General features: G+C 36.5%; 1 protein-coding gene across 32 annotated transcripts; it reads right to left on the reverse strand.

Annotated features, from left to right (window-relative positions):
• Nucleotides 1–426: 426 nt before the first annotated feature.
• On the reverse strand, nucleotides 427–96,724 carry LOC109094588 (collagen alpha-1(XIII) chain-like). Of its 32 annotated transcripts, none has more exons than XM_042768554.1 (43): nucleotides 96,081–96,724; nucleotides 89,322–89,391; nucleotides 58,201–58,245; nucleotides 55,392–55,399; nucleotides 47,769–47,795; nucleotides 44,640–44,675; nucleotides 43,200–43,226; nucleotides 41,086–41,136; nucleotides 38,918–38,953; nucleotides 37,870–37,896; nucleotides 37,540–37,566; nucleotides 36,212–36,238; nucleotides 36,044–36,070; nucleotides 35,928–35,954; nucleotides 32,819–32,884; nucleotides 29,619–29,711; nucleotides 29,221–29,262; nucleotides 29,010–29,027; nucleotides 28,506–28,532; nucleotides 28,052–28,096; nucleotides 25,580–25,606; nucleotides 23,863–23,907; nucleotides 17,522–17,557; nucleotides 17,383–17,427; nucleotides 16,090–16,167; nucleotides 15,930–15,956; nucleotides 15,775–15,810; nucleotides 15,579–15,626; nucleotides 15,405–15,428; nucleotides 15,180–15,233; nucleotides 14,932–14,976; nucleotides 14,704–14,838; nucleotides 14,203–14,247; nucleotides 14,018–14,068; nucleotides 13,823–13,849; nucleotides 13,647–13,733; nucleotides 12,301–12,336; nucleotides 11,245–11,298; nucleotides 10,882–10,935; nucleotides 10,729–10,764; nucleotides 6,798–6,875; nucleotides 4,104–4,142; nucleotides 427–1,713 (listed from the first exon to the last, which is right to left on the reverse strand). In XM_042768554.1, exons 1-43 carry the CDS (start codon nucleotides 96,363–96,365, stop codon nucleotides 1,681–1,683), a joined length of 2,151 nt encoding a protein of 716 aa, XP_042624488.1. In that variant the 5' UTR covers nucleotides 96,366–96,724; the 3' UTR covers nucleotides 427–1,680. The 32 variants fall into 32 exon arrangements, with proteins under 32 accessions (XP_042624488.1, XP_042624486.1, XP_042624492.1 ...); XM_042768552.1 differs by lacking the exon at nucleotides 6,798–6,875 and adding an exon at nucleotides 7,324–7,410; XM_042768558.1 differs by lacking the exon at nucleotides 427–1,713 and adding an exon at nucleotides 3,621–3,741.
• Between the last annotated feature and the right edge of the window lie 47,455 nt (nucleotides 96,725–144,179).

The raw sequence follows: 144,179 nt of genomic DNA on the forward strand, positions 1-144,179 counted from the left end.
TTAGTCTATGATGATTGGAGCTTGAGCCTGCCCGTAAAGCCTAGCGTTTCGCTAGCAGGGATGCTGTTCCTTGAGTCTTGACTTGGGGAAACGGTTACCTGGGCACTCATCCTTCAGCATGGCGGTGTTAGTATACCGTTCCCCTAGCACCCTCTAGAGGACGCAGCGTGGCGTTCCCTTTCGAAAGGGAACGTCTCAGGTTACGTATGTAACCATGGTTCCCTGAGAACAGGGAACGAGACGCTGCGTCCCATTGCCATACTTCGGCCATTCCTGCCTCCGTCTCCTCAAAAAAAAAAAAAAAAAAAAAAGGATGACGTATTCTACAGGTGCCCTTTTATACCCGCATTCGCTCATTTGCTTACGTCATAGGCTTCCGCCTGCCAATGTCAAGTTCATTGTTGTTTTTCCATTCATGCTTCAGACAACGGTCACGCTGGAGGTGTTCCCCTAGTGCCCTCTAGAGGACACAGCGTCTCGTTCCATATTCTCGGGGAACCATGGTTACATGCGTAACCTGAGATGTTTTCATGTCAAAAAAGTTGTTTACTCTAATCAGACGTAGGCATAAAAACTTCATATAAACAAATAGTTTATCTGAAGGTCAAACATGTGCGGTACCAATGATAAATTAAACACCCAATGTGTCACTGCTGGTTTAAATTTGTTGCTTTAGCTGCCCCAATAATTTCCGAAAAGTACAACCGTTCTGTAAGAGTAGATTTACCCAAACAAACTGCAGTTATTTGCATTTCAAAGAGCTGGCAAAATATACAGATGGAGTCAGCAATGACATGTATGTTTACAGCAGTGAAATGTTGCATGCATGTTGCAACACCATCAAATGCCCTGTTGCAAACAGCTATTACATTTTTGGTAAACTGTTTTTGCAAAGTAACATGTAAAAGGATTGTGTTAATAGCTGGCATTTCAAATTAGTTAAACGTGAAAGTTTACTTTGCCACTCATGTTTACTTTGTTTTTAGCTGTATAACTGATTCTATGTTCATTTTTAAAGGTATAACATTATGCTATGTACAAGCACAACAACATTGTTGTATGAATGTAATACATGTATGCTCAATGCAAAGCAGGATGGTTATGTACATCCATTTAGGCTATATATTAAAAACTCGAGAATAAAGGTGTACTATGTATACTATGAGTGAACTACTATGAGTGAAGTGAGGTTGCATTCTACCTGCAACTCTCGACAGAAGGCAGTGATAGTTTGAATCAGGAATCATCAAAGATTTTGTCTTTCTTTGGTTTGTCTGGAAACACAAGAACACTCAGACCACATCTGCGTGTTCAACGAGCTGCGCTGGATCCTCTGATCACAAACATTATTTAACATCATCATCAACAAGGAACAAAATGTGCTACAATGTTTCTTTCACATAGTGAATAATATAGAAGAGAAAGTAAAAGGTGTAAAATCTTGGAGAAACGTCAGACTGCTTTTGAAATATCGTCTTTTCTGTAGTCCAGTCAGTGTCAGTCTGCTCACATCTGCTGCCCTCTGGAGTCTCTCAGTACTACAGGACAGTTATACAGGAAACAAAATCCTTCCAACAGCCACCAAAGAGCAGGGCAAACTTAAAGATCTCCCAAAATCTCAAGTTTTTGTGTTTCTTATGAAGGAAATCAAACCAGAAGCTTGTGGATTTCACTACAGGGTTACTTCTTGGCTAGCTGGAACGGATTCTGACCCTTTCAATAAAAGAAACATACATATTTGTAGTAGACCTCTGCAAAGATGACACAGAGAGGGCCTCAGAAAACATGCATGTGTGCATATAAAATAACTAAATCCTGCAACCCACTCATGCAATTTTCACACTTTTTGTCAAATGCACATCAAAAAAACAAGCACAACTTCAGCATGTAAACATCCAGAGGGTGTTAATTTCTCGTAGTCTCTGTGTAAATGTCATTTCATTACTATTGAAACAAAATTAAAAATGAGAATCTTCTAAGGATATCAAATTAAAGAGAGAACATATGAATAAATAAGACATGTTAGGAAATGTTTTGGCTTTTACAGCCATTTATTATCTTATTCCTCATGTTGACAGCATAGCTTCTTTGACATTGTTGATATGTCTCAAAACTACTTTGGCAGAGTAAAAGCATTAAGGCACATATTAGTATGAGGTATTACAGACAGATAAAGAGTTTATAGACACTGATTATTACAAACCATGCTTAACTTGATATTAAGTGGCAAAATGGAACCAGAATAGCTTGTCAATGTAAGCAGCAGCAATCCTACACAATCCACTTCAACACTGAATGAACAAAACAAATACAACAAACCATTTTAGCTGTGGACCTTTTTTATGACCCTGATTATTCTTGGGAATAAACATATCATGATGTATATGGCATATTTGTAATACTAACTTAGTTGGTTTTATTCTTCATTTTTACTTAATGGATGAGGTAAAATGGGACATACACTACCATTCAAACATTTGGAGTCAGTACAGTTTTTGAAACAAGTTTCTTATGTTCACCAAGGCTGCATTTATTAAATCAAAATACAGTTTTTGAAATATTTGTACAATTTAAAATGTAAATTATTTATGTGATTTCAAAGCTGAATTTTCAGCATTACTCCAATCTTCAGTGTTACACAGTTGTGCTGCTTAATATTTTTGTGGAAACTGGTGCATTTTATTCAGGATTCTTTGATGAATATAAGAACAACATTTAAAATAGAATATTTTTTCAACAATCTAAAAGTTTTTAGTGACAGTTTTGATCAATTTAATGCATCTTGCTAAATAAAACTACTATAATCTTTCAAAAAAATAAAATAAAATACCGATCCCAAACTTTTGAATGGTTGTTGATGCTTATTAACAAACACGAAGATGTGCTTGACAGTGAGCAGCAATATATATGAGATAAATTAATTAATTCATTGTAAGTATGTAAATTACATTTATCTACTATACTATTAAATTGTCAGAGATAAGAATAGAGATAGAGAAAAAAATATAGCTGCTCAAAGGGAAAGATTTAGACATATTTACATGAAGCCCATCAAGGCAAAGCACTGCGTGTGGATTTCAGTCATTCTTTTCTTTTCGTAAAGCCATTCACTAATTTAATTTTTGCAGTAATATATTTGGCAAACAATGGCAGGTGAATATGGACAAAACAGTATGAAATGCTCACTAAACAAGCCAAGCAGTGCAAATGTTTATAATGTATGCACTGAAACTCATATGAAACAACTGACTTGATAATTCTACTGCATGTAGTATGGACTTTAAAATAAGTAATTTTAATGTTCAGTAAACATATGCAGTTACAGTGTAAGCTCATTAGGTGTGGTGTGAACATGTTAATCTCAGAGCATAAGGCCAATTTGTAACTCCAGCTCCACTAATCAGTGCAGCGTGGTCCGACACAACACATTAAAACACTCTGATACAATAAGTTAATAGGCACTTAACAGTTAACATAATGCACAAATATCATGCATATGCTGCCACAGTATATTTCTTCCTCCATCAAAAAACATTTTGACATAATGCATAGGTACAGTATAAAGTCCATTACTTAAACAACATTACCACCAGTAATAAAAATAAACATCTGTACAAAAGTCCTGCCAGTATTTTTATGGTTTACTGTATTTTCCATCAATATAATAGGTCAATGGCAAAAAAAAGTACAAAAATAAATATTCTATTTACAATCACGCATGGCATTCAGGAATTAACGTCACTGCAAAACAAGAGGCAAAAACACTGTTATTTTCAAGCACACAGCTTCCAAGCAAATGGAGGTATAGAGTTATTCCTATCAGATGTCGAATGAACAATAAATCTCAAATCATATTCTAAAACTAGCCAAAGTATCATATTATAGCAGATTGAAAATGTTTAGTTTTAAATTGAGTAATGCTCAAAATTATTTCTATGCGCATAAACCAATTTGTATTACATTAAATGTTAACTTATTTAACTTAACATTAATTCTGTACCTCCATATCATGAATTCTTAGCATGAGTTATATCATAGTAAAGATGGTATGGACACAGTTATTTAAAATTAAAATGTTAATATGATCATTCAATATAACTCACTTTATTCCAACACCCTGGTACTGGCAAACCATCATCACCCTAAAACAAAGAAGAGGAGTGGTGAAGAATCATAAGAATTAGTAATATTCTTGAGATGGGTGACAACAATATCCATGCACATACATAATCATTTCTGAAGTCACTTTTTTAACATACATTTCCATTTCCCCTCTGCAGTAAGTAATCAGTCAATAAATCAATAGATGACTGTCCATGCACACACACAAATAAAAACGTACATAGTGACAATTGAAACTATAACTTTATAATACTTATACTTTTCTATCCATCTACAATATGCACATATGATGTACCTGGAAACTTTTATTCAAATCAAAGTGTTTTCAATTCAAATATTGACAGTTCAATCAGGTAAATGGGTATCCATGAAAATAATGACCAGTCAAGATGCCTGCTTTTTGCAACAATGTATTTCTAGTGAACACCTTCTCTCATGCAGATATTTGTAGTGATCCAGGGTGCTCTGATTTACTGGACTGAAACAGATGTGGTGAAATTTAGTGGAGGATTATTTAGTCAATATGCGGGTTAGTGTAAGAATAGTGGATATGCAGATACTGTAAGTGAAATGAAAATGAAATGCATGCATTCATGTTAAGTAAACTAGTTAAGTAGCAATCATCCTGTTTTACCAGTAATCTCAATATTCATGTTTCACAGAAATCAAATTAAATACAGTAAGTTAATGTGTTGGTAAGAAAAATTTATTTATTATATAAACCAATGAACTGAGTTAAAACATTTTAAAAATGGTTAATAATTAAAGGAATAGTTCACCCAAAAATAAATTTACTCGCCCTCATGTCATCTAAGATGTAGATGAGTTTGTTTCTTCATCAGAACTGATTTGGAGAAATTTATCATTACATCACTTGCTCACCAATGGATCCTCTGCAGTGAATGGGTGCCGTCAGAATGAAAGTCCAAATAGCTGATAAAAACATCACAAGTAATCCGCATGACTCAAGTCCATCAATTAAAGTTTTGTGAAGTGAAAATCTGCATGTTTGTAAGAAACAGCTCCATTAAGATTTTTTAACTACAATATGAGTCCTCTATCCATAATATTGCTTTCGCCGTGTGAAAATGTTGCCTCGTCTGAATCAGGAGAGAAATATGCAAGCACAGTGGAAGTGTTATTTGAACATTTAGTATGGTTTCTTTTTTACTTTTGTAGAAGGACTTTTGTTCTCTAGAGGATTATGGTCCTTGAAATGAAGACTGTGGAGGAAGTTTTATAGTTTCCTTTTGTTCACAAAGCTCTTCATCTCGTCGTTTGCCTGTTATCTTACATTCATACGGATCTTACAACTTGCTATGAACTGTGGTATTGACTACAACAGGCATATGGATTAAGACTGACTGTTATGCTGGACTTTGAACAGAATTCGGATAAGATTTTATTCACTCTATTACTCTTAATTCATCATCTACAGATAGTGAACCTATTTGTATTCTACCTTTTGTTTTGTTTGTTTTGATTCGGTGTAAATCTCAAATAACGTTTTTTTTTGTTTGTTTGTTTGTTTTGTTTTTTGTTTTAAATAGGTTGTATATCAGATTTTGGGCTTAGTTAAACCTGAAACTGTTCCCATAATACTCCCATAATTATTTTGGCCAGAAGCAATGGTTTAAAGTCAGAACGCCTTAATGATGAATTTGCTTCTTAAAAACATGCAGCTTTTCACTTCACAAGACATTATTGGTAGACTGGAGTCATGTGGATTATGTGGATTCATCAGCAGTTTGGACTCTCATTCTGACGGCACCCATTCACTGCAGAGGATCAATTGATGAGCAAGTAATTCAATGCTGAATTTCTCCAAATCTGCTCTCATGAACAAACAATCTCATTTACATCTTTGATTACCTTAGATGTAGGGTAAGTCAATTTTAATATTCAGGTGAATTCTGTTCTTTTAAAATATATTGACAGTTAATTATAGATATTAATTCTGATACATGCAAGAATTTTCTTCCCTATTGTTTAATTATTTTCTCTCCATTCCCTTAAAAAGTCCCTGTAAAGTCAATATTAAGTATGAGTTCTGATTTTGTCACACCACAGAAAAATGTATTATTAACCACACAGCCAAATTTGAATGATAAAAAAATCTGCTAAGTACATAAAATAAGTTATCAAAATCTCAAAAAATGGCTGGTATCCTCTGCTCTCAAACACTGGGGGCGTGTCCGCTGACTGCGCTGAAACCACGCCCACTCGTGGGAAAGCTGCTGCCTCTTAACTCTCAAATACCACTACAGCCTGAATGGATGCTCCTAGCAGCTTAATTGGATTTACAAAGCCATACATATTTGCTCCGGTGCGTCATCAACAGTTATTATAGTGTTAGGGGAGGGGCCATGATCGGTGGCTCCAGTGCTTCATCGAGCCACCATTTTAGCCCCGCCCAAAATATCCTGAACACAGAATTGGTGAAAAACTGTTTAACGGTCTAACTCCACTATTCAGTACTACAGAATTCACAGTCTTTGTAATGTGTTTCAGCAATACATTTGTAACATTTATAATACATTTAGAAACAATTCTCAGAATTGACTTTACAGGGACTTTAATCAGGCTGTGCTGAAGCATTATGCAATTAGAAAGCATTATGGGTTCTGGAATGCAGGAAGCATGCAGAATAAGGAAAGGGATAGACAGCAGCATACCACGGGACACGGGGCATCTAAACCATCCAGGCCTGGCAGCCCCGGTTCACCTTTCTCCCCTTTAAAGCCTCGGAAACCCTGTTCATGAAATTAATCATATAAACATCCTGTTGTCCAGCCACACTTGCCGCTCTGTTCCAGCATCTGATTGGTCCAGAGCACACTGGACCCAAGACTGACAGGAAGAGACTCACAACTAGTCCAACTAGAACTAGTTACTGAACTAATGGCTCCATCCTACTGTGTTCAGCAGAACCATATTCCTGTCAGTCTTAATCCTGAAAAGCAAAAATCCCCTTGAGAGTTCTGGTGCCTAGTTATTTTTTATTCAAATCCTATTCTTATATAATTCATGAGTAACATATGAGCACAAAGTCTCTATATATGAATGTACGTCGTAATTCACTGACTTCGACCAGAACTCTTCTAGGCATCTGTTAGTGTTTATTACACAAAGACAAAAGGAGACGTGGCTTTGGGGAAGTCTCCTTTTGCCTTAGTGCTGCACGTTGAACGAAAGACATACCAACGGACATGGGGCATCTAATCCTGGGGCTCCTTGGTCTCCCTTATCCCCTTTGGCCCCCCTGTTGCCTTTCTTGCCCCTCTCCCCCTGCAAACAACAGTGCATTCAAAAAAGTCAGACTTTAGTCCTCCTAGTTTACTTTAGCAGTACTAGTAAGAAAAGCACCATCACTATAAATAACTGTAAAAAACTCTGGATGTTCTACAAGACATTCTAAAACTAGCTGTGTTTCTGAATGGAGCTATGATGAGTATTGGGATCATTTAAGGAGGGTAAGTGGAGGGGTTAAGGAGAAGGAGATCAGCCAGTGTGGTTAGTGTGTAGACTTTCATTTACTTGATTAATTCAATGCACATTTATTTGTATAGCACTTTTCACAATACACATAATTTAAACATTACAATTATTATTATTCTTTGTGTTTTTTTAGGCTACTGATATCAGTGGAATCTTGTCGAATGCATGTAAGTGACAATTTTATATAACATTGATTTTTTTAATGAAATTTTCATTTTGACCTTTCATTTAGATTTTTTTTTTTTTTTTTTTGCCTTACATATACGCTACGATTCAAACATACATGGTACGATTTTATTAGATTTTTTTTTTTACGTTTTAGAAAGAATTCTTATTTCTCAAGAGTAAACTAATTTTATTAAAAATACAGGAAAACAGCAGTATTCTGTTTTAATAATAATTTTGTATTATTAATTCATTCATGTGATGCAAAAAATAATAATAATAATAAAAAATTCTGCATCATTTCTCTAAGTCTGTCACACGATCCTTCAGAAATCATTCGAATATGGCTATTTGCTCCTCTAGAAACTGTTGACAACACTTGTGCTGCTTTCTATTTTATGGAAACTGTGATTCATTTCTATTCATCAGATGCTCTTATGAATAGAAAGTTCAAAAGAACAGCACTTATAAATCAAATAGAATGAAACAATAAAAAATGGAATAAAATATAAATATTTTATAACATAAATGATACTTTACTGTCACTTTTTAATTTAACAAGTCAACTTGAAGTGCCTAAAAATATCTACATTTTCACAGTAAATAGCGTATTGGGTGATCACTTCTGAACAGAACGAACACTATATTTTTATTCCCTGATCTAGCCATCAAATGTTGGCTTCAATAAATAGGCAATCTGTGATTGATTCCATATAGAACTCTAGAGTCAATGAAATATAATTACAAAGGCTAATGTACAAAAGCTGAAGAGGCACTAAAACGGTTTTAATCAGCATCCCTATTCTTTATTACTAATTAAGACCAGCTTTGCTTTTAGAGAGTTTCATGATTTATCTTCAAGTCTGCACGCAAAGTTAAAGGGTTCTTCAGAGGAAACTATTACATTTAAGCTTTATAAGTCTTCTAAAGTAGGATCTATCCAAGCTAGGATACAGAGTTCTAAACATTCCACACAGCCCTCATCATGACTGTTATTCTAACACTTAACAGAGGAAGAAGAAAAAAAATCAAAGTGGAATTACATTGTGAATCAACATGGAGCTCATTTTCTAATACTGTTTGACAAATACCGATTCTTTAAAACTGTTTCTGAACTTTTGGCTCCAGGCTGGAGTGTTTTTCCTAAATACTCTCATCAGGAAGTCAAAATGAGCTCCACACTGACATAATGCCTTTTCCCACATTGCTTGGTTATGTGCCCTTTCAAAATAGATCCAGATGAGGATTTGTGGAACAATAAGAACTCTGTGCATTAGAACAATTGGGAGAAAATGAATGCAGGTTGGTAGGGAGGTCAGTGAAGGATATGAGGTGAGGAAGAGGAGGAGTATTAACCCAGGCTACAACATTAGGATACAGGAGGAGCAGGAGGAGGCCAGGGAGTGAGAAGGGGACAGAGAGGACGACCCGGCCCGACTCAGCAAAAAGAGCCACGGACACAGGCCAGGGTGCAGGGGGAGGAAAAGGGGATAGGAAGACCTGTGGAAAAAAAGAGAGGAAGACAAGGAAAGGACAAGAGTAAAAACAGCACCGTGTCCAAGGCTCCTCCACAGCACCTTCCACTGAGCAGAATTATCCAATACTGATCAGTTTGATTGGACTACATCGCCAGTGGAGGATGCTGGGAGGAGCACTGACATGTCCTGACATTCAAGGTGGGAAACATTCAGACATTAACTGAGGAAATTAGTGTTAATAGGAGATGGCATACAGTCTAGGAGGATGAAAGCATAGGAAAAGCAATGGTCTATTCCAGTGCTTCCCAAACCGGTCCTGAGACATGTCCTGACATTCAAGTTTTGTATGTTTCAGTTATTAGATGAGGAAATTTTTGTTATTGGGGTGTTTGCTTGCGAGCTGATGAGTGGAATCAGGTGTGTTAGATAAGGGAGACATACAAAAGTTGCAGGGCAGGGGGGCCTCCAGGACAGGTTTGGGAAGCACTGGTCTATTCAAATGTACTTCTTTTTATAATAACTCTTGGAACATTTTAACTTTAGCCATTTACATCATATGTCAGTTTTAGAGTTAATCATGCAAAAAGATATATTTTTGTCTGTTTAAATGTGTCTGTATACTCTAAATATGTCTTTACACTAAAAAATAAGAACTGCAAAAATAAAAAGAATAATTGCAAATAAATATATGTATATAAGGACTAACAAATATACTGTTCTGGAATAAGAATATATGTTTAAACCATTATCAATTAACATATATAGTGACATCCAAAAGACTTTGTAGTTTTTCTAATTTTTTTTTTTTTTTTTACATTTAAATTATTAATTTAATAAATTTAATGCTTCATTCATAATGATTTGAGAATTAAAGTGCATCTTGTGCTTTAGTGTACAAAAAGTCACATGATCTCACAAATTGTATTATTTCATTAATGACTGAGAAACAATTTTTTTACTCATTATTTATGTCATAACATTTGTATTTTCACTTTTCCAAATCCCAAAACTGTTTTATCTCAGGTTTAAGCGTTTTAGATTTTACATTTTCTTATTTTCAGACTTTTAGACCTCACTGTATATTTACACTTATTTTCTAGTAGTAAGCAGTAGCCATTCTAATTTCTTACCAAGCATGCTTCTGTTTGTTTCATATATATATATTATATATATATATATATATATATATATATATAATATATATATATATATATATATATATATATATATATATATAGTGTATATAGAATTACAATTAATATTGCATAACAATTTTTAATTTAATAAATTAAATAACCACAGTTATTTCATAATGAACAGTAGCTAATGCTTAAAAGTTTCATGCTGGTTTAGAAATTTGTCCATCCTTTTATTTTAAGAAAGTGTACTCATGTTATTGTCCCTCAAAGTCACAGTAACATATTCTACAAACAAACTATGATCTAGAACGCATTTATAATCTTACCCGGTTTCCTTTTAATCCCGGTGGTCCTACTAAACCCTGAATGCATGGGGGAGAGAGATGTTACTGATGGTCCATTTTTCATCTGAACTTATACATGATATGGAAACAATACAGTATTTGAAATGTTAAATTGTGCTCTGGTACAGCACTTACAGGGATGCCTTGAGGCCCAATTGGTCCAGCTACTCCCATATCACCCTTTTCCCCCTGTAAAGTAAAAAAAGCTTTATATTGAACTGTATTACACTGGACATTATACAATCAGTGAATGCTTGATTTTGATTGGTTGACAAGAGGCCGTTGAAATATTGATAACACTCACAGAGCAACTTGATGCAATAAATTGTAATTCATTCAAAACTATATTTCATTTGGAGACTTGTCATGATGCTTTCTTTCACATCTACAGCATCAAGGTTTTTACCATTTTACATAATATGAAATATTACTAGAAACCCATTTTTGGAGCCCCACAGATTTGGTAAATAGTTTTTACAAACAAAATACAGCACTAACCATTTCTCCTTTTGGTCCTGCAGGCCCAGGCACTCCAGCTGGTCCTATCAGACCCTTTAAACAAAGAAAATGACATGCGTGAGCTTTAACAGAGGGGACGGCGGTGGGTAAAGAGTTTAGAGAAAGGATAGAAACTAATCAGTGTTGAGCACCAATAGATCAACAAACTCTTCTGAGCCGAATAAGAGCAATTTAAACTCCTTATATGTTTAAATAGAGCCATCTGAGGACCAATCTGCAGAGGAATTCCACAATACTCTAAAGTTTGTTGATCTAAGCAGAAATAAACAGACACACAAGTAAATATAACAGCAAATCCATCTTCTATTTTCCTCCCATGACTTGAAGAGGATTCAACAGAAGGGATGTTAGACATCTTGCTTTTTCGGAAATCTTGCTTCTCAGCCATATGTACAGTTGTATGCCATGAAATCATAGTTCATGCAGCCGCATCCCATCATGCTCTCTCCTGGTATGACATTACAAGATCAAAGCTTGTCATGGAATGAAATAAAGCTCTGAAGTTTGGAGCGAATTAAGCCTTCGAAAGGTCAAGCATGTTTAAATATATGTAAAGGTATAGAGGGCTGCGACAGCATGAAATGCAAAGGGAATATTCACTTTTGAAGAGCACTAAGTGCATACTTTACAAAAAAAATAAAAACTGAAAAGTGCATTTCAGAGAGAGAGAGAGAGAGAGAAATGTTTATGAGTGTTTGGCCATGCTTCCCTTCAGTCACTCGTGTGTGGACAGGTTGAGAAATCAACCAAGCACGGTACCTCTCTAAACAGCAAGAGGCAACAGCCAAACAGGCTTAGGGACAAAGTCAAACAAAGTCATACTCATGCTGATGCAACCTCAGTAGAGATCCAAACAAGGCCTTGACCATTAGACAACACAGAAAAGACAAAAACGTAGAAGCAAGCAAGCAACAGTTCAAGCAGAGGCAGACAGACAGAAAGAGAGAAGCAGGCAGACACTGCGGAGGGGGAAACAAGAGAGGGATGGATGGAAATTGAGGGGTGGATGATGGGAACGGGTCTTGCGCCACTCACCACTTGACCAGGTCTGCCGTCTAAACCATGAGCCCCCTGGACAGTGTGTAAAGAGTTAGAGCGAGAGGAGAGATGGAGGTGGAGGACAGGGAGGGGAGAAGTGTGGGGGGAGGTGAGTGAAGCAGTGACTCGTGTGCCACATAAAAACAACACTAGTTTTGATGGAGGGGTGACATGTGAGAGATCAGCAGTAACTCCTTATAACGTGACTTCAGTGTGACTGCTAGTGAACAAGACCTGAACTGGTCCATTCAATAGTTAATTTCAGCTCTATAAATGGTGATAAAATAACAACAGGAGGAATTTAAATTCCAGGAGAGATTAGATTCATTAGGTTATGGAACAGAGCACACTGTCAGGGTAACATTACCCATCCATGCTGCATTTTCTTAAACAGTATTTTAATCTTGTTTTCAGTAAAAAATCAATAAACAAATTGAATTTTGCTTGAAATTGACTTAATTACATAATGCAGTATTTTTCTTACCCCATTGCCATTTTTGCTTTAAGCATATATCTAACACAATGTTGTGAGATTTATGCTTAAAAAAAAAACATTATGCTGAAACACTAATTTAACTAATTTTATCTTTTTTTTTCACTTAATCAGTATTTTTGTCTTCTTTTTAAGAAAACTTTGATATCTCAGTTTCTAAATCTCAGATTTACAAAAGGAGTTACTGTGCCATTGATGATATGACTAGAATAAGTTCATCAATGACTTTGACACCATAGATATACACCAGAAGTCAGTAAAAGACCCCTGAAATTCATAGTAACAAAACCTAAAGCATGCTATTTACAAAGCAGAGAGAAAAAAAGTATAAACCACATACAGTATTCTGTAGTAACATGAACTTTAGTTAGTTACACTAATCTGAAACCATCAGGAATTTGTTGGTAATCTATTAAAATGTGTATAAAACACTGCAACAGGATGATTACGTGATAACACTTGTATATATGATTGCCAAATGTGGACATCCACTGATTCATGCAATGTGACGACACTTAGCCATGAACCAGGACACCTAGTTACAAAGACACACGAAACAGCGGCACACTGATATTTGCATTAAGGGGGGCTATAGCTTACACAAAACATGCTTTTCCATTAATGCTGCACTCAGGTAAGACAAAAACATCTTGATTCAGTTGACAAGGTTGTATGAAAACGATAAAGTTAATTATGCATTGGTATCACAGGTATGAAGAACTCGTTATTTTTCATAATGAGTGATTTTATATATCGGACAGCTTTTTATCTTACATTGTACTGACTGTAAATGTAATGCATGTTTATCAAGTATCAAACACTGGATTATAAGAATCAGAAATGTACTTACAGGGAGTCCAAGATGGCCCCTGTCTCCTTTCTCTCCTTTCTGTCCAGGTGATCCCTTCTCTCCTCTCAGGCCTATTCCTGGTTCTCCCTGAAAAGAACACATGCAATGTAATGCCTTGTTTAGCATAAGACATTAATAATTATGGACTAAAAAGGGACTTAGGTTGGAATACTTACCTTTGGTCCTGACAAACCTGGAGGTCCCTGTTAAGCAAAAAATAATCAAATCAAAACTCAAACATTTTGAGTCGTTTAAAATTAGTTCCTCTTCATAAATGTACCATCAAAAGGGAAAAAATGCATTGATGCTACTTAGGTGCACAGATATGCTTGTAATATGTCTGCTGTTATCATAAGCATTTATGTCCTCACCATTGGCCCAACTGGCCCAGCAGGTCCTGCAGGTCCAGCGGGCCCATAGACCTGAGACAGAACAGTTAGGGGAGTCACCATTAAGACATTTCCCAACTTAGGAAACACATAGGCTCTATTATCTATTGAAAACCCATAAAACCCTCTAAAATATGCAATCAACAGCAAAAAAGTGTGGAACATACCAGCTCTGCTTTATCCCCTTTCTCCCCAGGTTCACCTTTTTGACCCTGAAGACATTATGAAAAAGCAAAAGAATAGGAATACTCAAATTTTACCATTAATTCAACAGAATTCAAACTGGCAATACACTGCATCCCAAAGTCAAGTCATGTCTTGTCAACAATGACAACAATCTGTTTGCTTGAGGGGCACCAAATATAAATTTCCTTCGGAAATACTGGGCATGCTTTATTATTTTTACACGAATCCAAGCTTTTCCTTGCAGATATATGCCAACTATTTTATTAATTTCTTGAAACTGAAATATTGGTGTAACTTGGTTAATTTTGGCAATCGTTAATGCATTTACATGATGTTTACATATTTTGAATATTATAATATTTGGCATATCAGAATATTCTTTCATTCAGGGGTTAAAGTGCACAAGACCTTTGTGGTTATTTAACAATTCAGGTATAGTCAGACTATTTATGATGGGGTTCATGACAGGTACAGTCACTCACAGGTGATCCTGAGGGACCCATGTCTCCCTTGTCTCCTTTTGTCCCAGGCAAGCCCATGACTCCTCCTTCTCCCCGTGGTCCCTCAAGTCCAGGAGGGCCGATGGGTCCCTGTTCTCCTGGCTTTCCTCTTGGACCCTAAGAAGTAAACAGGTGCTATCACCAATGGACTAATTGCAAATTAGTGGCTAAAATGTTTCATTTATTGTAAAAAAAATATATATTATTTACCTTTTCCCCATCAAGACCAGGGGGACCTGGAAGTCCTACATCACCCTGAGAAAAAAAAGGGAGTGGGGGTGATGTTTAATACAAAAGAACAAGTTAGTCTACAGTGACGTCGGAAAATCATAGTATGATTGCTGCGTAAAAAACATCTTCAAATCTCACCAGAATTTCATATGAATATAATCTGAAATTCTCCTAATGTTATGCACCGAGTATAAAAAGGGTAAGAATGAGAGAGACTGGTCAGTTACCTTCAAACCGGGGGTGCCAGGAAGCCCTGGAGGTCCAGGCAGACCAGGAGGGCCCTAAAATAATAATAATAATAAAAAAGTTATAAATACTTTAACATCTGAAAGTAGTTGTCTGTTCATCTATTCATGTGCTCAAGTACTCATACAATATCCAGTTTCCCAACAAATACGGTTTCACAACAAATAAATACAAGATATAGAGAAGGCTTTTAGAGCGACACTTACCATTAAATGCACATTGCGAATATCCTGTCAAATAAAATTTAATTAGTGCCTTCACATAATACAAATGAATCAGTTGAATCAGTTATGTGAGGCATAGAAGTGAATATGCACTATAACTAAATCATATTAAATCAAAGTAACATTAATCTATGTACATAAAAAATAAAGACATACATTTTCATTGTTGTTGATTAAAGTTTTTCCTGGCTCCCCAGGTGGACCCTGTGGATCAATGGGAAAACAATCAATTAATATGTGCCATTATTTCTGATATCAACCATTCACATCACACTGTTAAACAAATATGGTGACTTGTGTTGTTTTCTCTGTCAGTGACAAACCTGACACTGTGCACATGGCCTCTACTCACCCTTGGTCCAGATGGGCCTTCCCGGCCAGGATCACCCTGCAAGACAAAAAAACATCAGTTGTGCTATTTTATCCAAAGAAACATTTAAAGTATAACAAGTTCATGTAGAGTTGTCATGTTTGTTCCTTTTTTTTCATAAAATGTCAGTTGCCCACCTTTATGCCTTGATCACCTTTCTCACCCTATAAAAAGACATGAAAACTGAAATTCACTTCTTACTAAACCATAAGCTTATTTTATTAGACTGCACATGTCACACCACATTAAGAAAGAAATTAAGGAGCATATATAATGTGGAGAATGAGGGGTAGGTACCTTGGGCCCAGCTTGTCCTGGGACACCTGGTTCTCCTTTAATGCCAGTTCCTGCAGCACTAGGCTCGCCTTTCTCTCCCTAGCAATAAATAACAATATAGAAGTTAACAAAAGATTCAAGATGCGACTCTATATAACGGAGGTGTATAAAACAGTCTAGTGTGAGCATCTTGTTCCCATTCCCCTTTTGAAACATTACAGTTAGTGTCTTTAATTCACCACAGCTGCGGTACTTAGACACAGGGAGCGAGAATAAAGATGTGGTCACTGAAATACAACAAATGTGGGCCAAATATGAGGTCACCTTCTAGGGCTTCTGTTTAACAGAAACACTAATTAAATCATAACAATTAACACATTAAAAATGTTTAAACAGACTGTCTTCTATTCCTTGCAACACTGCAAGCCATGCAGATTTAATGCTCATTTGTATGTGCATATGAAAATAAATGGAACACAAAGTCTAGTGAAACCACAGCGTAATAATTTCACATTGTTAAGCTTCAGTACAGACAAAGTAATATCTGAAAATGAAATGAAACAGAGACATTATGACTTCAAAAACAAAAAGCACAGTGTGCAGATGGTCTGGTCACCACTTCACAGAATTTTTTAGACATGCATGTGTAATTAAAGTCAAATCAGTGCAATTTACCAAAAAAATTTGGTTATTTTTATTCGGCTTCTTTCTTTTTTTTGTTCTAAAACCCTGTCCTTTTTCCATGGAACACTAAAGGTGATTTAAAAAATATGTTAACCATTCTTTAACTATTAGAGGAAAGACTTAAATTAGAAATGTTGCCTTGGATAAAAAAAAAAAAAAATAATAATAATAATAAAAAAAGGTGAAACTTTACAATGATTAAAACTAAAACATTAAAAAACATTCACACTTATGGTAATAATAATTGTGTTGTTTGGTGATGCTTTGTGATGGTTTTAATTAAAAATTTATATTTACAGGAAAACAAAATATATCTCAAAATATGAATAAGTACCATAATACTACATAAAATAACACTGTTAAGTTGGTAGAATAAGGTGCATGTCATTTTGAAGCTTGACAATATCGTTCAATTGAAAAGAATTTGGCAAAATATCTTCAAAAATTAAATACTACAGTATGTTCCAAGTCATACAGGTTTGCAACTGCAAATGGGTAAAATGAGTAAAATTCATTGTTATGTTTAATCAATATTAAACATAACATCTAAAAACTTGGTTTGAGGGTTTAAGCTCATTATCAGAACAAGCACTTATGCAAGAAATATCCACAGCACACATTTGGGTGTACCTTGTAGCCCCGTTTTCCAGGGATACCAGAAACACCTGCCTGACCCTTCATATCGACAGAAAAACCTCCATCACTTCAAGAATTTCATATGAACAGCAAAATGTGTTTAAGATACAACCACACCAAACCAGGCCTTTACCTTTCGTCCAGGGGTGCCTGCGAAACCAGGCTCTCCCTGAAGGGTGCAAGACGTCAACATTAGGAAAACAAAAAGAAAGAAAAGGAAAACAGTGAGAATAGACCTAAACACGTCCTCAAATGCTGACCTTTGAAAATCAACAAAGGAATCAGCATCGTATATACTGGCTGAAAAAAGTCATTTGAAATTTCAACTGAAGATTATTCTCAATAATTATTCAGACAAACAATGTTTACATCGATTGTAATCCCCCAAGGGTCTATCAGATGTCATCATTTCTGTTGAAGCAATTAGACAGCACGCGCTGGTATCAATATTTAGATTGGCATGTCAACGTTTTTGCTCTCCAGACACGTAAATAGCTGATCACTAGCAGTGCCGCAATGAGCCGGCCCACAATTGGTTTGTTATTAATAGTAAGGAGCACATGACAGCTATTTAATTCATGTCTGTTATCTCAGACTAATGAGCAGACATGAAGGCAGTAATCTATAGACACAGCTGCGGCTGCATGCGGACACTCGACCCATTGAGGTCGAGGGTGGCTGGGGGGTCTGACCGGGACTGCTAGTGGCACCATCCGTCTTTACTTTACAGTGTCAGAAGGTGAGACGCTTATATGTGAGGTGCCTGTATAATGAGCTATTAATCATGCTCTGGTGTGAAAGCTGCTTTACATACAACCACAACAGATGACAGATAAGACTGAACTCTCAAAGGAGCTTTTTAGCAGTGGCATGCAGGGTTCTGGGAAAAAAGGTAGTTCTTTATAAAAGAATGGGTAATGGATGGATAGAGGCTGCAGCTGCAGTGAACTACCTTCACTCCTTGTTTCCCAGGCATTACTTATCATTTCAATACATCAACGGTTACGTTTATGAGCCAAATCCAAAGATCACACTCATAACGCAAGCAGAACACCACTGAAAGACTTTTACTTCAGCAGATTGTTAGATATGATGACAACCGAGTATTTGGATGCTGGCTTCTTAAAGCTACAGTTTTAGTTCCCATTGACTTGACAAAAAATTTTTTTAAATCAAATTATCTTCTTTTATATTCAGCAGAAAGAAATGATGACAACTTTCATTTTAGGGTGAACTATGCCTTTAACTGTCTTAACCAGCACTTGGGACTTGTAACACACTTGTTAAGCAACTAAGTTAAATAATACAAGAACAGAACACAATATGAATTTACACCAAAATATCAGTTACTTTTCCAAATAAGTAACACATATGCCTTTTCTACATATCTAATCATTTCTATGTATTTATATATTAATTATTTGTTTTTGTATTATTTAAATAATATATGCATAATTATTTGATCTATTTCAAAGCACCCCCTTCCCATGCTGGAAGGAATAGAGGTGTACAAGTTGGAATAGAGTATGTGTGAACACCTTAAAATTGATGTTTTAAAAATGTCAAAATGCTGTTTCAGTGGAATTCAGCATTTACAAATAAAATATACATTTCTAATGCATTTTTAATGTGCATAATGGCTGCATGCCAAGCATAGTAATTCCACTTGAGGAAAGAGTTTAATTTAGCTTCAATGAGGAAAAGTAATGTAATACTAACTTAACACATCACTTTTTTAATAAAAAGAAGCATTTTAACAATTTATTATACTTTTAAAAAAATCTCCCAACACAACTATCCCAACAAGCATCCAGCTTTACTAGAAGACCATACTGGTTCACACTAGACCAGCAGCAAACCACATCTAATCAGCATAAACCAGTATGAAAAATCAAGTTTAAGCTGCTCTTTTTAGTAGTGTTATCAAACACACACAAACAGGTAGATTAGCCAGCACACATTCATTACATTACATGGCAGTGCCACAAGAGAAGCATTTTACAACATGTCCTAACAGCCTCAACAGAAAACAATGCATGCCATTTGGAGACTGACGGCCAGACAGCAGGCAACTGAGGGCAGAGGTCAAAGATGGCATGAAGACTCCAGTGAGTCTGAGCAGGGGTCAAGTGGCAGAGCTTAGTGTGGCATAACCCACTTTGACAGGTGCAGCGGTCAGACCTTGGAGAGAGCTGCAGGTTGTCAAGAGAGCCAGACGCCATATGTGTGTGCTTTGAGAGGGTATTAATGATCCAAGGCACTCTAGTGTGCTTTTGGGCCTGAGACGAGACTGCTTGTCATACTCAGCTGCCTTCATAAACTCTGTCCAATCAGGCACCAGAACAGGCGGCAGGGTTTGGACAAGGCAACGAGTCATTTGTGTGTTTATCCATGTTCCCAGTAGATGAAAGAGCCCGACTCCATGTTACTGTCCCGTTAAGGGAATGGAACGATGCAATGATTGTTGATCACTTTAATCGTGAAAGAGAGACTTCTCAGACACATGCTGAAAACAGGAAGTCTCTTTGATCTTCTTTATTTCCAGTCAAGTCACACCATTCCTTTAGGCCCCTCTGCCCATCGTCATGTCTCCTTCAGCCCCGTCCACTTCTATTTTAGCGTGAATAGCGCTAGGATGGACTGACAGGCTGCAAGTGATTTATGGGAGTGCTAATCTTCAGGCTTTAAATGATGAGGACGGAGCCTTTAGAGTTGAGGGGAACTCTGGGAAGGTGAGGAGAACCGTCATCAGCACTGAGGAGAAGTGGCTGCGTTCTTTGCTGACAAACTTGATTCCTTCAGGATGGATCATAAAAAGTAATGACTTACTTTGGCTCATATGAAATACGAGAGCATGGTATACATGCTTGGACCGAGGTAAAATGAGAAAAAGGAAGAATGGAATTTCCAAACTATACCTAATAAGTTCCATTTATATACATCAACACGCATCATATACTGCTCAAGTTCTTTAAGACACAAAGGGTCCTTGTGTGAAGAGAAAACAACTATTAAAAATTTAGTTCTGAGTCTTAAAGAGGCAGTGTGTCACTTTTGAGGCACTAGGAGCAACAAGAGTTTGAATTTACATTCTGACAATCTTCACAAAATGTTTGATTTATGCTTTAAAAACAAAATCATAAATTCAACATTTTGTGAAGAACATTCACCAAGGCTGCATTTATTTGATCAAAAATATAGTAACAACAATTATATTGTGAAATATTACTGGAAATTAAAATAACCGCTTCTTAATAATCTTAAAAAATAATTTATTATATTTATATTATTATTTTTTTTTTTTGTGGTGGAGATGATTTATAATCATTATTATTATTATTATTATAGTGTATTAATCTTACTAGCCTAAAATAAAAATAAAAAACAGTAGTGTATTCTCTGACAACTTGCCTTAATACTGTACTACAATACTTTTACTTCAAATTTATATATTTTAGGATGTGAAGGAAAAATTCAGATAGAGATAATGACTTTTTGCAGTGATTTATTCTGTTGCACCAGCTTCATGAAGCACATAAAACCCACTGTAAAATCACTGTAATGCATGGCCTCTCCTGACTTATTGCTTCAGTAGCTCTTGGGTTCTCTGTTTTATCAATTCTGGTCTGGAGGGGAGTGTGTAACTGAGAAGTTTTGAAAGCCAATGTCAAAGAGAACGAAACTAAATGGCTCTCATTTGATCTCTGAGGTGCTGCACTTTAAATTCACGTCACACCATCACCTCCCGTTCCTACTTGACATGAGAGTTTAATGGCAGAGGAATCACACGTGTTACATGAGTGAGTGTCTTTCACTGTGTTTGTGCACACTTCATTCATACCGTAAATGTGTGTTCATTTTTTTCTTGTTGGAGAGAAAAGCAGACAGTCTTTAACAGCCTCACTTAAAACAGATGAGGCTCACCTGCTTCTGGCTGCATATGTAAAAGGAATTAATTTAGCATTTGCTTATTTCCTTTTTATCTCATAAATTTTCACTGGCTTTCACTACACAAAACCAAATTCTGACTAGTAATGACAGAGACAGATGGTTTTGAGGGAAGACAGCAGTTTCCCCAATAAATAGGTACTGTGTCGATACCATAGTAAAGTGATGACATCCATCGTGGGTATACAATACTAGTTAAATGACTGGACAAACTGGACTTAATCTGTTTCTCATTATCTTAAAAACTTATTATACATTACATACATTATTACGCTGAAATGCTTAAAATGAGTTCTCTAGAGAAATAGTTGTGCCTACATATAAATTTCTTAATGAATTTCTTTTAATGCATGGATTGGAACAAATAGAGCAGCAAAATCAACAAGTGTGCATCGTACTGCAGATGTGAACTTCAATACTGTTTAAAACGTATCCCAGGATGCACCACACTGAATCAGCTGATCAGAGCTGAAATGTAGACAAATACAAAGCTCAAACAGAGTCACTTTAAACAGTTTTGTTTAACAATTTTGGTCACTATAACTAGTTTTGATTACTTTAATATTATTCTAAAATGTTAATGATAATAGTAATAAAATAGAAAAATAAGAAATGTTTCTTGAGCAGCAAATCCGCATACTAGAATGATTTCTGAAGGATCATGTGACACTGAAGACTGGAGTAATGATACTGAAAATTCAGCTTTGATATCACAGGAATAAATTTTATTTTAAAATATATGTAAATAGAAAGCATTTATTTTAAATTGTAATAACATTTCTCAATACTATTGTTTTTACAGTTTTTACTTTATCAAATAATTGCAACCTTGGTGAGCTTATGAGACTTTCAAAAACATAAAAAAAAAATCTTACTCATCTCAAACCTTTGAATAAAAGTGTATGTTTTTTATATTTACATTCCAATATATTAAAATAAGCAACAGCCCCATCCACAAGCAATCCTTTATCCCCAAACTCAAACAATAAATGTTTCTGCATTTAATTAGAGGCAGTGATCGAGTGGTATATATATAAATGTATAAAAAATACTAAATATAGCACTGCTGCAGATGTGCTAATTCATCTGTCAGCTCCCAAAATGGTATGTCTGCTGAGTCTGATGATGAAAACATTCATATATTTAAACACAGCACTCAAATGCAGAAACACAAAGCATTGTCATGACAACAGACCTAACAATCAAAGAGTATGGCAGCACATGTTTGGCAGGGACAACGGCAGGTAGCAAAAAGAAGTATGCTAGGTCCATCAAGCTGCGTGTAACAGGGGACTCTCAAACAAACAGAAGGATAAGATGCCTGTAAATCAGACGCACAGGTGCTCAGCTGAAGGAAGTAGGGAATGTCTTGAGCTTGCAGACTGTTTTTCTCTTAGCGTGCAATCCCTCTGCTCTCTCAGCATGAATCCGGGAATGGGTCATATGTCTTTGTGCACATCCTGGTTTCAGTTGCAAAGCATTTGTCTTGCCCTCAGCTCTTGTGAGTCCTGACTTTGGTAATGTAAGCCGTTGTCTACCAGAGGTGCCGAGTCAGTAAGGGGGGATGAGTTATAGGAATGTACATTTAAGGCTGATTTAAAGGAACCTTTCACTTAAAAATAAAAATTCTGTCATTATTGAATCTCTGTGTATTGAACGGACCTAAAATTCTTGTCTATAGCTCTCTACCTCAGCACTTTGTGTATATATATATATATATATATATACAGTATATATATATATATATATATATATATATATATATATATTATATATATTTTTATGTGTGCTTCAAATGATAATTGTGAATCAAAAATGATACCAAGATATATATATACAGTACAGTATATATATATATATAATGTTTTTAAAGTTTTATATAACTGTTTTGTATTTATTTTTATGAAGAGCTGAATTTTCAGCATCATTGCTCCAGTCTTCAGTGTCACACAGTCCTTCAGAAATCATTCTAATGTGCTGATTTGCTGCTTTCAGTGTCACACAGTGTTTTATTATTTATTTTAATGTGAGTTGTGCTGCTTAATATTTTTGTGAAAACTGTAATACAATTTTAAGTATTCTTTGATAAAGACTTTAAAAATAATTGAGCCCAAATGAAATTGATAATAACTGAGCAGCAAATCAGCATATAAGAATGATTACTGAAAGATCATGTGACCCTAAAAACTGGAATGATGATGCTGAAAATTCAGCTTCGCATCACAGGAATAAATTACATTATAAAAATTACGTTATATTCAAAGAGAAAATGGTTATTTAAAATTGTAATCATATTTCACAATATTACTGTATTTTTGATCAAATGAATGCAGACTTGATGGGCATAAGAGACTTCTTTCATAAACATAAAAATCTAAATTATTCCAAAGTTTTGGAAATGTATCCAAAAGGTTTCAGAACATCATGCAAAAATATCACGATAGTTAGATTTTTGCTTTTTACACACATACAAACAAACCATCCAAAGTTAAATGCACAACAAACTACATTTCTCAGGCAGAGTACCTTCTCCCCCTTCTCTCCTCTTTGCCCATCCATCCCTGGTTCACCCTACACAAATGCACAGATGGGGACATCTTCAGGAGAGCGACACACACACACACACACACACACACACCTCACAAATACACACAAACTGCTGAAGGCCAACGGGAGCACATATGCAGACATGGGACATGTGATCCCAAAGAAAGTCATGAGATGAGAAAGAGTTTTCTTCTGCCACACTCTGAAGCCAGAAGCCAGAAACAATAAATCGATGAAGATGATGATCTAGAGTAATCCTCTGAGCCTGTGTTACTATGGGGCTCTACAGGGTGGTCGGGGAGGCGGCAGGATGTGCATGCAGAGGAAATGAAAATTCCATCACATTCAAGCTAGTAAAGGAGTTCAGTTAGACACAGAGTTCACATAAGATGTCTGGCCCATGGACTCAAGCCTCTGCTTCCTCTCTCATCTGAACACAGGGTTTATTAAACACCCCATGAAATTGTTTGGCAAGCAAAGTTTTCTTTCCTGTGTTGTATTTTCTACTGAAACTGGATTAGGCAGGACATACAACATATTTAAAAAAAAATAATAAATTGATAAATGTCCTTAGCTACAGTACATCACAGCCACAGGATGACATGCTTTTTTCTAGTCAGAGGCAGTTGGTATCAGGCAGTGTTTGTTTAGTATTATTTAAATACTATTATCGTATTTGTGATTTCTATAGTATTACAGTATTTTATAATGAACCCACTTTTTATGTATTTTTATATATTAGCAATTCAAGGTTTTTTTTATGCTTTTGACATTTCTCTATTTAGCTTTAAATGTAGTTTCATTTCAGTATTAGCTTTAGTCATTGTAATACTTCCATTTATTTATTTTTTCTTTTAGTTGTCATTAAAAAAATAGAGCATACTGCAGGATGACTTGCTTTATTCATTTAAATGTTTATATGCTAAAGGACATTTTTGTTTATTTTATTTTAGCATTAAGTAGTTAGACAGTCAGAATAGCTGTATCCTATAGGGACTATTTGTGCATTAGCAGGTGTAAACTTTACGTGTGTCCCACTCCTGTTTACAGTCTCCCCAGTGAGAAACATTGTAAGCACTCCAGCAAATGCATGTCTTTACTAGGAGAAATGACTCGGACGTGATACATAAACATAAATCTTCAGATGTTTAGATTTACTCTCTACAGAACACTGCTCATTCAAGACGCTTCAGCCAATGAATAGGTTAAAAATCTGCTTGAAATCTAACAAGATTCTAATAAGATTTATGCATCTAATAAGATGTACTGTATGTTTGACTATAATAAACCCCCAAAATGACATAATAATCAAAACTGAATGCAAATCTAAGATTTGCATACATAGAACAATAATACATGTTTGGAATGTTGAAGTGTGATATATGTGAAACGGTGATTTGTGTTGTATGTTGGTCTGCAATTGGATTTTCAAGTAGTTAGTCCCGCCCCCAAACTCATGGTATTGGTTGAGTCAATGTTGCTATGTTGGACTGTTTGAGATCAAACAAACAGATCAATGTTTTGATGGCACTATAAAGATGGGACATTCACCCTACAAACAAGTTACTAACAGTTTAGCATTTTAACACAGACAAAATTATTCATTTCACTTTTAAACTTCCAACCATTATAAGAAAATGGCCATTTTAAAACAATGAAGCAAAAACAGCAATAGCAAAAACCACATGTTCCTTACCTTCATTCCTTCATCTCCTTTAATTCCCTAAAAAGAGACAGAACAAACAAAGTGATCAATATGCTATGAAATGCAAAAACAGCTTCTAATAAGTCAAAAGGTGTCATAAGTCAAAGGTCATAATGTTGACATGCTTTTCCTTGGTCTAAAACAACTAATTTCCATCTATCAGAGCAACGGTTTCAGTTTACAACATCTTTTTCTAAACAACCCATTCAGTCTCCCATTTAGTGGAGGAATTATTGAGCAAACATTTATGTTCTGTCATATTCAATGCCGTATGGCTTGGCAGCGCTGAGTAAATAGCTAAACATCCATTAAGCAGACAGACAGTAATTTTTCAGAAATAAAGTCTTGTGGGAAGAAGGCAAAGTCAGACACTGATTAATTGTCTTGGTAATGTGCCGAATAACGTGTCTCCTATGATTTTAACCTTTTAATTGTAAATCCACTGACTTGGCTTTTCACCTCTCTAACAGATTAATGTAAAGATGTCTCTTTTCCGAGTAGAAATGTTAGGCCAGACAGGAGACAACCTCATTTCACAGGAGAGAACACATTTTAGCCTGCCTCCATAAATCTCTGGTTTTGTGAGCATTCATGAGCACAGCACCTGACAATATCCAGAAGGTGGTGCAGTTGTGCAAAATAACTGCTTCTCTGTTTTAGTGCAAAAGATTTCACCTGAGCTAGTGTAGTGACATGACGGGCAGCCAAGTATGGTGTCCCATACTCACAATTTGTGCTCTGCATTTAACCCAAGTGCACACACACACCGTGAACACACACCTGGAGCAGTGGGCAGCCATATTTGCTGTGATGCCCAGAGAGCAATTGGGGGTTCAAGGATCAAGGGTCTCACCTCTGTCATGGTATTGAGGGTACAAGAGAGCACTGGTCATTCACTCCCCCCACCTACATTCCCTGCCGGTACCAAGACTCGAACTCATGACTCTCTAACCATTAGGCCACGACTGCCCCCAAAGCTAAGATGAGATTCAATGTAAATGTAACAAACACAGTGCAACTTCTATCTGTCATAAAGAGGAATTTTCCATAAGCTTACTGTATGACATGCTTACTATCAAGCTTTAGCTATTGACTGGGTGCGTGTGTTGGACATGAACAACGTGGCTGATGGAAGAAACCTCAAGTCCACAAAGGTAGATTTGGAAGAGAATGGATATGCAGGTTGTTCCAGAGTTCACATGCGTAAAAGTGTAAAAGTGTAACACAAATCCAAGATCGCAAACTATATAGGTTGTATCAAAGCAAATACAATTTCACATGGAAAAAATTATATGTGGTTTTTGTGCCAACATGCATCCCTCACAAATTGTCAATCACTGCACTTGTAACTGCACATAGGCTTAGCTGTTTGACCCACTGTTCTATTCTGTGCTATTCTGGAAACAAGTGTGGAATGAGGTGGATAGATTGTTGTGTGTGCAGGAAACAAAAATTACTTCTGTTCAAGTCTTGGATCAAGTTTTTTTTTTTTTTTAAGAAATGTATATTTTTATTTAGAAAGGGTGCATTAAATTGATCAAAAGTGACAGTAAATACATTTTAATGTTTTTTTAAATAAATGTTATTTTTTAACTTTTTATTCATCAAAGAAAATAAAATAAATAATATATTGTTTTCCACAAAAATATTACTAAGAATAAAGAAATCAGCATATTAGAATGATTTCTGAAGGATCATGTGACACTGAAGAATGGAGTAATGATGCTGAAAATAAATAAATAACATTTTAAAATATATTCAAATAGAAACGGTTGTTCTAAATTGTAATAATATTTAGAATAACATATTACTTTTGTTGTGTTTTTGATCAAATAGATGCAGCCTTGGTGAGAATAAGACATTTGTTTTATAAAAATCTTTAAAAAACACTTACTGTAGTGTATTTTGCACTTTTCATAGCATTACACTAAGCCCCATTTACTATCTTAATTCAATCTTTCATTACCTCAGGGGTAATGCACTCAGTGACTTTAGAGTTAAGCACATTGCTCAAGGGGAAGACAGTAAAACCCCAAACAGATGCTGTTATCAGCAACCCCTGGTACTTTGAGCAATTCCTCTAGTTCTCCAATGGTAGTTAGTCTGGTAACCCAAACAATAAAGGTGCCATCCAACTGGCTTAAGAAAAACTATATGATTTGGGTATCTGATGTCAGACTGCTTTAGATAACACCCTCTTTAATTTAAGGACTGATTAAAGATGGAAACAAGTATGTAATTGAACTACTTCTGTGTTTCCTACATCCTTCAAGACTTTGATTGACACAATAGTGCACTGGAGAAAGCTAGTAAGCTTTGAATCGGACTCAAAGGGGACTGTCAGTCTGAAGTTACCCTCTGTGGTGGGATTATGATATGAGTTGACCCAGAAGTGATAGGTGACTTGTGGAGCAGGTTAATTATTTAAGCTGCTAAAACCAGTCAAAGGTTACAGATTCCTACCTTGGGGCCTTCAGGTCCATTTGGACCAGCTTCACCACGATCACCCTGAGAGATAAGAACAAAACTGGTTAGAGAAAGATGGCCATGCAGGAGGAGTTTAACCAGATCTAATCCACCAATATTTCCTCTGTGCTCTAGCATGACTTTATAGTGATGTGCCAAATTTCTTTTTCCACTAGCATTGCGATTGATGAGCCTCACATTCAGGGCTCTGCCCTGTAGCTTAGTGGTTTTCAATCACTCTGTTGAATGATTAATTGATATGTCACTCCCTTACAGTTCAGCTTAATTCCTGAAGGTTCCTCTGAGAAGAAGGATTCATTTCTAACCGCTTTGTTTAAGCAATCAACTGCAGTGCCAGATTTCTAGTCCTAAAATGTGGGATTTGACGAATGGCTTTTCAGATAACACAAACAATAAAAGTCTACTCACGTAGTTTGATAGATAGACTCACCTTTTGTCCAGGTACACCAGGTTCACCCTATAAAAAAAGAAAAAAAAACAATCAAAGACCTCTATTTGCTCTTTTTATTTGTTTCATACAGTCGGAGCTATCCAGTTGTAAAACGGGCAATAAGCAGAGTGGTATTCCTTTATTGGGAACTTTGTGTCCAAAGGAGAAAGCCTCTAGTTACAGCGGTTATATAGACTGGCAGACAATCTTTATAGAAAGTTGAAATGTGCTTCTATAAGGGACTAGTGCTTCTAAATGGAGTACAATTAAAATTCCCTAGTCTAAAAGCAATTAACGCATAAGGGGAAATACATACTTTTCCAACAGCAACACGGATAATCAATTATGGCATATCCACCCCTTCTGTTCTGGCAACAACAGAGTAGACCCACCCTGTAGGCTGCTGAACTGTGTGTGAACTTCATGTGAGCCTGTTTATGACTCGCCTGTGGAAAATACTATCATTGCAGTGCAGCTGGACAGCGGTGTGCTTTTCGAGCTTACCTTTAGCCCTGGAAGCATCTACAAATGAAAGATAAAGAAACACACTTTCAGTTTTCAGTCAAATAATGTCAAGTATCTGAGTCAAACATACTTTCAGTTTGAAGCTTAAATTGTCATTTGGAGCATTACAGACTTCCGAGTTTATTTCGCTTAAGGTCAAGTATCCGTATTAGGAAGGAAAGGATGACAACGCATGTATTCAAACACTCACCCTTGGGTCTTTTCCAGGTTTTCCAGGTTCTCCGGGTTTTCCCTATGCCAAAAATGAAGCAAATGCTCAAAACAGGAATGTGCGGTCATTATCACACATGACACAAAGAGGTTTATTTTGCAATAACAAAACATGTTGTACATTATCTAAATAAGTAAATAAACAAATATAGTTGATTTTTTTGTGTGAAAAATAAGAGACTGCAATATTATGGCCTGAGACAATGATTTGGACAATTACACAGTGTAAAGGTCATTATACCAAGAATATTTGACTGCAGAATCCCAAAAAAGAACAATTTATTCCAGAGAGCTCTGTAATAAATATAATTAGCAAATAGCATGAGTTTTGTAAAAAAAAAAAAAAATTACTGATGCAGACGATTTTCAGTGACTTACCGGGGGCCCACTAACACCAGTTATGCCAGGAGTCCCTGGAGGCCCTGGGGGGCCAGGAGGTCCCGGTGGTCCTTGCGCTCCGGGCTCGCCCTGCTGAGAGACATGAAGTTAGCATCTGAGATAAAGAAGTCATTTGGGTATAAGGTACAGTTTATAACATCAGAGGCAGGGTCCACTCCGATTTAAATCCAGTAATTCACAATAATCAGATATGAAATTTTGTTGATGGAATGTCTACTCAAAATCTTTTATAAAATTTGATTTAGAATTTTTTTTAAATATTCACAATAATTCAGTGATGAAACAGTGGATTTGAAACTGAGAGGAACCCAAGCCTGAAGGTTGTGTTGAAAGTCAAGAGTCAGGATGAGATGATTGATGTGGTTATTCTAGTTTACAGAGTACCATGTTTGGGAAAAAAGAATGGATTTTAATAATAATAAAAAAAAAAATTAAAATGGGAAAGAATACAAATTTACACTTAAATGCTTTTGAGAAGTGATTCAGAGGCCCAGTGACCATTAGCTAATGGCTTCAACTTTGCAAACCCTATAATATTGCTTGTGGCCTCACGGATCTTCTTCAGTGGTTCTCAACTGGTTTTGTTTCAAGACCCAATTTAGAATTGTACATCAAACGGCGATCCAAACTTGTTTGTTGTACAAAATTTAATTTCAATGGTTTTGTTCTTTTGCCAATAACAATAACAACAAAACACACTGTGGTCGACACAAAACATGTTTATCTTCGTTATAAGTGAACACAAATTCCATGTAGTCTAAGTCATGTTTTTTTTGAGGCAAGTTTGATTAGACATGCAGCCTTTGGCGTAAACAATGATTTTTCTACTTTTTAATGGTTAATAAGTCTATTTATTTAGCTATTCTAGACAGTTGCATTTTATTATTTACAGTAAGCATAGCTTTTCCCCAGTGTCCCTGATACCCGCCCCCCCTTTTTTTGATCCACCAGTTGAAATCCACCACTCTACATGATCCACTCATGGCCTGTTTTAAAAGTGTCTCGGGTACTTCTCAGCAAGAGGAGACCTTCAACACAGAAGAAGACTAAACAAAATCATCTACAGGAAAGTGTCCTGTATTTACTCAGCGAGAGCGATGTGAAAATAGGAAATAAGACTGGACTAAACAATATCCTGCTATTCCTGAGAAAATACCATAAGCAGAACTGATTATTTAAGATTCTGCTGGGTAATTATTTTTTTTAAAAAAAAGTCTGTTTTCAACATTAAAGAGGTCTAGTCTGCACCCCGAGAACTCGGTGAAAGTTAATTTTCCTTCCATTAACAGCATTTATTTCAAGTCTGCTACTATAGACCTCCTATATGCTGGCAACCATGTACAAGACTGATTAACCACAAATAGCGCTGATACCGTGACAAAGAGAGGCTTTTCTTTAATGCAGTCTCTGTTCAGTAGCACTCTGAAGCTCAGAGAAATCCGGAACACATCCATCAGATTCAGATCCATATTTTATTCATTTATTTCTTGACAGGACTTGTCTAGATTTGATTTATGAGGCCAGATGTAGATCCATTAAATGTAGACATTCCATGATCTCCATCCAATGCACAGACCCGACCCAACCTGAAGACCCAGCCAATCAGCTGCAAAGTTCTTTCCCTAACATTGTGGTCTTCAACAGTCTGTACCATTGCCTCCAAACATGGTGCTCTAAATCGGTGCACACAGACTACACACCTGTAGAAATAAGATGGAGGACGGATGCCAACTGTGGTCAACCTGTGCCAGGGGCACTTCCTGGAGCGGGCAGTAAAGGCATAGAGCCTTTTAATAAAGCCAAAGTGGAGGGCTGACATCTCCCTTTAAATGGAGGAAAGATTCATTTTGCTGCAAAATAAGCTCTCTCATTCTTTTGTTATCTTTCGACTGTCGTTGTGCGGATTATACAGTCAGATTTTGAAACTTCTGTTTGTTTTAATATGGCAAAAGTCTTGCTCATTGTTCTTAAGGGATTTGATGAGTAACTGTAGACTGACAAAGGATATAAATGAACATTGTGAGCTTATAAACACCCAATGAAATGGCTTACCGAATGTAGTTTAGTTTTCATTTTAGAGAGCAGCTGATTGGAAGACAAAAAAAAGGACATGCCGATGAGTTTTGGACTGTTTTCCATTAAGAGAATTTTTTTTTACTGTGTATATTTGCTGGAAGTTAATTGGTATCAATTTACAACAGTGTTAAATTTTTTTATGTTAGCTAATGAAACATCTAAAATGAATTCAAAAATACTTTATAGTATTTATTAATATTGGTAAAATATAAACATATACATTTATTTTTAGCATGTTGTATAAACTAACATCAGTTAATATGAGAACACTTTTAATGTGTCCTTGTTACAGGTTAAATGTATTATAAGGCATGATAGTAAATTATGCATAATTACAAGAAACACTAAACCAAATCCTTAGCCTACAATAAGTACATGCAGTTAATTCATATTACTCAGTACATATTTGTAACCAGGACACATTAAAATAAAGTGTGACCGTTAATATAATATCAACAAGCATGAATTGACAATGAACAATAGTAAAATTAATATTAATCTATATTGTAGAATTCTTTAAAAATGTATGTTTATTGTTCATGAAACCTGATGCATTAACTTATGTTAACAAATTATAATGTAACTTTGCCTCAAAGTTAACAGATGTGACCTGATTTCATGGTCTAATCAAATCTAAAACATCTCAAATTCTCTAGTAGTTGTATTTTAAGTCCTTTATTTCCAAAATAATCTCTGAAAAGGTATTACAATACCATTATGTATACCATTCAGATGATAGTTTAAAAATACTTGAACAATCCCTAAATTTGCCCAACATTAAAATAGGACTAGACATAAGGATTATCCATTATGTATTAGTGACTTTTATTGATGTCCAGTTAAAACAGATGGACAATGTCTTCCTGTGGGGTAGGGTTTATATACCTATAAATATTGTGAACTGGACATTATTTTAGGAAATAAGTGTATTTCAAGTGGACTGTGTCATATCATGACAATGAAACTATTGGCTATGATATTTTTCTAGAGCTCTGTAACTGTTAATGGCCCCAGGGAGGAAACTAACAGGCCCGGCTGGCAGAGGGTGGACATAGGTTGGCATCCGTAGAGAAGGGGTGCGAGGATGGCAGAGAGAGATGTACCTTGAGGCGCTTTAGGATTAGAGGGCTTATTGAGGGCATGTTGCGGACGGTGATGGGCAACATCTGCTGAGGTCACAAAGCACAGGTGGGCCACGGTGCACAAACCCACCAGGCCAGCAAGTTCACCAGGAGGCCAAAGGAAGGAAACAGGCCAGAAAGAGGAGAGGAGGGTAAGGGAAAAACAGAAAAACAAGTGAAAAAGAGAGTTAACAGTGAGGAAAAAGCAAGGCAAGGGCATAGAGAAAGAGAGAGATGAAGTAGATACATGAAAAGGCAGAGGCAAAAGGATTCAGCATCACTGAACAAAGACACGGGTCCATCAGAGCGGATTAAACACAATTAATCATCAAATTCATTCAAAATAATTTATGTTCAATAATATGTAGTTCAAATAAATTATTGACTTCCTAGTCCACTTTTTGTAAAGTCTATGCAATGCCACTGAATTAATATCGATAATCGAGTGACAGCCTTAATTTAAAACATTTGGATATCAAACATTATCATTATCAGTGATAATGTTTCCATCTTCATTTCCACTGTGATGGCATCTGTGACTCTGCAACAGTGCTGTGTAGATCAGGCTGGATTCAGTCTTGCCACAAAGAGAGTTTCGCACTTACTGTGGCCTGTCCTCCAGCACAGGCGTTGACAATACGGCGTTTCTGTTGAGATCAGCAGCATTGCAAAGTACAGATTGAAGAGTTATTGAACCATAGATATACCACTAATAACTGATGTTACCTTAAATACAACTTGCCTTCTTGGGAGTTGCCTGTATTTCATACAATGAAATTTTATTTTCATAAAATGCATCCCAAAGAACTGAAGACTTCCGAAAATGCAGACTTTTAAATTCTAATTCAATCAAATGTTGGTTTAATTTTTCAAAATCCTAAAACATTTTGTTTATTTCCAGGTTTAAATGGAAAAAAATACCACATTTTTAATGGGGTTTCAGATTTTGGGACTGTACTGTGCATGAAAATTACACTACCATTTAAAGATTTGGGGTTGGTAAGGTTTGTCTCTTACAGTAATATTGTGAAATATTATTAAAATTTAAAATAACTGTTGTCTATTGGAATATATTTTAAATTGTAATTTATTCCTGTGATGCAAAGCTGAATTTTAAGCATCATTACTCCAGTCTTAAGTGTCACATGATCCTTCAGAAATCACTCTAAGATGCTGATTTAATAAACATTTCTTATTATTATCAATGTTGAAAACAGTTGAGCTTTATGTGGAAACAATTATGCATTTATTTTCAGGATAATTTGAAGAATAGAAAGTTCAAAAGAGTAGAATTTATTTAAAATATAATTCTTTATAGAATTATAAATGGTTTAGTGTCGCTTTTGATCAATTTAATACATCTTTGAAAAAAATCTCACTGACCCCAAACTCTGGAACTGTAGTGTACATATTCAAATATAGTAACATTTAATAATTCAAATACAAGATATAAATATATTATCAGTTATATATATTTTAAAAAAGCAATATTAAGTAAAAAAAATTTATTATGTATATTGGCTCACTGAATCTATATTGGCTCGCTGAGTAAGAGGAAAGTACAAGCAAATCAAGAAGACAAGTGTAAGTGCTTTTAAGTGTTCTTATCTCCCTGCAATCAATTTTATCAGAAAGTTACATTATGTTAAGGTACTCTATGCATAAGGAGGCCAATCAAAATATGAAAGACACATGGTATTTATGTATTTAACATTTGGATGCATTTTTGATGCCATATAAAGTTACAGTTGCATAGTGTACCTTAAAATGATATACCACAACCATAAAAGTTCCCTGAGAAGGCCAAAGAAAAAGCAGGAGAACAGCTGCATGTTAAGATGTGTCATTATAAATTCCCACAGTGTTTTCAATCAGTTATAATAACAGGCACTTTTCTGCACCTCCAGCAGTACACGTGAATAAACTAGAGCACAGTTCTCAGCTATGTCTCTCTTTGCAGCAGGACTGTAACACACATATCACGGTATTAGGGATGAGGGACAGCGAACAGCCCACAAACCTTCAACATTAGAGCCTGACTGGAGCGCAAAGCTGCCAGCGTTTTCATCGGGAGCCCCTGCTTAAGATGGCCCAACATACAAATACACGGATATGGATACGGATACATAAACACACACACACACAAGTGATAATTCCCATTTTTGTTCCACCACTGTAGGGTGTATCCTTTCAGTCTAGCGCAGTGACCTCTGGGTTTAACCCGAACTGCACAGAACCTATAGTACACAACCACCCAAATAGACCACCCTTATGTGCAGCTTTCTAAATAGTCTACTGCCTCCCATGTGGCCTATAGCCGACATGCATGAAAAACAGCTCTGTTTTGATGTGATATGGCTGTATGATATACTTAATACACTTATTTATACACAATAAAAACAGTGATGAAATACTTAGAAAGAAGACTATCAACTTGTGTCCTGCTGCTATTACTGTTCTTTCTTTTTTTAAAGCCAAACACAGATTCAGTAGAAACATCTACTGCCAAGGCTATTTTTCTGTTTTTATATCTTGTGCTGTTTTTGAGATTACATAATTGATCAAATAGCTTTAAAAGGCCAAAATTACTTTTAAATAGGCCAGAGCTGTTACCAAAACCCCTATCCACCACATTGGAAAGTTGGCCGTCTTTAACAGAGAGCCTTATCAAATCCAATTCAGCAAGCTGTTGGTAAAATTGCCTTGTTTACATGAAACTGTGATTTCCCCGAGAGAGAGAGAGCAGATCAAGTTTGAGGCCCTGCCTTGGCACGTGCTCATGTGCTGCCTATCTGGGACAACATCCAAGCTGTCAATCTACTGTTCCTGCCCTTTCCCCCTCTTTCTAATGTCTCTAATTTAACTGCAAAACATATTGTAAATGTCTTTTTAAGGGAAAACATGACAAATCACTTTGACAAATAGAAGAATATCACGTAAACTGGAATGAAAACATTTGCTTGGAATTTTTTCGGCGCTCAGCACCAGATAACCTTTGAATCGTATTTGGTAGCTTATTTTAATATATAAATGAACTGTGTTTATGATATCACAATATCAATTCAATAAGTTCAATAAAACATTCACTCACCCTGTGAGTGTAGTCACCACATACACCCTAGAAAAAAAAAAAAAAAAAAATATTCATCACACATAGTCCTCTAGGGGCATTTCACAAATTATAATAAAATTAGCTGCTATTTTTACCTTCTCTCCTTTTGGACCAGGTTCACCCTGAAAAAAAGAAGATTTGAACAAAAACTTAAAGTCCATCGAAAACCTGATTTATGCATAACTTTCCACTCCCACATGAAAACTCTGAACTCTGAGTGAAATTATGACTATATAATAATACATATTAAAGCAAATGCTTACTGGTACTCCTTTAGGACCACGAGGACCCTGGAAAATTATCAGGATATCAATATGGAAGTGTTACTGAATTGTCCATGATTAACTTTTCCTGTTTACAGAACCTCTCAGCCATAACAAGCACAAACAATCCTTATAAATTATTTTCTTATGTTAGAAAAGGAAAAACAAAAAGAAACCTTTTTAATTTTTTTATTTATTTTTTAAGTCCTAAGGCTGAAGCTAAATTTTGCTTGAGGAAGCTTTAGTAGGTTACAAGTGTCATTGTGTGCTTGTATGGAGGGTATTAATAAAACAATGTCCCACAATGGATTATGCTCTCTTTAAAAAACATGTAATCCACAGCCTTAGAGCTGACAGCTAGATTGATTAAATAATACTACCATGAACAAATGAACAAATGTAGAGCATGGAGAATCTGAGTAGAAACTTGTCAATAAAAGATGAAAAATCCAGCTTAGGTTGTATTTGGGTAAGCTATCTATTATTTAATAGCTCAATGTGGCATGTTCAAAAGCTCAGCAGGGGCCGTTCAGCTCTGATGCTGTCTTATAAAGGTGTCATTTTGGAAAAATGCCTTTCTTTTATAGTTTCTAAGCTTGCCATTTCTCACAATGCTATAAAAGAAAGAACACAGAGGTTGTACTATGTTTCACAAGGAATGGTTTAAAGCTCACAGTTTGGAAGCATAATGTCTCTGCCCATTGTCTTTCATCACGTAAAAGAAAGATGTGGACAATATTTTTTAAATTGCAGTTTAAGAGGACAGAGCCAACCCAATGGTCTTGTTTTAATACACCACAGGTGGCCAAAGTCATACAGATACTGACTTAAAGTCACTTTTGACAAACCCCACTGAATTGAATGTGTAAGCAGCCTCTCTTCTCTCACACATACCACCATTTAGTCACTCTGCCCATAAATCAAACTAGAAGAGTGTTGTTCTTGTGAATTTATATGGCCATGCTTACAGCCTAGATAAACATCACTGTAACAAACCATCTTGAAAACTAATGGCTCAACTGGTGAGTTTTATAGACACTGACAAATTTCTCTTTATGATATGTTTTACTTTTTTACATATTTCTCTTTATGACAGATGGTTTTTGTTCCAACAGTATTTCATTAGTGAAAGCAAACATGACAGATCTCATTAAACTAAAAGTGTCCTTTTAAACTAAAAGTATTAAGATTTGTATTCTTCAGTTTATTCCAGCCAAGGTTAAAATGTCTTTTCTTAAGAACACATTAATAAGAAATTGTTTTTTCACTGGACCTTTAAAGAGTTAATGATGGCAAAAAATGTTTTAAATGGTAATAAAAATGCTTACCATATCACCCTTTTGACCATTCTGTCCCTGTAAGATTGAAGAAAAAAGTTTTGCAAAGGTTTGGCAAAGGAAAAATATTCATTCTCTTTAATCTTTGAAGGTAATATAAATCACTGCATTCTTTGTGCACATATTGTTATTGATTTTATATTCTGTCATGATGGTGACAATAGAGAATTTATTACAATAATTAGCATAATTATTATTACCATAATTATTCTCTTCATTGCCAAAATGACAGTCAATTATCAATTACTGCCAAATAATTTGGTACAATGGTTCGGAGGTTCCAATCACTGAACCATTTGTAAGGAATGAAGCATAACTCACATGTTTCCCGTCCAAGCCGATGGGGCCCTGGAAAAAAAGTGGGAGAACAGCAGATTGGTGACATTGTGAAGACACAAAACAGCTCCAATTCTCCTGTCTAGACTAGCTGACTAATATGACAATGTTTATGGAAAAAAAGGTATTTCCTTGAGGGTCAGGCCAAGGCAGAGGTGAAGCGTAAAAGACTTACTAGAAACACTGTGGGTATTGTACTTTAACTCTGTTTACCCAATGTGTCCAGCAGATCAGTGATCATGCAGGGTAATAAACACCTAAAAATCTTTTTCATCATCTTGAGCAAGCAGACTGCCTATAGAAAAGGCACAGGGACATTTATACACCTTACAGTGCCTATATAATCTCACATTATCCAACTTCAGTGGTTTTCAAGCCCTGGGTCCCGACCCTCAAGTGGGTCACCAAATGAGTGACAGCTTTCCGGTGGATATAAAGGGAGTGCTCTTTTTGCATATATAATTCATTCAGAATTTGAATAAGTTTTGTTTTTCATGCTGTTAAGAAGACCAACTTGGCGTATACACTGCAAAGATTCAGAAGTGACTGTATGGAGTAATTGAGTATTCCCTCTTGAAATCACAATGACTGACAGTGATAATCATAATAATTGACTGGACAAAATATGTTACGTATAAAAAGATGTGCATGAAGGCTAAAGCACCCTAACTAATTTCATCCATCTATCTATCTATCTATCTATCTATCTATCTATCTATCTATCTATCTATCTATCTATCTATCTATCTATCTATCTATCTATCTATCTATGCTTGATTTGTTGCATGTAAATTGGTCGCGTCAATTTAAAAAGAAAAAAATAGAGTCGCTTTTAAAAAGGTTTGAAAACCACTGTTCTAGAATGACAGCTGTACACGTCTACTATATGTTTATTCTCACTTCCTCGAGTCATTTCCACATATATCCATTAAATAAGGGGCTACCGAAGCTGTGGCTAACTGATGGCTTTTATAAACTAACAAATAAACTCTACACAATTTTTTCCAATTGACTTCAGACAAAAGTCACTTACCGGAAAGCCTGGAAATCCTCTAGTACCGGGTTGTCCCTGAGGGAAGACAGAAAGAAAAAAGAAGAGGAGTTATTCTCTATAGGAAAAACATGAGGATTATGTGAACTCGATGAAATGAGGTCTGTGTTGAGAGATGCGGTATTGTTCCTCCAAACTCAGTTGTGTCGTAATTGAGGTTGAAGGACAGGAGCCTTCCTGCTCTCTAGGAAGCACTTTGAGGAGACAAAGACAAATAAAGCTCTAAAAACTGTGGGACACCAACTGAAATTCAACACTGGAAAGAACAATCTGATGAATGTGAGAGCCAATGAGACAAAGCTAACAAATTAAATAAGTAAATGTCAGTAATGATTAGTGCTACATTCTACTGTGAACCATGACAAGTTTGCTTTCCTGAAAAAAAACTTTTGTAGCCCTTGGGAAAAGAGGAAGTCATTCAATATGCCTGGCAAAAAAGGACTGCATTGGAGCGACCTGAGAGAAAATTACAAGGAAGAGGTGAACAGAGCTAATGAAGGGGATTGTGTGTCTGGGTCTCAGGTAGTTATTGGAACATGGTTAATTTTCTCTGCCTTGGAAACCTGGTCTGCAATAATGGAAGTAGCAGCAGAATCACCCGAAACAGAACTGACAACATTCATTTTGATGGCATGAAAGTGTAGCCAAGAGTAACAGAAAACAATTAAATAAAACAAGTCTAGTCTACTGAAAAGAACTCCTCTAAACAAAAAATACACTATGGCCGCAATACATAACATTCTTCAGGAGTGAACAACATCAATTTCCTGACAGCAGTCTGTCTTGGAATTAAACCCAGATTAAATATCACTTTTCAGTTGTTTTCAGAACAGACACAATTTTTCAAAGTGTACCTTGAACAAAACATGACAAATACAACAAAAGATACAGTACTTGACAACATAAGACAGGGGTTTCAAACTGGGGTCCAGGAATGCTAATGGATCAAAAAAAAAAATTTAGCATTATTATTTTTTAAGACCTGTCAAAGTTTCAATGTTAAGTTAACCATAGCTTGTATTTATGTTATATCTTTGTTTTACTTTCAGTCTTAACCATGTTCCCCGCCTGATCAGCCAAGATAGTAACTGTTGATCGAATGACAGCTCAGTACATCATCTAATGATCCCTCTTGTCTATTCCCTATACTGCCCCACTTATGTGTGAGAAAGAAACTGTTACCATCCCATCATGTCTACCTGCCTGGCTAAAGCAGTCATTTCCACTGGCCTTTGCACACTTTTGCCTCAAATCAACCTCTGTGACGCTTTTGGAGGTGAGGACAAAGCCTATGCTCTCAGCTCACCTGCTTAAGACATTCCCTGCAAAGAAACATCTCCCTGTCACCAGTTCTCTATGCCTGATGTCCACTCCTGATGCCCTGTTAGGGATGCTGGGTCATAGGTATAGAGAAGTGTATAATCAGCAAGCAGAAAAACAGATGTCTGAACAGTCTGAAGGCCCTCCCATAAGAGTGTGCTGGGATAAATGGGGAAACCACAGGTTATGCACAGCATAATCAGCAAGGAAATTACGTTTCTGACAGCGTAACATTGCGTTTTTGTCTTACTGAGTGGAATGTATGGAAAGGGAAAGCATGCCAGTTTGGGGGAAAGCCCCATTTCATCTGATGGCTGACCATTCATTAACAGATACAGCGCAATCTGCACGGCTAATGTCTGGATTATAATGACAAGGGCTGGGATGTTTTCATTCCTCCCTGCTAATGAAGATGAGAATCCAAATGGGCATCATTATGTGGGAGTCACAGACCCGAAATACTCTGATGAAGTGTAAATGCTTCCATACAAGCTGCTGTGGGATCCCCGTCCTGTTCGTGCACATTAGAGATTGCGTCTTGATTAGTAGAGATTTATTGGATTTGCTCCACATACAGTAGTGTGCTGAAGGACGCTGATCCTGCTTATCTACCCTACACCACATATTTATCAAGCTCACTTTGGGGTGGTCTGTAACTTCAGTGCGGGAAGAAAAAAAATTGAAGAAACATTTGCCAAGAACCCCCGGAATCATAAAAAGATTCAGGCTAAAAGTTTCTAAAATCTGCACTATGACCTGTATCTACTCTGGAGAGCTGACATTAGGAGAAGATGATGAAGAGCTTTAGCAGTGACAGAGCAAACACTTACAGGAGGTCCTCGTGGGCCAATGATAGAAAGACCTGGCTCTCCTGGCGCTCCCTACGGACAGATAGAGAGGTAGAAAGACAGTGAGGAGAGGAACTGACAGAAAAGAGACAGAATGATATCCACTACACCTACACCTAGTACACAAAGCCAAACGTATCAGTGAATATATTGTATCTGCAGAATAGAAAAATGTTCTCTGAAACACCCTGTAACATCTGTTTAACATAACTCTTTTGCTAAGCCACCTCACGGAGAGCGCTTGCATGTGGCTCAGAGGTGAACATGGTGTTTTGGTCTGTAAGTAAAATGTCAGCAGACCCAGGTTCTCATTTTAGGGTTGTAATTTATGCCTTGACAGTGAGTTGGGAGGGTCAGGGAGCATTGGCCCGGCGGGCTGGTTATCTGGCGCAAACAAGGTGATTTGCACTGTGCCGGCCTGTCCGCAACACTGCACCAAACATCCAAGCGCAATCCCGCAATGCTCTGTGGTCAGACAGGAAAGCTCTCGGGTTTCCAGCACTTTCCCTAATTAGCTCTCTTATGTGAAACTCTATCAGGAAGACACCTTTGATGACCCAGCCATCCATCAAATTGTGGGCAATTTTAAATTGTTCTGGTTCGATGCCCACTTTATCACAGGATAGAGAAGTATTTGTTTTAGCACTTTTTTTTTAATCGCCTATAAAGGTTACTGGTGAGTGAAAAGGGTGATTTACAAAACTGATTTCCAGGTTGTGGAAAAGGAAAAGACTAAGCTTTGCCCTCAAGGTCTATGGTTACCCACAGAATCTTGCAGAGATCTGTGCAACAGGACAACCGAAGATCTAGAGATATCCCTTTGAACAGGCTTACATTACAAGCATTTGGCAGCTAGGAACGGGTACAGGACAAAGAGTCCAAATACAATGAGCCAAAGCAGGAGCAAAAAATTCTGCTGATATTCAAGGATTGGACTTACTAATGAATGATACGATCTTCACAGATTTCATTTCGTTCAGCAAGTAATCTTTTCTCTGTAAAGAATACATCTCAAGTTGTCTCAAGTTCTGCAGTTCTTGCAAAGTTCAACCAATCAATCACCAATTCGCCTGATTTTTGGCTTGAGCATTCCAACGCAACCAATTATGATTTAGCTGAATTTATTTACCTGAGGGCTGAAGCGCTAAAGCTGCCAATTTCAGGGCTAGCGTGCCCAATTCATCTTGAGGGGGTTTGTTTTAATATCTAATGAAGTGAGGATCTTCACCCAAAATTTGTTGGGTCAAGACTTACCCTTGCTGGAAGGTAAAACATGGCCGCACTTAAAAAGAGAGGATAAAAATTATACCTTTGAAACAACGAGGGAAGCCCACTGATTATTCTGGACAAGAATCTGGTGGGTCTTTCCAAGGTCATATATTGTCTGCTTCTCTACTTGTCGGCTCGGTCATCACATTGCTATTTATTTCCTTTCCAAGTTCTTTATAACCCCAATGTTTTTCTGGCAAGTGAGGGTAACCATACAGTTTCACTATTTTTCTGTGATGGTGAAGGATGAGGAACATGTTCCTCCACACATTGCTTGTTCGGCCTCAGACATTACACATCATTCACGCTTGATGAAGGGAGGCCACAGAACTGCTGGCTTGTACAAACACTGAGCGCAGCTGCCTAAAGGGACTGGTTTAAGAACAGCTCAAACCACATTTGCCACAACAGGAACTGAAGTTCAATGCACTAAATCCAGCATAGAGTGCTCACTCATACCAAATACAGACTCAAGGACACATCCAGTGACTACACAACTTTTAGATAGTTTTGGACGTGTCTAGAAGTGGTAGGGTTTCGTAAGCTGCTCCATTCCAAACATCTCTTTGTCTAGAGTGGGGAGTCTTAAAACTTCAGAGTGCTGCAAGAATAAACACAGGTAATCCAAGCATTGTGGGAAACGTCTTCCGAATGTGACCCCCAAGGCCTTTCAAAATAAAGCCTAAAGTCTTCCTGATATAAATCACGATACCTGTGCACTTTGTGCAATAGGTTCGGGTTGTCCCCCCCACCCACCCGCATCAACACAGCCACCCACAATGAGAGAGTCTCAATTCTGCACATGCAGGCCGACATCCTGCACTTACCTTCTCCCCCAGGTTTCCCTTTAAGCCCTGGTCAGTCACAGCAGACACAGTCACATGCACAGTGAGAAGGAGAGAGACAGAGAGAGGAACCAATGTTAGCGAGGTTCTGAGAGGACATGGGCATGCAGCAGCAGAGACGGAGTGTTTGGAGGTCGGGAGAATGGGACACACTGATGTACTGGAGCATTTTTGGTTGTTGAGGGGTGGAAGCTACAGGGGAACATAAGCACTAGAGTGTTGCACTGCTGGCCTGTGGGGCGTAATGGATAGTAGATGAGGGGGCTGCTAACTTTTCTCACAGACAGACTGGTCAGTGGAGGAGTTTGGAGGGGGGAAGGATAAGCCATGAAGGGTGAAAAAAAATGCTTCCTGTGAGAATCTAAAGAAGCACAATGTAGCTTTACACTGGGTGAAATATGGAAAGCTCTGCTTGGGGCTCACAGTTTGAGCTGAACACTGCTGAAACCTGCTTTTAGGTAGGGATTGTTTTTCAAGAGAAAGCATCAGGGTGAGCTTAGAGTATGCAACCATACAAGGGTCAAAAGTCTGGAATGTCTCCTTTGAGGACAATGCAGTTTTATCGGTTTCTTGCTGAAAATGTTTAATGAAGAGTAGCTGCTACGCTCCAGGGGGACATCTATATGACTATGTGGATTTTGGTTAATCCTGCTTTCTTTTGCCACATATCATGCATTGCGCTAATCTGAAAAATGGGCAATTCCAAATGCACAAATCTTATGAATGAGTGGGTAAAACAGAGCTCACAACTGTCTGTGGTTTTCAAATCTGTTTCTCTCATTTTGAATGTGTACGTATTGTCTCTCTGTGGATATATATACAAAATAGTTTCTTCCAAGCAGCCAAGACAAATTGAGTAATAAGGAGAGAGAGTTTCTCATCAAATGCAGCCAGAAAGAACTCTGGTTTTCAGACCTTGTTCAAATGTGACAGTGGGGGCTGTGAAATATTTCAGACTTCACATTCAGACATTTTGTTAACTATTAATGGTGGTGATAAAGTGGGAACCATTTTCTGGCTAAATAAATAAGCTATAGTTTTTGGTATACATCATATAGTTGTGCTGAAACACTACATTAAACTTTTGGAAGAAATTCATATGAAATATTGTGAATGCTTACATTCACAGTGAAAGCTAAAACAGGTCAAAATGATTTAGGAAGTTATACTAACCACTGATACTGGATTCTGTATATAACATACTCTGGTAACTAAAGCAAACATTACTCTTCACTTCAGTCTGACTTTATATTATCAATGTGACCTTTGGTTGCCATAAATACAAAGGTGTCTTACAGCTGCAGCTAGAAATGTTCAGCTAGAAATTATGTCAATGGCATGACACCTACCAATTATTCAAAAATACAGCCATATCCTACAGACTAGTTGTTTGGCCTTAGTACATATCATCAAATCACTCACCATTCTTCCAGGAATGCCCATTGATCCTTTGTCTCCCTAGTGGTCAATGCAAAGTCAAGAAGGAAAATCAGGAACAATAAATCTGACAGATTGAACCTCTACAGTCTAGAGTTATTACCACTACCACTAGTGACTAAATGACATCCAGCTGCATGTTCACATGGTAAGTTTAAGAAGAGTTAGTAACGTTAAGCTGACCAATGTGATTCTAACTAAATGTCTATATTACTAAACATTCACCTACTGTACTGTTACATTTAAAGGTAATGATGCAGGCATGCCAAATACTGTCTTGAAAAAACAAAAACTAGAAGTCAGCTACTCAAGAATTTGATGATGAAAGTGTAGTGGTCAGACAGCAAGCATCACCAGTTGTTACATGATACCACTGAAGGCAAGGGGTTAATGCAATGTATTTTTGTATTAGGCCCATTTCATAATCACGGTTCTTGCATAAGATTGCTAGCTGATCATATGACAGATGATGAAGTGAATGAATAAGACAGCAGTGTGGAAGCATGACAGTTTGTTTCCTATTGGAATGGCTTAAAAGAACAGTTCACCAAAAAATCAAAAAAAAAATCCTGTCTTTATTTATTCACCCATTCCTCACTTTAAACCCACATGACTCCCTTTCTCCCTCTGAAAACAAAAGGGGAAAAAATCTGAGGATTTTTTTTCCATGCTGCTTTCCAATGCAATGACAATGGACAGAAACTGAAGCATTAAAACTTTAAAAATGACAGAAAAGCACCATATAGGTTAGTGAAAAATAGGATTAACAATGGAATGTTTTCCTTTTAAGTTCCATGTAAAGGTGTGGAAAGTCTTGAAGACATAAAAAAGCTGAATTTTTATGTTTGGTTGAACTATCCCTTTAACAACTATGAACCCCATTCTATCATAATCATAACTATCCAATTACTATCCCTACTCAAAAATCCAACAACTTCTTTCAATTAAGGCAAAAACACAGAACTTATGGGAAATGTGTGAGTAGTAACTTGAGATCTTGATAAAATAAATGGTCATAAGGATTAACCATTCATAGGCCTGTAGCGATGCATTTCTAAACATTTTATGCTATTTAATGTGGCTATAAACTCCTGCAATGTTGAAGGGACTTATGAAAGGCTGTCCATTCCTACAGCTGTTTTTATTTGCATTCCTAATGTTGCAGGTCAGTGTATTAGAAGGTCTGGGACCGTTGACAGCTTGCTGACGAGTCACTTGAGTAAAACATAATGAAATGGTTGTGTGGGTGAAGGGGTGGGTTGGCTAAGCCCCCATTACTCATCAGAAGTCAACAAAGCATTTGCTATAACAATAAATGTGCTCATAAACCAGCTTTTCTTGTGCATAGTTATTTTACTAAGCCCTAAAACTATTAAGATAAAGGTTCCCAAATTAGAAGTGCTCATTTAGTTTGACCTTCAGAGTTAATTCACCGCCTGCTGCTGAATGTCCCAAGAGGAAAGTCACTTGACTGAATTCTCCTGGCTCTGTCCAAGGTGCTGATTTGACATAGTTTAATATTGCTTTATGGCATTATTTAGTTACCACAATACTTATTAGTTACCATAATAAATGTAATGATTTCATGCATTAGTTTATATATAAAATAAATAGTTTTAAATAATTTATTTAATATGATTGTTATCCTCAAATTAAGTACAATACACAGTATAAGCCATACACTATAAAAGTCATACAGTACTGCCAATATTCAACACAGTCTTTGTGAAAGAGAATCTTTCTATTGTAGAAAGTATGTAAAATCATCTAGAGCTTTAGATTAGAAGTAGCTTGATGAAGTACACCACAAAGTCCAGACTTCTCCAAATGAGCCTTAAAGTACCTAACTACAAATCAGAAGTGCTAAAGAGTCATACATACATGTGAATGCGCAGTAAAGCTTAAATATACAAACCACAAGTATCCCTTAATAGTTCAATGGAGCGTGAATGCCAATATCAATATTTTTTAAGGACTAATCTAATGGACACATTTCGTGTAACATGCTTACCACCCTCCCCGACCTTCCATCCTAAGAAAAAACTAAATTTCATTTCATTTCCTGATGGTGCAATCAATCAAAAGCTTTGGCAGGGATTCCATCCCCACTTTGACCAGCCCTGCCAACAATTTAAACAAAAAGTACACAAAAAAGATTTTACGGCAAAGTTTCACAAGAATAGCTGTCATGAGTGATGGGCGTTTGTAGGTTATAATTGGCAGGTAGGACTAGAGTTCACATTAGATGGGATTATTTTAGCATGCCATGATGAAAGACAGATGTGTTTGAATTTTGGTCAGTAATATTAGTATTATAGGTTAAAATAAGTGGAATCCCACCAAAGGGCCTAAGAGAATACAATCAAGTATAAAGTACAGTGTGCTAACTTGAAGGAAATAGAGATTTGTCCAGTGAGCCTATCTAAAAGATTCATTACATTAAGCCTAGCTTAGCTTATCTGGTTTAGGGGAATGTTCAGTGGGGTCCAAAAGTCTGAGAACACTCTGGATTCCTTCCTCATTTGATGCTTTTTTCCATTATTCCATATTACAAGCATAACTATGGACTGAAACCTGATGATCATGTTCTTTGGTGTGATTTGAGAATGATCTAAAGAGCATCTTGAGCTTCAAAGGATGCAAGATCATTTGAGTTTATATGAACAATGTCATAAATTTATTTAATTAATAAAAAAAGAAATACTGAAATACATCTTAATTTTACATCATACCTTTTCTTGGTTTACATTTTTTTTTTATTCCTAAATTAAATTTACAATGTTGTCATATACTTTAGGCTTTTGGACTCCACTGTATATTGGTAGTATTAAAATACAATTTTAATAAAATAAGCCACTTATACTACTGTACATATATTGGTTGTATATCCTCGGTCCCTTTGTTAAAAAGAGGTCTCAGTGTGTCCAAATAAAGAAGCTGTATATATGTATATATGACATACTGCAAAATACATAATTCAGTATTTTTCATATTCAAGTTTCTGTTTGAATTGTTTGGATACAGCTTCTTAAAAATAAGACACTACTAAAGAAAGGCAAAATGCAAGAAAACCAAACAGACATATAGACACATTTACACATTTAAGACAGTTACCGGAAAGCCTGCTCGTCCAGGTGGACCCTGAAAAAGGGGTGAGAGAAATGGGGACAGAATAAAGAAAGAACCAGTCAACGATACTAATTAAGAACATAACACCCTGCCAAGCCATAATAAAATTCAGTCTGCTTTTACAATGAGTTTATTTCAATACTGAATAGTGAATCGATTTTACTGAGGAACTTTGTGATCCAGCATTAAATTTCATTGTGGCAAGGCTCAAAGGTAGCAGCAGGAAAACACTCCAAAGAAGCATTCCACAAACGCAAACACCATCAAATGCTTTCCCAACAGAATATTCTCTGGACCCCAGAAAATCTTTTTTAATATCACAACATGTTCCTTTTATTTAATGGCTTTCAATTTTTCATTGAAAAAAATTTAATCTTTATTTTTACAGTACAAATAAAATATAAACATCCTTAACACAAGACAGTTTACTCCAGAAGAAATACAGGTAATAAAAACTGTTTTCCAGAAATATATTTCAACCTTAATTATTATTTTTCTTGTTTTAAGTAAAATTTTAGTGAGGTTTACACTTAAAATATATTTTTTTAAATTGCCCATTTGATAAAAAATTTAATTATAATAATATTTAACAATAGTCTGATTATCTAACACAATTTTTTCTCAGTAAAATCTATCTTTATTAAGGGTGTTTATATAATTTTTTTTAAGTGTGAAAGTCAATTCAGTTCATGTCATTACTAATCATGATTTATATTTCAGTAAGATCATTTCAGTACTCAACATTTAGTGCCAGAATGACCAATGAATAGAACCATATGTCAGATTAAAAAAGATGTTCATTAAGAGGCCCACGCATGCACGAAACATGGTTTTACAGATGAAGGTGCTGGCTGAAAATCCTTATCTCATGCTTGACTTCAGAGTCGATTGAGGAGATCGCTCTGGTTTAAATCAAATCAAATCAAATCAAATAACAAGTTCATTTCCTTCAAGGAGAACCATTCCGCTGTGGGGGGGAAAAAACTGTACATTTTTCATCGCAGAGGAATAGTGGTAAAAAAAAAACCTGACAGCTGCTTGATTCAAAGAAAGATCCTTTCTGTTAAGACCGCCTTGACACTCTTCATTATCTGATGATGCATTTATAGTTCATTTCATGAGCCTGTGGAAGTGTGTACTAGTGTTTGTGTGTGTTGGCTTTCCTCTTGGACTACAGTGTGGAGAGGGAAGCCATTTATCAAGCCTCAACCCAGGGGAGGAAACTATTACAGACGGACAAAAACATCCGTGGCACTATCTTCTGTCTGTATGCTTTCATATGACCATACACCATTTAAACCAAAAAAAAAAAAGGTTGAACCTGCTGAACACGGACTAGTGAGCCAGACCTCACAAAAAAAATTAAAAAGGCTTATAAATTTGCAAATTGTGTTTCTATTTAAATCTAGTGTTTTGGATAGATTTCCGTGATGTTTATGTTTAGGTGTACAGTAGGTGTCAGTTTAGGCGATATTAGCATTATCCTGTATTATTTGGAGTAAGTATGATTTTAAAAAAAAGAAAGAAATTTTTCTTGAGCAGCAAATCAGCATTTGAATGATTTCTGAAGGATCATGTGACACTGAAGACTGGAGTAATGATGCTGAAAATTCAGCTTTGCATCACAGGAATAAATTACATAGTTTGAATAAATTATATTGTTACATTGTTACCTGTTAACCCACACCTGGACGCCAGCACACTGAATGCTCTTTGTTTGCATGTGTCAATGTTTACGAATAGATTAAATTAAACAGGACAAAATTAATCTTTACAAACTATATATCATTATAAAGGTCTAAGCCTCAAGCATCGATGACAAATCGCTGTTTTTCAATGGAAAGCTTATAAAAATGTATTTGCTAAATTTGTTTAAGCAGTAAACATCAAAACATTCATAAACAAAACGCAGTACATACCAGATTCACCATAATAACGAGTCGTAATAATGAGTCATAAACACATCCACAGCTGTAAATCCCAGTTTAGTTAGAAAGGTAAGGGTCCACTGAACGACATCCCAAAGAGCACTTTTAGTCCAACTAAGCAATAACATTGTAATATGGATGGTAATTCCTTTGTTCACGTCTCATTTCTTCAGGGACAGTATTAGTTGTATCCATTATGAATTAACTTAGGCTCAAAAAACTGCATCTTGGTAGTAAAAAACAGCATGGTTTTGTAGCATACAGTGTCACAAAGAGAATGAGACCATCCACTAAAAAAAGTCAAAGATACGCGGAATATTGTTTATTTGAATTCTGGCACTTTCTCGCGATGGCTCGTGACGCGCGCTGTGACGCACCTGTCATCTGATGTGGCCGTAACAAGCGATCATCTTTTTGCACAAATAATTATTTCTTTTTTTTTCTTCAACATTTTACATATATGTGTGTGTGTTTTGTGGGGAATGTGGTTGTATCTGCATGATTACCATCTGTTTGAGCACAAATCAGCATGCTATTACTGTGTAATCACAGCTATCAGTGTGAATGCAGTCTATATGAATAGAGTGTGATTGACTATATGGCGCATCTGTATGATTACCATCTGTATGTTCGGCCATCAACATGTGATTACTGACTGTTTGAGCAACTATCAGTGTGAATGCTGTATTTCTATCAATCTCAGGATGCACTGTCATTGGCATACATAGTTAATTCTTTTTTTTTTTCCTTATTTATTTTTATTACTCAAATTATTCTTATTGTATTTTTCTAATGCTCAAATAAATCACTTATACAATGTCTAAGATTCTGTCTATTGTTTTCTAATTTAAAAAAAAAACTATGCAGTGGTATGTTTAATGACTAAAATAGTTTGTAGAACCCTTCAATACATTTGGTAAACATTTTTCTTCAAAAGGAGGGGGAGGGGTGGACAAGACATAGTCTCAGAAAAATGGTTGCAGGAATAACATCTGTCATGGTATCTTATTCAGATTTGAAATAGAAACTCATGAGACATGTGACTTTCAACCCATCACTTTTCTGGATTGCTCCAGGACTGATTACATGAAAAAAATAATAATAAAAATAAAAATTCAGTGTGGTACAATTTTTTTTCAAGGCACTTCAGTGTCTATAACTTTTTATCTTTTAGAGCATTACCAACTCTATGATGGATAGTAAAACCCAAAGGGTCTTCTTTCCAAAGACACCAAAATTGTGTGTGTAGCACACTGACGTCAGGAACTGTTGCAATTTTAAGTTAGGTAGGGCATTTCAGCTGTGAGTCCCATAATGGGGAGAGCAGGTTAACAGTTTAAAACCTACTCAAACAGTTATTTTAAATTTTAATAATATTTCACAATGTTTTACTACATTTTGGATTAAATAATTGCATCCTTGAAGAGCAGAAGAGTTTTTTGTTTTTCAAAAACATTTAAAAATCATAGTGTCCAAATTATTGAAGAGTCTATACAAAAACAGCAATGTTAAAAATAAATACCCATTAAATATTTTTAATGCATTTAAATTTTATTGCAATCTTTACTCCAAGAGTCCAAAAAATAAAAAATAAATAAGTTTTTGCATTTCTGCAACTGGGCAATCACAAAATGCCTGTTCTCATTAAATCTAATGTGTGTCACTAAATGTAGACTGTTGAAGAATTTCCACTGTTGGGCCAGTGCGAGCCAGGGCTTAAAACGGGCCGGGCGGGGCTAATAGCCTCGGGCCAGTAGCATGAGGCCAGAATAGCGCAGCGTTTCCACAGTCAGGCCAGAAGCTCCGCTGCGCGTCACTAAAACCCGCCCCTTACACGCCTCTCAGGAACAACGTCATGCAACCCCATCGTTTCACCAACAAAGAGAAGTTATCAGAAAACTAAGAAATAAGTCACTGGAACTAGCGCGATCACAAAATGAACATGATAACAGCGGCCTTTTGTTTGCATGCTTTGTTGAATATTCAAATTCAAAAGCATCGATGTTTTACTGTAAGTGATACATTGAGCATAATGAATCAATTTATCAGGACTCAAATTAATCACACAGAAATAAATGTCTTTCTATTTTATTTATTTATTTTTAACGCTTATGAAAATAGCCTGCTTATTCAGTCGAGACTGTTTCTGTTTATTTGTAGCCACAGTAGCCTATATACATCAGATTTAGAATGAATGATAATAACTCTATTTTTATAAAAGCTCCCGAACAAAAATCATTATTATATTTTGATGACATGCTATGCAGAGCTAAACTCTCGAGACGAGACTTATGACACATAAAATATGTTACTAAATAAATACACAATTGTGATAGAGAATAAGAAGCTGATGTCTGATTTCTCCAAGTGGTTGCATTTACCATTTATTATGGTAACGTTAATGTTTAGCGTGCATAGTCTTTTACATCGCTTATAAATATTTCTGCCTTTCATGATGATTATAATCCACATCGGATCGCGTTATTTCAAACACTCGCTGCTGACTGAAAGTGAGTTTTGAGCTCAGCTTATTTTTTTTAAAGTTTTTAATCTTGATGTTATAGCTGTTATCTTTCTGAAATGAACAGCGCTGACACTCTCCAGACGCGAAGAAACTCCGCCTTTGTTCATAACCACTCCTCTAGGCCCAGCTGGCCCGCTTTGGCCCAATGTTTTCGTTGGGCCAAAAAACCCTGGCCGTTAGCCTCGAGGAAGCCCCGACGAGGCACAATCAAGCTCCGGAAGTGACAGTGGAAACGTGACTGGCCCTGGCACGCACTAGCACACCCGCTTTAAGCCCGACAGTGGAAACGCGGCTAATGAAAGACCATTAATAGGGTCTTTAGGTTCAGAAGGCACATATGTGACAGAACAGTGGTACAAGGTATATGAGAGCTGGACTCAGCTGGACCAGGTGTTTATAAGAGGCAGTGTTTTGAGAGAGGAACAGACCTCCGCTGGATGAAGCTGAGATCAGAACTATGTGTAGTGCTCTATGTGTGAGCTGGTCTACATGTGCTGTGTGTATATGAATGTGTTGAAGTATGTGAAGCAGGTCTAAGGTGCAGGTCTAGGTGCTGAGTGGGAACAGGCTACTGAGGTCTGCTGGGCACTGATCGGGCCGGCCCAAAGGAGCGTCTGGCGAGGTCAGAGGTCACCCACCGGAAGAACATTTCATTTGAGATCCACGGTAGCAGGGCACATGTGGCTCTCATTTAGCCCAGAGCACTGCTGGTTAAATGAAGGGGCTCCCCAGGGGAAATGGGGGCGAATGCTTCCCAAGAGTGCAACATTGCACAGATAAGATATATTCAGCAAACACAGGGCATTTACAGATCACATGCAGTACAAATTCTGATTTCAACAAGTATATCACTAATTTAATCACACTGTTCTTTTAAAACACAAAGCAGTACAATTTATTGTGAAAATTTACCTCAAAATACTGTTAATATCACATTGCCATGAATTTTTATTTTTGGTTGTGCATTAATATTTTTGGAAAGATTTACTAACCCTGCATGTGAATATGCCTACTTCCCTAGTATGTGAAAAGAGTAGTATTCATAAAAAAGCTGGCGAAAAGTACCTACTACTACTTCTGAAATGTGCATCCAACAGATGCTTTACTATCCCATGAGGCCATGGGACAGGATTTGTGAATGACAATGAAGTGATGCAACGGACGTTCGTAGGTCACATGACCATATAGTATAGTATGTCCGGATTTCATTCGCACTACACAAATTATATACTATATATACTATATAGAATGTCGTAAAGTAATTACTTATTTAAAAGAAGTACCTACTCGGAAAGTATGCAGTTTTGTACACAGTGTAAAGTTGTGTAAATTTACCATAGTTCTGTGAATTATCGAAGTTCAACTTCAACAGGAATCAACATATTTCACAACAGGTTCAAGTTGGTCACGCAGATGTGTTGCGTTAACAAACAGAAAGCTGTATGGTTTGAAAGTGACTTCTTTGTGAGCAGTGCTTCGTACATCATTACAATGCTGATAATAGACAGTGGATCTTTTTTGTGAAAATTTCCTAATTTGACCACACTGTGAGTAGATAAAATATATTGTGGAGACCATGCATACTTGATTCGTTCTCTTTAACCACCCACATATTCAGAATGGCCTATAAATATAAACTCATAAAGCACTGAAGCAGACTGCAAAATCATAATTTACACTAAACATAAATGATATAATACTGTATCACTAAGTCCCTGCTGATTTTCACCCCTAATGTTCATGTGCTTGAGACTGACTATTGCAATGTTCCACAGGAGTTTTCAACACACTAAAAGAGGTGCTTTCTGTCAGTGTAAAATGTTTCCTGTCACTACTAATTGTTTAAGGCTGGGTTTGGCCAGCCATGCCTCAAAACCAGGCAAAAGGCTATGCTCCTGTGAGGTGACCTGTGAAGAACCACAGACTATTATGCATTTAAACTTTTCAAAGTATTCACTTTCAGCCCACAGGAAAAGGCTAATTTGGAGAAGTTTTACAGTTGCCATCTCATCAGTAAGAGTCTTGTCTTAGTTTTCTTGTTGGATAATCTACAGTATATACTCTTCTAAGAATTGCCATAGGTCAGCGTAATGGAACAGCCCTCTAGGGCCATTGATCAGGCATCAGGCTTGCCAAACTCTTTCTAAAAACAAACACTGTAGTTAACGACTTATTGACACAGATTGCCAATAGATCACCAAACCTGTTTAAAGAAGACTTACTTGATTAAAATAATTCACTAACTATCTCTAAACAATCTTACTTGACAACAGTAGAAATATCAGCTTAATGTTTAAGTTAGTTAGACTGCGTGCATTGTTTGACAGTTCCCTCACCTGTCTTTCAGTTCTTCTCAATTTGCCTTCAATTTATGGGTTATATGAGCAGGTGTTTGAATGTTCATATACATATGTGAGTTTTTGGGCCCTGGAACCTTATCACCCAAAGGGATATTTTATTGCTCATAAGTTTAACTTTCATAGCTCAGAAGACTTAGAGGAACCTAATTTTATACTTAATTTATATATTTCTTTTGACCTTTTTTTTCTCATTATAACCTCATTCTGTAACATTAGCCCTCAGAAGATATATAAAGTTGAACAGGCTGTGTCTACCAATGCTGTCGTCTTCTATATCTGTGGCCAAATTCCCAGAAGAATGCATCGCTATGTCCAAGATAATGCCATGTGATTTAAGGTGAAGTGTGTCATTTCTGTGCCACTAAGCAAAACTGGAAAAACAATGATTGTTTTCACACAAGTCTCCAGAATACGCCCCCTCTATATGTGATAGGTTGCCCAAACTGACTCCACTCACATCATCGGTTGAGTCAGTTCTGCCATGTTGGGCTGTACAGAATGCTTAAAACAATCTAATCAATGTTTTGATAGAGCCACAGAATCTCTGCACATTAAACCAGATTTTATTTCAACATCAAAAATGTGCACACTTCACCTTTATATGTGAGGTGGAAGGAAATGAAACTAACAATTTCCATTATGTGTAGTCGTGTAATCAGCACTCCATCAGCAGTGACAGTAAGGAAACATATGAAAGATAAATTCACACTATCAAAACACACAAGTGCACAGAAAGCCACAGAGTTTGGGTCACATTACCACAATCCAGTCAACAAAGGGACCAACATCTACTTACAGGAGGACCTGCAATAAAAACAGAAAGAAAAAGAAATTAGTCATTAAAAAAATCATCTTGTTTGGAACATGTGCACATTACATCACATAACATTTGACCATGATGGATTTTATTTTCCCCAAAACATGAAAAGAAAAAGTCACGCCAATCTGAACCCAAAGAGAGTTTCCTGGCTGTCCAGCCCAGACTGAACTGATGAACGCCGCCTCCAATTTCTCTGAAGATCAGAGTTTACACGCAGGTAGTTTAAATAAGTGCGTCACAGTATAGGTTTGGTACGTAAATAAAATGTTAAAAAAATATGTTTATAATTTAGTTGATGACAGGATTGAAAAGCTTTTTGTGGAAAGTGTTGCTTGTCTCTGGCTCAGGGATGAGCAGTCAGCCCACCAAGAAACATACCACGGAGACCTGATTGAGCCACATCACTGGAAGACTGCCTGCACAGATAAATCACACCCCTTTTGAGTACGCGAACCCCACCCAGACATTACCAACTGTCCATCTCCTTCATATCAAATGCTAACCCTTACCAAAAAGTAGTATACTTCAAGTTTATTTTATTAAGTATACTTAAGTATAGTTCAAGTATATTTAGACTTTTTGTAAGTATAAGTCAAGTATACTTAAATGTCATTTTAAGTATATTTCTGAGAAGTACATAAAGCCCATTTCTGAGAAGTACATAAAAAGTAAACTAAAAGCATACTTTCCTATTTTTAGTTTAAAAGAAGTATACTAATAGCACACTTGAATAAACTTCTTTTTCGTAAGGGAAATCATACGCTAGCAGTGTTATAAACAGTGGAAACAGATTTAACTAACATCAAGAAAAGTTAAAAGTTTTTCACAATGATCCTGGTGGATAATGCAGAATAGATTAAAACCCTGAGGAAATTATGTTAAATGGAATTGAGATTTCTACACTCTTATTGGTTGCTGAAAGCATAATGAAAATATTCTTTAATATTTAATAAACAAACATGCAAGGGTGCAGATTCCATGTGGACTTAGTCATGAGGTTAGTTGCTTTGAAAGGTTTGGTTCTTTAAAATGATAATGTGAAAGGATTTTTAAGCTTTAAACAAACCTGATTTAAAATTAGTTAAACAGTCATTTTGAGTATTACAAAAACCACAATTTAAAATTATAAGCACATGCATTAGTAGGATGTACGGCCTCTTTTACATCCTTTGACAAAAACACAGCAATCAAGCAGAACGGAGATCTTCAGGATCTCAAGCTCTGTCAAGTAAAAACAAACTCAAAATTGCTGATGACAGATCTTTTCCGCTTATATCACCAGAACTCTCTTCTATAACTAATTATATTTGGAAAACTGCAGAACGAAACCAGTCCGTCAAAGCAATTGGTTACAGAACTACTGAACAGTCTGAATCATATGGTTTCTTTCCAGGTCTTTCATCCAGAAACCATTTTTTAGTCCTCTAAAGAGTTTGAAATTTTCAGGGCCAGAAACTTAGAGGAGTAACAGTATGAATCTTTGACTTACAAAAAAGAACTATATAACGGATGGAAGAGAGACAAAAAGTTCCAATAAAACCATTGTTTACTGCAGAAGAAATGTTTCGAGCAAACATGAACTAGAATTCTTCAACAAGTCAAACTGGTGCATTAAATATGGCAGCCTTAAGTAATGGCGCAGTCACACCAGTGACAAAGCTTTCCTATGGGTCCACCATTATTTTTTCCTTTCCTGTTTTGAGAATCCTGTATTTTCTTAGAAATCAGAACCGGCATTTATCAAAGCTGCTGCTGAGACAGCAAGCCCTATTTTAGGCCTAAAACAACAAGTGAACAACACACGCAAAATATGTGCGGTCATGCAAGAATAGCTCTCTGCACATTCCAGATCAATCTTTGTCATCATAAACGTTCTCATTTTACCCATGTGATCCATGACTCTTTACATGAAACCACTTCAAACGCAGAAAATATAGAGGAATCTATAGGTCATATAGTAGCAGCCTCCAATCACTCCATTGGTCCATTTACTGACCATCCGATACATATTGGTTGAAAAACAAAAATGGCTAAAATCATCAAATCAAATCTGTATGGCTTTATGCATCTTCAAGGAGTAAAGACACCTGAAAAGTGCTGAGAATTAGAATTTTAGATTATTTTCAATACACTTTCAAAAAAAGTGCATCATTTTACATTTGGGGTGCAGCAGTTTGTAACTTGGACAGTACCACAAAAGTACCTTATTTAAGCCTAAAAGGTTCAAAGTAGTACCTCAAGGGTACAATATGTACCATTTAGGGGTACAAAGTTGTCCCTTTAAGGTTTCTGTCCCAGACAGTGACAAGCTGCTGTACCTCTTAATGTAAAAAAAATTCTGACACTGTTCAAAGATTTGTGGAGTTCTGCTCGGCGATTTTAATTAATGGAACTAGGAACCTGTTACTTTCTGTCTATGTGGACAGTTCTTTGCTAGAAACAGCTGCAAAGAGTAACAGACTTCTTGTTTCAAGTCAAAATTCTATAAGCTCTTATAAAAATTCCATCTTGATGGATGTGACCCCAAACACCTTTCAATATTGCATCCAAATTTTGTCTTAATACCACTAATTCTGCACTAGGACTCCCTAGTACTGCACTAGTTTATCCTTAAATATATTCTGTAAAGTCCAAGCATCTCTGAATGTTTTGAAATCTCAATGGAGGATTGTGTTTTCATGCTTATCTTGCTATTAAAAGCTTTAGTTGTGCACATTCATAGCAGTTTACACACAACAGCAGTTCGTGGCATTGCAGGCACAGGCATATTGTACTGTAGACCTACCTGAAGCCCCATCACGGCCTTTCTTTCCCCTCAAACCGGGAGGTCCTGATTGAAAAACAACCTACAGTTAGTCCCACCGTTATATTTATGTATTGAATGACCCAAGCAATAGCTCCACACCACTGTAAAGCTTTCCCTTCTATGATTTATACTAGCAAAGCTATTCAAGAATTGTATTACAATGCTTTATTGCTAAGCAACACAGTTATATAATAATTTCATGACAGTTCTTTGGACCAAGCTCCCTTTGGATGCAATAATTAAAGGCAAAAATGGGGCTAAAAATATATGGCGGCAGCAAGAAGCAGATAACGTGTCAAAAACTGCAACAGCGCAGCCAGCAGTAGGATGAGTGGACGCTTTGGTGGACTGGGTGTGGAGAGCCTTAAAGCCCTGATGTGAAAGCCGAAACCGAGCACACAGACACGTGGAAGCATGTGTTCTGATTCCTGACACATTCTGGACTTGCGTCCACTTCCTGCTCTGCAGACAACCTTCATCCAAAGGCGAACTGAGCCAGGGTGTCAAAAATACTCCATGTGATGATGCCTAGAGGACTCTAGGTGTAAAACTATGCATGTCTAGAGGGGTATGTTTGTGTGAGAGCACGTGTGGTGGTACACTCAACAAACAACACTGAACTATAAACACAAGGAACATTTAATTGCTTCCATTAAATGTTTAGGCAGTGCTATGTCAGTTAAAGTATCGATATCAAGCCGCATATCACAACCACCTGTTACTGGCCTTAGGCAAGAGCACTGGAAAGTGATAGGAAATGGAGATCTTCTGTTGCATGCTGACACGAAGGCACCCGAGCCTCCCGTCCCACCTCTTTTCATAGTATTGAACACTAAATATTGAACTATGATGATCCAAATACATTCATAATTCTTGATATCAAAACAATTTCCAGTACTGGATAGACCTTTGGAAATTGTGGCCGCACAATGGTGCAATGATAGCATCCAATGGGAATATTATGGTATTTTTTAAATAGACTAGAACTGGAAAATATTCACAATGTTACTGGGTGATATTCATTTAGCATGGTATTTACTGTACATGGTACCATAAATTAATTGTGAATCTCTCAAAAACATGTCTGAATCACACTGAACCCAAAACATATGTGCATACATACATATACATACATATATAATTAAATACATACATACATTTATCATTTATCCTCCCTATATATTTAGGGATATCATTCATGTTGCATTTTTTTGTTATGTCAGACCATTAAGACATATGTATTACATTGGTTCACCAGTTGTATGTATCATATTTTATGTTCACATGCGAATACAATTAGCTTTCCTGTTGTTAACACGACATAGTGTTTAACTAATTACCTATCTGAACAATCAGACCAGTGCTGCTTCCTCAATAGTTTATCATTCTCACGTGTCAGTTTAAATATTAAAGAGTTTTAAGCCATTCAAGCGTGAGACAGCACGGAACAGATTTTAATGTGGTACTTACTGTGTTAGACCTTTTCTGAAAGAGATTTAAATGCGGTAAGTTACTCACGCATTATGTGATGGATCATTTCTGTTCGCGCCGGCCACACACACACACAAAGCCACAGCTCGACTCGGACAGCACGTGAGTAGGCTACCAAATTGAGCTTTCTTTCGCGCCTTCATCAGCAAATGCACACAAAGTACTTCGGAATGACAGTCTTGAGGAGAATCCACATAACGAGTATTTTTTCCAACCCGAAACTTTACCCCAAACCAGCAGGTTCACTACTTCTTCAACACCTAATAGGTCCTACTGCTCGGCCCCATCGCCGTATATGCTCTATTGCATAGGCAATTGCACTTATTATGGACTTAACAGTGCTTTCAAGGTCATCTTCCTCCATTTTAAAACAAGCGTGTGTTCAAAATGTAAAGAAATGCTTATATTACTTCAAGTACTGCAAGATGGCAGCGCCCTTGCTCCAAAAGCTATAACAAAACAACCTTTTTCTTTAAAATGGTTACATTAATCATGTTTGTTATTTTTTTTTATTATTATTTAAATGGAAGTTATTTTCCTAAATAATGCAAACTTGCCTGGCTGCTTCATTTCCACTTTAAGTGTTAATAAGTGAAAATAAAACAAAATTTATAATTTTAACCATTTCTAGGCCCACTTAATCAAGCCAGCCTGGACACTTTCTTTGGATCTGAGCTCTGTTATATAGACCCAGGATTAACCTCAAGAATACCATAAAACCCAAAATACCCAGCCACTGGCAGCTCCACTCCCCTTATCATCTGCCAATTTCTCCAAATGCTCTGTCCTCTGATTGCCCCGAACACATGCCATAGTGCCCAATAATGAATGTTTCAGCTTCCAGAACCTCCAAACTACAAGTGCTGCACAGCAAAAGTCCAAGCAGAGGATGATACAGGGTTATGAATAAAACAGCAAATGTTGGACTAACAAAACATAGTTTGCTTTTCAGACATGGAAAACTTTAGTGCAAGAACACAGCACTGCTTCTGTGAGGCAATATGATGTCCTTAGAGAGATTATCAGAATAAGTAAATTATGACAGAATTTTCATTTTTGGTTGAACTATACCTTCAAGTGTTTAGTATATGTGGACGGCACACATTTAAGCATGAACATTTGGTATTAAAACTAATCTTTATACATATATATATATTTATATAAACACTTTTTTTAGCATTCAAATTCACTATTGGATTAACAATACTTAAGAATTTGAATTGGTTCTTTATGTACCATGTCACATACAAAATAAAATAAAATGCATTGTAAAAATAGTATTTAAAAAAACATTTAAAAGAGAAAATAAGATGTTATAGATGCAGCAATTCGTGAACTATGATCTACAATTTTAGCAACAGTAAACTAGTGCTGCTTTGGGTTGTGTGGCAGTCAAAGGAAAAGAAATGAACAAAGGCTTCCCCACACTTTTTGAAATCTGGAAAAATCACTGCACACATTTCATTACTTTTCACAACTGTTATATATAATCTTGTCAAATTTAACAAAATCTCTTGGTCTCCAAATAAAAATACGGTTATGTGGCAGCTCCAGAAGGCTGAGAAGATTAGTTGACTTCTTTGAAAAAGGGATGTGGTGCTTCATGGACCTCCAGTATCCTAAGGGAACCAATAAACCTTAAACAAAGGCCCTATCAAGTTCTGATAGGTCCACAAAAGTTTCAAGCCTAGAGAAACGTACAGTCCATCACACACCCCAACCCATGCCGAACCCGGTGCAATCCAGATGACTGACGTCTCCCATTCCTAAGAGAGCACAGGCCTGGTTACAGGAGCCGAACGGTGGTGCGTCTGCTCCCGTCTGCCCACTGATGACAGTTGACCCATTCACGACGATCCCTCGCCGCTTTGTTGCCTCGTTAAACCGCAGTCACAGTTTGAAAAAGGATCACAGCACAAGTCTTTTTCATTCTCGCTCTTGGCCACTGCTGCACTAACCTAATAGCACGAGGAACGGCAATTCAGTAGCACACCAGCCAGTTCTCTGCTGAAAGAGTTTGGCAAATGCTTCACTACACTTGCACCTACCGGTCAATAAAAAACATGTGACACGCATACAATAGGCTCAAAAGCAACAGAGTATTTTGCTTATAAAAATAAGAAAGGAGACATACATCATTAAAAGGCTGGGAAAATAACTTTGTGAGTTTTTTTTAGGGCACATGGTTGTAAGCCAAACGTATGCCTCACCCTGTATACTGTACTTCTGGCCAATTGCAGCATTCCCAGAAAGTCTGAACTGGTGCAGAGCTCTTATTCATTCGTATGCCAAGATGTGGCTAGGTGGAGAAATATTTTCCCCAACAATCTCTGGAGCAGAAAAAGTGCACCATTACGCCCAGGATTAAATAATTACGGTGAGCCACTTACAGGAGATGACTACAAAGACGCTTTTGTGATGATGCCAGAAAAACCACTATTACCCTGACTTTACCATTATTCTCCCAAATTGCTCCCAGGAGGAGAAAATATACATCAAAAAATTTAACTGCGTCTACTTCGTTCTGGGTAGAAGAAAGGCTTCCTACTCCAGTTGTACCAGGTGGTGAAGTGGAGAATTGGAGCGCCACATAAATCTTTCAGTGAATTTTCTTTGGCTGTTCTTCCATCTAAATGGGCGATTTAGATAGTCATCGATTGAAATTTGGCCTTAAAGAAATTCATTCATGATCTGAGAAACGCCCAACGGAGCCATTACCATTGACTGGTCTGCTGAAAAGACCAATGTGGGTCAGCATGAATTTATAAGGCTGGTTTATACTGGTTTGAGCTGGTCTGCATAGCAATGTTGGTATAACCTGAATAAACAAGGAAGGTTAAGCTTTTAAGTGGGGACGCCAGCACACCAGCATTCCATGCTAAAGACAAGCATGCAAAATATAAGGCGAAGTGTTAGATGATTCATTAAGGGCTGAAGTTTTTTGAGCCATGATACAGTAAAAGTGTGGTCAGGAAGTGCAAGGGGCATTTGGTTTAAATAGAGTTTGCCTTATTTCCTCTTTAATTGGCCAATTTGCTGGTCTGAACTGAGATCCACTGACATTTCACTTAGGCTGACATGGTTGGTTTTTATTTCCTCTGAACCTTTGTTGGGTCCTGCTCAATGAATCAGAGAGGCAAAGCCAAAAGGACAAGCGTTTGACTTCATTAGCAGAAACAGGAGGGATTCGAAGCATCAAGAATCTCAATAGGGCCATTGAGAGCGACTGAATTCCACGTTTTTATCCACACCCATCGGAAAAATCCTGTTACTGGCCCTGAGGTCATCTTATCTACGACAAATAAAATGCAGATTATAAAGAGAGAATTGCATTAACACCTGCCAGCCCTCACAGATGCTGAACTCCTTATACTTCAGTAGCAAAAGTGCTATGAAATGAAAAAAATATGTGTGCGTGTGTGGACATTTGTATTTTAAAGTCAGTCTAGAAGAAAATGTGAACAAATGTGAAAAAAGTGTTCACACTTTAAACTTTCACATATGCCACTTTATTAAGCAATTCTTCAAAATGATGACCGATTTTGACCCTCAATGAACTAACCAGGGGAATGCTGAATGTACCCGGTAACCTCAGAGCTGTTTGCAGAGTGTCAGATGCTCACTGTAACCGTGAGAAAGCATCAAACAGCCTTTATGGTGTGAAGATATCCGGTGTGAATTTGGATCTCTGCCCAATAAGCAGGATGAGTGTTGGAAGGCAGGTTGTGTGGGTAGTAACAGCGGAGAAAGTCTCATCATGTGCTTATTCAACTAAAAATAACTCAAAATGTGAAATGACTGACACTTAACAAAATGGAATCAAAAAAATATTGTACACACAGATTAAAAGATCAATCTTGGGATTTTAAGAATCAAAATCAAGATTGTTGTTGGCACCAATGGCCTCGTAGGCAGTGCACCGACATATCGCCATTGCATTCGACTCCCAGCTTGCGGACCTTTCCCAATCCCGCCCCCTCTCTCTCCCACTTCTCTTCCAAACCAACTACTGCCCTATGTAAACAAAGGCATAAAACGGCAAAAAAACAGCCCTACAGCTTTGCTCATAAATATTAATTAGGTGACAAGCTATTTACCCAATAGTAAACCATAACTAATTTTCTGAAAGATAGATATATGATTGCTTGCAATATTAGGATGACAGCCTGATATTTTTGTGATCATTCGGTCACCTGCTGATGTAACCATTTGGCGTAAGTTTCTGACTGTTGTTGTTTTACATTGCTGGCTACAATTCTTTTCAAAGCAAAACATGTGCCATTTTCAAAAAGTGTGTGCGAGGTGTTAAATACCATTTACCAACCTATATTAACTGCAGAATGATTTAAAAACTTGTTTCCTTGCACCTCATAACCTCCAAAGCCACAAACACGTTACTTTCTCAAGACAAATGGCCATCAGGGAAAGGTTAAACCAACACCTTCACTACTGCAGAACAGAACATCTGACACTTTAGAGGATGCTTAAGGGATGTTTTATGCTTTTGGCTTGACAATTGTAATTGTGATGCATATGCTTGTGAGCCCACCTTTGACCTTTGGGAGCTCAGAATGTGACAACTATACAAACACAGTGTTAAAAGGGCTAGATTAGTATGTCTGTTTTGAAAAAAGATCTGACCTTGCAGTAAAGTATGCTCACTTGAAAGGAAAAAACACAATTTATCAGAATGATGAAACAACACATTTATTAATGTTGACATCATAATTGCAAATGGACAGCAAAATTTCCTTCCGTAAATACTAATCAATCTATATAGCTTTGCTATTTACCACATATTCTTAAAAAGAAATTTAAAGACAGACTTAAAAGGGGAGGTTTCCCTAATATGGCATCAGTTCTCTCCCAAGACTCAAGGCAGACAAATCCGTTATTGAGATTTGTCACATCGGTTAAGCGAAAAACTACAGACTGCTGAACTCCCATAGGACCCTCCACGCTGAGGGTTTAACCGCTCCCATTCACCCTGTGGCCAAGAGTGAAAAAATGAAGTGCGATGAGAGCTCAGAGAGCCGGCGTCCGCCGATATTGGGTTACTAAGGATAAAAAGGCATGCCATGCCAAGAGTTATTAAAACAGAAGCCTGACAAGGAGATTTCAGTGGCACTGCTGAAATAAACAGAGAGCAGTTCAATGTTTTTACCATGTGTGCTACAGGGCTGGCATTTGGCCAGCGGCTCTCAACACACATCGTGGCTGGTGTTTCAAATGTGGCCATCAAATGAATGCAGCTTGTCGGCTGATTACAAAAGCAGAACTGTTGAAATAAACATTACACAGCTAAAAACACATCAGAATAGCCATGCGCTGGTATTGTTAATGGGACCAATGTTGGGTTACTAGGGAAGAGAGACAATTATCCTATTTAAGGGCTGCTTTGTATATTTCTACCATACCTGAAATAAGGCTTGAATTAGGAACATATTATGTGTGGTATATAAAAAAAAAAAACCTTGCTTATAGCACCTTCAATACACACCGTGGTGATCATGAGGACTTAGAAAAAGTCACAGACTTGGTGAGTGCAACAATTATGCAGTCAGCAAACATGGAATTATGCTGCTTTCAAATGCACACTAGAAACTCTTACTTACAAACAGGTATGTCATTATTTAGAATTGTCATGCATTTAAGTCGTAAACAAAATATGGAACTTGACTCTTACAAAAAAAGGTTCCAAAAGGATTGACTGACTGACTGACTGATTTTTTAAGAGTGAATCTAAACCATATAGAGAATAAACAATGATTCTCTTCAAATTCTATTTTCCCCCCAATGAATACTCTTTAAAATAACTTGTAACTACAACATTTACAAGTTCTCTTCATTTCATTACAGATGTGCATCAAATAACACCACTGGAACAGAAACTGATGAAAGTTTAACAAAAAGTTAGCAGAGTAACTCAAGTCTTATCTAATGAGAAAAGTAATGTATTTCTGCCAACCTATTGAAAGAGCATTTTCTAGGGGGGGAAATGAACTAAACATATCTTTCCATGGTAAAGTGCATTTTTGTGATGAGCCTGGTTCCCCAAATTTACATTTTGTCCCTGATCTAAAATCCATGTGTGCCACAAAGGAAGTAGAGTACTTTCCGAATTGTGGAATGTACAGGTGCATCTCAATAAATTGGAATGTCGTCGATAAGTTCATTTATTTCAGTAATTCAACTTAAATTGTGAAACTCGTGTATTAAATAGATTCAATGCACACAGACTGAAGTAGTTTAAGTCTTTGGTTCTTTTAATTGTGAAGATTTTGGCTCACATTTAACAAAAACCCACCAATTCAACAATCTCAACAAATTAGTTCACTAGGCTACACAATCACGGGGAAGACTGCTGATCTGACAGTTGTCCAGAAGACAATCATTGACACCCTTCACAAGGAGGGTAAGCCACAAACATTCATTGCCAAAGAAGCTGGCTGTTCACAGAGTGCTGTATCCAAGCATGTTAACAGAACGTCGAGTAGAAGGAAAAAGTGTGGAAGAAAAAGATGCACAACCAACCGAGAGAACCGCAGCCTTATGAGGATTGTCAAGCAAAATCAATTCAAGAATCTGAGGGAACTTCACAAGGAATGGACTGAGGCTGGGGTCAAGGCATCAAGAGCCACCACACACAGACGTGTCAAGGAATTTGCTGAACCACAGACAACGTCAGAGGCGTCTTACCTGGGCTAAGGAGAAGAAGAACTGGACTGTTGCCCAGTGGTCCAAAGTCCTCTTTTCAGATAAGAGCGAGTTTTGTAATTCATTTGGAAACCAAGGCCCTAGAGTCTGGAGGAAGGGTGAAGAAGCTCATAGCCCAAGTTTCTTGGAGTCCAGTGTTAAGTTTCCACAGTCTGTGATGATTTGGGGTGCAGTGTCATCTGCTGGTGTTGGTCCATTGTGTTTTTTGAAAACCAAAGTCACTGCACCTGTTTACCAAGAAATTTTAGAGCACTTCATGCTTCCTTTTGCTGACCAGCTTTTGAAGATGCTGATTTCATTTTCCAGCAGGATTTGGCACATGCCCACACTGCCAAAAGCACCAAAAGTTGGTTAAATGACCATGGTGTTGATGTGCTTGGCTGGCCAGGAAACTCACCAGACCTGAACCCCATAGAGAATCTATGGGGTATTGTCAAGAGGAAAATGAGAAACAAGAGACCAAAAATTTCAGATGAGCTGAAGGCCACTGTCAAAGAAACCTGTGCTTCCATATCACCCCTGCATTGCCACAAACTGATCACCTCCATGCCACACCGAATTGAGGCAGTAATTAAAGCAAAAGGAGCCCCTACCAAGTATTGAGTACAGGTACAGTAAATGAACATACTTTCCATAACATTTACATTTACATTTAATCATTTAGCAGACGCTTTTATCCAAAGCGACTTACAAATGAGAACAGTAGAAACAATCAGATCAACGAGAAAACAACAACGGTATACAATAACGGTTAGTCTAGTACAGAACACGTAGCCAGGGTTTTTTTTTTTTTTTTTTTTTTGGAATATGATAGAAAAGAAAAAGAAAAAAGGTAAGTACTAGTATTAGTTGGTTAAGTGCAGGCGAAAAAGATGAGTCTTTAGATGTTTTTTGAAAATGAGTAAAGACTCAGCTGTTCGAATTGAGATCGGGAGGTCATTCCACCAGCTGGGAGCAGTCCAGGAAAAAGTCTGTGAGAGTGATTTTGAACCTCTTTGGGATGGCAACACAAGGCGCCGTTCACTTGCAGAGCGCAAACTTCTGGAGGGTGTATAAGATTGAACTAGTGAGTTTAGGTAAGTTGGCGCCGTGCCAGTGGTCGTCTTGTAGGCAAGCATCAGTACCTTGAATTTGATGCGAGCGGCTACTGGTAGCCAGTGTAGTAATTTATTGAGATGCACCTGTAAGTGTACTTTAAAGTTATACAAAAATAAAACATTCAGCAGATGTGAAAAAATAAATAAATGAAAAATAAATAAAAAAACGGGGGCAATTGTACACCACTTCACCCCTTACAGAAACCTCAAGTTTGTTCCCCAATCAGTAGCATGTACAAATCTATAAACCAAAACAGGACATTATAATAAACCTAGTCTTGGTGAGGGATGACATGCCAAAACAAACAGTTAAACCAGAATAAAATGGAGAAATCATAAAGGATTATGTTTCCGTTATATGTTACGAACTCAAATGAGAGAAACAGGCTCAGCCACAAACACAGAACAGCATCCAACAAGCCTGAAGTGACTGAAATACCGACATTCCTCTAGTCCCCAAATCCAAAGCTGGTAAGCATGGTGTTGTAACTCACATTTATCTAAGATTTACATTTGGGAACGAAACTGAAGTGAGACTAAACTGAAGCAAAAACCCAAATAATCAAACATGAGGCATGTAATGCACTTGTAAACTGTTGCTGCGGTTAGCTCGGATCTTTACACCAAAGTTATGGCCTGTTGACGAGGACAGAGAACTTTTCAACACCCTTCTCTATTACACCTCAAAATAACATTCAGTGGCACAAAACCAGTCTGTCACAATCTGTCTGGCTCACAAACATCACACATTGTATCAAGACTGAATAATATGTGATAAACTAGTATAATTACTCATTTTTATTAGATGAGCTTTCCTTTCAAGGTAGCCTTTGCATACATTTTGTGTGAGAACACCCAGACCATCACGGCAATGGTATTGATCTGTTAATAGAAGATTTACACATTAAGCTTTTACTTTTACTGATTTTCCTGTTTATACCGTGGTAAATATATATTTGCATGGATAACACTGGCAGTGACTGCATTGCATCACTTGAGTTTAGTTGAGTTTGAGGATAATGACACACTAGAGAAAGCTGTGATGCAGCATTTCATGGATAACTAGAAATTCGCTTTGAGAATGTGGAAAGAGCAGCCATTTTGAAAGCAAGCAGAAATAAGAAATCAAGCAATTTGGATTTATGAAAGCATAAGTGCACCCACCGCTTTTAAAATCCTTCTTTGTTACTGAAAAATAAAAATGTGGTCATCATTTACGCTTTCTCATATACACACCAACAGTCAATAACATTCTGTTTATTATAAATGCACACTACATTTACGTCATCTGCTGCTTTAAATACTCAAGCTCATTTAAAATCAAGATTTTGATTGGTTGTCAATGTTTTTATTGTTCGTAAGCTAGAAAAACTTGCTGGAAAAATTCTGAAAGGGATTCCAGTGATATTTTTCCTGTATATTGTTATCAATATAACGGTGTGGACCTTGCTATTCTTAGGGAACTATTATTAAATACTCTATACAGGTGTTGTAATTACAGTTATTGTCCTTGGTGTGAACTGCCCCTTTCAGACTACTTTTGGAACACATTTAAGATAATTTTATGATCATTTTACGGTGTTTACATATACTTTGTGGAGCTCAAAAGTCATACAGTTGAATAAAAAATAGTCATACAGACTTGGAACAATTTGAGAGAGAGTAAATGATGACCGAATCATTTTTGGGTGAACTATTTCTTTACAATTTTATGCTAAAAGATATCAAACCCAATTGAAATAATGAAATTAGCATTTTATGCAAGCATGATACTGAGAACACGTGTGTATATGCACGTGTGTTTATTTGACTTACAAATGTTACATTGCCATGGGGACCTCAAGCAGGGGAAGTACTTAGCCTGAGATGTTTTGTGCTTTGGAGAGGTTTGATTCAGCTCAGTTCCTGTCACATGCAGCAAGAACACACACACTGCCATTTCCCAGAACGCATTCCAACAAAACACACAAACACACCTCAACCCTATGAACCCCATCTTTTTCTCCCCCACCCCCTCTAGTTTATCTTTCTCTCAAGCCTGTCTATGATCAGTCTGCTCTCTCAAGATTGCTTTCTGTAAATCTGCTCATCAGATCCACTGGAAGCTCTGGCAATGTCCAGACACTACTCAGCTCTCAGCTGGCCGAGCAGGTCACCCAACACCACTGCGTGCCACCCTGACCCTGGAATCCAAACAGGCTGCCTCACCGAAGGCATAAACCATCCCTGCCTGCACAACAGGCCAGGACGCCCTCTCTCCACCGGACCTGGAGTGGGTGCCGGTGCCAAGCGCTACTGCAGACACCACGTCAGTATGTAGTGGGTGTAAAGAAGATGGAATGAAATTCAACATTCCAAAAGAGCCAATCAATTTCCACGTTACAGTTCACACTAACAGTGATTTTAAATACTTTAAAAATGCTTTTTGAATATTTCTCAAGGTAAGAGGGTGAAAATCTCATTATGTTTTTGGGAAATTGCACAGTTAATTTACAACCTAAAATAACCTAAAACATTTTAAGAGACCTTCTGACCTCGACACATAGTAATGAGAGTGTGCTCACTCAAAAAACCATTACGCAACATAAATAAACCGGAAAAAGGCCTTGTTTGTCTAGAGCCTCTCAGCCTTGAGCGATTTGAGCGACTTGAGCCATTTCACCAGCGGAGAAAGTCAGGAAGCTCTTCAGAGAAAATAAGTAACCCATTGCATCGCCACCACAAATTATGTCTGTATTCTTGGCCACGCGATCTGTGAAATGCGCACAGACATTTTCCAGTGACAAATGTTGTCCTGCAACAACAAGTTTGTGACATAAAGATCAGCACATAACATATTAAATTAGTGTTTTTAAGAGTTATTTAAGATTAAGTGACCACTGACATCAGAGTTAATCTTAATGTAAAATAGGGGAAATTTTATATATCAGGCAATAACTGATTGTTATTGTAAACTGACCAATATGTTGTGCATCCCTACTTAAAAAATATGATATGTCAATATGTGTCGCATCTTGAGTTTGGCATCAATGCTTCTTGGGTTTCTCATTAATATCCAGAGATGTGACAGTTTAATTTCTAAATTCTGATTTACACCAACACACAAAGCTATCATGGGCCTTTGAAACATTTGTAACATTGCACAAAAGATAAACAGGCTACTTTTATGGTGTTTTTTTGGAGGTCAAATCCCCATTTACTTCCATTGTTTGCAAAAAAGTGGTGTGAATGTTCCTTTTGTGGTTCACAGAAGAAAGTAAGAGGTTTGGAATGACATGACGGTGAACATATAATGACAAAATTAATTTTTTTGGTTAGCTATTCCTTTAAATCCATCACTGAGCAACAGATGGGAATTGATATTTTATTCAAATACAACATTCTGAGTACGAATGGTGCTATTTTAAGTCCTAGTAAATGAAGTCCAGAAAAAATCTAACTTCAAAGCACTGAAAGTGTGCAGTGTGAAGCTCGTAATCCAATAAAAACGTCTTATTACGAAAGGCTCCCATGGATTCTTGCTCAATTGCAGATTCTGTATTCCTGCAGGCCGCATGTCAGACAATATACTGCATATACTGTATGTGACGTCCAACATACTGATGTCAGCGTGTGGGTATATGTAAGCCATATTGGCTCATCCACCATCTGCTGTTGGCCTGTTTTTCACAGAACAATGTGGGCCCCTGTTCACACCGTGACCTATTCTTTATCTCCATCTCTCTGATCAGCCATGCAGAACTTTCAACCTAATACCACAACTGCTGACCGCTGCTGTGCACCCTCTACCTACAGCACCTCACATGCACAATGCAGGTTAGATGTGGGACGCCAGTATATTCTGCTCAAGCGCACAGGCCCACCGCTGGCGCTTAGCAGATTCCTTCCAAATCCATCATCTGGGCCTCACACATGGGGAAATCCTTTCTTAACACACACCACTATTCACACAGAGACAGCGAGAGGTGAAGGTGTCAGCCATGACGGCAAAATCACCAACCACTAACAAAGACAGCAATGTTTAGTCTTCAGGAGTAAGAGTTCATGTGAGCAGCCAGACTCTCGGAAGTCACTTTACTATAAACACAACAGCCTGATGGAGAAGGTAAGAGTTAAACAGACTGTTTGTTGACACTATCATTTTAGCAGAGTGAGTAAATGTGAGTGGTGTTTTTAAAGGACTCTAAAAATTTAAATTGATCATGTTGATAAAACTGTATGCTCTTGTTTCTTCAGTGGAATTTAAAAGTAGATGACTAGTTCCTAGTGATCACAGGTTGCCGAACTCTAAAAAAGACCAAAAAACGACCACAAAAAAACTCAAATTTGTTTTTATTCCCTCAATTGCCCATCAGTTAATACCAAAACAGCATTGGATGAACAAATTTCTGCTTTATGCTTCAATTTTAAAATATCAGTGAGAGTTTGGAACATACGGGTGAATAAATAAAGACTTTAAATATTCATTTAAGCCCTTGAAGATCACTTTGTCCATCAGAAGAGAAAAACACAAGGTTATTAGCAACTGTTGACATTGGCCTGCAAGTGTGCATGAGAGTTTATTCATGTGTGTGATGGCTGTAAAGGAAGTAAAACTGCAGGCGTTTGTGTATCTCTCAGGTCTCATAGATCCATTCCATTCCCATGTCATAGATACTCATGAACCCTAGCCAAACATTTTCGACAGTCTGAAATTAATGGCGTCTAAAGGTGCTAAAAGACAAAGGTGCTGAGCTGAAACTCTGCTTTCCAAGAACACGCAAGCATTAAGATGTTATAATGAGACACTGTCATAAATGATTTATATCATGTTTAATAGGGTGAGCAACAAACACCAACTCAACCTGCACCATGGGTCAAGATTAACAGGGAAAGAATTGCAATCCATCATTTCTATTTGGTGCTGCTAATGGTGTAGATACCACAAGTGCCACCTTTAATGTAACCATAGTATAAAACATATCTCCAACAAAACCAATATATATATTCATGTTCTGTGTTTACAGTACAGCAAAGTCAAATTTTCCATCTTTAACTTCAGTTCTGGATTAAGATCAATTACCAGGTTCCTGCCACAGTAAGAGCTGAAACTGATAGAAGGCAAACATGGGGATCTAGCGGTTTGGCACATAAAAAGAAAGCCGCAACACACACGCACACAGTCACTTTGTGCTCTAATCCTGGATTACCATAGTGCACTTTGGTTAGTTGATAACACAATCCCCACACTAGCTCATTTGTGACTGTGAAAGACCAAGCTTAAACCCCCCTCTCTTCCTCTGCGGCATTGGTTGGCCTGGGGTACAGTAAATATAGGGTTGGAGCCTGCAAACATGCTTGATTTTATCTGCAAGCACTCACTGTTACAGTCGACAGGCCCCTGACTTAGTCTGGGAAATCAACGACATAACAGACTTACCTAATTTAAAACAAACAAGCATACAGCAAAATGGTCTCTGAGGACATATTTTGCGTAATATGAATAATTTAATTCAGCGTCTTTTTCACGGTTGGCTGACTGAATGGTGAAAATTTAACTATAAAAAAAAAATTTATCGATCTCAATAAATCATATGGATACTGAATTAATATTTTAGCTCAAACAAACAGAAAAATAATAAATTGATTGAGACATTATTCTCGAAACATCACAACTTTATTCTAATGAATTTATGGCTATTCTTGAAATCAAGATATTTTTAATTGGCACTAAATGCACTGTAAATTTTGTACTATTTAGTTTTGTTTTGTCTGTCTGAATTACAGTTAATTTTAGCTGTGCAAAAGCACTGTACTTGGTGAGGACAATATCAGTCCCCTCTTCTGGCCTCTGCCGTTACTGGTTCCAGGTTCAATACCATCCAGTTTAATAGGTGAGTCTATTTTTCCAGCCCAGAACCACCCTTTGGTGGAAATGCCTTTGGCATCATGTCGGAGGAAACAGTCAAAGACAATGAAAAAATCTCAAAAACCTTGAACAACTTTGAATGTTAAATTAAGCTAAAGACTCAGTGGTTTATGCTTCATTTGAATATTTATATGCTGCCTTGAAAAACGTAATTGTCCATAGTCTGATTACATTTTATTGTCACAGGGGTTACTCATAGTGTGTGGTTGCTCTAATTGAGGTTTGCTCTAATTTGTTGAGCATCCTGATTAAAGGGCAGGAGACACTAAATACTATCCAGTCATTACACTGCCCTTTTATTATTCTATAAATGAAAAGAAAATGAGGTGTACAAAGCGTCTTGTGTTCAACTAGGCAAGTTAAGGTCAGGATTGATGGATCACGTGTACTGTATATGATTAGTCTCCTCAGACCATGGCAATCGAGAACAAGGTTCTGACACTGTCCCACACTTACACACACCACTGCCTGACAACCCAGAAAGGGGCCCCTAAGTAAAAGCCCTCGGCACTGTAAATAACCCTGTTTATCTTGAGGACATCAAACAGATGCTTCACAGAAAGATGAGCAAACCAACTGGGGCTCTGCTGGGGGAAGGTAGGATAGTTAAGGAGTTGTAGATGATTACAATACCCTCGTTCCTCCGGCCTCTACATGTTTGATCGCTCCTCGGTTCCCCCAACACACAAACAAAGTGGCCACTCGCACTCCTGTTTCACAGCTGGGAAAGTCATTCCATAGGGCTTCATCAGATATGCCTTAACAACAGTGGCTTGATGAAGAGCTGCAGCTGAACTTTGACCTCAGGTAGAGCACGCAGTCACAGATTTACCTGGAAATAAATCTAAAGTAAACTCAACCAGAGTCTGCTAAGACTAAATGGCCCTTACCATAACCAGAACATCAATCAGACATCAAGGTCACCAAATCAGCTGCCCAGAAGAAAAGTTACGAACTGTGTTTGACAAACACCAGGTTTGTGTCACCTGGAGAAGACTAATAAAAATACTTTTTAACGTTTAAATTACTTTACTCATATTAGTGGTGTAGAAAAAAGTGGTCTGACTGCCACACTAAGATCAGATGACTCTTGAAAGTGTAGAATAAATTAATAATGGGTAAAAATATGCCTGTGTATAGGGTTATTCTACAATGATATCTGTATCTGAAAACCTTTGCTTTTGTGCAATGCTGCCTCCACACCAAAAGGTGGCAGTATAAAACTCCAACACCCCCATCATACTGGTTGTTTGGGAAAAGAGCCTGTGAAATGTAAACAACATAAATGTAATGCACCTTTGAGTTTCTCAGTTCCAATGCAACTGGTAAACCATCTGCTGGCTTTGTAAGAAGTTGAAAAGCTCATTTGCCTAAAGTAAATATTTCGTAAACGATTCTGTGAAAATGCCTTTTGACGAATTACATACCTAACAGTTAAGCATTAACAAATAGATTTTCCCTTATTTCAGCAAAGCAAGCTTCTGTACAATTTGGCAGCAGTATTATTTTCCTTCTTGAGTATTTTACGTAATTTCCCACAGAGTCTCTTAAAATTCATGCCGGTTGGCAAGATCCAAAGGTCTTATAAAATGAGTAAACGGGCAGATTTCTGGGAAGCCTGAAGCGTGTTGACAGCACAGGAGGCTCGTCTGACTCCACAGCCTGTGAACTCCATCCCTGTCTGGGATATTGCAATTGATAAGTGTCAGTCATTTGCACAGTGAGGAAGAGAAACAACAGGGGTGTGTGAAATGACCACACTCTGGCTGCATTTCGACCCTCTGCTGAGCTTGCATCTGTTTTGCTTCTCTGGCAGTTTAACTGTTAATTAAGCTCTGGCGTGTTCACTCTCAAACAAACACATTCACAAGCATCCATGCTGGACGGACAAAACACGTCATGTGGCAATCACAGGTCTCTCAGTGCTTTGATTAAAAGTAATTGGACCCCAAAATATCTGAGGCAACTTTTTCCTCTTAGTCTCTCCCTCTTTCTTTTCCTCATGCTTTCTTCGCCTTTTTCCCATCCCCCTGACCAGGAAATCAACCAGAGGTCTTGAGCTTCTTGACGTTAGAGTCAAAGTTAAGTCAGTGTCCAGTGTCCCTGTTAAACACATAGACCTCTTTGTGGAACTCTTCTACCGGCTTTCCAAGCGAAAAGCAGAAAGCAATTCCTTTGTGGGAGTATTTGAACTACTTCTTGATAAAGGATAATAACAAAAAAAAAAAGACAAAGCTTGTAGTTCCATATAACCAATGAACCTCCACCAAGGCTAAATGACTTGCTACTTTACAATTCAATGAATTTGGTTATCCAAGAAAGCTTGAGCTCAAGAATCCCACAGCTCATCTTCCAAGAAGAAAATGGACTCTAAAGAAAGTTTTTTGCTTGTTTGGATGCAGTACATTCAAGCACAGAGAGATAAATATTATCCTCATCTCCTGAAGAAATAAATGAACCACATTTCTAGCAGCACCAGCTCAGCTGCACACATTGTGGCCTTCTGAAATGTGTGTTGTAAGTATGTTGTATTCTCAATGTTGCCACAAGGGGCACTAGACCAATAACTGTCATTGGGAAGCAACAAGAAAATGTTGTATAAAATATTTATATTTAGCAACCCGAATAATGACACATCAGGTTTAATGGCACATACATTTGAAGGGTATGGCATTATTGAGTACTAATGTTTTGTACGGAGTTCAAGAATGCATTTGCCAAGCAAACATGTCCGTGTACTTAGAATATCTGGCCTAAAGGTTTAAAATTTCTTTCTACTTGATTTAAATGTTTAAAGTTTAAATCACCCAATATAATTAGGCAATATGACAGTTTTGCTACTTTATAATAATAATAAAAAAGAAAAAGTCAAATAAATCACATTAAAAACATTTTTCTAAGAAAAATGCTAATATTTTAAAGTAATAAAATAATAAAATAAAGTGTAAAAATAAAATAGGTAAAAATAACTATGTACTTCCCTTTGATAAGTGTTTCAAAGAGTCTATAAATGTGTTTGAACTTTATTAAAAATGTCTAAAATGTCATCACTAATTGGTTGTGTTACACATAAAAAAATAAAAAATATGTAGGCAATTACATTGCTAATAAATTCGTAATGTCCTGGAGGTATGCTGATAAAAAAAAAAAAAAAAAAAAAAAACCCCGACCTTCAAGAAAACCATAGTTTTTTAGCAAATCACAAGAACTGAACCCAAAAGTTTTTCTTTTTTTATTCTGTCCTCATTGTGACTTGAGGGTAGAAGTATTATTTAATACGTCCTTGCAAAGACTGGAAAAAATGAGTGGAGGAGAGAGGGGGATGAAAGCACAGAGGAGAAGAGGGATTGAGAAAATGGCTGAATTAGGTAAACTCAGTCAAAGACCACAGAGAGAAAGAAGGTGACAAAGCTATCAGACTTGACAGGACAAACAAAGGATAGGAAATGCTGCCTATCTGTTTAATTATCCTAATTAGTTCTTAAGTGCTTTACATGGATGGGGGGAGAAAGTTGCGGAGGATGGAGGATGGGGGCTGGACACTGGGAACACTGAAGTGGAACAGAGGGGACTGTCACACAACACAACTCAGTGGGGAAAATAAAGTTCATGTAATCAAAAGAAGTACAAAAATGGGTATTAAAAAAAATAAATAAATTGGATTTGTGTCCTGATGGCAATCAAAAGGCTCCAATGGCCATTCTTATAAGTACGTCACAGGATTATATGTAATCAGCACTTACTGAAGAGGGGTGAGAGGTCAGAGCTCAATGTAAGCCTCCAGGAGTTCCTTTAGCCTGAAACAGCTATTGTTCTACTGAATTAGCAGTCTTTGGTGGTTATCATCAGTCTTAAGCCAGTGCAACCTTAAACCTGTCACTTTGTGGAAAAAGAGTCAATAGGATCTCAGGAGTCATCCAAAATGTGCAGAGCTGGAGAGACTCAAAAACATTTGCAAACCCTTCTTTGTTAATTTTGTTAAATTCATCAATATGTTATGTCCAGTAGAAAGTACTGCTTTTTACAGTGTACACTATCGATCAAAAGTTTGGGGTCAGTGAGATTTTTTATGTAAAAAAAATAAAATAATAATAATGCTTTTATTCAGCAAGGATGCATTAAACTGATCAAAAGTGACAGTAAAGAAAAAATCAAATGTATTTTAATTAAATATTGTTCTTTTTTACTTTCCATTCATCAAAGAATCCTGTAAAATTTGTCAGAGTTTCTTCAAAAATATTAAGCTACAGCACTACTGTTTTCAACATACATAATAATCAGAAATGTTTCATGAGCAGCAAATCAGCATATTAGAATGATTTCTGAAGGATCATGTGACACTGAAGACTGGAGTAGTGATGCTGAAAATTAAGTTTTGCATCACAAGAATAAATTACATTTCAAAATATGTTACAATAGATCAGAGTTATTTTCAATTTGAAATTATAAAGAAATTGTTCACAATATTAGAAAATAATTCACAAAACCATTACAAACTTTTGGATGGTGGTGTACAGTACAACAAACTTTATAAATAGTTGAGAATATATTTTCAACTAACATAGTGTTTCCTTTCAACAAAATACACATGTAGATGAAATTAAATTTAAGAATCATGTGAAATACATTTGCTAGTAGTAAAAGTCAAATTATCATTAGCTCATATAATGACATGACCATAAATTAATAACTAATAAGTACTGTCTTTATGTGACCTAATCCTTTTTAAATGTCTCTCAATAATAACGTAGATATGCACGTCACTGATCTAATGAGTTCTGGTCTCATATCCAAAGGCGACTGAACTTCAGAGGAAATGACATAAGCATGGCTCCAAGGATGATTTACCAAATAAGTGCCTGATGTGGACATAAAAGAGAGAGGTAAGTCATCTATGTGAGTCTTTTCATACTGGGCCATCTGTTTTAGTCCTTATTAGCTTAAATGCAGCATTGATGCCAATGGTTTAGTCAGAAGAGGGCTGATTTCTTCATTTTTTTGGACCATGCATGCTTGAAAAACTGGAAGATTAAGCATGAAGACTCCTTTTTATCATTATGAAATAACCCTTTCTTTCAAACTTTTCACACAGAGCATGTTCAAAATTCAGAGAACATAAACAGAGAATAAAATCTACTTACAACAATCTTTACATTAGATTGTGCGTGGATTCTAACCTGCTCTGACACTGTTGATCAAATTCTGTTAGCGAGAAGCTTGATGATATCAGGTTTGTATAGTGCAGTAGATAATAAAACCTGTGATTTGCGTGTTATATACTCTTCTGAAGGTGACTATAACTACTGACAAAGCCATGAGTCTGTGTTTAGTTTCATGCTGGCTGGAGAGATCCTGTGCCTCTCTAAAAAACACAATAACTAAACATGTGCTTCAGTACCAAATGAAAGGCTGATATAAAGCAGACCACTTTCCAGTCATGACCACCAAATAATTCCTCTAATGTACACACCTTCAGGAACCATTAACTTCCTAAAAAACTTAAAGGGGACATCGGATGACCATTTTCCACAAGTTTATATGGTTCTTCATGAATGTCTGCAACATACTTTGATTAAAATTCTTCAATGGTCGTGTAAGGCCTAGTACACACATAAACGGGTATTTTTTTTTAATATAAAAAAAATCTCGTCCACATGAAAACACAAAAATATGCTATGAAGTGCTGTAAAGAGCATGCCAAGCCATGTTGACCACTCACAGACTCACAGACTCACCTCATGCAAACAAAGGAGACAGCGGTGCACAATCTGACATCAACCAAAGGAGATGACAGAGTGCACTACGACGTCGCAAACCAAAATCTCCGGTTTCACCGGCTACACAACAATACTGCAACTGGTGTTTCTGAAAATCTTCACTCTGGCAGGAGTTTTCATAAAGGTTCAGTTTCAGTGACCTGATACTGCGTTTGCGTGTGGACAAATGGCCAAACCGAAGCTGCGGTTTTGAAAATACCCACGTTCATGTGGACAGGGCCTTAAACAACACCCTTTTTACCTTGTCAAAAACAGCTCTGTTCACAGCGAGCCGTTTGGGTGCATGTCTCTTCAAACATTTTTCAGCACAATTCAAAATGTACATGCACAAGAATATTCTGATATTAACTGCAATTTGGTAATATTTTATTTATACTGTACATGCATCATCAGTTAAACCATAACCAGACTAATCTATCATTATAATATTTGAAGGAGTTAAGGGCTGAGATTTGCCTCTGAGCGGGGGGCCATGCTGGAGACATCCTCTTCTGCTAAGACTTTCAAGCACTTAATTAGTCTTAGACTATAAAAGGTGACACACGACCTTCAGAAATGTGCTACTACAATTTCAACTACCATAAAAAAGTAATAGGCTGAGGAACAAAAATAGTCCAATAGGGGATTTTTTTCTTCTTCTTTCAAATTCAATAAAAACTGTTGTTTTTGGACGTCTGCCCAGAGCTGTTAAGTGAGCAAGCTCCCTGTGAGCAGCAGTGAGCGGAATGCACCTTGATGCCCACCGGAAATCTGCTGGAAGTCGCAGGGCCTCAACCCATGATGCCAGCACACACTCAGCCTCAGGGGAGTAGGACTATGGATCACACACACACTTGAACACAAACCACACTGGTTTATGATATCAGACTATCAGACTCCTGGATTAAATGTAGATCCTGTGTCTGTCTACAATGAAATTTACTGCTTTCCAGTGGTTCAATGATCTGGAACATAATGTAAATAGACTTTAGGTTTTGATTTTGTAGCGTTGGCTTTGCTAAGAGTCCTATTCAATAAATTTTCAGTTTATCATCTATGGTAAGGTACATTGTAGCAGTACCACATTTTCCAAGATTTGTACTGTACCTTGCCAACAATTCTGACTTACACCAAAATTTGCTATTTATTCATCATTTTACATGCAATGTTACAAATATAAATTATAGAGTGAATGAACATATAATATTAAAAATGTGTATATTAATAACTCATGCAATTCTTCATGAGTATTGGTGAAATGTGAATATTGTTAGTGAATATAAAGAATATTCTATTACTAATAAACTTTTTTTTTACTTTTTTTATTAATAATTTAAACTAATACATTTGCCTGATAACATGCATTGACCTGAATTATATTATATAAAAATGTAAGCTATGATTACTGTGCAACAAAATGGTGTTGCTTTTAATTTTCAAACTTTTAGTGTATATTTTGATTAGGTTGAGCAGGCCTAGATGGACCAGTGCCAACCTGACCTTATGTGGCCTCACCACTGGCTACTGCTAAACAGCCACATACAATTATTTCGAATTTTTCACTAAAACACTTTTCCAATGTACTTTTTTTTTTCCAATTCTGTATCTCTTCCAAAAGTGGAGTATACAGAGTGTGCAACATGTGGAATTCAGCAGAAAAATTTAGAAGATTGGCTCTTCAGGTTTCCAAACTAAAGCTATTCTTCCAGCATGTGACTAAACTAACTAATTTCAAAAAGACCAGTAGAAGTGACCACAATGAGTTTGCACAGCGTTTGATATCATTCTTATTTTCAGTTGGGAGATTGTATCGGTTCAATTTACTTCTAATTTTTATCACCATCTGTAAAAGTACTTAAGATTTCTCTGAATCTAAAACCTGGTGGGAAGATTTTTGTGTTTCTTCATGCCCAAAGAAAAGTCTTGTTCAAAATATTTGTGAGAAATCTTCCCATAGAGAAAAATGCAGTCTGTGCACTCTCATTTCTAGCAAACAAAGACATTTTTGACTGGATTTACTTACTAATATTATTTGTTTATTAATGTTTTTTTGTCCCCCAGAGAGTAAGGGAGCAGATGGATGACGTCTGCACAGATTTTAACATGGTGTGCTCACTTTAAAGTTTGTTCAAGCAAATGAACAGTGTCACAATTGTTTGTAAAACAAAATCACACCAAATGTTGCTGTTTGTCCTGAAGTGTCTATTTTTGGATTCTTTGTGAATCAGAATATACAAGCAGAGACTGTTGACAATATGACAATTTGTTAAATTATTTGCACGTTTGGTTTATTTTTTCATTGAGTTATGTGCATAATTCTACGCTTCATTATGTAAACCCAGTTCTAGGAAACAATTTTCATACCTCTCGGTATTTTTAAATTGAGGGCCGTAGCATTGTTATAGCTCAAATAATATTCCAAGATTTCCAGACAAGCATTCATGTATATATTTTTTTCATTACAGACATTCCAACTGTATTTTTACGACAGTCCTAATAGAGTTTGGTTTTGATTACACCTAATTTCACCTTCACAGATTCACTATCATGTACCTGGTTTTGGCCAACCACAGTTCAATGACTCTGCATTTCCTCAAACTACTTATTCCAACAACGTTCCCAGAATAACATGTTTAACCAATGAATTTTCATAATACATTTTCCTTTGTTTCGAGTGAAGATTCCTCATGCCATCTTTGCCTTATGCCATCTAGCCACAGATATTTCTACAAGATTCAAACTGTTTAGAATCAAATATACAATGTGGATATCTTCTGTGATGACTTCAGGAATAAATATCCAACACAACATCTGTTATGTGAAAAACAGACATATTATTCCCTCTCTCTTTCCCACATACAAAAACCAATTATCCGGTTCTGACAGGTTATGAATCATTTAAAATGTAACTTAGTATTTTTAGTCATCAGAAACAGATAAACTCATTATTTCAAGTTAACACATCAACAATAAACCGACAGATAGAGTCACAATAGAGTCACTTAAATTCTACGGTTTCCCAACCCTATTTCTCTCACAGTCTCATCCTCTCTCTGTCCATCTGAAGATCTCTCGTCTGTGTCGTACATGACTCATAGACTACACCTCTCCCAAGTAAGGCTGTTCTCTGGCAGTTGCGGTGTAAAGTAATCACGGGTAAGGAAACAAGATCCAAAAGCCCCTCTTCCTGTCAGCATACACGTCAAGGTGAACTTGGAACTCCTTAAATAACCAGCAGCACGACCCTTTCACCTGACCCTGTTGTGAGGATCAGAGGAAGCCTCTTGTTTACAAGAGCATTAAGCTGTTTTTAACTGTAACTGCTAGAGTGTGTTTTCTTTTCTCCTTCTCTTGTGCTGTTCGAAAGATAGTATCAACTGGTTTTAATGTAGTGGGTTAATTTGAGCACTGTGAGGTTGCTTCTAATCTTTCTGTGTATTTCTCTTTCTCTTACCAACACACACTTGCAGTGCTCTTTGATCCAGTCCTGAGGGTCTGCATTGGTCAGTCATCAGCCAATGCATTGAGCATTCTCTGAGTGCCCAGAATGCCATGTGCTGTGTGCACCATGTCCCTGAGGGATCTCTGACACTGTGTGCCATATGCAATGCAACAGCCATAATGCAAGAACATTACACTGTATTCTAACATGTGTGGCACAATAAAGCAACAAGTTATAAAAAGCCATTTAACTCCAATGTTTCTGTACCACAAAAACCAATGAGCTGCAAAACATTTTTATGTTTTCTATTTATGAGATTAGATTAGCTCAGAATGCAATGTTATTTTTTTGGTGCGTTTTGTTTTCGGTTAAGCAAAAACAATTCTGTCTTTACACTAGCTAGTGTTATAAACAGTTGATACTGAAATTTTAAAAATGTAAATAAACCAGCCTTTCTGAAGTATCGCGTCTGTCTGGTACCCACTGATGGGCAGCTGCTTTCAAACACTCCTATGTGTATTTGTGTGAGAATTCTTTGAAGAGCATCAAAGGTTTCAATTCACAACTTCTTTTGCTGTTTTGAGCAATGTAGCCAATCACAGTCATCTGTTGTGTATGTGAATGCGATGGCCAATCAGAGCTGTTTAAGAATCAACTCAATAACACTCTTTTTTTTTGTTAAGCTCAAGTTTACACCTGTGAATCCTTTCCAACAAAGCATAAACTCTATGTAAATAAAAACAAAAATTTGTTGTGTAGCATAGACAGCTTCATTTATTATAAAGGGAGTTTTTGCAAGAGTGAGGATGTGCTGAACAAATTGACTCGCTATCTATAAGTTACCTATTCAAAATAAGAGTAAAAGTCTTATTTTCCATGCTGCCAAGTACACAATGCAAAGTTTTGGGAGTGACAACTGTATTTAAAAACATGATTGCATCCTAAATTGTCAATGATTGACAATGATGACTACAGCAATGGAGAGGACAAGAAAAATAGATCCATTCATTATAATGTATTCCATTATGTGTTCCGTACAACGTTTACCATTTTTTTGTTGTGTTGTTTTGTTTTTTTTGGTATTGTGAATTGGATTTGAACATGGATATACCACAAATTATATCTCTTTAATATCCTAGTAGTTTCTCCTAGAAAGCAAAGATATTAGAGACTTTTGGCTGATTCTAATGAGAGGATACCATAGTAATCTCACTAGAATTTCAAAAGATATCACAACAAAGTCTCAAACTGTGCTCAAACTTGCCAAGATACCAAAGTACGCAGTCAAAAGATCTCAAACATTTCTCACTAAATTCTCCTAGAGAGCTATGATAGGCATCTGCATTTTATAGTACTCCTGCTGTTTGTCAACAATTCAACTGTGTCTATTTTTATTTCTACTAAGTGTATTAGGAAAACATTTGAGTTGATACTTAACTGAAGTGTAACTGAGAACTCAATTACCCACTAAGCAATACACTTTTCCTCTTGGCTGTGTTGTGCTTTTTGGGATGATGGGGATGTTAAATATGGCAAATATGTCATACATCAAGTTCCCGGAGTCTAGCTCAGATTACACATGCTAGATATGGCTTCTCTTCAGACTGCATCCAGGTAAACTGTCAAATGTCACTTCCTGCAATGAAGCTTGTGGCTTTAGAGGCCTCTCACCCTTCCTGTTGTACTCGTGATTAATCCCATGCAATGAAATCCATCGTCCCGCTCTTTATGGCACCCAAAACAATCCAACACAGGACCAATAGAGAGGTGTCCGTGATGCACACGTTTAAAGATAGCACTCTTACTCAATCCCTTATGACCCCTGGTGACACAATGCTGGTCTGCGGTCGGAATCCAGTCACAAAGACGCTAAATCCTTCTGGCAATTGGGTCTTTGGTTTTTCAGAAATAAGAGCAATGGAGGGTGTGCGATACATAGAAGCCAAGAGGCTTTCTTTCTCTCTGTTTCCTACTACTATGTCCAAGAAAGTGCCATTCAGCTTCTCGGGAAACAATGTGTGGATTCAAGAGTGTTCTGGGCACTTGGGCCTGGATTCAATCTAACTGTCATGGGAGTTTTCCTGTACACTGACAAAGCTGTTGGCAGTAAGTGCCTCTGGGATCATTTTTACAAATCTCTGTTAGAACAAAGAGCATCATATCCATCAGTATGCCACAATTGTCTACACAGTTCATTCACACCTCGAGCAGTGTGCATTTGGTTTTCACGTCACCATGACCCTTCGATACCAGTGGAGAGGCTGGGCAGATAAACACCTTGTTCCAAAAACATTTTTTATGGCTATAAATCATTGTTGTTGTGTATACATTCTACGTTCTTGTTTTCTCTGATGACTGAATAGCGACAATGCCACAGTTGCTGTTAACAGAACTGTCACACATCCAACCATCCATGATAAGCCATGGATGACATTTTTTTTTTAAATAATGATGTTTATACATACACATCTGTTCAGAGGGTCACAGCTAAACAGCACGCACACTGAAAACTGACCTGAAACACTTGTAAACTAGTGGTGCTTAACTGGTTTTACCAAGCGGCAACTCAACAACCAAAAAACTGTTTATCGTACAGAAGTAAACAAAATCAAAGACATAAATTTACTTAAATATTTATTAAAGTGTTATGGTCATTACAGCTGGCTTGTTTGAGTGTTTGGTTTGTAAATGTCTTCTCAATGGTTTCATGCTCTTGGCAGCTAATAAATCACCACACAAATCAAGCTGTGGTTGCATAAATCATGTTTATCCTCGCTGCAAGTAAACCCATATTAATATTATCTGGACCATATTTGCTTTTACCATACATGCTTTTGTTCATGTCACGCAACCTGCTATGTTTACATCTGTCTATTATGATTCCCATAATAGTTAAAATATCAAGGTTTAAATTATTAATAAAAATATACAGCGGGTATAGAAGATATAATCACCCCCCTTTAAAATAATCACATTTTGTATTTCGCCCCATCCATTTCTCCTTCTATCCTGACAAGTGCTCCAGTCCCTGCCGCAGAGAAACACCCCGATCACAGGACATTACCACCTCCATGCTTTACTGTAGGAATGCTGTTATTTGAATGCTGAGCTGTATTGGATTTCCACCAGACATGTTTGGTGTTGAGGCCAAATAGTTCAATTTTAGCCTCATCTGCCATTTGTGGAGAATTTGTGATATTGTTGTCACATGCACACAATGACCAGTCTTTGTCAGAGATTCCTGCAGCTGCTTCAGAGTTGCTGTAGGTCTCTTGGTTACCTCTCTGACCATTTTCCGGCTCTTTCATCAAGTTTGGAGTGACATCCTGATTCAAGGAGGGTCTGTGTTGTACCATTCTTAATAATAGAATTCACTGTGCTTCTACGCATTGACAAAGCCTTTGAAGGTTTTTTTTTTTGTATCCATCTCCTGACTTGTGTCTGTCCACAACATTATCCTGGAGATCTTTTGACAGTGCCTTGCCACCCATAGTTGATTGTTTGCTTCAGTTGCCTGAAATGCTCCAGGAAAGCTCTTTTCAGAAGGTGATTAGCTACACCTGATTGAGTTTACAAGTCATTTTTTTTTTTTTTTTTTTTTTTTTTTGACATGTTGGAGTTATATATTTCACTTGGATGTTATAAGTTGCACTGAGTAAATATAAAACTGTGTCCGTCTTCAATTCGGGCTGCAAAGCAACAAAATGTGATTATTTTAAAGAGGGTGATTCTTTTCTATACCCACTGTACTCCATCAAAACATTTATTCTAGAGCAATATGTCACTGTAAGTAAGAGGAATTTACTTAAGCAACTTAAAAGAATATCAGTATAGAATATTAAGAACCAGAACGTGGAAATAACATCTCTAAAACAGTGCCAAATATTCTAATAGCTAAGGTTGTGTGATATATTAAAATAAAATTTACAGCCAATCACTGAAACACTGCATCATAAGCTGCAAGCGTGTGAATAAACAGTGCTGCATTTCACTCAGAAACCTTTATTTATTTGACAGCAAACTGCCTAAATAAAAGTTAGATGGTTTGACCATGGAAATTTACACATAAATATGATTGTAATTGTATATTTATACAATAAAATAAAATTATTTATTAAATACTTGATTTTGTATATTAAAGTGCAATACTATTATTACAATACATTTCTTATTTTGTTTAATATTTTAATATTTGTTTAACAGTTTTCATATTGAATGAGTCAAAAACAGTTGGAATGAGATTTTTTTTATGTTTTGTTTACTTCATGGTTACTGAAAGAGGTGAACCCATGTGTGAAGACTGGTTCACACAAATAGAAAGAAAAGAAAAGAAAAGAAAAGAAAAGAAAAGAAAAGAAAAGAAAAGAAAAGAAAAGAAAAGAAAAGAAAAGAAAAGACAGGTGCAGATGCACTCCCCAATTATTCTAGATTGATTTTTTCCCCCCAAACATAGCTATTCAAATCATCTGGTAAAAATACCTGTAGTCTTTTATGGCAACATATATTGCAGAAAAACTAAATATTGCAATTTTAGTTGTATCCAGTAATGTGCAGCCCTGTTATCCACACAGGCTTATTCATGCCTGCAATGTAAAGATGACTGAGAAGGTAATTAGCTTTGTTCACAGTAAGAATGTGTGGCACTGTTACCGCTTTAGTGCTGAAATGTGCAGTGCTGGAGGGTAAACAGTTGTGTGTATGAACTGACGCTGACTTTGTTAATAAAAACAATACTTGGAGGATTTCCGAGTAAATGAGAATGAACCAAATGGGTTTTTAAACACGAGTTGAGTGAACTTAACCTCTGAAGCCCCTTGGGATACACAAAATCAGAAAAAATAAACTCATTTGGATGTGTTGAAACATTCCCCAAGCCCATATGCCAGCTGTTTTGAGAGCATAGTAGCACTGCAAGAGAAACAGGTTCGGCCTAAACACAGAATTGAAAAAAAAAATATTGTGCAAAAATTATGTATAAAACCACCAGGTACTCTTATGGACAATCATCTTCACTGAAGAATAATAATACTGAAAGGCACATGACAAACACATAGCATTCTTTATGTACTTGGAAGAGGAAGCGCTAACTATATGCTAAAGCACTATTTTGTTGAGGGGTCCATAAAATTTTACCTTTGTTGAAAGAAAAGTTACTACACCTCAACTGTAGCTCAAACATTAAATCAATGCTATACGAATACAAGTGAGTCTGTGCGTTTGATGGAGTCACAGACTATTACCCACCTCTGAGCACTCAAAATAAACAATGGAATGGAAGCCATCTGAACACTGCGCGCTGGAATGATTGACAAGCGGCAGCTGGTGTCATGGTGAGCTACATATATGCAGACACTTCCTTACATACACATAGTATTTATACACATACATTATAAAAATATGCACAATGTATATAAACTGTACTTTTATTGCACTGTATCTACTGTCAATTCAGTTAAAAAGGACCATTTTATGCTGATACTTTGCCTGGTTGATGGTTGAAACGAAGTAAAAGTGCAGACTGTATTGAAAGATCAGACACTCTCCCATGGCACAGCAATAAACAACCAACACGGCCATTATCTAGAATGCCTGCTGTTAAACGGTCCCCACACCTGGTTCAGAAGTGCCTATCCAAGATGTGTCCATCTTAAACTGGTTTCACTACGCTGTCTGAAGTCACTTTCCACTCAGTTAACACAACAATGACTAGTACTGACTAGCCTAATTAACAAGGAGATGTCTGTACCATCTGGCCTGGTTCTCAGAGATGTGTAAATTCACACACACACACACACACACACACACACACACACACACAAACACAAAAACACACAAGCACGGGCTATAACACAAGAGGCTGTCTAATGACTGACTGACTGAAGGTTATGTTAGGGAAGCAAGTTAAAATGTAGCTGTAAGGAAGCTTTTAGTAGAAAAGGTGTGACGGACTACCAGAATTGAGACCATTTTAATTTGTATATATATATATATATATATATATATATATATATATATATATATATATATATATATATATATATATATATATATATACATATATATATATATATATATATATATATATATATATAGATATATATATAGATATACACAAACAAAACAAAAATGTATTTCTTTCAAAAATACTTTCAGACATTAAATATTCTACAATATTAATAAATTGTATAAATACTTAATTTAATTTATAATTAAAAAAAATTGAACCCCCAAAGAGTTAACAGTCTGTGACTTGTTAGTCGTACGCTGTGAACCTTGTTGACTGTTCCCTGCGCTCAGAAACAGCAAGATGATGCCATCCCAACACTCCGGCTTGCATCACGACCCGCTCAAACACAACCTGAAAGCAATGACTGCCAAATATGACTGCACATGTCACCACAGCAATGCCAGTCCGAGGGACCAGTGAACGGGTTGGGGAAACAAGACTCTTTTCACTGATTTACATTACATAGGAAATTAAATTTAGTCAATGGTGATCACATCTCTATTCTGGCAACAATAGTATCTCTTCACGTACCTGCAGACAAAAGACTATTTTATGAAGGAAAGCTCAAAAGGCTTAACCGCAACATACTTTAACTGCTTATGAGACGTAACAGGAGGAGCACACTATCACAGGTGTGTAGAGATCGAGGAGGGGTGAGCTGTGGATGAATGTACAGACATACCTGGAGGACAGATGCAGTTATGAGGTGCATCCCGAGCCGCCCGGATCTTCGGTAGACGTGCTGCTAATTTCTGGAAATAAACAAACGGGACATTTGAAGTCAGCTGTGCAGAAACTGACCACATTGTATAAGGTATAATAAAAAAGCTAGTGTAGTTGGAGTAGTTTGTTAGTATTTGTTATTCATGCGAACAGAAAATATTGATATAACCAATATCATAAAATATTATTATTAAATAACATCATAATATATAACCACAAATAAATTATTAAATATATAGAAAATATTTTAAACATATATTAAATATATATAGTGGTGTGAAAAAGTTTTTGTTATTTTTTGCATATTTGTCACACTTGAATGATTCAGATCATCAACCAAATTCTAATACTACACAAAGATAACCCGAGTAAATACAAAATGCAGTTTTGAAATAATTATTTATTTTATTAAGGGAAAAAAGCTGTCCAAACCTGCCTGACAATACATGAAAAAGTAATTGCCCCCTAATTCTAATAACTGGTTATGCCACCCTTTGAAGTAACAACTGGAATCAAACGTTTGCAATAACTGGCAATGAGTCTTTCACATCGCTGTGGAGGAATTTTGGCCCACTCTTCTTTGCAGAATTGTTTTAATTCAGCCACATTGGAGCATGAATGGGCCGTTTAAGGTCATGCCACAGCATCTCAATCGGATTTAAGTCTGGACTTTGACTTGGCCACTCCAAAACCTTAATTTTGTTTTTCTTGAGCCATTCAGAGGTGGACTTGCTGGTGTGCATTGTCCTGCTGCATAACCCAAGTGCACTTGAGCTTGAGGTCACAAACTGATGGCCGGACATTCTCCTTCAGGATTTTCAGACAGAGTGCAGAATTCATGGTTCCATCAGTTATGGCAAGTCTACCTCCACCATGTTTGACTGTTGGTATGATGTTCTTTTTATGAAATGCTGTGTTGGTTTTATTCCAAAAAGTTGTCGCATCAGTCCACAGAATATTTGCCAAAAGTCTTGGGGATAATCAATGTTTTTTTGGCAAATGTGAGACAAGCCTTTGTGTTCTTTTTGGTCAGCAATGGCTTTTTCCTTGGAACTCTCCCATGGATACCTTTTTTGCCCAGTCTCTTTCTTGTTGTTGAATGAACACTGAATTTAATTGAGGCAAGTGAGGCCTGCAGCTCTTTAGATTTTGTCCTGGGTTCTTTTATGAACTCCTGGATGAGTCGTCGTTGTGCTCTTGGAATAATTTTGTTAGGCCGGCCACTCCTGGGAAGGTTCAACACTGTTCCAAGTTTTCTCTATGTGTGAATAATGGCTCTCTGACCGTGGTTTGCTGGAGTCCCAAAGCCTTAGAAATGGCTTTATAACCCTTTCCAGACTGATACATGTCAACTTTTTTGTTACTCGTATGTTCTTGAATATCTTTAGATTGTGGCATGTTTTGCTCTTTAAGCATGCTTCACTTTGTCAGACAGGTTCTATTTAAGTGATTTTTTAATTCAGCAGGTCTGGCAGTAATCAGGCCTTTATGTGGCTATTAAAATGTAACTCAGCTTTCTAAAAAGCTTTTTTCCCTTAATAAATGAAATCATCATTTAAAAACTGCATTTTTTATTTACTTGCATTATCTTTGTGTAATATTAAAATTTGTTTGATGATCTGAATTTTTAAGTGTTATAAATATGCAAAAAATATAATAAACAGGAAGGGGGCAAAAACATTTTCACAGCATTGTAAATAAATTACATGACATTTGAAATAGATTCAGAAGAAAACTCCCTGAAAAGCTATTTTTAAATTGACCTAAGAAGCTATTTTGCGCTATGACCTTCACCAGGGGCACAACTTCTATTGTTTCTGCATACCTCTGGAGCCATTCACTCTTTTAGCAGCGTCATGTCTGTGTGCAGTGAGGGCACTAACAAGTGATGCATTAGTTTAACAATGTAGGAGTGCATACTAGGTCAGTAATTGAAATAAACCGAATTGGTTACATTGAAACTCCAGGGTAGTGAAGGTATCAAAGTGAACACTCAACTCTAGAAGAACAGGATTTAAAGAACAGTTGGTGCTCTTTAAAAAATTACATTTCCACAAAAGTGACATTAAACAGAGCTACTACTGTATACTGTATATCCAGACATTCTCTGCCTCCCAGCTTTAATGGTAACTCGATGCCCAGTATTTGATCTGGTTTTAACAATCTATTTTGAAAGGATGACAAAACGTTTTACAATTCCATTGTCAGATTACTACTAAGACCCCAGACTTTGAGCCTACAGGCCTAGCTTTATCACTCTTTCCATTTCTTTCATTCTCTCTCTCTCTCTAATACAGCTACTACTGCATTTTTAGCCAAAACGTACAAAACCGCAGCTAAAATAGACATACCCACTGTATGCAGTGCCATTTCACTGGTAGAACAATCATTGATTTGCTACATTTATGACTGAATTTTAAAGTTTGTCATGTGTCTGCATTGTGGTGCTATTGGTCACGCCCTCTCCTCTAATACTGAAACAGCTCTCAGACACTACAATCTATTGTAGCAGTTTTTCCACACTACTGAACTACAGATATTGTTAAACAGAAACAGCTTATGTAGGTTAAGAAGAAAAGGAAAACCTAAAGAACACTAAAATGAAAATATACTGTACATGTGACAGCAGGGTTAAACAACAGACGGTTGTTCTGTGAGCACAGAAGCCATGGAAAATGCATTACAATTTGGAGGGAGCCTGGGCTGTGTGTAAACTGCTTTTCCACAGGAGCAATGTCCAGGGATAATGCAGACGCAACAGGGTTTTTGCCAGAGCTTTAACTCATGATTTTCCAGTGCTGCATTCCCAAGTTATTTCCAAATAAAATGTTTCTTTAAAATATAAGCATTTTCCTTTTTTTTTTTTTTTTTTTTTTTTTTTTTTTTTTTATTACATCAAACCATGGGAAAGTGCATCCAAAACTCTGTTTCACTTAAATTTGAGAGCTCTCATAAACAATAAGCGTCACAATAAGCAAACAATAGCCTGTGATGAAAAGTTAACATGAAAAGTTACAATGATGGGAAGCACCTAGAATAAGATCTAAAGACTTAGCTTTCATTTTGAAGCACAATAGGTTACTGAAGCATTTAATTCTGGTAGAGTGTGTTCCTTTATGCTTGAATAAAGGTGTTCTTAAAGTCAGCATGAAATCAACAATGACCCTACTTTCTTAATATGCATCTTTGGTCTTATTGTGCACAATTAATCTGTGCACTATATTCTAAATTAAAAAAAAAAAGTTTATATTTGTAATCTTTCATCAAAAAGTAAAAACTTGCACGCCTCTGAAACGACTCTCCTTTTCAGCTGATGTTACAAAGAATGTTTTTCAACCATCTGGCTTTATTTTGGAATGCAACACCCACTTTTCACAATCCAGTCAAATCTACAGTACATCTTGTCCTGTCTGCATTTCTTCTCATAAAATACCCAATTAAAACTTGTGAAAAAATGATTACACTCTTAAAAACAAAGGTTATTTATTGGCATCTGGTTCCATTAAAAACTTTTAACATACATTGAACCTTTCCATTGGACAAAAGGTGGAAAAGGTTCTTTAAATGATTAAAATGTTCTTCACACTAAGAAAAAATTGGTCCTTTAAGAACTGTTTGCTGAAAGGTTCTTTGGGGAACCAAAAATGGTTCTTCTATGGCATCGCTGTGAAAACCCTTTCTTGGAGCCTTTATTTTTATCAATGTATGGTTTTATTTATCAATAAAATGGTTTCATGCTGACTTTAAGATGACGTGATGTAAATGGTAAGGTTGTGGTAATGGCATGAGACAGCTGATGTCCCAGTGCTTGCAGGGATAGGTTGGGAGGGAGAAGACATTCTCTGCCTCCCAGCTTTAATGGTAACTCGATGCCTAGTATTTGATCTGGTTTTAACAATCTATTTTGAAAGGATGACAAAACGTTTTACAATTCCAATGTCCGATTACTACTAAGACCCCAGACTTTGAGCCTTCAGGCCTAGCTTTATCACTCTTTCCATTTCTTTCATTCTTTCTCTGTCTCTCTCTAGTAGTTTAGCTGCTTTCCCCCTTAACAGATCTTGATTCCTCCCCTAAAGGCACGTTCTGTTATATATTGTGAAATCAGCACCATTCTAACCTTCAACAGGTACTTCCAAAATATATGTTTCTCAGTTTAATGGAGACATATACATGCAATTTTATGGTGATGCTGAAATATTGGTTGTCAATATGTCTATGAGAAACATCTGCCCATGATACCAGAACACCCCTGAAATAAACACATTTCAGATGCTTTTCAAATGTCCATCAGTATTAAACAAAACTGAAGCCTATTTTAGCATTTTTTGTTTTATTACAATTGAGCACATTTTCCACATTTTAAGCACAATTCTACCCAAGATACTTTTAACACCTCAGATATTTTACATGCAGTTAGGTGACGAACCACCAGAGGCCAGTGTGAAGGGACCACTGCCGCAAGCAATGTACTATATATATATATATATATATATATACATATATATATTGCTTTTCTCCACCTCACCACTTCAAGCTCAATCCTATTCTACAGAAGCTGTTCTTGGTCAGCGCTAAAGCTGGCGAGAGCCCTAACTGCTTGATTGTTGATGTAAAACAGGTGGTCATATGGTGACACAATGTGTTCAGCAGGTCTTGCATGCTACAAATAATAGTTTTGCTGAACAACAACAGTCATATCTTTCAGTAGCAGATACATTTATCACTTAACAGACTTTCTTAAAATTCAGCCAGCCAAGTGTGGATAATAGGGGGTCACCTACCGGATCACATCAATTATGTGTACTTTTATTAAGGCATCTACACTAATGGATGTGTCAAAATAGCAGCAGGAAATTTTGGCAATATGACTCTGTTATTTATAGACACCCATTCTAGAGCAATGCTAAGTAGGATGTGAAAAATTTAAGCCATGTAAAAGAGTCTGATCTGGCACTTGAAGAGCTACAGTACCTAGCAAACTTAATTCAATAATCAGGATTTAATCATTTATCACTTACGTGGCAATTATTGGTTAAAACATTAACTAATAAGTTTATTTAGAGTCAGTATACACTGTAAAAAGTAAACACGTGCATTTGTTGCTTTAAGGACGTATTTCTATCTGATTCTATCTATACATTCTTGTTCCGTTGTTGTAACCTACTTCAATCAGGTTTATGTTATATAAAACAATGAAATGCTGTTTTAACTTAAGTGCTTTATGTTGACGCAACATACAACTTCCAATAAAGCTCAGAATAAACATTTAAAACATGCACATCTGCTCCATGTTGATTGGTGAATTTTGCTTCAATAAAAAATTGTGAATTGGGGTTATTAAACACTTTATGTTACAGCAAAGTGAAAATCCAACTGACAATGCTACTCTTCAGCACAATGGTAACCACAACATTCAATAACAGAAACTTAACCAACATAACTGAACATAACATTAACATAAACTACCAACATCTTTCCCTTTACTGAAAAACACATAAAATAACACTTAATCCCTAAATTTACTCTCCGCAGTCCCTTGCAAAACATGCTGGGGGGAAAGGCATTGTGAGGTAAGTTGATTGTTGAGCTTTTCCCATCGATGGTCTCCAACTTAACTCACAATGCTTTTGAGAAATGCAGCCTTGGGCAATGGACCTGTAGTTCCCAGCATGCTTTGCAAGGGACTGCATTAGGAGAGTAAATTTAGGATTTAAAATTTATTTTATGTTTTTTTTCAGTAAAGGGAAAGATGTTGGTAGTTTATGTTAATCTTTAATGTTCAGTTATGTTGGACATTTAGAGGAGTTGCTGTTACTGAATTTTGTGGTTACTGAAGTGTAGCACTTGGGCATAAGCTGTGGACACTCAATGAGTTTAATGCTAATGTCAATACTGCTGTCAGTCTTTATTCTGCTTTAGTGGTTCTTTACACTTTGTGCGTAATAATGCTGTCAACCTTGCTAAAAAAAAATCTGTTTTTATCAGTAAAATTAAATCATTTATTTCATTTCAACAAAGCCAGTTATTGTAGATGTTACCAAGTTGAAACAACGAAAAAAAAAAATTTCAGTGTAGAAGTTATTTTCTCTGCCAGTTAAACGAAAAAAGTAGTTATTTATTAGTTATTTCTTTCTTTTTTGCGTTTTATCAATTTAATTTAGCTTTTAATCAATTAAAAAAGGAGTTACTGAGATAAACGAGAAAAACGAGCAATAAGACAATACAAACAGACAACAAAGCAAACAAAGGAATAAATAATACCAACCTATAATTAATAAACAGAACTAAACACAAGCCCCCCAAAAGTGGGTACAGCAATCAAAAACGAATTATTTTGATCCATGTGCATGAGCGTTTGAGAGTCGGCAGAGCTCAAGCTGTGCGCACTGAAGTGCGTAAACAAACGAGGGCCCATAAACAAACTAATATACGGACGAGGAGATTGAGAGCTGAGCTCGTCAATTTCTCCGCCTTCGAATTCACATTTTAACACACCTGAACGTAGTCACATAGTATCTACCTCAAACTCTCTCTGCTCATTGACGCACTTCTAACTTCTCGTTGAAGACAACACTTCATCCAGATGGGACAACGTGAACATCTTCTCTTTAACTCTGTCCTCGCACTCATGACTCAAGCAAATAGCTTGTATGAGTATGTCTATATGTTATTACAACCACAGACAAATGTCTGGAGAATAAAAGTCACCCCTCACCTCCTCTAATATCTGATCCAGTCGACTCCACAGGACGGGCTCCACCTGTTCCACAGAGATCCAACTGGAGATACGAGGATCTCTGTCCTTTTCCAAACTGAGCACCCTGGACTGCAGATCTGACGTCCTCAGGTAGAGCAACACACAAACTCCAAACGAGATCAAACACACGCAGATTCCACACGCGTCCTTCCAGTTCGTCAAAGGGCGCTTTTGGCAAGGATGCTGAACGCAGGTCCTTTCCAGACCGGACTGAGGTGATACTCGCAATTTCATGTCCTCCATGTCTGTGAGACTTATGTAATCAATTTGATGTTTATCCAGCACTTAATCACGCTGAACGGGGGTCGTGCTCAAATAAACTGATTAAAGTTCTCCTTTCAGGCAATTAAACCGCTATTCACGTGAAAATATCAATCTTCAAAACGACCTCAACAGAGGCATGCTGCCCATACAAGTGCATGGAGATAACTGTTGGGTGATCTCCGGCTCTAATGGGAGTCCGTGTGCTTCAGTCGTGCCATTTGACGGGTTTGTCTGACTGGCTGCTGCGCGCTCGAGTCTCTCTCAGAATGAAAGCTGACACACACTACACGGCTCTGCAGCGCTCACCACGGGACCCTTCGCTTCTCTGTCGCCGACAAGCCCCTCCTTTCGGTTTATTTAGGCTAAACGGTAGGGCGGGATTCACGGAGGAGCTGATCCCGGCTTTGATCCGGATCTGGAGAACGATATTTTTAGGTGCCTCGCTGAATCAGTGCGTAAAGTGAACATGATATCCACACAAACATTGAAGTAAGAGAAACTGTTTCTTCATCTAGACCCAAGGTGCGAATTAAGAAGGTGTTTTCAAACAATGTTTCAGTTACCAAAACATAAGACCACAAATTAGTCAAAAAACGAGTGTGCTGTGCATCAAATTGCCAACATTACCATTGCGAATTGGCCACACTCCAGAGAAAGCTGAATTTGAATAAAGAAGAATTAATGAATTACAATTGGAAAAAATTCAACAGGTGATGGCCTTCTGAGAAATGAAGTGGTTTCCCTGGTTTGTAAAGCCATTTCATTCTGTCTGTCTTTAAAGCCTATAAAACCATCAAACTTCAAGCCTTTTTAAACTTTTTTTAACCTTTAAAGAATACTGCCAAGCTGATATTCAAAGTATATATTGATTTTGTCTTGATACTTGGCTTTCCTTTTCTTCTTTTTATAATTTATAATCATAAAGACTGTTGTTCTTAAAACTCCAAACAACTGGGCTGTTAAGGTTACACACTCCTGCTAAACTACATGATTCGTCCTTTTGGAAAGTCTGACAAGTCACCCATTTCACCCACGACTTGTACTAAACACTACTGAACACATACTAAACTGAAATACAACCTTGATAATATAGAGAGTTAAAAGTTAAATAAAATATAATTGCGACATTCATTCAGTCAGGCTGTTAAATTCTGTATTATGTATCTTTCACAAATATAAACTTTATGAATTGTTGACTTACAGTAAAAGTCTTGCTATAAAACAGTTATGGATAGCACTTAGAAAAATAATGAGATAATGAGAGTTGGATGTCATCAGTCGATCAACAATGTAAAATTGTCTGTTTGTTTTGAACTAAAGGTCCTTTTTGTAGCCAGAGTTCAAAGGTTCACACTGCTGTTGTTTATGTCTTATTTCTCATCCCTCTTTTTAATGAATGCTTTGGATACAAGTAAGTAGCCATTTTAGCAGACATCTGTTTATCCTTAATGATTACAGTACACTTATTACAGTGACAATCCTTCTGGAACAACCTGGGGTTACACAGCAGTGATGGTTCATTGAGCTTATGAGTCTCAAACCTACAAACTTTTGGTAAGCCGCCCAGCCCCCCTTTACCCATCACAACACCACATACATTAGAGACTGTAACTATAATCTGCCGGTTTATTGCCAACACAAACGTTAAATGATAAGCTTCACATATGGTGTCATAGGGTCAGAAAATAATTCATTAATATGTGTTAAACATCTCCTTTCAAAACGAATTGTATCTTCTTGACAGGCAGCTATACATTTCCATGAATCTGGTTGATTTGTTTAAGAAACCTTATCAGCATGAGACAAAACAAAGTAGGCTCCCCCTCATCAATCTTTTCCACCTCCGCCACTTACTCTTTGATTATTCCCTCCTTTCATCACAATCTGTGTTGAGTGAGCTGGAGAGAATAGGAGGGGCTCTTTATTTGAAACTCAAAAAACTAATTGTCCAGCCTAATCTAAGTATGCAGCTGAAGGACAAAGCAAACTTGCATTTTATCACCAATTATCTCTAAAGAAGAAAGTTTCCTGGCCGAAACAGAAAGAGAACACAAAAAAGTTGTTTCTAAAACAGGAGCCAGAACCAGGCAGTACATGCACAATAACAAAAGGACAGTTGTCCCCTGTCCACAAAACACATGTGAGTTGGCTGTCAGGGGAATATTTGGCTCAGTGCAGCTAATGGAAAGGGCTGATAGAGTGGACTGAATGATATCTAATTCTGCTCCTGACACAAAGACATCTGAAAGGTACTGTATTTCAAAATACCTCTTTTAAAGGTGTCATATGATGTGATTTCAAGTTTTCCTTTCTCTTTTATTGATATGTTATTTTGATTTGTAAAAACTAAAGTCTCAAATCCAAAGAGATATTCTTTATAAAAGTTAAGAGTCAACCACGTTCCACTGGCAATACCAAGGCTGAGGTGCCCTTGAGCAAGGCACTGAACCCCCAACTGCTCCCCGGGCGCCACAGCATAAATGGCTGCCCACTGCTCCGGGTGTGTGTTCACGGTGTATGTGTGTTCACTGCTGTGTGTGTGCACTTTAGATGGGTTAAATGCAGAGCACGAATTCACCATACTTGGCTGTATCTCACGTCACATGATGTCACGTCATAATGTACAGTATGTGGAAAATAAGGTGTTTTTTGAACCTTAAACCGTATAAACACATTTCATTACACCAAATACACAAAATGATGTTCTTTTTAGCAACATCATATGACCCCTTTAATAGATTTTCATTAATCTGTAAATGAAAGGTAATCCCAGTCATAATTACTATTTCATTTGTTTGCTGTTTTGCTTTCTGTAGCAACTAGGCCTGCGGTTAGCTGAGCAGATGAGCTTTGGACCTCCAGAATCAAGATCGCCGACCTCAAGTGGCGGCTGCTCTAATTACATTTACAAAACCACACGGGTGGATTATATTATAGTCTTCCACAGGCCCACAGAAAGCTTTAAAAAGCTAATAGAGAATTTCCTGGCCCACGTTGTGCAGCTGTGATTTTAGTCAAACTAAGAGATGTCCTTCCACTATCAACCACATCTGAAGCTCTGATGGCCCCACAGAGGTTCATTACACATGAACTTGAGAGCGTCAATGGAACTGAATGAACTCAGTGTAATTTTGGGATGTAATTTTGTTGATTTTGGGAATGAAAAATTAATCTGGAAATGAGTGCGATGGACTTCCTTTTCAAAATGATCTAATATTGTTGTGCAATTTATTGCACAATTATACATACCCTGTTGAATATATACAAGAAAGACATCAGTTTTGAAGAAATACAGACTAAATGGGAATACAAACTGTCAGATACATCTGTGACAGATTGTGGAAACTTAGAAAATGTCTTTTAACGGAGCAGATCAAATTCCCAACATTGCAGAGAGTATCAGTGCATGAGGAAACAGCTCCTGTTATTCGTTTCACTCGAGAACATCCCAGCACTTTCTCAAAGCAGAGCCGTTTCATCTGGTTCACCATAATGCAAGGGCATCTGGACACAATTTGAACATGACAATTTTCTGGTCAACTACTTAGTAATCATGCAGTGAGTTCAGTGTCCTTGTATGGCCACTGACAGCGAATGATCTTTAAAGATGCAGTGTGTTCTCGCTCTAAATTTAGTGGATTCTCAGAAGTTTGAGAATAGTATATAGAATAGAATAGTCTATCTATCTATCTATCTATCTATCTATCTATCTATCTATCTATCTATCTATCTATCTATCTATCTATCTATCTATCTATCTGTCTGTCTGTCTGTCTGTCTGTCTGTCTATATTTATGTATGCCTGTATATCTGTCTCTGTTCGGATATTTGTGCATGGAAACAGCAACCCTTTTGTTTTCTTAATGGGGCTTTATTCTCTGTGAGAGCTGTCGAAGTACATCTGAGGATGATGCAAGATATTACAAATGAATTTTTTTCTAAGCTGTGTTCATTTATAATCCATAATTTCTCTGGCACTGTAAAGAAGAATGTTTTAGTGTTTTGAATTCAGCTCAGCCCTGCAGCATTTCTTTAATATTATGAATTAAAATGAATGCAAACAATGAGAATAAAACACTGGATCAACCTCCATGAGCAGCCAAGCAACTGCCTAGCAGGCACTCTGAACCATTATAGCACAGAGAAATAGCTTCATCACTTTAAATCTCTCATTATACTGTCCAATCCTAACTACACAAGGTTTAAAACCTGCAATCTTCAAAGCTGCCGAAGTTCCAAACTGCTGTAATCATCTAGTCCAGGTTTTGTTCAGCCAAAAAAAAATAAAAACTTTATTTCTCTTGTACAGTATTTTTTAAGAGTGTCAGTATAAGCAATTACTCTGTACCCTCTACTTTGAGAGTACAACACATTTTGAGAGTACAACACATTTTCCAGCACTACTGATGTATTGAGTTAACATTTTATGTCTATACTTCATTACCATATACAAGAAATGTAGCTAAGGTACATAAATCTAAAGGTAGACATGACATTCTCTACAGACATGTCTGCCTACTAAACTAATACTTGATGCTAAATAGTCTGTTTCAAGAGCAAATTAGTTTTTCAGGTCAACTAAAATCGAACATTTTTACTCAGTAGGTGTTTTTTTTTTTCTTCTTCTTTCTTACATATATAGTCTATGTTTTTAATTTAATATTATTTTTTTGTTTATTATTATGTGACTGATGCAAAGAAAATGTAAAAGGCTTAATTTATAATTCATATAATTAATTTTAATCAGTATAACAATATAAATATAAAAGTATTGGGTTTGGGTTTGAAAGTGGCTTCTGTGTGAGCTGTGCTTCATACATCGCTACACTATTGATCGCTACATTTTAGGAGCTTGATTCATTTTAATTGTATGTGCATACTGATCTCAAAAGATCAAGAAAAAAATTGATTCTTGGTGATGCCTTTGAACTGCTGAGTAACCATCTTGCAAGCCATGTTGATCTTCCAGGCTCTGCACTCTCACGTGACTTCTAACCAGCCTCTTACCAGCCTATAAAACAGCTGCGGCTCTTAAATATCAAAATTACTACCTCGGCTTCCAGCTCTGTATTATTACATGTTGGGTCTGTTATGGGTTGCACGTGTTAAAAGAGTGTCCTAATCCCTGTGCAGATGTTAATGAGCGCAAGCTTTCCTGCCCGCATCTTTCGTTACATTTCCCCCTGCCTCTCCACAGTGAAGAGTGGCCAAAACACAGAGCTGCCCTCTTTTTTTAAATGACATGAGGTGCAAAGGATGGCTGGTCCTGGGTTACAGTGGTTAGCTCAAGCCTCAGGACCTTTCTGGTCTGTATGGTTCTCTCACACTTCTATAATTAGGTCACCGGCTCCACCCTCAAACTTCTTTTCTTTTTGGATATTAAAGTATTGCTGACATCCACATCAAATAAATTACAGGCCTTAGAGCACTTATGGTCAGGTAATTTCATTTTTTTTTTTTTTCGAAGGGAAGCTGGAGAGAGGACTTTGTTCATTTTCTTCAGCTCTTTACTGACTATACTTTACTGTGGCACAAGCTGACCTAAAATAATGATCCCTAATACAGTATGCTCTTAATCTACTGTACAAATGAGTGCACTCTGAACATTTGCCAACATCTTTTGTGCAAAATATATATGAGGGTTGACAGCATAATTAATAGGTGGACTCAAAACTCATCTGGAGGTTTTGACTAAATAGTCATTGCCACATCTATCATGTTGAAAGTTACTGTAAGAAAAAGACTGTGGGGGAAGGGGGGTCACATCATTCACTGCTTCCTATTATTGTAGTGTGTGATTTTAAAAACCATTTAAATGAACCTGTTCGTCATTCTTCATATTTGCTTGTGCTCCTATACCTCGAGGCATTTTAAGTTATTTTTGTTCTGTTTTCTCATCATCCCTTTTGTACTTGTGCTGTTGGGTCTATTTAGGTCTAGTTGTCTTTAATAAAGTGTAGAAACAGGTACTGTGTGCAGATGTGGAGCAATAGTAGTTACTTTAATAAAGAAAGAACAATAAACAGTGGGGTGCAAATCATTTGATCACAATCAATGTGTTGTAATGCTGCTGAAATCTCACACACTACTTCCTTTATATTAAGTCAAAGTGCATTCCTTTAATCTGTTTATTTGTTTGGTAACGTGATCTATGGGCTATTTTCACAGCTGTATTTTTTTCCTCCGATCTCTCACCCCATAGCTTCTCACCATGAGTCCAGTGTCTATTTCTTGAAGTTATTGTGGAGCTAAATTGCCAGTTTACCCGATGCTAAACACACAGGCGTTATGATCATTTTTTAGGTAATAAAATAATTTATAACAGGAAATGTAAGTTGTCATCACATCTGCTCTGGCAAAACTGACAATTTTAATGGCATAGAAAGACTGCCCAAAAATCTGCCTTGCATATGACTGATTACACAATGTTGGCTTGACAAAGGTATAAATTAAGTCTAAATGAGTTTTTAAAAGCCATGCAGTATGGACCATGTGAATTGCTTATACAGTGGCGTCCCTGCAGTCCCAGCTCAATGGAAATTTGTGACTGGCTACATTATTCTGAATAAATAAATAAAATTCACCAAACTAATGACGAGAGGTGCAATAAGTGATATCATGTTTTTTCTTGATTGCAGATGCAGGTTTATTAAACAGACCAGTGCAATGAAATAAAAACATGCCAATGGTACATTTTTTACAAAATTAGCAGTTTAAGCTGTTTAAAGGTTGGTGCTAAATAGTGTATTCAGTTTTCACAGAAGCAGTTAAACATGACAGTGGCAACATTTTTAATACATATAATATGTTGTACATAATGCGACAGTTTGGAAATGAAATGTCGACTGGGTGGGCATTTCTTTTGAAATTAACATGTCAGCTACAATAAACCCTACCCTAAACCTAACTGATAGTGTGAGCAGAAGCAAATGTGAGAAAAAAAACGCATTTCCCATGCCCTTTTAGCTTTCTTTAACAAGGCTTTGAGCTCTTTTACTCAATGTCATGACTTTCATGGTACCCTAGCGCTCCATATCACAAATGCAAAACTGTACCAGGGGAGCTGCCAAGCAAGTTTACTATGTCAGAAAAGCCATACATATGGAGGGGGTTATGTGATGTCAATGTCAAAATGTATTAGTTTACAAAACAAGCACTATGGTATGACTTTTGAAGTCATGATATAGTATTGTGCAAGAAACCACGCAAATTTGGAGTGTTCATACGGCATATAAACCAGATTTTCATGTACTTTTATTTGGGCCAAACTTGACTTGACTGTGCTATGGTGAGTGAGGTCATCAGTTCTCTGAAAAGAGCTGCAACAGCTTCAATTTTTAGCCTAATCCGTGTGCTGTTTTTGTATTCGATTCGTATAGCATCCAACCCCTCTAAAAACAGGAAAGCATTAAAATGTGGGTTAGATTATTTACCAAATTTATTAAGGTCTTTTCAAATCTGTAATAAAATGTTGTTGGCCAAACTTTTTTATGACAGTCTAGCTATCGAGCACTGTTGGGAAAACTCGTCATCGCTTTTCGTCTCTTCTTGTTTTCTCTCCCACAGCAGTTGACCTTGTAATGCAGATTTCTCAATGGAAACGCTGGATTGTCTCTTCCATACTGTAGTAAAATCTTCAGCCTTGTGCCAAGAACATTTCTCACCGCCCATGTTAATGACCAGGTGTGAAATGCATTTGCTTACCAATCAGTGAACAGAGGAGAAAAGGAGGAGAAGACACTGCGAAGCTCTCCTGTGCACTGTTCACTGTCCATATGCAATGTATTAGCTGACCTCCAACTTGCATAGCTGTGCAGGCATGTGTGTGTGTCTGACCATGTGTGCTGCTTTCCATCAACCTGCTGCTGCTCAAATCATCTGCGCTGTAGAGAGGAAGCAGTCTGAACAGGTGTGGAGAGGGGGAGGACAGAGAAATGGATGCTTCCGGCACTTCCAAACTTCATGATACTTGAAGCAGACAGCCTGTCATTCCTCAGACCCTGAACGATCATATACCCCATTAAAGGAAAAAGATGGGTCCAGCGTAGGAGTGGGCCTGTCATGTCTTTCACAAGAACTGACACATGTTTGAGTGATAATAGATTTCAAAGATGAAGTGAAGACTTTTCTACATCTCTGAGCTTGACAGCTGTGAGCTGAACAAAGTTTAGCTGGAATGGGCATTGAAAGCTTTTTTTGTCTATTTATATATATGTGTGTATGTGTATTTATATATCTATCTGAAGACTTTTCTACATCTCTATCTATCTATCTATCTATCTATCTATCTATCTGTCTGTCTGTCTGTCTGTCTGTATATATGTATGTATGTCTGTCTGTCTTCTATCTGTCTGTCTGTCTGTCTGTCTTTTTTTTGTTATTGTTTTCCTCACCGTCTTGATGGGGCTTCATTTTCTGTGAGAGCTGCAAAAGTACTTCTGAGTATGATGCAATGTGTTACGAGTGAATCTTTCCCCAAGACCTTACATTTATTTTGCTTGATCTCTATAGCGATGTAAACAGCAATGTTTTACTGTCTCATTCAGCTCGGCCCTGCATTTCTTTGATATTATGAAATAAAACAAATTAAATCAAATAGTTCTGTTCTGTTAAAATGGCAATCAGACTAGCAACAGAGTTTCTATATTAAGATGTAGATCTGTTTTGTAAAAAAGGCTGTTTGATTGTTAGTGGAGTACAGTGGAGTGTGTTTGGTGGTAATATTATTTCGTGCTCTGCATTTAACCCATCCAAAGTGCGCACACACACAGCAGTGAACACACACCCAGGGGCAGCCATTTATGACACGGCACCCGGGGAGCAGTTGGGGGTGCCTTGCCCAAGGGCACCTCAGTCGTGGTATTGCTGGCCCGAGACTCGAACCCACAACCTTAAGGTTAGGATTCAAACTCTCTAACCACTAGGCCAAGACTTCCCCCTGTATTGAATGCAGTTGTAGTTTATTAATAAAATAAAAGGCCATTTAAGTGTACTTAAAGTCTAGCAGATTTTTAATAAGTGGACTTTGAAATAATTATTTAAATTAATCGTCAATGCTTATCAGTACATTTGACAATGCACTTAACCATATTTCGAAGACAACACAAATAATCATGAAATATACATATAATATATACATACAAATAAAGCACTGTTAATTGCTAACTAATTGCATTTAATATAACTAATTTAATTGTAACAGGCATTACATTCAGTTTGTAATTTATACTTTTTAAAGTATATTACCTCTGTAAAAGTGTTTCTGTTAAAAGTATACTAAAGTGCATTTCTTTGGCTAGGACACATCCCCATCACTTGCATGTTATATATGCATGTATTTAGTTAGTATTTTAGCCAATTCTAATTTTTTCAGTATTCTTTTTGTTCAAATACTTTTCTCAGATTTTCATCCAAAAGCAACACAAAGAAAGTAAAAAGAATCAATCTGAGCTTGGTAATGGATCTTACACAGGATTAATATGAAAAAGCACCACAGATTTGCACAGAAGAATATATTTCCTTATGCAAAGTTATACAAATTGCATTTGGTAATGTGAGATCACCCTGTAGTCAGATGAGGATATATAGGGGAAAATTAAACATCCACACATCAATATACTGACACATGAGACTTAAATGTGCCCACTTAAGAGTAAAGTCAGTTTTGGCCATATAAAATTAAATGCTCTTGAAACCAAATACCAAACCCACCTCAACCCGTGACGGGCACTGAACAACAATGTTTGTGTTTCAGGGGAGAAAGGGGATTTTTATTGCAGTTAAAATAAACAAATGTCCTGGCCACTTTCACCCACCTTTTGTAGCAGCAAAGACAAAGGACACATTTGTTCCCAGCTGGTTTTGAGATCATGGTCTGTTCTAAGCTTATGCTCATCACTTTGGGGAAGGAGGAGGACTCACACAGAGGAGTAGAGGAGTCTGGGGCTAGTTGTCAAAAAAAATAAAAAATAAATGTAAAAAATAAAAAAATGCAACATTATCATAAAAAAGATAAAATAATACAAATAAAATCTTCAAATACAAATAAAATATTAGAATAGGGTAAAGTTTAACACTGAGAGTGAAAAGTGATTATATTAGAGAAAAAATATTTTTCCTCCAATAAAGACATCATGTTAACAGAAAACTACATTTAACTCAATGCACTCTATAATGTAAGGTTACTTAGCAATGCAAAGTAAACATGTCCTTTTGCAGAGAGATAATTTGTGTTAAATGCAGTCCTCAAATGCCTGGCCATGTTTTTACTATTAGAGGGCAGAGGATGGCTAATTGGTAGCCTGCAGCTAGATCCGACTGACTGTCAGCTGAGAAAACATGAGAGCTTTTCTCGTAATCACAGCAATTCCAGGGCTAATCAGACGCCCCGAGAAACAAATTAGATAGACAGGATCAGTGAAATACCGGCATATAGCCATTCACCCTGACCACATTCATCCTCTGCAGCACTTTGAGTTGTTATAACTATTTGTTATAGAGTATACTGGGCTTTTCCTGACTGTTATGTACATGTTGAAGAGAAACTCATTTGTGACTTCAAGTATAATTTGTTTTGAAAGAATAGCTCACCCCAAAATTCTGTCATCACTAACCTTGTCAATGTGTTCCATAAAAACAGCTTATGGGTTTGGAAAGATATATGGGTGAGTAAATAATGTCAGAATTTTCACATTTGTGTGAACTATTCCTTCAACCCTATGAAGCTTGTTGTATCATATCTGATGCACACAATTCTAAAGCCTCAAAATTATGAACATGATTCAAACAAATAAATAAAATAAAAAGAAAGAAAAGAAAAACCTGTCTTATACAATCTACTACATGCCTTCTGATGTTTAACTTTTTGCAAGTAAGAGGCCTTTTAGTATAATTTTAAAAATGTTCACCTTCAGGTTGTGGTAATTTATTTTATTTATTTATAGTGTGTGTGTGTGTGTGTGTGTGTGTGTGTGTGTGTGTGTGTGTGTGTGTGTGTGTATATATATATATATATATATATATGTACATGTAATCTACGCATGTATTACTAGGAGATGGATGTTCTCATCTTAAACATAAAAGCCTCATATATCAAATATAATACTCTTTTAGATTTTTTCTTATTAATATTTTTTCTAAAGCTTTAAAAAAAGCCTGTTCCATTTAAAAATAAATAATTAAATAAATATTTTCTGCCTATTATTATTTTATCAGGCTTATGATCCAGCTTGTAATTGTCAGCACGGTTAGCCTGGAGTGAAACAAAGATAGTTTTTTATAGTATATTACAGAATTGTTTTATAAACTTCTGTCATCAACAAGGTAATTATACTAGCTAGCTCATTAAAAATCATATAATATCATATTATAATATAGTACACATAATAGTATATCGTATATCATAATAGTATATCAATAAATGTCCTTTGTAGCATTGTAGTCTGGAAACTTTTACCTCTGTGATTATCCCCAGTGGCACCAATGTTTACCTTCAATGTCACACTGTCGCCAACTCTTGCATCAGATAGGTAATGTATGTGCTGTATTTCATAATGCAATAACTTTTGGGCTTGATAGTGGAAAAGAGCCTTATACAGTATGTCTAACACCCTAAGACTTCTGTTGCAGTCAAGTATTTTGCTATATAAGAAGCAGATGTGTAGATTGTAGATTGTTTGTGTTTTCATCCTACTCCAATCACGACTTTCAGAAAATAAACCATTATTCTGTTGCTCTATAAATTTCCTAAACAACCAATTTAAGGCTTTGTTAGTCTTCACGTGGCACAAATCAGATTCCACACAAATCCCTCGAAGCACTCTCTCTATCTTACCTCAGCTGTCACTGTTTATATTTAGTTATACCAGGTCAATGTCATAAATTTGTAGCCTAGAGAAATCAAACCTGCTGTGTAGTTCATAGAGCAGACAGCGCTTTACTTTTAAAGCACAGGTGCTGTGAGCTTTACTGCTCTTAAGCTGTTTCTCAGTATAAAGTTCTCCCTACACACTGTGATGTTGCTGTAAAGTCTAGTCCAGTAATTACTCAAAACACCCTCCTGCCAAGCCATCTTACCATATTTTAAAGTCACAAACTGACACACTGAAAAAAATTAGTGTATGATTTACTTTGAAATAATTTGTAATCAGAAATTGTAAATTTTTACAAATAATTACAAAGACAGCAAGTAACTTAACTGAATTTAACATAATTAAATGTAACATTTTGATAAAGAAAGGCTTTTAACTTCAAAAATAATTAAATGTAACATTTTGATAAAGAAAGGCTTTTAACTTCAAAAAAAAAATTTATGTAATTAATTGGCCAGAACGTGGGAAACAAACAAGGCTTATTTGAGTAATCTGTTCTTTTCTGTATCTTTTACTAAGATGGTTCTTCCTTTGCATCCTATTTGATAACCTACCAAGGACTCCCAATTGTATCCATTGTATGATTCAAGGTTGTAATGATATGAAGGACCATTGCCATTTAACAAAATCAAGCTCTAATAATATATATCCATTAAACAGAAATCAGGCTAAATATTTTCACTGTAACTATTAACTGTGACTTTTGCCTTAATAAACTCCTAATTGCATTTTATTATTAGTTAGTAAGTTAGTTAGTAAACCAATATGCTAGTAATATGCATGCTAATAAGCAACAAGTTAATAACTAAAGTGTTACCAATTTGTTAATTATTATTTAGCATAAGATTATATTAGCTACAGAAGGTCGTTCTACACATACAGAATGTCTGTAAACCAACAATTTGTGATATTTTTGACAAACTGATATTCAAATAATTGTATTTAAATATATTGATTTAAAAAAAAAAAAAAAAAACTCAGTACCAAAGACATTATTTATGTCTCTCCCACATTTTACATGCAACGCTTTATGATTTTCACACTATGGCAAAATAGTATTTTAATAAAAATAAAGAAATACATTTTAAATATATATTTTATTTAATGTGTACATTGCAAGAAGTAGCAAAATCACAATTTTGATTATTTTAATTTTAATTTAATGTACAAAAAAAAAAAAAAAAAAAAAAACTCATTATATTTAGTTTCACCTCCTTCAAACAGTTGATGATCAATAACCAATTTCTTAAGGTTAAGGAGCTTCTTTCACCAATCCTATGAATGAATGAATGAACAAACAAACAAAGGACTTTGTGCATTTTTCATGGAAAGTGCCAAAATAGCACAGCCGTTATTCTCTTGTTTACTCTCTCAGACGACAGTTGACCTGACCCCTCTTATTTTTTTCACATCCTCATACACCAAAAAATGATCATCACATTCCTTCACCAAGCACAGGGAACAGATTAACCAGGCAATATGAAGGGACTTTCCCCATCCCAGATGGCTTTTGCACTCCTTTTATTTAAGGGTGTGGACAAACTGATGACTGACGACTGTCTTGCACATCACAGCATTGCAAAATGAAAAGCTGTGTCTATCTTATAAGTAAACAAAATGACTGTCACTTCTCTATTACCACAGTGTATTATTTTGATCAATTTGTCACAGTGATGAAGAGAGACAAATTCATTTATTTCATGCCATTATTGGGGTGAACAGTGCAGTCAGTGCAGCTCTGAATTGCTCTGACGCTCCACTTGAACTGGCTGCCGTACTTGGCTCATTGAATCTCAGCAAGTCCTCTGGGATGGATGTGGTACCCAACCTGGGTCAAAAAGAGGGTTAAGTGTTTTCAAGGCAATAAACAAAGAATTTGCACATTCCATCAGTGACTTCAGTGTGGTGTACAACGGGGCCTATTTGGCAAAGTGGGTGGGATGCATTTGGGGTTTAGGGGCAACACATAATGAGATTTTAATGGAACACAAAACAGAAAGACAGAAAGACTTAATGCATCAGTGCTACTGTGCAGCTCCAGTTACCTCATCTTTAATTCAGTTTAACCACAAGGAGAGTCATTTTATCCAAGCAAGTATACAACAGAGCCAAACAGCGCTAAGGGAAGAGATGAAACTGGGCGGTTAGAAAATATTAAGAATCTACCCCAAAATCAGGGACTTGTTGGACCCCAGGTGGTACAGGAAAAAAAGAGAGGGGCCCGAATCAACACAGGAAGGAAGTGGAAAGGCTATATCATAGATACACCATTGGGGCAGCGGGTGTAAAACATGGACACAGAGCAGTTTGTGTGCAGAAGTTCACAAGTTCAATTCAGGATATACCTGCTGATTTTGAACAAACTAGGTGTATATTAAACAAGAAAAATGGTTAAAAAAGTGTCATATATTAGATCACAGTATAACTTCCAGAAGCACTTCCAATGGCACAAAAATATTTTATGATGTGACATTTATTGTCACTTTTTTATTGTGCATTTACTTTTTTTTCTACCAGCATTAAATTGTAAAAACATCCTAAAATTAATTTACTTGAAAATTCTAATATGTGTTTTTTTCAAAGAATATATCTTGAATTCAATTCAGCACTTTCTATTTTTTTTAACCTTAAATACATTTGGTTACATTTATTTTAAAAGCAATATTTGTCAACAGGGTGATTATAAAAAAAGAATGAATAATGAAGATGAATTACATAGTTCCATTCTCTTAGACAATTATTTGACAATTTTCCTTATAAAGTACACTACTTTTAAAAATAAATAATACTTTTATTCAGCAAAGATACATCAAATTAATCAAAAGTGACATTATAGACTTTTAAATTGACACCGAAGCATAATTTTTTTTTTAAAGTTTTGTACTTTTTAAAATATTTTTTGGATTAGTTTTCTGACAGAGCTGTGTAGGTTCTGATTGTTGTCTTAATATAAGGGATGAGTTGCCTGAAGGGTTATAGTATGTGCTCTGAGTGGAGTGGAGAGCACTTTAGGTATGTAACCGTGCCTAGGTTCCAGGACAACCTTAGAGTCATTGGGCCCGAACTCAAGGCAGGAGGAACTCACAGAGGGCACTTGCAAATCTCCCATCTGCTTTACTGATGCTAACGCCAGTAGCAGAGCAGTTTTCAGTGTCAGGGAATGAAGGTCAATGGATTGTAGTGGTTCAAAGGGAGAGCTCTTTAGAGCCCTTAGCACCGTGGACAAATCCCATGTAGTGACTGTGGAAGGACGAGGCGGGTTGAGTCTACTAGACCCCTTCAAAAAGCAAACAATCAGGTCCCTTTATATTCCTTAAAGGCGCTGGCATTGCCCTCCAGGCTGTTACGCACAACATCTAGCCTGGTGTGCAAGGGATATACAGCGACAGGTCAGGCTGGTGTGTGTCTGCGCATTGTGTTCGGTGGTTATACGGCGACGGGCCCCGAACAGGCTCTGGTATTAGAACAGGAAGTTAACACTCTCTTGAGGAAGGAGGGCATTGAGGTGGTCCCTTCTCATGACAGGGAGTCTACGACAAGGGGTCAGTTTTTAAGTGTTGTAATTAATTGTTGGGGGGAAGGTTGGGTTTTATGTGTACGTTTTTTGATTTGTTTAGTTTTGATAGTGAAGTTCAGAATGCTCACCATTAAGCAAGTTGTTTCTCAGATCAGATCCGAGGACTGGTTTGTAATGATAGATCTAAAAGACTGGTACTTTCATGTCTCCATCCTTCCCACTCACAGGAAGTTCCTGAGGTTTGCTTTTATGGGCGAAGCTTACAAATATTGAGTTTTTCCTTTCAGCTTAGTACTCTCACTTTTATGAAGTGTGTGGATGCTGCTCTGGCTCCACTGCAACTCCAGGCCATCCGCATATTAGATTATATCAACTATTGGTTGATTTTGGCTCAGTCTGAGCAGATGGCCGTTCGACATCGAGATGTTGTTCTTGTTCACATGAAAGAATTGAGGTTAAGACTAAACGCCAAGAAAAGTGTGCTTTCTCCATTACTGAGGACCACTTATCTGGGCATGTTGTGGGATTCGACCACGATGCAGGCACGATTGTCTTCTGCTCAGATCGAGTCGATCTTCACAGCAGTCAAGAGAGTCAGAGAAGGCCAGTTACTCACTGTCAAGCAGTTTCAGAAACTATTGGGTTTGATGGCAGCTGCGTCCAACGTGATACTATTTGGCCTGCTGTACATGAGACCCCTACAGTGGTGGCTCAAGACCAGGGGGTTTTCCTCGAGGGGAACCCTGCTTCACATTATCAAGGTCACGCGGCGATGCCTACGTGCCTTGGACATGTGGAGAGAACCTTGGTTATTCCTGGGTATATGAATATGGGAGCAGACATCCTGTCAAGGCAGGGGCTGAGGCCCCGGGGAATGGAGGCTTCACCCCGAGGTGGTGAATCAGATATGGAGAATTTTTGGCCAGGCTCAGGTGGACTTGTTTACGACTCAGATGACATCCAACTGTCCCCTCTGGTTCTCCCTGACTCATCCAGCTGAACTGGGGCTGGATGCTATGATACAGTCTTGGCCGAGGCTTCGTCTCTATGCTTTTTCCCCGATCGCTCTGCTCCCGGCAGTTCTTTAGAGAGTGCGTCAGGATGGTGGTTTCTCTGCTTTTTTGCCTATGGCTGTTCTTTAGGCAGTTCGCCCTTCTTCTGGCTATTACTTCTCTAAAAAGAGTTGGGGATCTTCAGGCCCCTTCTTATCTAGAATTTTCGCCCAGCATGGCCAAAGTTTTTCTCTACCCTCGAGCAGGGTATGTCCCTAAGGTCCTCTCTGTTACACCACAGCCTATTGTGCTACAGGCCTTTTCTCCTCCTCCCTTCAGGGAGACAGACTAGCAGAGCACTGGATACATACATCCACAGAGCTGCCCTGTGGAGAATGACGGACCAACTGCTTGTATGCTATGGTCCCCCTTATAGGGGTCTCCCTGCTACGAAGCAGACCCTTAGTTGGTGGATAGTCAATGCCATTACTATTGCCTATGAGTCCTCTGATCTCTCCTCGCCAATGGTGGCCTCCAAGGCCTTCTTAGCAGGTTTGTCAATGCAGGACATCTGCAACGCAGCAGGATGGTCCACGCCCCTCACATTCGTCAGACTCTATGGCCTAGATATCCAAGCCACTCTTCTGCTCTCTCATCTTAGCTGTGCTCTTTCACACTAGACAGGGATTTGCAAGTCTGGCGGCGTGGGCATTATCGTTGCTGTAGCATTTCGACGCAACTCAAGTTCCTGAAGGGGAATGTCTCCAGGTTACGTATATAACCATGGTTCCCCAAAGGGAACGAGACGCTGCATCTCAGGGTCATACTTCCGGCATGCCTGTGAGTGCTTGCTTCATTCCTAGCAGCTGACGCCGGTTCCACCTCACGTGCTCATAGCTTCCTGGTCACTACGTCACCCTCCTATGATGTCTCACCCTTCCATTGAACTGATTACACATGTGATTCAAAAAATTGGTCACGCTGGGGGCGTTCCTGTAGCGTTTTGAAACGGCATAAAGTTCCCTTCAGGGAACCATGGTTACATATGTAACCTGGAGATGTTTTCTGACAATACCTGATAAACATCAAAGCAGGCTATAAGTTATTTATTACAGGTAAATATATCAGATTTGCTAATTCATATGCACCATCTAACAAAACCCCACCCTCCTAAAACATATCAATCAACACAACAACAGGCAAAATAATTAACAGAAAGAAAATGAATCTGATTGGATTAAAATAATAATAATAGTAGTAAATTAAGTCATTCATTTTTAAAAATCAGACCACTCTTCTGGTAGCAGTAGTAGCATCTAGCAGTAGATATAAACAAAAAGTGCAATTTAAAATTTAAAATCAAGAATCAAATAAATCTCTTCATCAAATAATAAATAAAAGTCACAGAACATGTTGCTTTTTAATTGTTGTTATGATGCATAATTTATCATTTATTTTATTTTATAATATATTATTTTTTTACAAATTAAAATAGCTATATATGTCAAAATACTTACATTTTAGATCAGTTTAATATGCAACAGTTTAATATGCAACATATATATTTTATTATTTTTTTACAAATTAAAATAGCTATATATGTCAAAATATTAACTTTATATCAAAATATGCAACATATTTAAGTAAATTTATTTTGCCTATCAATGTAAAATATTATAGTTTCTTGAATTTAAGCATTTAATTGTGTTTAATAATGTATTTAAAAATAAAAACTTTACGGCATTATGAATTAAGTCATTCATTTTTAAAAATCAGACCACTCTTCTGGTAGCAGTAGTAGCATCTAGCAGTAGATATAAACAAAAAGTGCAATTTAAAATTTAAAATCAAGAATCAAATAAATCAGAAAACACATAAATCAAATAATAAATAAAAGTCACAGAACATGTTGCTTTTTAATTGTTGTTATGATGCATAATTTATCATTTATTTTGTTATAATATATTATTTTTTTACAAATTAAAATAGCTATATATGTCAAAATACTTACATTTTAGATCAGTTTAATATGCAACAGTTTAATATGCAACATAAATTATTTTTTATTTATTTTTTTTTTGCAACAGTTTAATATGCAACATATAAAATATGCACATATATATATATATACCCACCAGATAGACTTGCAACGTCTATCGATGTAAAATATTATATTTTCTTGAATTTAAGCATTTAATTGTGTTTAATAATGTATTTAAAAATAAAAAAACTTTATGGCATTATGAATTAAGTCATTAATTTTTAAAAATCAGACCACTCTTCTGGTAGCAGTAGCATCTAGCAGTAGATATAAACAAAAAGTGCAATTTAAAATTTAAAATCAAGAATCAAATAAATCAGAAAACACATAAATCAAATAATAAATAAAAGTAACAGAACATGTTGCTTTTTAATTTTTGCTATGATGCATAATTTATCATTTATTTTGTTATAATATATTATTTTTTTACAAATTAAAATAGCTATATATGTCAAAATACTTACATTTTAGATCAGTTTAATATGCAACAGTTTAATATGCAACATATAAAATATGCACATATATATATATATATATACCCACCAGATAGACTTGCAACGTGCTGAGGAATTACAAGAGATTTAACTTTATATCAAAATATGCAACATATTTAAGTAAATTTATTTTGCCTATCAATGTAAAATATTATAGTTTCTTGAATTTAAAAGAGCATTTAATTGTGTTTAATAATTTATTTAAAAATAAAAACTTTACGGCATTATAAGACGGTTCCTACACTACCATTCAAATGTTTTAGCAAAAATACAATAAATACAATAATATTGTGTGTAATGTTACAGTTAGAAATAGCTGTTTTCTAATGTATTTTACAATATAAATGTCTTTACAATATAAATGTCACTTTTGATCAATGAATGTTTACTTGCTGGATAAAAAAAAAAAAAAAAAAAACTGACCCCAAATTTTTGAACATTAGTATATATCTATTTTGGGTATAGAAATGTAACTGCAGATTAACATACATACTATAAAATTGACATGCATTGATTATAATTTCATAGAGATAAACATTATCTGGCACAGTGGGTGGACCTGGGTGAAACAAGGGGTACTTCCTAATCCACACCACTTCACGATGAATAGACAGCCTTTGAGAGGAAGCGATCATGAAGTGCCTATACAAATAATGTCCGGGATAAAAAAAGAATATTCACCACCCCTTTATAAATGCTATATGAAGTGTTATATAATTGCTAGTGACTGCTGAGAGCCAGCGTTCAAGAACAATAGGTCAAGAAAGCATATGAGATACTGGACATGACGCAGTTTAAAACAATAATATCTATAGTTTTGCATAGGCAATAAACAAACAATGGCGTTTCCGTGGCACTCGTACTGATATGAGGGATATCCTGCCGAAAGAAATACCACTTTCTTTGAAGGAAAAAATAAAAGCATCCTTAATAGTTATAGACTGTCAAAAGAACCTTGACTTTCAGACAACAATCTGACATCATGCTGTACTGTTATACACCCTGAAACTGTCATTTCCTTTTACACACAAACAGATAAATTTAAAACAAACATATCGGGAAAGATACAGTGTCCTTCGTCCCCGATTACAATGCATTCATCCTTTGATAGCCACTAACATTTCCCTGCAGATCCACTGCAGCTGGTTTTACTGTCTGCTCGTATTGCACGCCTGTGCATCAACTAATTGCCTCCTTTGATGTTTTTGCCTCTTTTCCAAACTGTAACTTTGACTTTTGAAAAGTTGGATGCGTTCTCAGGGTCTCTGGAACTAGTTTGGGTGACTTTGAAAAAGTAACAGATGTATTATCCATTCTGTTAGCACTCTGGAACATCACTGGTCCAATTGTTAGTTGTTAGCATAACTTAAGTGCACAGTCCTTTGTCCCGGTTTAAGTGAATTGAGGCATAGTAGCCCGGTTAAAAAAAAGATATCCAGTAACCTTTTCATCTGATGATAAATCTCCTCAAAGACCGACTGCAGACGGCACCATATCAAAAGGACGCTTGCGTATGTCCCTGACACCGTGGCCTAATGAAAGCTCCATTTACTGTAGACTTGGTGTAAGTACTATTAATTCTTAGCATCTTGTCTGGAGTAGTTTTATAATGGTTCGGCTGGCCTTAAATCTGTCATTAAACCTTTTAAGCAATAAGATACATATCATATGGATTAAAGATTGAAATTTTAATTATTTTTCATTTATCCAAGGGCTACAATCCAAAGCATATGGTGGAAACATTAGCTCTTATGTAGTTTTTAATGACTGCCCATGCCTGGCTTCTTGCTATGTGATTCTTATTTGTAGAGTCCAACTTTTCCTGCCCTCCTGAGAAATCATTGGCGTATTGAAATGGTAGGGTAAGACATCAAAGTCAGAGCGCAGACATATTTTCGATGCAGACTGTACCATCTGGCCTCACAGCCTCAGGCACTGATACCAGTCTATAATCAGGGCATCGCATTCAGTTGAATACATATGCATGGTTAGCATCAGAAATGAGGTAGTGGTGAAAAATTAAAGATGGATGATTACAGAGACTATTACAGAGACATAAAATGTCAAACTGTTTCACAAAAGCATGACAATAATTCATAAATGGCAGTATTTCCATGCATCAGACTGAATAACAGATCACATCTGATCACAGGAAACAGAAAAGACTTTGCAAGAATATTTAAACTTATGACAGGATGTTTTAAAAATTTGCAAGAATATTTAAACTTATCAAGCAGGATACAATTAAACCAGAAATACATTAAGTTACATCCATAACACTCAGAACTGTAATGGAGGTATGTGATATTATGTGTAAGTGTATGTGAAAGTATAGTGTATAATGTGTGTAATTATTTATCTTAGTCAATACAAACTCATCCTCAAATTATGAAGCACAGGCATTCATGTTTGATTTTGAAAATGTTGATATCAGATCAGGTCCAAAAACATTTGAAATTTTGAAAGTAGAAATAACTTTTTTGTATTGTATGATAAAATTTACTGCATATATATAATTTGAAATATATATATATATATATATATATATATATATATATATATATATATATATATATATATATATATATATATATATATATATATATATACAGTACTGTGCAAAAGTCATAGGACATTAGTATTTCACCAGCAGCAACAACAAAAAAGTTTTAAGCAGTTAAAACTCTTTTGGTTTAGTGTGTTAGTAGGATATATCAGTTTACATTTCTAAACATTCCTTTTGGCATTAATTATAATAATCCAGTGAGATTATAGTTTATTTATATATAATTATATATACTGTGTTAATATATTTTAAAATGTGATTTATTCCTGTGATTCTTAGCATCATTACTACAGTATTCTCTGTCACATGATCCTTCAGAAATCATTCTAATATGATGGTTTGCTGATATATAATTTAAACGTGTTTTTAAATAAATAAAAATATATGTAATTTATTACAGAAACTGTCTATTATTTTAAGTGTCTGTCTATTACTTTTACTATTTTTTAAATAAATAAAAATATATGTAATTTATTACAGAAACTGTCTATTATGCATTAAGCTTAAGCATTAAGCATTAATTATCGTTTTCATCAAGTATCCATGATTTAAGTGTCTGTCTATTACTTTTACTAGCAGAGGCTAGATGCGAACAGACTGATGGACACACTCTTGAAAAGGCCAAACACACTCTTCTGTTCTCTTAATATTTAAGGGATGTTTGTGTTATCTTAACTAGATGAATGTTTTACAGAGAGCAGCAGAGCTGAACTACATTCAAATGGTTCTAGTGGAAATGATCTGTATCCAGTGGGAACCGATAACAAAGTGCCAAACAAACACAAACATCTGACATAGCACTAATCAATCAAGAGCCTCATGGTGTCTTTCACGCTTAATAAAGAGCATAAAAGAGGATAACATCATATTGTAGAGAGGATAAAATGAGGGTGGTGGTCTGTTTATTACCCACTGTAGAAATTATATGATGATTTAGATAAGTACATAAGCTCCATGAACCCCCATTTTCCTTTTTATTATCCAACACGCACACACACACACACACACACACACACACACCATACAGAGAGTTTCACAGCTCTGAGCTTTGGTTTTCATTCTGGTTTAAAGACATTTGAAAGGTACTTTATTTCAGTTCATTGACTATGTAGTAGCAAGAGAATACTAGTATACTATTTAACATTACTTAATATAGTGTGCATACTGTGCACAGTATGAAAATTTTCTTTATGAATACTAATGATCACATTTGCCGTACACAGTATACATCAAAGCACACTGCGAAGAATGCTGAATTCTGTATCCCAAAATGCTATTGGCTTAACTTGACCTTCTTCCATTATGATGAACCAGAAATAATGTTATGATATTTTTTTATTAATTATTAGCCAAATATTATAAATTATTTGAAGAATACCAATTGTTAAGAAATTTGTCCACATAATTTGGAATGTTTGTGCAATAACGTTGACAGTTTTATGTATGTTTTTGAAGAATAATAGATACACAGTGTCTAGTATTCAGTAAATAGTGAGGTAGAAATTCATGCACAATGTAGTATTAGAGAAGGCATCACACGATCCTTCAGAATTTATTCTAATATGCTGGTTTGCTGCTCAAGAAACATTCTCTTTATTATCAATGTTAAAAACTTTTGCTGTGTCATATTTTTGTGGAAACTGTTATACTCTTTTTTCAGGATTCTTTGAATAAGAAATTCAAAAGATCAGCATTTTTTTGTAACATTACAAATATCTTTACTGTCACTTTTGATGCATCCTTGCTGATTAGAAGTATTAATTTCTTTAAATAATTAAATAAATTTATAAATAAAAATCTTGCTGACTTGAATCAAACAAAAGAAAGTGGTTCCAGTCTTGACAAAATATGAGGAATGATACAGTGATATCAGCAATGAAATAAACATATTCTGTCAGCTAGCAAATGAAGCATAATAAAATAATAAAAATGATTATCAAACATGCTTTTTATAAATAATAAACATATTCTGTCAGCTAGCAAATGAAGCATAATAAAATAATAAAAATGATTATCAAACATGCTTTTTATAAATCACACAGCAGTCACTGCCAAATCAAGAGCTTACTATTGGTTGGTGCTGCAAATTTGTGTGACAAAGTTCACCAAACTTGAACCCAACACAAAATTTACATAGGCAATTTCTTCACCAAATAATATTGCATTGCTTGTATCACGTTTCATATCAATTTCAGTGACTGGCATTAAATTGCATGTACAGTGTTCTCCAAGAAAAAAAAAAAAAACGTGACTGTGGCAACATTTTATTACACTGATGTGTGCACATTTTGTGGCAGTTCAGAAATGAAATGTCTTGTGAGTGGTGCTGAAAGCTTAATGCTCTATCATTTTGGAAAATAGCGTACCACCTACACTAAACCTAACTGACACAAATGCAAACACAAGATACAAATGCATTTGCTGAAGCAACTATGCCTTTTAAGCCTCCTTCCATGAGGCTTTGAGCTCTTTTATAGAGTGTCATGACTGATGTTTTACAGGACTCATAACCAAGCACTTCACATCACAAGTGCAGTGCTGTACCTGGTGAGCTACCGAGCAAGTTTACTACATCACGAAAGCCATATGGGGCTGGTTATGTGATGAAAAATACGAAATATATTAATTTTCAAATCAAGCACTATGATAAAAGCCCATGGCATAGTATTGCACACAAAAATAAGTCTATTAATTGATAATATGCACCTGTAATCAAAATTAGTGTTAAAAGGAACAAAGGTTGTTGGTGTTTTACTGCCACTGAAACAGCAGTGAAATATGTTTAAAGTAGGTATATTTTTGCAGTTATGAGAAAATGTAGGCTGAGACACATATTTTCCAGCCTGGGTTGAAAATTTTTCATCACACTGATTCCCACTGAAATTACTGTATTTTGCTAACTAAATTTCACAGAGTAAGGGTAAATGTGACAGCATGTTTAGACACTCCAGCTCTCAGTGGTGTCTGTCAGGTAGTAGTCACCATACTGAAATATTTTAGTTGGCCCTTTTTCAACACATTAGACTTTCATTACAAATTCTGTGAACCATCATGAGGACTGGTCAATATTTTTAGGAAGAAAAAAAAACAGCTGTGTCATTATTACTGCCCTTCCATGCAGTGTTTACCCAATAAGGTTCTTGAAAACTTGTTTGATGGAGCATTTAATGGCCTGGATCTGGCTGCTTCCGTTGTTGTTTCCCATATCCTGGTTCACTACTGTCTGACCACCTCTAAATCAGTGCTGAGTGAAGTCCTGAGAGGACAGAAGAACAGAAGGAAAATGTTTCACATTTTATCACCATGCTGACAGCTATATTCAGTCCTGTAATATACAATATTTTTACTTCTGTCTTCTAATCATGAACGGAAACTTTTTTCCCCAAGATTCAGCTTAACATTTACATCTTTAACATTATGACCTCTGCTTACTGAAATATATTTAATCCTTTCTGTGTTTTAAATCTAACAGATTTATAGGCTACTGTGTAAAAAATGTATGGCCCATTCAGGACTGCAGAAGCAGAGCTGAACGTGACATTATAGTAGCAGTGACACATCGCACTTTAAGTGAATTCCTTCACTGCTTATCTACGGTAGTGTGGCCGTTTCAATGGATATTTATAGCATCTTTTGTTTTTTCTCCACCCTGCGGAAACCTCATTGCATGAAACCCACAGCTCTTCACTCGTGAGACAGGGCTTAGGTGGAAATATCTGTCAGGGTGACCTGCAGTCCAGACTTCCAGCCCTAACTAATTGCTTCCTGGTCATGGTTTCAAATGATCACATGCACAGGAGGTTCATCTGTTGGGTCATTTCAGTTGAAAATCTAATGGTTATATATCATTACAAAAACCTTTTGTGCTTTCAAGAATTATTTAATATAATTTGCCATATATACATTATGTACACTACTGTTCAAAAGTTTGTGATGGGTGAGGTATTTTTTAGTTTTGAAAGAAGTTTCTAAAGCTCACCAAAGCTACATTTATTTGTTCAAAACTACAGTAAAAACAGCAATATTGTGAAATATTATTACAGTTAAAAATAACTGTTTTCTATTTTAATACATTTTAAAATGCAATTTATTCCTGTGATTGAAGCTGAATTTTCATTAGCATTACTCCAGTCTAAAAATATTAAACAAAGAACAAACAGCTATTTAACATATGGATATTACTTATAGTATAAAATTGTACTAGCAAAACAATATCTGCAAATGAATTATCTAAAATAGAGATACAATTGCACAAGTGCCTTTTTTTCAGTTTAAAAAAAAACAACTAAAAAGAAGTCAAATTAAATGTTAACATAGAAAAGACAGTTCATAATTTTTGAGTGGCTGTTGCATATTATGATAATCAGATGATTCAAATTGCAGTGATCATCTGCTGTTTCTCATCTCTGGATGACGTGACCTTGCCTTCCAGCCGATGGACTCAGTTCTGAAATAGACATTAGCACTAAATTACATAGTGGAGACTTGTCACTGACAGTTAAAATTTGCCATCAAGAGTGAAGAGATCCATGAGCCCCGCCGTGAGTTATGGACACACTCAGAAGCACCTCTGCTTCTCCACAGTCTGCTCAAAAAAAAAAAAAAAAAAAAAACATCAGCAGCTCCAGCTATTCTCCGCTTTACAAACAATACCATTAGTGCACAGAGGAACCATACATAAAATAAACATCTTTGCAGAGCGGATGGACTTTTAGAGTGCAGATTTAAAATCAGCACAATATATTGGACAACTGAGTAATAGTTTCATGAGCAGTGAAGAAACTAAAACCATGACACACATAAGAAACACATTTTGTGCACAATTAATTGAACCCAGGCTGCAGCAAGAAATAAACAATATAAAACCTAAGTGATTTAGTTTTAATTTAACCAGACCTATAAATCTGATTCAGCGATACTCAGAACCCTTGCATTTGTAGTTAGATCAGTATAAAAACTGCCTAAATGCATATAAACTGCATATTAGAAGTGCATAAATGAGCTAATGTCTATGAGAGTTATATTGCCAAATTTATTTAATTTGTCATATTTTCAGATATAAAATCATTACATAAGTAAAATTAGTAAGTGACTAAATTTGACTGAAGATGATATTAAATGCTGAATAGTTTTGCTCTCATAACTTGCTCTTATAGAGTAGTTTTGCACTCATAATCTCTCTCATGACTTGTTAACTATTTTCTCCACCATGAGTGGTGACAACTCATCTCATTCTTCAGACCACCCACTGTCTGTTCACTGACTGTCTCATGTATACCGCTTACAAAAATGGTGATACCTGGATAAAAATAGCTGACTGTGTGGCTTTTAGCAATTTGTAAAAGCAATTTTCAATCTAACTGGAAACATAAGTTATGTTTGATTCCTGGATAAAAATAGCTGACTGTGTGGCTTTTAGCAATTTGTAAAAGCAATTTTCATTCAATCTAACTGGAAACATAAGTTATGTTACATATATACACAATGGTTCAAATGTTTGGGGTCTGTAAGACTTTTTTGGATTTTTTATTTTCTTTAAATAAGTCTCTTATGCTCACAAGGGTTCTATTTATTTGATTGCAGTAAAATATTGTGAAATTATTATTACAATTTATATAGGACAATTTCAATAACTTTTTTTATTTCTATTTTAATATATTTTAAATGTATTTTTTTCCTATGATGGCAAAGCTGAATTTTCACTAGTCATTCAGAAATCATTCTTATATGCGGATTTGCTGCTCAAGAAACATTATCATTGTTAAAAAAAGTTTTTGCTGCTTTTTTGCTTAATTTCGTCCCTGGATTCTTTGATTAATAGAAAGATTAAAAAACGGCACTTATTTGAAATATAAATATTTTGTAAAATTTTAAATGTTGTTACTGTCACTTTTGATAAATTGAATGCATCCTTGCGGAATAAAAGTATTAATTTATTTATTTTAAAAAAATTAAAAAATGAACACCAAACTTTCCTGACATCAAACTTTTAAACTGTAGTGTGTCTATAGTCAGAACTCTATATTTCGCTATGGTTTCCAAATCCATTACAGATCTTTTACAGCATCAGCATTTTGTTCTAGTTCCTTGATACTTTCCCTCAACAGATGCAAGTTCACCAACAGACAAGTGACCGAAACAGCCTCCGTGTCACAGGAAGAGAAGGTGGGACCTCATTCCAGGAACAGATCTCTAGGCTCCCCACCATCCCTCTTTCCAGACGAAGCCCATCCTGGCCCTCGTGGCGCAGGCTCAGAGAGGCCCCTGCTTCATCATCTGGCAGTTATCAAAGCAAATTAGAAGAACATATGCTCGCAAGCACTGCACTCTTTGTGCAGCCGCTGTTCTCACAACAGCAGAACAAAGCCGGGCCATTGCAGGAACCTTAAGAAGCACTTATGGGGGCACTAGGACTTTGGCCCTCAGGAGGACCTCTTTACCCCCCGAGGGGACAATGAGGTTGTGAAGGCAGGAGATGGAGATTTCATTCAGAGCTGCCATTCCATCACACACATCTTTGTTCCCGATGACCCAGGAAAGCGCATGAAAAACAACTGACCCAGCAGGCCAAAATGAATGCTAAAGAAGGGTGCAATGTGAGCAGAAATCCTTGAAAATACTCCATATTCATTAAACACATGGGTATAATGAGTCGTTTCGAGGTGAAAGGCTCTCTAAGTGAAATAAGCATGTTGGGCCTTGATCATGGTGGAATCTCATGATAAACATGTTCTTAATGGCGGTGTGATATCATGAGCCAAAGGACTTTTGGAATCAACTCCAAGACTAATTATTCTCAAGTGTTCAGTTAACTAAAAAAGCACATGTTTTACAATATTCCCTAATTTGCTTACTGATTCAAGTCATTATTACAACAGACATGAACCTTTTTATTACAGGTCAATAAGTATAAAGAGTGTTTTGAAGATTTCTAATTCTTTATGGCTAAAACAATCCCTGAGCACAGGGAATGCAGGGCCACTTTCTCATTAGATTAAGTCCACATTAAAATGCCATAGTGGTTTTATTGTCAGGTCGTAAAAGTCTTAAGTAATAGCCATTTTTAGGAGCTCTGACCTTCCCTTTATGGTTTGTAGGATATTACACCCAGGCCATCTACATAATGTTCATTTTAAGGATTTATTTAATGTCCAGTGATCGGCTATCCATCACCATCAGCTGGTGTGTGACAGTTTTATGTTCTGTGGGATTGGCCGTGCCATTGCCTTACCTTCAGTAAGCAGAGAAGGCTATAAATACGCCCGCCCACTGCTGACCTAACATCCACATCCTCTCTGATCCTATTCTCTTTTAACTGACTCAAAAAGAGGTGAAAGGAAAAGGCCTTGACTGACAGTTAAAGGGAATGATAGGAGTTCTCTGGGTTCACATAAGCTCTATCGATTCCACAGCATTTGTGCAATAATTATGATTATACTTTTAAATTGGTCCCTCAGCTTAAAATGAAATATCCCACAAATCTCACACAAGAAGGCCAAACCATGTGTGACACCAAAAAATGGTAAGAACCGATTCCATTTTTGAACAAATACCAGAACCGAATGAAGCTGTTAACAATTCTCACACATGCATCTTCTACACTATGACTGAATTGACTGGAATTCAAAAGGTGTACTCACATTAGCGAAATTTAGGAGAAATTTCACAGACAAAAAGTCAAATTTCTGTTGTCTGTAGTGTATGTACTAATTACAGCTCACAAAAAGTCACTTTCAAACCAAGGAGCTGCCTGCAAAATTCTGCAAAAGAATGGTAAATGTGACCTCGCATGGGTGCCACTTAATGGAGTTGCATTTCTTTTTTCCCTAATTTTTATTTCTTAAAAGTACTAAAAGAACCATAAGAACTCTTAAGGAACCAGAATCATTCAGAGGAATCAAACTAGAATTGTTAAAAGTATTCCATTCCACTCCAACAGTGGTGGCTAGAAACATGTCATGAGTAACCATGATTTAGAAATCTGAGGTCAAAATATATCTAAATATATTCTGTAGTACTAAACTATGCCACAAATGCTGTGTAAATTAAGCTCAAATGGCGCTGGACCTTGAAGTGCTGTGCTGGTGGTGGGACTTGAGTTGGAGGAAGGAGACAAAGGAAGTGAAAATCAGGATGAGAGAGAGATAGAGACATGAGATGTACAGCAGGTGTGACATGCAAGAGACAAGAGAAAGACATCGGAAGAGAGAGTGAGAACGATGCAATGCAAGAGGAAGACGGTTTCATTAAATCCCCTATCATGTGTCCTGATCCCTTTCCCAGTCCCAAAGCCCAGTCTCACTAACACAACAAACATCTCCCTCTCGCTCTCTCTCCTGATTCCCAAACCTGCAAAGCCCATCAGGGCAAGAGGGGAGGGAGCATCCCGAGTTTCTCTCCTCAATTCCCTGGAGTAGAAAAAGGCTCAAACGCAACAAAAGACAGACAGCTGGTTTTTGGGAGATGAAGTCGCCCTTTGAATTGATCTGTCTTGCTATAAAGATTGGGTGGTAATGAGAATGTCTCTTCATAAAGCCAGGCAGCATATCGTCCCCTGTTGGTTTGTAAATGACTTCCTTTTTTGAACTAAACCTCAACCTGACAGCTAATTATCGAAGGGCATATACCTTACCCTGGTTTTGTGGACAATATCAAGAATTTCACAAGAATGCCAAACCATAGACTTTTTGGAGCCAAACTGGAATGAAAATACAATATCATAAAGCACATGGATGATGTATAAGAGTGTCCATGTTAAAGAAAAGGAAAAATCTTTTTAAAATGTGGATAAAAAAACACATGTGCCGAGTTCTTACAAATTAACTCTTCATATTCCTGTTGGTATTATATGGTTTTGAACTTTGGTACCATTTTCAAGAAATTAAATTGAATTTAATAAAAATTTAATTTAGTGTAAAACCAAGTAAATATATATTTATATTTTTTTATATATTTGTGTGTGTTTTTGTGTGTGTGTGTGTGTGTGTGTGTGTGTGTGTGTGTGTGTTATATCCAGATCAACTGTTCAATTTGAATTAATTTTTTTATTTATACAGATTAATATTTTTATATATCCAGATTTTGAATGCATTTTAAACAACAGTTAATATTTATATAGGATGCATTAAATTGATCAAAAGTGACAAAGATATTTCAAATGCTACAAATGATTTCTATTTCAAATTAATGCTGTTCTTTTGAACTTTCATCACAGTTTCCACAAAAATATTAAGCAGCCAAACTGTTTTTAACATTGATAATAATAAATGTTTCTTGAGCACTAAAGAATGATTTCTGAAGGATGTAACACTGAAGACCGGCGTAATAGCTGCTAAAATTTCAGCTTTGCATCACAGGAATAAAATACATATTAAATGAGACTTCTGATCAATTAAATTCAACCTTATAAGAGACAAAAATAAGAGGTGAACATTAGAGACTTTTAATTTTATTTAACATTGTAAGGTGAAAAATTTTTATTTGAGATTTTTATACTTTTTTATATATATTACAAACATGTTCATCATGGGTTGTATTCTTCATGATGTGTGGATCTGCTTATAACTTTATCTCCTACTCACTGATGCAAACCATCATAAACAGACACTGTTGATAACCAGAGTTCCTTTTCCGCAAAAATCCTGACCAATCTGCTTTTCTACTTTGTTTTTGAAAACATCACAAGAATGCTGCTCCGGCCCACAGTGGGATATGTGAGAAAAGGCACCCTGCGAAAGTCCCGCTGGGCTTGAATGGCTTATAGTCCTTTCAGAGAGACTGCTGATGCCTTTTAAAGATGAGGACTTGAGAAACAACATGACAGAATGCAGCCAAGTATTTCATCTGCCCCGTCTGCTCTGCTCTGCTCTATCGATACTCTCTGTCAATCCTCTCAACTCAAGTCATGCAGAAACACTTCTGGAATCTGCAAAGAAAAATTTATGATTACAACGTGATGTAGAGCCTAATCAGAAACCGCGTGAAAGTACACGTGCATCTGGAGACCGAAACCACTGTAAGTGATTTTGTATGATGACTAAATGCATTAGGACACAAGCTATAGTACTGTCCTTACAGTCAACTGTCATGAGCTAAATTTAGATGCAGATGTTCTGCTTTTCAAAATTCAGGTGGTTTCATATGATAGTGATAAATGTCCTGTGCGATTATGCTCAAATATTGATCCCATCTGTTGTTGCAGAGAGGAACAGACATTCAGTTCTAAGGCTGTTTTTGGCTTCCGCTGCTCCTCATGAGCACAGATCAATCATGTTGCTTCAGTGATCAGAGTCAAACACTGAGAAGGTCAAGTGATGTCAGCAGAGTCCAGTCTAACATTTTAACTGGCCCCACTTTGAAAGAATGTTCCATTTTTATTTTTTAGCAATGCATAGTATGTTTAAAATGTTTGGGCTTGGTAAGATGTTTTATTATTTTTTTATATATTTTTAAAATAAGAATCTAAAGCTTACCAAGGCTGCATTTATGTTGAAAACAGTTGTGTTGTTTAATATTTTTGAGGAAAGTGTGATAAGTTTAAACAGTGGTTTACTAAACAAATTGCTCTTTTTTTAAATAAACTCTGTTATAATTAAAATTTTCTTATGTGTATTATTATAATTATTATTATAGTGAGCCCTTTTACATTAGCCCTACTAGGCTATAATAATAATAATAAAAAGGTTTTCCCCCTGCTGTACCGAACTGTGACATCAAAACTGAGGGTCAAACCATATACAGTATATATAATATGTATATGTATATATTTATTATATGTATGTTTACATTTATGCATTTAGCAGATGCTTTTATCCAAAGCAACTTGGTTTAACATTTTTTTATATTCTCTTTAAGTTCTAGTTTAAAAAAGCAGCATTTTCTTTCAACATACAAGTGCTACATGCTAGAAATTACATATCTATATCCTGCTTAATTCATAATCATACTTTTGCTTGAAAATTATGGAATATGATACAAAATGTTGCTTATTAGACTGCTACACATTCTTACTGTTGCTTCTGCAGTTAATTTTCTGCAATGCAAATCAGCAGAATTTTCGTCAAAGTTGAATACATCGCAGAATTAAAAACATTTATGTTTGCACTGCATAAAAATGGATGTACCTAATCACTAAAGGTCAGTTGTTTATTGGCAGTGCAGAACTGGCCTGAAGGACAAGAGAGGCATCAGCTGGCCCAAATCTCTCTCAGACTCACCCTAAGCCAGCAGGCTTTCCTTATTATTGAGTCATGTGACTCGATTTGTGACTGTGACGTTCTGTGACTATGAGCAAAGATGGCAGATTATAAATTGTATACTCAAGGAGCCAATCGAGCAACTACCATTGAGTAAATTGGATTGCTAACGGATAGCACTTTTCTTCAGGGTCAAACCATTAAATGTTTTTTTTTGAAAACACAGTTAATGGGCATTGCCAGTATGTTGGGATAATTGTGTCATTTTTCCCAAAGTATAACATGATGAGATAGCTTTTGTTTGAAGAGTGTAAGGCTCCATGCCACCTTTATCTGATTGCCGAGAGTGTGTTGCTGTGATTGTACTCAGCTGTGGGACGTACACTGCCCTGTTTCTAACAGCTCAAAAGGCCTACAGGATGACTTGGATGGTGTCCATCGGTTAATTAGGAGATCACAGGAGAGAGCAGTATGCTTAAGCATTAAATAGTCTACTTTTGAGGAAAAGTGAAAACAGCTGGCAGGCTCTGGATGTCAGCACAAGTAATACGGATGACAGATAAGTCCAAGCTTTAGTGAATAGAGAATACATTTACTCACAGAAGCAGACATGCCGCTCTGTTTGCCCTGTGGGCTGATGTTTATACTGAGATCATTTGTTATTTCATTAGTATTTTTAAAATGACAGTTTAATGAGAAAATTATTGCCATAATAATGTGCACAGGAACTGCTATCACCTAAGAGCATTTACATTTCGTATGCATTCTTTAAGCTCTGTTCTCACTTCTTAAAGACCATTTTTGTGCCAACGTCACAATTATGTCACAGCATTAGTTGGAGGCAAAACAAAGGAACAACTGAAGGCGGCCAATACAAACCAGCACAGAGTCGGCTACATAGGAGCTTAAAATGTCATCTTTGAGTGTCAGAAATCAGAATAATGAAGTACAGGCTCCAATTTGAAATTGCCAGACAAAAAAATGATGACAGCTGTAATAAAACGAGCAGACTGGGCAGAAATGATCATCAAAAATGCTCACGTTTGCAGCGTACACTTCATAGCAGTTAAGGTTAAATAAACTATTGTGGTTTGGTTATGAGTCTAAAGATTTCTCACGCATCCCCACCTAATCAGAAACTGGAGAACAAGTTAACTAACGACGAGAAGAATTTGTTCCACTCATGGACTTCACCTCAGAATTATTCAAGTTTGTGATGCATTGATCATAAGCTGCCTGATTTGGAAGTGACTGAGTTAGCATTGCTTCTTGCATCGCTGCATCATTGACTCCATGAGTTATTCTAATGTGACTGACTCAAGAACAAGTTCAGATGGGATCTGCACTCCCTGCATCAAGAAGGATATAAAGAGATCAAGAGATCATGCATCCATGTCACAGCTGGCTATTTTTAACTCTCCATTCATCTCTGAATGTCTTCACAAAACTAAGCTAAGTTCCTTTTAATTAGGGTGACCATATGCGCCGTTCATACGGGACACGTCCCGGCCAGGATTTTAATATTGCCTAAAATATCCAGGTTTTGGCTGTTTGCAGGTCTATCGTTGTGTGACATTCATGAGAGCTAGAGAGCAGAGCAGACGGCTCCTTATGCTTTCGGATCACTCTCGCACCTACTTTTTTTTTTTTTTTTTAGCAGCGACGCTTCAAGTCAAACGAACAAACAAACACGTGCGCATATTTGCATCGTTTTGATTGTTCCCTGTAGATCTCACCTTCTCACGCGCAGCCCCACGATTGGTAGATTATGTATAATACCTGCATGTTATTGGTCAAACTGCTTTGGATGTTTTAGGCAATATTAAAATCCTGGCCGGGACGTGTCCCGTATGAACGGCGCATATGGCCACCCTACTTTTAATGCTCTCAGTTTATTGGCAACATGCTTGTTGCTAAGGCTATAGTTGTATTGGAAACATGCTTGTTCTTAAGACTATAGTTGTATTGGAAACATGCTTGTTCTTAAGACTATAGATGTATTGGAAACATGCTTGTTCTTAAGACTATAGTTGTATTGGAAACATGCTTGTTCTTAAAACTATAGATGTATTGGAAACATGCTTGTTCTTAAGACTATAGTTATAATGGAAACATGCTTGTTCCAAAGCTGTCTGGTTATTGTTATTGGGAACATGCTTGTTCTTAAAGCTATAGTTGTATTGGGAACGTGCTTATTCTTAATACTATAGATGTATTGGAAACATGCTTGTTCTTAAGACTATAGTTGTATTGGAAACAGGCTTGTTTTTAAGACTATAGTTGTATTGGAAACATGCTTGTGAAATGTGAAAGTGACGTGACATTCAGCCAAGTATGGTGACCCATACTCAGAATTCGTGCTCTGCATTTAACCCATCCGAAGTGCACACACACAGAGCAGTGAACACACGCACACACTGTGAACACACACCCGGAGCAGTGGGCAGCCATTTTATGCTGCGGCGCCCGGGGAGCAGTTGGGGGTTCAGTGCCTTGCTCAAGGGCACCTCAGGCTTGGTATTGAAGGAAACATGCTTGTTCTTAAGACTATAGTTGTATTGGAAACATGCATGTTCTTAAGACTATAGTTTTATTGGAAACATGCTTGTTCCAATGCTATCTGGTTATTGTTATTGTGAACATGCTTGTTCTTAAAGCTGTATTTGTATTGGGAACATGCGTATTCTTAAAGCTTCTGGTTTTGTTGCAAACATGCTTGTTCTAAAGGCTATCTGGTTGTTATTGAGAACATGTTGTTGCGTAAGCTTTTCAGGTATTGGCAACATACTTGTTGGGTTATTGGGTAAGGGCAGCATGCTTGTTGCTTAAGGCATTGAGATTTTTGCTGTCATTTTGTGTTAGGGGATATTAGCAAATGGTTTTGTTTTGGGGGGTTATCACTGCTCTCCCTGCTCTTATCCATGCTAGACTACATGGATGGGCAGGGAGTCCTTGCCCAGAAAAGATCCATACTGTCAATCCAAACTGTATGCTAATTGTCAATCATCTTTGACAATAGTGGTCCTGACAGAAATCAAGCGTATAGAGTTAGTTCTGGCAGGTCACATTAGTCAAGCTCGCATCAGCTGACTCTCAGCTGATCCCCATCTACCTATGGGAATACAGCACCTATCTAAGCATTCATATATAGGCTCCTCCATTACTATCAGCAGCTTTCGCGTTGCTCAACAGATAATTACCCTCCTCCATCCCAAACTCCTCCTCTTGTCAGTCAGGATTCGGCCTTCTGATTCCCCTTTGAATCAGACAAATTTCTAAAAATGTGTACAATTAATTATTGAAGATTATTGATATCTGCAATACAATTATGTTGTTTTTGTTCTGTTTACCCTAGGGGGGTTATCGATGCTCTCCCTGCTTTTATCCATGCTAGGATGCACAGGGAGTTCTTGCCCAGAACAGAACCATTCCACCAATCCAAACTGCATGCTAATTGTCAATCATCTTTGACAATAGTGGTCCTGTCAGAAGTGCAGATGTAGAGAGAGGGAACAGTGAAGGCCCATGTTATGTGTCAGTTGTGTGTTCAAGTGCATATACTTACAATAACCTTGCCATTGTAAATAGTTATAGGCACCTAAAGATTTATATGCCCTAAGTTGGTTTCTATTTACTATACACCCTCAGTTTCTCTATCTGGAAGGTGCGTCAGACCACTCCTGTCAGATTGTCCATCCATTGAGTGAGTGTGTACGAGTCAGCCAATCTGGTTCCTTCCATTAAAGTTAACATTTTAACAATTTAACAATCGCGGTCCCGGACAGTGAGTGACATTACATATTCAGATAAAATCTAATTTTCTCCAGTCACTGTTAAAAATCAAGCAAACAAAACCTTCTAGCTAGCATTAGTGAAGCGGTCAGGAGAATCTTTCTACCTCCACCTAAGCTCCACCCATAAAAAACATTTCACAATGTCTACTAACAGAAAAAGGGTCTATACCCCCCCACCCCCCACCCCCTTCAGATTTGTTATTATTCAAAACTAAACAAAAAAACAATTGTTTCTCAAAATATGCCAGTCACAATGAAGTAGAAAGGAGCAATGTTTTAACTGGGTTTGACAGGGGCGGCGGCATCATGGTCCAGGAGCATGATCTGACTGTTAATAATAGTACAGCTTTCTTAAAACAACGTAGATGTGTTTTGATACTCAACAGTCAAGCTCCATGCAAAAACACCCATCTCCAAAATGGACGGGCCAACCACATCTATCATAACTACATTAATTTATACGCATGGGAACATCATTTTTGCCCTCTCTGAATATGTGAAGTATTTGCAGATTCCTTTTCAGCATAACCCAGGGACTTGTTGATGACAGGTTTCATCTTCAGGTTCTTGCCTATAGACTATACAAAGCAGCTTGTTGGTCCTCAAGTGGCATGCTTTCAACAGGTATCATGGAAAGTCAAAAGAAACTGTTATGTGAACACTCCGAAGTGTGTTAGTAATTTGTGTCTCTAAATGTGAAGTCTCTATGTGTGACGTGACCAGTGACCCTGAAATAGTAGCTACCGTGATTTCAGAAAGAAAAACCTGGAGTGCATTGGGATCGGAGTGGGAAAGAGGAGAAATCGCTCTGTTCCTTTCATACATTGTTCCAGACCGGCTTTTAATATGTTTTGGCTTATGTTGGAATTTATTTTTCTACTCCTGTAGAAGAAATAAAGCCAGTTTTGTGGCCAAATTAATTATGCCTACACTTTACTTACAGAGGCAGATTTAGAGAAAAGTAAATACATTTTCAGAAGAAGCAGACATGGCTAACCTGATCCCTGTGCCAAGCCCACCCTAGACCAGCTCTAATGTTTCAGTGTTTATGCAAGAACACATCTGCTTCTCAAAGAACTCTGCAGTCAGCCTTTCAAATGCAGTGCAGATGTGAACTGTGTTTATAAGAGAAAAAGAGCATTTGGATTCAAGCGTTTTATGAAGAAGTGTGGTCAGTCTCTGGCCTTTTTTGCTGTAAACCTGTCCTTGGTTCACACAGGCACCTGTGGTTAGTGGAAGCGGGTCAAACTTCAAAAGAACCTACGGTTCTGAGACTTCACTTACTGAAGTTACCTTGCACTCATATGAAGATGTAAAAAAAAGTGCATAAATTACTATTTTATTTTTCTTCCAAAGAGATTTAAATGATAATTCACCCAAAAATGGAAATTCAATCATCATGTACTTGCATGTCTTCTTTCTTTTGTTGAGCACAAAAGGAGATATTGTGAAGAATGTTAATACTGCTCTACATGGGCTGTCAATCACCAAAAAGGACAATAAGAAACATAAAAGCAGAACATACTGAACATACGACTTGCACTATATGAAAAATCTGAAGCCATAGCTTTGTGTGAGAACTGTAATTTAAATAATTATTCACTAAAAATCTCTTGATCTCTCTCACACTATACTACAAATATCTATGTATTAGAGCTTTATTTTTGATATTTATTCACTAGAAAACTAAAGTTATATATATGAAAATAAAAGTCGTGTATGATTTTCATAAACCCATTAACCTTACTGACTGCAGAATTTCATTCTTAAAAACCCTTTGATTCTGTCAGTGTACAATCACAAGTATTACAACCTATTGAACAGAGTTTCTGTGAGTTTCTGTTATCAATCTCTACAGTTATCTGGCTGAACAAAAAATTAAACAAACAGGATCTTTCAGAATTTATCACACTAAATCATATGGCACTCAATACAGCTCTTAAGAAGTGCAGATTACACATTGTCGTCCACACCAAATTTGATACTTCGGGCGGCCGTTGGGCAGGTGATTTATGACAGGTAACTCAGACCTCATCCTCAAACCTGCTGACATCTGTTATTACAATGTGATTCATTCTCCCTCCAAAAAGCCGGCCTGATGGTTTTAGCAGCCATGCTGCTGCGGCAGTCTGATCTGAGGAGGAGCTGAGGGAGGAGGAAGGAGAGCAGGGATGGGAAGAAGGAGGTGTCCAGAGAAAGGGTCCAGCGCTGGTGATAGGGTGAAACAGAAATAAGTAGTGTGCACTGTAAACCTATGTATTATTATCCTCAGCAGACTGCTGGATGACAGTAATCTGAATGATGGTGACTCTCAGTACTTAGTACAGACATTATATCCTCTTTTATTGCGTTTAAGGTGAAGGGTATAATTTTTTCCTGTAAAAGTACTTTCTTCTACCTAGTATGAAGTGAAAAGAAATCAGTTGTTTTGCATAAAAAGTGTGTGAACATCGTGGTCCAAGTGACACAGCAACAATGCCACAACCAATAGTCTGAGTTTGACAGTTATAAATGTACATATTATTTCATAATATATGTATCATTGTATAAATATAGCAATTGTTATATATGTATGTTTAAAAAATAATTTCTGTGTGTGTATATATATATATATGTGTGTGTGTGTGTGTGTGTGTATATATATATATATATGTGTGTGTGTATACATACATACAACTGTTCTTTCTGGTCTTCGAATCTGATTGGCTGAGAAGAGTGCAATATTCTACTGATATCGCAATCACCATTTGTATCACTCTGCTTGTGGCACTGTATTTCTCCCAGCGAGTGTCATGGCAGACACCTGGATCCACTATAGTTTTTGTGTCACAGAATGTAGTTTTAAGAGTTTTTTAGCCGAGAATGACTTCAAATATGTAGTATGTTAATAAAGATAACGTCTATTTGAAAATTAGCTTCAGCGTTTGTGAGCTCCAGGGCATCGGCTGGTGTTCAGTGCTCATGAGCCCATGGGTAAATCTAACAGGCAATCTTCGGTCTCGTTAATCTATTATTTGTTCCAGATCAAATAGTTTTAGCTGTGGGCAAAATCTCATCACGCTATATTTTATGTAACTTTAATGTTGTTTATCAGAGCCCTGCGTGTGTACTTTTGACTGAATTGCCTAGTAACTTTTATGATGGCTATTGTTGTTTATTAAATATTATTGTTCAATAAATAATATTTTATATAAATAACAGTAGTATTTAATTATAATATTTAGTATTGGGATACGTTGTGTTTGTTTGTGATAGTGATAGTTATATTGTTCCACCATTAGATGGCGACGAGACATGAGTGGGTTGAGGTTTTTTTTTTTTGTTGGAATGGAATGGGTTTTGTTTTGAATTCGGAAGTGAGGTTAGCTTTGCTATGCTCTATTCGATTGGAAGGGCGTGTTGTGTTGTGAAGTAAGTGTGTTCTTTAAAGGGTGTAGGGCATTACTGTCTCGTATAAGTGTTTGGAACTCCATTGGCGAAGGAAATGACTGACCAAATATTACCTTGACAACGATGCGTGTGCAACATTCAGCACTCCATCAGTTGTTGCAAATAAATATTTATTGTTCTAATTATAATTTATTCAAATATTGTCTAATTGTCTTATTTACTATTAAACCTTTTCAAATTAAACTTGCTTAAACTTGCCTACACTGCCATATTAAATCATATTTCTAGCACTGACAAAAAATATATTTTGTATTACATTAAAATAAAGAAAAATTTAATTAGCCTATTCTACTTACATTTGTATGTGAAGTTGAAATCAACCCCAACTCTGCTTTAAAATGCATCGCAAGATCTCCTAACCGAAGATCACAAACGGAAATCACTTCTGTGAAGTGACCATTGCATGTTCCCTTCGCTAACGGACTTCCGGAAGGGCCCTTAAGTTCATGAAGGTATTCAGTTTTTCACTTATGTTTGGAAAGTCCCTACAAATGGCGTCCTGTTCCCGAAGTGCCCTTCAGTGGTGCAAAAAAGCTGTTTGGAATTTGCCCAGGGTTGTAAACAAGGTAAGACAAAGATATCGCTTTGCTCAGCGGACATTCAAACTAATGTTTTATATATGAGATTGATCTGAAGAATAAATACTGTACCAGATGCAGGTAATCACACTCTCTCAGTCCATCTCTCTCTCGTAATACTCATCTATACATAATACAGTGAGCTTTTAATACAGTAATAAAACAAGCTTTCAAAGAAGCAACTCAACGTTCCTTCGTTAAGTTAGTTAGTTAGTACTGTGGGCTTGGGCTCAAACTGAGATTTGAATCTGTGGCGGAAGGAAGTAGTTCTTGCCAAAAGAGGGCTTTTTAAAGACACTGTTGTATAAATGCAATATCACACTTGTAGCCATGCAATATGGCTGTATATCGGCACACTGTGATTACTTACGGCTCTTGGCTTGCAGCCGTAAATCACAGCCGTGCTGATATACAGCCATATCGCACTGCTACTCGTGTGATATTGCTCATATCTATTTGTTGTTGTTTCCAAAACAGACACAAAATTATCAAATTAACCTCAAAACTAAATCTTGTTTATTGATGTTAATATTGAAATAAAATCACAACATTTTGAAGATCTGTCCATTCATTAAATGCGTTAAAATGAGATCAAGAAAAAAAAATTAAGAGGTGCATCTTACCCAATTTTACTCTACTTTTATTCAGCAAGGATGTATTAAATTTATCAAAAGTGGCAGTAAAGATAAAATGTTACAAAAGATTTCTATTTCAACAACTGGATTTGACTTTATATTCTTAACAAACTCATCTGGACAACACTGAACCAACATGTGGAAGTCTTTCTGAATGTGCTTGTGGTTCATACATAACTCCCAGTATCTATAGGGAATGACTAATTTTGCTTTCCATTAAATGGCAGTGTGCTCACAGAGGTTCAGCGGGAAGCACTCGTCCAGAGGGTGGACAGACAACACAAACATCCCTTTCCTAGGGGGACAGGAGCAGCCTGTGTGTGTGTTTGGAGTGCTAGAGCTGTGTAATTGATAGTTCCCAGGCATGTGGGAGTATTACGCCTGCAGCTGAACAGGCCCTAAAGATAGACGCAGGTCCACTTTTATGCCATTCATGTTTACACGCATCCACAGAGCAGTGAAAGAGCATGTCACTGTGTCCCTCCGGCCAGCTCATTGCCAGACTGCAATTCACATACTCATATATTAGCTTCTCTTTTCCAAGATTTTCTTTTTTGATGCTTGATTTATCTGCCTCTTTGAAGCTGTTTTGCTATGCTACAGGATACTGTATGCAATCTTATCTTATGCTGTTTGAAATTTGATGTTTATGCTAAAAAGTCTTATTTAAAAGAAGAAAAATCTTTGTTAATATCTATTAGGGCTGCATGATTTGGGGTAAAATTGAGTTCTTATTTTATTTTTAAAAATGTGATTTGTTATTTTATATGCAATATAAAAAGGTTAAGTTTTCGCAGTGCTTCTTTGTGATTATATATCAATATGACTATAATAATAAAAAATTTGTAGGTAACAATTTACAAAGAATAATTAGAAAAAATTGTTGCATTAATTAACATTAAGTAAGTCATTTGTTACAGTATTTATTAATCTTTGTTAACATTCATAATTAAATACAGGTGTTAATTGTTAGTTCATATTAGCTCAGGTAAATAATATTGACAGATACAACTTTTGATTTTAATAATGCAAAATGTTCAAGCTTATTAACTAAAGATGAAGAAATGCTTTAGATGTATTTTTGACTGCTAGTTCATATTTACTAATGTAGTTCACTAATGTTAACAAATAAAACATTATAAAGTGTTACCAATTATTATATGAAAAAAATATATAATTATTATCTTTATATTAAAAATAAGAAATATTACTATAAAATTATAATTATCATAATTATGTTATTGTTTTATTATGTATAAAATATTAAAGGAAACAAAAATATTACCATTATAATAATATTTCACTGTAAAATAAAAAATTTGGATTTTAGAAAATAGAAGAAGAATTTAATTTTACAGCACAACTGTACAATTGCAAAACTAATATTTATGGCTGTCTTCAACTCCTCAACATTAAGCCATATATTTTTATTTCAGTGTAAACAGGGAGTCCTTAAAATTTCTCTTGTTTTGATAACAACTGGTTTATAAGCACTTTATAAGCATGGTTAATGCATGTTGCATTTTCAAATGCACATTATAAGCAACCCAAACTCAGAGCACATACAGAGATGAGTTTGTGTTGAGCAACAGTTACTGCAAACCACTCATGTGTAAATGAACACAGTGCCACGTTTCACTCTGAAACACTCTGTTGCATATACAGTTAGGTCCATACATATTTGGACACTGACAAAATTTTCTGAATTTTGGCTCTGTATGCCACCAGAATAGAATTAAAAAGAAACAATCAAGATGAAACTGAAGTGCAGACTTCAAGCTTTAATTCAAGGTGTTGAACAAAAATATAACATAAAATGCTTAGTAATAACAACCCTTTTTATACACAGTCCCCCCCAATTTAGGGGCTCAGATGTAATTGGACAAATAAATCTAATCACAATTTCACAAAAAAAATGTTCATTTTTTATATTTTGTTGAGAATCCTTTCGAGGCAATGACTGCCTTATGTCTGGAACTCATGGACATCACCAAAGACTGGGTTTCCTCCTTTGTGATGTTTTGCCAGGGCTTTACTGAAGCTGACTTCAGTTGTTGTTTGTTTGTGGGTCTTTCTGTCTTTAATTTTGTCTTCAGCAAGTGAAATGCTCAGTCGGGTTGAGATCAGGAGACTGACTTGGCCTTTTCAGGATATTCCACTTTTTTACCTTCAAAAACTTCTGGGTTTTTGTTTTGGGTCATTGTCCAATTGTACTATGAAGCGCCGTTCAATCATCTTTACTGCATTTGGCTGAATCTGGGCAGACAGTATATCCCTATACACTTCAGAATTCATCCAGCTGCTTCTGTCTTCTGTCACGTCATCAATAAACACCAGTAACCCAGTGCCATTGGAAGCCATTCATTTTTCTTCCTGTCATTCTGGTACAGGTTGATATTAATTTCATTCATCCAAAGAATGTATTTCCATAAGTGGTCTGGCTTTTTTAAACGTTTTTTGACCTAAGAATCGGGTTTGTATTTACTAGTTGCCAAATTAACAATGTACAGAGAAAAAAAAAAATGTGCCAAAATTCAAAAACCTTTTGAGGATATTGCTGAATATTTATTTAACCATAGCAAAAGTACATTTCTGGCTGAAGTAAATTTTTCATCTCAGTTTTTAGTGTTTATTTGAGACTAGACAAATCTGCTATTATTTTAATCATTTTCCTTTCACATTTTTACCCTCCAAATAAATAAATAAATAGGTCAAATACAAAATATCTACTATATAATGAAATAATACAGTTAAATATTTATGATTAACCTGTTGTTTGCAAAAAATAAATAAAGTATGTCAAGTAAGATATACTATCGTATTTGCCTTTCATTCAGTGATAAACACACTGGCTTTGTCTGTTTGGTCTACCTACTTACAAATCACTCCTGCACATCTGCCACATTACTTATGATACACATTTTCCTGTGCTGGTCTGCTACTACTCAGCTTCAAATGAGTCAGCCGAATTCACCTAATGAACTTTCATTGCTTTCAGAATGACAAACACAAAGAACTAAATAAATCCCTCTCTTCAAAACACTGAAAACTAATTCTCTTCTGGATTAATGTGACCTATATAGCACTTAACAGAGCATAGGTGCTATAAATGCTTCAATATTTTTAGATCCAGGGTGTGGTTTTGATTTCGGGAGCCAAATTTTTTTTTTTTTTTTTTATTCTTTTTGGGAGCCAATTTTTTTTTGCATTTATACCATTCCTTTCGAAGCACTCTTCATCATGCAGTTTTAAAGAAATGAGGCAGAATGGGATTTCTAGGGGTTATAAAGTCATCATGCAAGCATATTCTGGCAAAACCATGATTTAATTAGTTAATTTAATCAATTATAGTCAGATTACAGCAAAAGTGCCGTAATTATGACTTGTTGAGTAAGTGAGTGAACAGCAACTGGGTAAAATAAGTTCTAACTTTTCAAAGTTCGTGTCATTGAGATCTGAACATCCGTTTCCCATCTCTTCATCTCTACAGTTATTCACACCTTCCTCAAAGACTTGTCTTCAATGTGTGGCATGAGAGACATGAGACGCTTCAAAGTGCAAGGCAGAGCAAAATGTTCTACTCATTTCCAAATGGACACTTTTGAGCCATGCAATCTCAGCATCTCATTGGCTGATTCACTTGGATATAGTCTTACATAGTGCGCTCCTATAAGACACTGCCAGCCCATTAAATACCTGCATAACTCTGCTTTTTAAGTACTTACATATTTTGCATAACTTTTTGCAACACATTTTAAACTTGTGGTTTATATAAGCATGAATTATGGCCTGTTATGGTTTTTGAAATCCAAACACACATCTCATCTATATCCATAAAGTAATATATGAGGTTATATTAGCCTACATAAAAAATCTGGAGTTAAACCTGGAAATAAACCCAGAGGATATATATAATATTTCAATATAGCATCTAAGAAAACATCCAAAAAGCAAAACTAAATCATCTAAAAGTTACTGCTTGTAACCCAAGTTAGTCTAAATATAATTCAGTTCTCCTACATGCATTGGTCAGGATCAGGGTGATATCACTGGTCTTCTGTGGTCAGAGCTCCTCTCTGACAGAGTCCAATTCTTGACCGGGACCTTTCATCTCCCTCTTAGTTCTGAGGGTCACAGGACAGGCAGTATATCATTTCAAAAAGAACAGAAAAGCTTTCAAGTGAGCACGTCCCTTGAAAGACTAGCCAGACTGTAATTATAGTGTGGTGAGGATTTGAGCTTTGAGCTGTGCTGAAGATAACTGTGGTGACGCGGACGAGTGCCGCTCTGCATCTCTTGAGAGAGAATGAAGAGAGGGAAAACTCATGGGGAACATGAGCAAAATCTACTGAGGATATAATGGCTTTTGAGGTTAAACCACATAGTGCCTCAAAGTAAACCACCACAGAGACCAGCAGAAGTAGTGAAGACATGGTATTAAATCTCTGAGAAGGTCCAAAAGTCTGACACCATATTGAAAATCATAGATCTTTCTTTTCTTTTTTTTTTTTTTTTTTTTTTGTAATTAAACTTAATCAAATGTGTTATGTTGAACATGTCATTTCTTTATTTAAAAGGTCAAATGTTCTTGCTCGGTTGCACTTTAGTTATTTTCCACCATTGCTGTTTTGGATTGAAGCTGTTTAAAGATCTTCTCTTCTTTGCATTTGGTTAACTTAGTCATACACAGGCTCTTCTAAAACCGTTTTAACATCTGTCCCACCAGCATACTGTTTTTAGTGGGAACACCATTTCCAGAATCCGTATATCTGCCTGAGGAGGAACACACAAAACGAATCAAATGAACCTGATCCAAACCAGATGTTTGGGCTGGGTGATCAGGTCAGAACTTAATCCCAAAACTATTAATCCAGTATTTTGCTCTCTCTGTACATTTCCTCTTCTTTGTAAATGTCAGGAAAATGCTTCAATGGGGAAAGGAACAGGTCTGCATACATCTTCATACACTCACTCACTTTTTCCCTATTCAAAACACGTCAATGGCAATTAAAATGAGCAGTATTTTGTTATAAGGACCATTAATAACCATGGATTGACTCACTCAGATGCATACACAATCTGCAGTCTTATTTTTTTTTAATTCAAGTTCAAGTTATTGAAAGCATGGTCAAATTAGCCGAAATATTTAATAAACAAACACACACAATGGGCATTCCAGTCCTGTGGAAATCTGAGAGTCTCCTAATGACTTATGTTAGCTATGATATACAAATTGAAGAATTGCTTTTAAAATATTGATAATAAAATTCATATGAATGTATAAAATAAAGTGCTTATCTTAGGTTCTGTTGTTTTAACCATCTTTTTGCTTTTACCTGTTCATTTCATTTGAAGTCAACATGAAATAAAAATCATTTATTTTGTAAATGCAAGTTATAGATCTTGTGAACGATTCACCATGTATGTTTCTTTTTTTTTCAACCTGTTAATGTTTGTTATAGGTCTTGTGTACTGTTCTTCTTTTTTGTTTATTTAGTACACTTTAAACATCCGTGATTGGATGCAAGAGTCAGTTATGTTGTCAAATTGCACTGCCCAGATCTCAAAATCCAGTCAACAACCCATGGACAGAACCAAGTACCATCTCTACATTTTTTTTTTTTTTTTTTTTTTTTTTTTTTTTTAATAATCCATTGCAGTATCCTTTTTTGATAATCAGTTAAATTTGGATGTATGTTGCAATATGTTTAGTATCTCAATATTTAAAAAATAAATATTGAGAATTGTGCTGAAAATAAGCCATATTAGCTGGAGATCAAATCAAAGACTGGTTTTAGTTTTGCTATAGGATTTTGAGCACACACACAAAAAAAAATCCTTGACTTCAGGTCAGCGTACACAGTGACTACCTGGAGGTGTCACATGTCCTGGGCTGTGCATTGAGGCCAAGGATCTCACCCTCTACATCTTTAGGCATGTGAAGCCTGCAGAGCTACTTTAGGACTCCTACAGGTTCGCTGTAGCACAACCCTTCCCTTAACATCCACAAATCACCCTCTTTCTCAAGGACCTGTCATCCATACAGCGCTGAGATAGTCCAAGACCAGTTAGTCATGAGATTGTGTTTGTTTCCTTTGGCAGCTTTGTCGGTAATATACTGTATACTGTGGATATCCATGACATGCTCTGTTGTCTGCACATGAAAGAACATTATATTACGCCAGTGTATAATTTCACAAAACAGTGGGGTCCAAAAGTCTGAGACCACCAGTGAAAATGCTTCTGTTTTGCATCTGGTAAACCTGTATTACTTAATTTAGTTGTCAAATAAACATGGCATTGCATACTAAAAATATTCTTGGCTCCTTTAACAAATTGTTTTGTACCTCTTTTGGATAAAAGCATCTGCTAAATGCATAAATGTAAATAGTTACATGTTGCGTATACATAATATGTAGTTAATAATAACAACAGTAAAGTGGGCATAATTACAAGCAACTAACCCTAAACCAAACACTAACCTTAACCTTAACAGTACATGTAGTTAATTAATATTACTCAGTATGTATTTATGTAACTACACTGTAACAACATCAGCATAAAATAAAGTGTAACTTTGCATTCTTCAAAGCTGAATTGAAAAACGAACATAAACTAAAATAAATTCTTAGTATTTGGTATGAACATCAGCACTTGAGCT

The sequence above is a fragment of the Cyprinus carpio genome, chromosome A13, assembly GCF_018340385.1.
Source record: "Cyprinus carpio isolate SPL01 chromosome A13, ASM1834038v1, whole genome shotgun sequence".
NCBI lineage: Eukaryota > Metazoa > Chordata > Actinopteri > Cypriniformes > Cyprinidae > Cyprinus > Cyprinus carpio.

Excerpts from the sequence above, each read along its gene's own strand:
- LOC109094588 (XM_042768529.1), bottom strand. The coding sequence starts at position 96,365 with ATGGAGGACATGAAATTGCGAGTATCACCTCAGTCCGGTCTGGAAAGG. Across the intron at positions 14,248-14,703 it reads TGGGTCCCTCAGGATCACCT|GGTCAAAAAGGTGAACCTGG; the intron begins GTGAGTGACTGT and ends TAATGTCTTCAG. Across the intron at positions 10,936-11,244 it reads CAGGACCAAAAGGAGAAATG|GGGGAAAAGGGTGATATGGG; the intron begins GTTAGTGCTGTA and ends TTTACTTTACAG.